Source organism: Melopsittacus undulatus, chromosome 5 (assembly GCF_012275295.1).
Source record: "Melopsittacus undulatus isolate bMelUnd1 chromosome 5, bMelUnd1.mat.Z, whole genome shotgun sequence".
NCBI classification, from domain to species: domain Eukaryota; kingdom Metazoa; phylum Chordata; class Aves; order Psittaciformes; family Psittaculidae; genus Melopsittacus; species Melopsittacus undulatus.
Genome location: NC_047531.1, coordinates 38,036,758 through 38,158,653, shown reverse-complemented (window position 1 = coordinate 38,158,653; position 121,896 = coordinate 38,036,758). Strand labels below are relative to the sequence as shown.

At 39.3% G+C, this 121,896-nt stretch overlaps 3 protein-coding genes across 5 annotated transcripts in view; 1 reads left to right on the top strand and 2 right to left on the bottom strand.

The window, feature by feature from the left end:
- Positions 1-3,862: 3,862 nt before the first annotated feature.
- Positions 3,863-47,980, bottom strand: MYRFL (myelin regulatory factor like). The gene is made up of 25 exons (XM_034063151.1): positions 47,913-47,980; positions 41,013-41,103; positions 36,315-36,382; positions 35,962-36,220; positions 34,424-34,515; positions 32,300-32,447; positions 28,970-29,165; positions 27,761-27,837; positions 26,402-26,512; positions 25,749-25,839; positions 22,805-23,005; positions 22,295-22,403; positions 21,731-21,840; positions 20,027-20,190; positions 19,376-19,439; positions 18,157-18,242; positions 17,301-17,372; positions 17,141-17,187; positions 16,859-17,023; positions 12,282-12,356; positions 9,450-9,537; positions 9,139-9,213; positions 6,242-6,347; positions 4,173-4,247; positions 3,863-4,079 (listed from the first exon to the last, which is right to left on the bottom strand). Exons 1-25 carry the CDS (start codon positions 47,956-47,958, stop codon positions 3,993-3,995), a joined length of 2,703 nt encoding a protein of 900 aa, XP_033919042.1. The 5' UTR covers positions 47,959-47,980; the 3' UTR covers positions 3,863-3,992.
- Positions 47,981-50,948: 2,968 nt separating this feature from the next.
- Positions 50,949-85,285, bottom strand: RAB3IP (RAB3A interacting protein). 2 transcript variants are annotated; one of them, XM_005142574.4, is made up of 11 exons: positions 85,228-85,285; positions 75,821-76,095; positions 75,348-75,609; positions 68,452-68,547; positions 65,841-65,918; positions 65,257-65,460; positions 60,390-60,518; positions 58,027-58,139; positions 54,493-54,592; positions 54,325-54,394; positions 50,949-51,423 (listed from the first exon to the last, which is right to left on the bottom strand). In XM_005142574.4, exons 2-11 carry the CDS (start codon positions 76,069-76,071, stop codon positions 51,341-51,343), a joined length of 1,386 nt encoding a protein of 461 aa, XP_005142631.1. In that variant the 5' UTR covers positions 76,072-76,095; positions 85,228-85,285; the 3' UTR covers positions 50,949-51,340. The 2 variants fall into 2 exon arrangements, with proteins under 2 accessions (XP_005142631.1, XP_030899140.1); XM_031043280.1 differs by lacking the exons at positions 75,348-75,609; positions 85,228-85,285 and having other exon boundaries at positions 51,276-51,423; positions 75,821-75,955.
- Positions 85,286-101,663: 16,378 nt separating this feature from the next.
- The window catches only part of BEST3 (bestrophin 3), a 24,247-nt gene continuing 4,014 nt past the window's right edge, over positions 101,664-121,896 (top strand). Inside the window, exons 1-10 of one of the 2 annotated variants that reach the window (XM_005142576.3) lie at positions 101,664-101,878; positions 105,737-105,906; positions 107,580-107,674; positions 108,234-108,467; positions 113,637-113,791; positions 114,519-114,596; positions 115,009-115,161; positions 118,244-118,324; positions 119,636-119,787; positions 121,626-121,896. The exon at positions 121,626-121,896 is cut by the window's right edge and continues 4,014 nt beyond it. In XM_005142576.3, the coding sequence (XP_005142633.1) occupies positions 105,755-105,906; positions 107,580-107,674; positions 108,234-108,467; positions 113,637-113,791; positions 114,519-114,596; positions 115,009-115,161; positions 118,244-118,324; positions 119,636-119,787; positions 121,626-121,896 (1,371 nt within the window). In that variant the 5' untranslated portion in view covers positions 101,664-101,878; positions 105,737-105,754. Of the gene's footprint in view, positions 101,879-105,736; positions 105,907-107,579; positions 107,675-108,233; positions 108,468-113,636; positions 113,792-114,518; positions 114,597-115,008; positions 115,162-118,243; positions 118,325-119,635; positions 119,788-121,625 lie in introns of those variants that run through there. The other variant, XM_031043274.2, reaches the window with a different exon arrangement.

The window sequence follows — 121,896 nt, the reverse complement described above, 5'->3', positions numbered from 1 at the left end:
GCCTTAACACGTCTTGAACCGCAGTGCTGCTCTGGTTGTGTTCAGTAAGTCTCCACATCCTGAGTCTCTCTGGGGATCACAGGGCCAGGCAGGTATTTGAGTCCAGCCAGGCAGCATCCACAGTCCTGACCATCACTCAGCCCTACCCAAAGCTTAACAGGAGGGGAAGCAAGTCAGGGGACAAATGCATGTAACCAAGGACTGGAACATGCTTATGTCTTGGCCTTTCCTTAGAAAGCACTGGTCTTTCAGCCAAATGATACTGAGAGCACAGGACATAGCCAGCCGCTACCCTTCCAGGTATTAATTAAAATTACTGATTCCATAGTGAGCAAATACATCCATATATTATAAAAAATTGACAAATACTATGCATGCATAAGAGCAAGGGAGAGGTGTGGAAATGTGACAGGGAAAACTGTTTCTTCCAATTGTCCAGGAAAAAAATGTGCTTGCTTTTTCTGGAGGAATGCTTCTATAACCTAATCAGGACTTTGAGTTAACATGCCAAGATCAAAGCATTCAAACTGAAAAGCTGAAGTTAGAGCTATATGCTCCTGATTGGGCCTGACATTTCAAAAGTGCTGAGCATATTGTTTTACTAAAAGAGGTTCTGTTTGATGAGTCCCAAACATACATAATCCTGACACAAGCATCTATGTATTAATACATTTAGCCTTACAACACTGCCCTACCTCCAGTTAGTCTTCCCCTTCAAGAAGGAAAAATACTATAAGCAAAGTTTTATTAGTGAGCAATGAAGGCATGAAGGCTTCATAGTGGCCCCAGGTCTACAGAGGAGTGAGACTGAATCCCAACCTCCTTGTGTCAAAGACATTATACAAAGCTCTGGATCAGCAAACTAAAACTTCCCCCAAAAGCACCATCTTCCCTAAGAAACTTGAGAACCATCACTGAGTATTGTTTTGTCTGGGATTAATTAAATGGTGGCTTTAAAAAGAACATCAGATTTCCAAGCTGATATAATCAACCTCCCTGTTCTGCTTAGTAATAACTTTTAATGTGTTGACCAATTACAATCAATTCAATAGAGGCTTGGCCATGTCTTGTTTCTACAGGATTCAAGAAAATCTGAAGCCAAGAAGAGAAAAAGGCCCGAACTGGTGCCCACACAAAGAAACAGACAGGAACAATTTAGTATTTCCAAAGGCAAGTAGGAATTCTCCGTGTAAGAGAGCAGCCAGCTTTTCCCTCAGCTCAAATCAGAGCCAGTCTTGCCTTATCCAGCAGGAAGGGAATGTAGGAGGAAGCAAATGTCGTGTGGAAGAGCAATCCATGGAAGCCAGCAGAGCAGCTGGGATTTTCACAGTCACAGACTGTCAGCAATACCCAACACAAATCTGCAGGATATTTTTGCTCTGTAGCACAGTTTAGCTGGGACATTAAAGAGAATTATTCCAAGATTATTCTAAGATCATTAAATTATTCCTATCATGAGTTTCCATCAGTTGTGTTCAATGTTTTTAAGTGTACTATAATGTCATGTATAAAAGCCATGTCTTCATAGAAAGCAACATATCACGCAAAAGCCTTAAAGCATTACAACTAGATTATAAATTATGAACAATTTTCTGTGTATCTTGAAACTATTTTCTCTAGCTACAATAAACTGATGTATTTTAAACATACTATAGCACTCAGATCAACAGAAAGAGTAAAATTGATGTAAATCAGGTTTTCATTTTGCAGCTGGCTTGACTCAGGTTCTATGCAATGGATTCAGTGACTCCTGAGTGAGCAACTACTCACACTCTGAGCAGAATTTAACCCACTAACAATTCTTAATGCAAGCATTTTTCTGATTCTAGAAAGCAAGCTGTGATCCATCTGATCCCCACTGAAGATGGTCAGAACACTACTGTTATTATGTCATCCCGTTTTAAAAAGTCTTCTAGCTCACTGTCACTCACAGATTTTCTCAGGAGCCTGAAAACTATTCATCACAGCTTTCCAATGCCAAGTGTTTAATTTCTGCTGGTTCTTTCCCAGCTTTTGCCAAGGTTGATTTTTGTCACCTCGGACATGTTAGAACACAGCTTTTGTACAGCAACTTGGCATCTTAAATCTGAATAAAATCTTCAAGAGTACCTTAATGAAAAATATGAGTACAGAACCAACTGAAAATTCTTGAACAGGCAAAGTAATGTGTCATAAAATCACAACAGGCTTTTTCACAACGAAAATAGTAGTTACAGTGTATCTCACATGCATCTACCCCAGACGGATCACAGAAAGTTTTTTGATAACAGGAGACACTGGGAGCTTATATTCTCCTACTGCAGTGCTCTGTGCCACTGGAAACAGTATTTCAATCCAGAACAGTGTGATGACTATCAGGTGGATCTAAAGATGCGATTTTTGTTTAAAATGTGCATTATTATCCATGACCAGGTGACACTTCTTAGGTATTACCCTTAAGAATAGATCATTAAAAAAACCTAAGGGCACAAATTTCTGATGCTTTTGGATGCAGAGTTCCAGGTCCATTTAGTCCCTGCCATACTACAGAACATGTGGTCTGCACCATAAATACTTCCCAAGGGGTAAAAAAAATAAAAAGGAACAGTACAAACACTTACATGTTTAAGGTCAAAGTAGTGAGTCATTTAAGGCAAAAAAAGACCCAAACCGACAGACATTGCAGTTAATCCCAACTGAAGCACAAACTTCTAAAAAAACCCCAGTGAGGTCAATCCTTAAAGGAAATCCCAAAACAGTGGCAAAAGAAATGTCAAATGAAGGCATAGAAACAAATTAAACTCTCCCATTGCATCAGCAGGCAATAAATACACAATTAAGACAAATCAGTGTTTAAAAAGACCATGGTCAGCTCTTTTTTAGAGATTAATTTTTCTTCCTAATGTTTCTCTTTCACTGCTAAATAAAGAATTTCATTCAGAGTAAGGTTGTTCAAATGTAACTTTTACACTTTAAATCTTTAAAAGCCTACAGCCTCTTCATTACATTTGTTTTCTTTTCTCTACAGAAAATGAATGATTGTTCCAAACATACACCGCAACACTATTTATACTGTTTGGTTATTGCATCTGTTTTCCTTCTGTCTGAGCAAATAATGTGAACTTCCATTCAAATAGCTTTACCTTAAAAAAGCATTTCCTAAATATAAAGAGAGGGATTTCTCCCACACAAGAGTGTATCCATATGGATCTTAGAAAGCTGTGCAGGCGAGACAATCTTCTTCCTAAACATTTCTATTCTTTCATCACACAGCACAAATCACAAACTCCAAGAAAAAATAAACAACCTGCATTTAGGAGTAAATCATTCATTCTTGCTGTAGTGTTGACGAAAACAAAAGAGAGAGCTGAAAGGTATCTCATGCAAACAGCAGCAGCATCCTTAAATCACACAACTGTAACGGTAATGATGATACTGCTTCTGAAATGGATATACACAAACTGTGGAATTGCCCTGTCGTCCGCTAACTTACAGCAATTACTTTAGAGGGTATTTGCACAGTACTATGGTCTGGGAGTTTGTTAGCAGGAAAAAAAAAAAAAAGTAAGTAAATAGATTTATATGTAAATAAAGGGCAGCAGATACTAAAAGAAGGTATAGGCCTGTAGGACAGGAGCAGGTCCTGACTGCAAATAACATTTTATCATCTTACCATCTTCTCAGGATTGGAGTGTATCCCAACTCAGCAGAATTCAAACCCATTTGTTCCTATCTGCTGTAAGTACAGTATCATATAACTTCACTATGATTAATGGAATTATTTTATTTACACATCAGATACTCTGTTGCCTCACATCCTTTTATAACCAGTTCCTGGAAATGCAGAGCTATGGTTGTTGTCAAACACTTTATTTTTCTCCTTTATTGTTTTAAAAGTGGAACAAACAAGAGAATGCCATACAGCTCAGCAAAAGTTTTAGAAAAATATGCAGGTCCATTCACAAGTGTTGTCGTTCCTTGTCTTTTCCTCAAAGAACAGAATGATCAACATTTTAGTTACACTGCCGATAAAAATAGAAGTAGTAATCAGTAAAAAATATTCCAGCAAAATAAGGATCTGTCAAGCAACTTGCAAAACCCTGCAGAAGAAAAATAAAGGAGATTCATATAGGATTTTCTCTCAGTTCAAATGCTATTTGTCTTTTGCTATGTTGCCATTTGCAAAGGCTTACCGGTACAGCTACACGGAAATAGTACGCGCTGTCATAGAATTTAGCTACAGGGAGAGTCCAAATATGCTGACGTCCCTAGATGATAAATGAGAGAGAGAGATTAGATAACCCTATTTCACATTAAATTGGAAAGAAGGATAGGCTCTGGAAACATTTCATTGACAAATGCAGTGCAGAATAATTATGATAACACGACTTGATAGCTATAGTCAGAATATTTGAAGGCAGAAAGTGCTGATTTAAAACCCTGCAAATGTGGGCTTTCTCTGATCAGCTCTGTGCAGGAGCTGACAGACATCTGGCTCCTACTGACATGCAGCTGGCTCTGAATAACTGAGCTCCCTCTCTAGTTATCCAAGCTAATCCCACAACAAATAGGGATTGTTCCTGATGTGGCAGGTAGTCCAAGAGCTTCAAGGTGTAATAGTAGCAAATGGCAATTCTGCTGATTTGGTAGTCCTCAGAAGGCAGTGGAAGTTCCTGTACATTTTCTAAAGATATGGGTAAAATCTTCACGCAGTATTTCAGAAACAGATGAAGGTAAGATTTCATACTGTTTTTAATAGTCATGTATGAATGAAATAATGCATTCTCTGTCTGAAATGTTTATGCTACATTGAATAGAACAAAATTCAATCCTCACCTCTTTTTAACTTAATGATCTGTGGTAACTTTTATTTCATCTTTCACTCCTCTCTTCACTTTCTGACATATTTTCTCTGTTGGAGATGATATGTTCACATGATATAACTTATGTGAGACTGCTGAGCCCACATGATTGCTGCCCTCCCCTTTGGTAGAGAGTAATCCTTCCAGTCCCTAGGAAAATCCTCCTGAAAAAAACTCTTCAACTAGGCAGCATTTCTATTCTGAGACACATCAAATCTGAATGCTCACTACAGCTTCAGTTTTTTGATGTGGATTTCGGATTGATACAGGAAATCTCTTTTACCAGTGTTGGCAGTAAGCTTCAAGAATACTTTTACACTGTGAAATTGTCTGGATCCAACTTTATTTCAATTCTGTTGGAAATACAGCAGACAGGTCAAGCTTTGGACAATTCTGGCTTTCTGATGGCTTTGCAGCAATTGCAGAGAAGCCTGTAACTTCACAAAGACATCTGAAAAGTTGATCAGAAAGTCAGCTTAAGGCTGGGGGTATCCCAACTGCTCTAATTTGACAAAGTACAAAAAAAAATTAAAATCAATGAAGAACATATAATGTGCAGTATCATAGATCAGAAACATAAAAAAGACTGTGAAATTACTTCCAGCTTCAGGAAGGTTTCTCCTACAATGTGTTCAGAAATGCTACTATCCTCGCTTCTGCCTTTCCTACAGCTATAGCCAGAATAAGCATTTCCAAGCAATGTGGACATATCCAGGCCTTGAAAGTCTTACATTTCCAGAGAATTTGAAGGGAATTTAAGGCCTTCATCAAGTCATTGGAAATATTCAGAAGTTTTGCAAGATCCAGTCTCTAAGTAGTGTTTTTACTGGGAAAAGCTAACATCTTTTAAAAGCTTTTATTCCTACTGACGCAATCCAGAGAATGACATGCAAAACAACTCCTGTTTTTACAATGAAGAATATTCTCTAGAGACATTTATTGGTAAACTCCTGTTCACAGAGAAATAAAGGGGAATACTACCATTGTTCCCAGTGAATATAAGTCTTAAAAACTGGAATTCATAAGCCATAAAACAATAATGGAAACAGTAGAGTAGATGAGAGTGTAGAGAACTGTGTCTCATACGGTCCTGGGTGATAAGTACTCCCATTTCTTAAGTATCCCTGCAGATACAATGAGTTATAGTGGTGGGTTAGGCTGAAGTAGATTCAAAACTGTCCTTCCGGAGTGTCACTAGATAGATTTTTATAACATAACAAGAGAATATTGACTCCTACAAAAAGGCTACATCTCATTATGGTCATGTCAAAACCAGCTATGACCGACAGACTCAAAGTACCATTTGGATTTCTACTGCCTTAATCAAGATCAGAATTTGGCAGCCATTCATTTTATAAAAATGATCTCCACAAGTCAGAGTATTGCTGCAAAAATCTTACCTGTGTGGTTTCTAGGAACTTGTTACTGTTTCTGCTTGAAGAATAATGGGAGCAATAATTTCCAATAATGACTTTGCAGAGAAATACAATTAATGGTTCTGTGGTGCTTCAAGAAACAGAGAAAAATAAGGATCCTTCCCATAATTGTTCTCAAATTAGAAGAATCATACATATAAGTACAATATACACATAGGGGAAGAAATCCAAAGAATTAAACTGTAGAGGAACAAAGCAGAGGAGCTTACTTCACCAGTTGATATGAAAGAGATAAACCTACGCCATCAACCTCTAATCATAGAATCATAGAATAGTTAGGGTTGGAAAGGACCTTAAGATCATCTAGTTCCAACCCCCCTGCCATGGCCAGGGATACCTCACACTAAACCATCTCACCCAAGGCTTTGTCCAGCCTGGCCTTGAACATCGCCAGGGATGGAGCAGTCACAGCCTCCCTGGGCAACCCATTCCAGTACCTCACCACCCTAACAGTAAAGAATTTCTTCCTTATATCCAATCTAAACTTCCCCTGTTTCAGTTTTAAACCGTTACCCCTTGTCCTATCACTACAGTCCCTAGTGAAGAGTCCCTCTCCAGCATCCTTATAAGCCCCCTTCAGATACTAGAAGGCTGCTATGAGGTCAACCACACAGCCTTCTCTTCGTCAGGCTGAACAGCCCCAACTTTCTCAGCCTGTCTTCATTTGGGAGGTACTCCAGTCCCCTGATCATCCTCGTGGCCCTCCTCTGGACTTGTTCCAACAGTTCCATGTCCTTTTTATGTTGAGGACACCGGAACTGCACACAATACTCCAAGTGAGGTCTCACAAGAGCAGAGTAGAGGGGCAGGATCACCTCCTTCGACCTGCTGGTCACGTTCCTTTTGATGCAGCACAGGATACGGTTGGCTTTCTGGGCTGCAAGCACACACTGAAGCTGGCTCATGTTCATTTTCTCATCGACCAACACCCCCAAGTCATTCTCCACAGGGCTGCTCTAAATCTCTTCTATAATCTGGTTCCAATTCCTCCCATAAATGGAGGATGTTTTTCATTTGTAAATCTGGGTAATCTTTACAGTTGTTAAGGTAAATCCAGAAATGTACACCAAACTTCTTCAAACCTTAAGCATATCTATACCAGAAGCTATGGTATATGACCTAATGGTATATGTCACTAAATGGACATGGCATGCTCGAGTCACATGGCTTACATCATGCACAGGCATAACATACCTGTGCCAGAAGGTACCTGGGTATCTAAACACAACATCAATTTTATGGACGACAGACCCATAAGGGACCTACATAAATAACTCCTATTTGCCACTGTACTCATGCAAATATGACATTAAAAAGAAGTAAATATATACTAGACTTTGTCTGGAAAAGCAGTGGTAAATGGAATTTCATTCAGAATTCTTCAAAAGCAATGACCTCGTGGTCAGATCTTCTCCAAGCCATCCCTAGAGGGAGTTTCCAGAACTTCCTAGATTAGCAGATGGCTTTTTTGAGAAGAGAACAGACAAATAAAAATGCCTTGGAGATCTAAAGGAACTTGGATATGGCAACATCGAGCAGAAAAAACGAAAGCAAATGATGGGGAAAAGTTGACATTAACATTTACAGTTTATACTTTGGGCAACAATGAATCACCACCCAACAAAGTGGGTTTTCACAACATTAACAAGGTGTTATAAGAAACATCCATTTTAAAACATATTATTCATATGTGGCAGATTCTCTGTCCTAGTGGGCTTGTTAGTCGTGTGTATTGTTTTCATACGATTTTATGCAGGAGGCATAAAGGTTTTTCTGATTTTTAAATTATTTACTTATCTTGCAGTATTTAGACATGCCAGTAACACAAATATGCTTGGTCTTTGTGAAGTGTTTCGGGTTTTTAAATTTTGTGGCTTTGTTTAGTGAAAGCATATAGAAAAGGTATATACTGAAAATCCCCTCCACCCAGCACTACAAACCAATATCCAAAGTAAATTCAGTAACTGCTTCAGTAAACTCCAAGTATGATGTAGTAATCCCTGTATGGGAGGGCTGTATTATTAGATTATAATGGCATACACTTAGAAGACAAATTTTCAGTGGCTATAGAAAACAAGCAGGCACTTCATAGGGTATTTTTATATTTCCTTTTATCTGCAAAAGGCAGATGTTTACAAAGATAACAACAAAAGACTTGACCTAAAGACAATCCATAACTTCACAGGGCCCTTTCTTTGGAGAGACTGAAGTCATGCAGTGTCATCAAGCAGTGTTTGGCAGCTGTTATAATTGCCGCTGGCCTTTCTCAAAGAAGACCCCAAAAGAAAGGACTTGTTACTTCTGGGAGAATACAGGGAAGCTAGCCTTTTATTTGAGAAGAAAATATCTGCTGACAGGATTAATATTGCTGCTTATTCCTGATGTAAGTCACAATTTTATGCCTTACCAGAGGTCCCTGCTCAAGAATCCCCTTTGCAGGGCTTGGAACAACAAGTGAAATAAAAAGGTGTTCTCTGGAGTTATTTATATATGTTTATGTATGTTCCTAGTAATATTTCTCTAGAAAAAAAAAATAAATTCGAAATAAATCAAATCTTTAGGCCAAAGGCCACAATCCTCCTAATGTATGTGTACATGTCCACTCAAATGATCATTAGACTGAACCTTAACACAACCGGATTTTAATATCTGCATGAATGGGGGAAATCGTGATTGGGCTGAGAGCAGTATCAGGCCTATGCTACTGCAAAGGATCTACATTAGGAACTTTGTTGTGCATAGATCTGACCTACTCCTCTTAACACCAGCAAATTCATGTCACAACAGAAGCAAGATGAGAATTACTATCCAAAATATTAATTACTGTCTTATTATGAGGTATTAGCTTTAATTGTACTTACTTTATTTCCAGTGATATTTCTACATCCATGGGCATGTATTTGCTAACAGGAATAACATAACTGTAATTTCCAGACCTGGAAAAGATAGCATTAATGCACATAGGCTTTTGAGATAGATAGTATCTTTGCAAAAATGTGGAAATTGCACTTAAATTTAAAGAGGAAAAAAATGTGAAAAGGTATGCTGGATGCTGGAGGAAACAAGTGTGAGAAGGAGCCAACAACTGTGAGAAAGAGCCAACCAAGCAACCATGTCATATTAATGGTATTTTATTTCACCATAATAAAGCATAATAAAATAATTTACCTACCTGCACTGGAGATTTTTACTACAATAGCTGTGGTCAATGCTTTGCTGAGTTTCCAAAATCTGTATGGAACTGATCGTTGTATCAATCCCTAAAAATATTAAGAATAATATTTTATCTTTTATTATTTCAGAAATATTATTTAAGAACATAATAAAACTGCAGTCAATACAGTGCCATCTACACTCTTGCTTGCCACTACAGGAGTTGCTGTAGGTCTAAATTAGAGCTTGGTAAAAAGCCTCTGGTGGATTATCTTCATTCCACCATCAGAATGATGGCATCTTACCTCGAGGTAAGATCCTTGTTCAGTTTACAAGGATGGATATGCTGGGCACCTAACATTGTAATATTTTCTTTTGGGCAGACATTGACGGCTATTTTGATGTCAGTCCAAGTAGAATACAAATGTGTCAATGTTCATCTTAATGTACTAGAAGCCATGCTCATGCAAGTAACCATTAACTTCAAAAACATTACCCTTCCTCAGAGAAATAATTTGGAATGCAACAGAAGTTGTTCCTAGTCCTATGTGCAGGAGAACTACCTAACTCTTATGAATATTATAATTTCTCCATAAAATGTTGCCTTGAACTTGCAAGAACTTAATTGTTTTGCAGCATCCTACATATGTGATGAAGGGTACAGCCACGATGGTACGGCTCTCCCCTGAGGCAGATTAGCCCTATGGAGAGTTGAGCAGCAAGAACCAGTGTGCTAACACAGCAGCACAGCTTCTGCTTTCACAGCTGGCCTAGGAATCACTGCACTGAACTACATCCTGAAAAGCTTATTTCTTCTGGATACACCTACAGCATCTGATCAGTGCCAGTCCATAGTTAAGACCTGCAGCATCTCAGACCCCTGAAGTTCAGTCTGAAGTGTGGAGAACCCTCAAGTGGATGGAGCTGAACAGGTTTAATCCCCTTTAGTGGACGTAGGCCCATACTGCCAGTGATGGCACTGGGGAAGGCCCAGATGTGGAGGGAGTGTGGGGGGTATCAGCAGAGAGCCAGATTCCAGCTGTTGACTATGGCATCAAGCCGCTGATATTTTAAGTCTTGCAGTTTGGTGCAGAAAGCACAAAGAGGACCTGGTTCCATAGGCCCAAGCCTGCTCTTCACACCACGCTTTGAACACTGCTTTTGTGTTTCTGTTCCTCTGTTCTACAGCAACAGTTCCCTGCTTTGCAGAGAAACTTGATGACTATAAGCTGACCTGTGCTCTGATTATAAAACATCTGTGTGATAGTATATACTTGACTTTCAGCATGCAAATACCCACAGGTATGCTTAATTGACAGAGAGAAATTGAGCATGTTAAGCTCAAAGAACTAGCACAGGAGAACATTTCCCTATGACACAGCATCTCATTACAACACATATCACAGTAAAGCCACAAAGGACCTTTTCTGAGATACGGAGACATATAAAAATATCCAAAGAGGAATTATTTTTCCCATATTACTGCTTTTAATGCATACCAGTGTACAGACTTTTTTACCATCCAAATACTGCCTGATCATTAATCAAATACCCCAAAACCTCAAACCTTAAAACAGAGCATCCACATAAACAGAAAAGGCATACTCCTGCTTATATTGAATAAATGCCAGAGCATGCTGTTCTAACATATGTAATCAGCAGATACTGATCTTCATGGAAATGAATCAATATTTTCAGCCCAGACTGGCTCTGACAGCAGTGCACAGTCACTAAAATGGGAGCCTGAAATCAAGCCAGAAGTCTTGTGCCGAAGAACTTCATACCAGCTCCACTGAGTCAGGAAGTGTCAGGATCCTAAGGTAAGGATGGCCCCTTTCAAGCAGCTGATGCTTTAATCCATGAGCTCAACTGATCCAAACCCCAAACACTTCCTTTACATTGTATCATGTTTTTCCTGCACACAAATACTACACTCATATACTTAAGCATTTTGCTGTATAAGGGTTTGCCGTGGTTTAAAACCCCACATCAGTCTCCCGCAGTACCACACACCCCTTTTTCCCCCCCCACCTCCCCACTCCCGGAGGGATGGGGAGGAGAACCAGAGGAATATAACTCCCACGGATTGAGATAAAAACAATGCAGCAATTAAGGTATAACACAAATCACTACTGCTACCACTAACAAATCAAGGTTAGAGGAAATAAACAAGGAGAGAGAGTATGATACCACCCGCTGAAACGAGCCCAACCCGGAAGAGAGCTAAACCCCCCCCTTCCAGCCAACTTCCAGTTACCTCCCCGAGCATGACATGCTGTGGTATGGAGTACCTCCCCGACTAGTCCAGGCCAAGCGCCCTATCTCTCCCTCCTCCCGGCCTCCCTCCCTCCCTGGCAGAGCATGAGCTTAGAAAAGGCCTTGGACAAAACCAAACATTTAAGCAGTAACTCAAAACGTACGTGCCACCAGCAACCGCTCCCAGCCCAAAAGTCAAAACACAGCACTGCACCAGCTACCGAGAAGGAGAAAAAAAAATGACTGCTACTGCTGAACCCATGACAGGGTTTAAGCACCTTACAAGATTTCAGCCCCTATCAAGCAAAATATCACTTGTCATTTTATTGCATCTGAAGACAAGTCAAGAGTCTCTAGAGAGGGCAGACAGAATGTCTATAAAAATCTAATAAAGATGTAAGAATAAATTGGAATGACAAGAAAATTACAGTGAATCACAGGTTTTCAATAGATTCCTAAGTTCTAATTCTCTATAATGCTCAGTTATAAATGAAACTTCTCTAATTACAGCAGCAGAATTCCAAGCCTAACAGTAGCTCTTCAAAGTTACATAATTATTTATTTCAACAGGTTTTCTGTAAAATGTGGGACTTACAGTCACTTCCAAGGTCAGGTTTTCCAATATATTTTTTGACTGGATCTTGCTCAGGTAACATGTTACTTCTGTTTCCTGTGAAAGGATGTATGTAGAAACATTCCAAGTTAGCCTTGTACAGTTGTAACAGCAAAATATAGATACAACACCAGGAGATGTTTTGTTAGTTATCTCTTAGATAAAGGTATTCATAGCCACAAGAGAGACCTTAAAAATACAAAGCACCTCTATTCAGAAGAAGACACATACAGTCAAAAGAGTTTGTAGATAACAAGAAACAAGTTTTTAAAATGCTACAGGATATATAAAACTTAAAAAAAAAATAGTCTAATGGAATAAATTTCATCTCACACACAGAATATCACCAATTGTTATAACACAGAGACAAAGTGAAAGTCAGCATCCAATCAGGCACTTCAGCACAAATCTGATCACAAAACCACATCCTTCTTAGTGAGAGTAAGAAAACAGCATTATTGAGAATAGGCATCTGACACACAAACATAGGCCAGGGGAATAAATTAGCTTTTTGAGTGCAAGATGTAAGACATCGATGCTGACCCAAGTGAGACTCAGCACTTCAGAAAGAGAAGGATGAATCACCAAATTAAAGGGACTAATACACAGCTCTAACAAACATGATCACCATGTTCAGTGGTGGCACCTCAGTAATTTGTAATATTGAACTAGAGTGGGAAACATAAACTCATGATTTTTATTATTATTATTATTCTATTAATTCTCTCAGCACTTCTGTAGAGAAGTGAACTTTAAAAGCTCTTTTGAATAATCATCACATAGTACAACCTGAGGAAGGCAAAAGGACCTTCAAGCCCATGGGAAATGGCTTAAAGCTATTCCTGTGCTTTTACACTGACAGCCAATAATCTGTCCAGAGACATGTTACCAATAAACTGGCATCAAGAAATGTTGATCTTGCCTAAACTAACATGCTTCATCAAACACCATTTCATCGGGGGGTGGGGAAGGAAGGAATAATGTATTTCTAGAATATCAAAATGCCCAGTTCCCACATTTTCCAAGGGAAACATTCTGATTTCAAAATGACTGTTTAGAACAGAAGTCACCGTTTCATTATATAAAAAATATCTTACAAAAGGAAGAATCAAAATTAATTATTTTGCTGAAACAAGATAGCTGGATAGACCTTACTGTTCTCTTATTCAGTCTAGATTTTAGTTTTCATTTCAGCACTGGGAAAGAAGAAAATCCATATTTCCATGCTATTAGGTGACTGAGAGCACAGAATATTAACAACTGGAATGTGAGAGCCCAGAAGCAACGTTGCACAAGATTATCTTTGGGATTGCTATAATTTTTGTGTTTTGTTATGAATTTGTGATATTGCTGCTAATTATTCCTTGAATTCATTTTCTATTTACCTGCTTATCATACAGTTCTACCAGTTATGCCAACTTTTGCATTTAGTAATTATCTGCTGTACCATTTCTTTGTACTGCTCCATACACCTAGACAAAAGGCTACTGAACATGTGCAACCAGTTATACATGTACAGTAGGTCTTGAGACAGACCAGAAAAGAACCAGTCAGTTCTCTCACTCTTCCTTTTAATTTACAAACTAGTTATCATATCTTCCTTTCATCGCTTTCTTCTGTTTTCTCTTAATAGCCTAGGTGCCTTAGTAATGCATTTTACGTTCCCTGACATTATGCATTTTCATTAACAGAGAACTATTCTGCATGAAAACCTGTGTCCTCTGGTAAAGGTAAAAGATTGCTCACTGAAAGAAAGATGTTCCCCCTGTAGATAAAATACTTCAGCTGCAGGTGCTGGCAGGAATATTTATTAAGTATCCTGAATTACTAAACATTTAACACTGTGATTCTTTCACAGATGATGGAGGTAAATATGAAGTGGAAACAAGAATTTTATATAAAAACCAGGATGAAGACAGATTTACTTCCCTAAGATCTCAACTATTTAAATTAAGTCAGTATAGAAATTTATTTTTACTTTTTTTTCACTCATCATAAAATTACCATGTCATTGTCCTTTAAGCTGATGCAGCCCAAACAAAATGTAGAAACCTGGCCCCTGATGTTATTTTTATTTGGAGCTCAAGTTACCACTTCAGAACACCAGGAACCACCAAAACCCACCGTAGCAGTCTTCAATAAATTGTAAACTCCCACTCTGTTGCATACAGTAACTCTGAGGCCTTTTTCAAGGCCCATGTGGGGTGTGAAGACCCAATTCAATAACAAATATAAAAGTGTTACCACGACCAGAATGTAATGAGGAAAACCATTATCTTCAGATTAGATTCAGATAAACTCATCCAATAAATGTGGTATCTTTTCTTTTTTTTTCTTTTTGCTTCAAGCACTTTCTGGTTTTAATTCAAATGAGTGGTTATATGCTATAAGCATTATGGAAAAAACCTGCTGGTGATTTCTTGCGGTGGCTGTAGCTTGCTATGAACCCATTAACCACCATCTGAAAGCAATAAATGCAAGTGCTTGAAGTTGACCAAATCCCAGCAGGAGCCCTCACCAAGCTTTTATTGTGAGGGGAAAGACACCAGGGAGAAACAACACTCTGGAAGAAAGTAAGGACAGACCCTGGTTACCAGAGACATTTAACATTAAGAGGCAAGCAATAAGCACTAATGGCATGGAAGCAGAGTACAGAAAAGGCCCAGATGCTGAAGGGTATTCACGCTGCTCACCTCCACTGAAATCAATAAGAGTCTGAAAGTCTAAATCCTTTGAGAAACCAGATCTTAATAACAAATAAAGTCTGAGAGAGAAAAGCCACATTAAGCTAGATTACATAAAGATGTGCTGAATTTTTGTTAATAAATTCTGTCTTGCATATGAATGCTTTTGTTTCTACTTGAACACTCCTAATAGCCTTCTACTCAACAAATCTGAGATGCAAGGGATTAGTAGCTACCATGAATGTACTCAGTAATTGCTTACACCCACTGAATTCAGGTATCACATAGTGGAACGTGTCTGTTAAATATGAACTCCTAAATTAGCATTTAGTTCAACTCTTGTTTCAAATAGTTTCGTATTTCCACAAATCAGACTAATTAGCTGATTCTAAAATACCTACTGTTTATCTTGATTATAGCCCATACTTAATTCTTAGCTTTTTGTTCTGAAGAAATTTTCTTTTTCATTTATCTTGGCTACAGCAATATTAAGCAGCTTGTTGGTTTTCCTTCTGTTTGGGTTTCATATTGACATTGTTACCTTCCATCTGGAGATGCATTCAGCTTCATTAACCTTGTGCAGATCTGAAATCTTTCTGTAACTTGTGTACTGTGCTGATTTTTCACTCCTGGATCCATGCTTAATGCTATTTGGAGCATAAGACCTTAAGAAGGTAATGCTCTGTGTTTACTCTTTCCACCTAACATCAAAAGCAGCCAGCTGGGGATAGGCTGCTTTCAAATTTCATTTTCATCTGTCTACAGTTCTCTAATTTGTAAATTAGATTAATATCTTTTTAATTAGTCAACACTCAGACTGTAGAGCAACACAAATCACTTAGGTATAACCTCTCAAAAGCACTGTACTGAGCTATATGTGCCACAGGGTATACTGCAGCAGTAAGAATCATAAGGACATTTGCATGCAGCTTGTCTGCAGACAACACTTTGCTATATAAAGAATGGCCAGTGGGTGAATCGCACTGAAACAGTTTATGTGGTTAAGAGTGTCCGGCAGTCGGCAATGCACACCCTGGCAGACATTCGTACTGCAGAGGCTGAACTGCATTTGCCCCCAGTTTCACCTCAACTTGTTAGCTGTAGTTGGTGCAAGAATTGTTCCCAAGGCCAAGAAAGGAAGAGTATGAATGCTAGGTTTTGTAATATTAACACTTGCTTCCAGATAGACAATGTTCAGGTTTGGGAAAGAGGAATACAGATTCCAACAACTCGTACAACCCTTTATGCATAAACTCTTTCTTATAAATATTATAAAAGTTCTAAATAGTACACCTACTCATATATTACACACATAACATCAGGCAAACTGTATCTGAAAGAGAATTAATTCCAGTAAAAGCAGTTTATTTCATAGAGCTCTGTCTTCAAATAACTTGTCTACTCAAAAATCCTGCCTGAATAAGCAGAGTTTCAATTTTAAGTTTTCTGTTTTCTGCCAGTTGAATTTCTGTTTCTGCCCTCAAAAAAGGATGTATTATCATCCCACTGTGATACCATTAAGTCTTTTGGGGTTTTTGCATCCGTTACCTTCCACCACTTCCAATCAACTCCTGTCCAACAGTAGCCAGAAGTTAATTAAAGGTATTCGTGACTTTCTGGTTCACATGAAATCATTTATGGTGAATGGTCAGGAAGAACAGTGACATCTGACAAAATATCTTAGGACCCAAAATTCTTGATGCTGACCAGGCCAGATTTTTCAAAAACATATTGACTGCAATGATGATTAGTTGTATCAGGATTTTTAAATCATCTGGATTAGGCTCTTTTGTAGGAACCTAACTACCTTCCTCTACACTCTTCATATAGTCTTTACTCACACAGCAAATAACAGAAATTAATGTTTCAGCTTACGTTTTGTCATTGCATTGGTTTCCTCATCAGTTGGAGATCGGACTTTTGGTTGATGAATTGGACAACAGTAAACCTTGTCACAAGGCAAAATGTCACAGAAATTCACATCAGGGATCCTGCTGACAAGTTGAGTGCTCTGAGAAATTGTGCTTTCCCCATGAAATGCTAAAGGAAAAAAGAAAGCCACAATTCTCACTAGTGCTGTGTTGTCTATTGGCATTTTATAGTAGCACAGAAATTGAAAGTCTGTTACGCGCACGTACACCAGCAGAAATACCATACCTGCTGTAGTAGTAGAGCGAGAGAGTAGAACAGAACTTGAGGTACTGCTAATGACAAAAAACAATTCATTACAAAATGGGCATCAGAGCTACGGACCAAAACAGGTTGGTCCACAACCTATTACTAATTCTAATTCACTAACACAAATTTAACTACTTGCCTGTAAACTGGATGGTTTTCAAAATGTCTCCCATGAATGCTAAGTAAATACAGGGTCGAGATTGTCAAAGCACTGTAGAAAGATAATAACTCCGCAGATTTACATCCATCTCTTATGTAACATAATATAAATAATACTTTGACAGCACCTTGTTGAAATGTAGTAATGTATGAGTCAACTATCTGATCGCATCCTCTGCAGTGGGAAAAATTTCAACTGAATTTAATAGAATTTAGATCAGATACTTGTATAAATGTATGCATATACTTGTATTCAACACAAAATATGGTCGGTTTTTTACTGTAAATAGAATTGCAACACCAGTTCAAAGTACTCAGTTCACAGAGAGTGTAAGACCCAGAGTTTTGGACTGGAAACAGAAAATGGCAATCTCAGAAGGCCAGGGCATAATTTCCTTTCCACAAGTCCAATGTCCAAGTTAAGCTTTCATAGTCACAGGACTGCCCACTTGCTGAAACAAGTCCAGCTTCATTTCACACCATAGAATCACTCTGTACATCAGAAATTGTACTTCAGAACAGAATGATTGCATAAAACATGTAAAGTCTCACAAGTTCAGTTTTGCATCATCACATGAACCACTAAGATCCATTCAAGGTGCAAATACATTGTGACATGGACAGAGATTAGGTGTGTGTGCACCACATGAGTATTTCACTTTCCTAAAACAATTTCAACAATACAATATTACCAGGTATAGTCACTGTTAATTTTAATACATTGTGTTATTTGAGTAGGAAGGGTGAGAAGAGCTAAAAAATCACAGTCTTATTTCTAATAAGTAGAAAGGGGAAGGGAGAAGCACCAAGTCAACTTTTTGATAATGAATTGTTACCATAGTGCCATAATAGCAATCAAAGCTATAACAGTCACCCGGAAAACCTTCATGGAGCAAGACCCTTTTGTCTTTGACAAACAAACCTAGAAAAAAAAAAAGATGCTTGGTTAATTTAAGCAACACATGACTAAGCTGGTACTAGTAGATTAGGGAATACTACACTAGTCTGACTTTAGGTTAACCTTGTTTCTTTCAGAGGAACCATACAAGTCATCCTTATACAAGGGCCACATCTAAAGAGAAAAACTTAAGTAATGAAAGGCTCCCTTAAACTGTGAATGCAATGTACATTGTTGATAGTTTGGGGACACAAGCATTACAAAGGAAGAAAGGATGGGTAAAAATAACAGCTCCTTCTCTTTTCTTCCTGCCATTTTTCATACTCTTGGAGTATTTAAAAATTAAATTATGAAATCAGCGGTGGCCAGAACTAAAAGATCAGCAGATCTCAGTGTATGCTCAGACCAAGTTAAACCAGGGCCAGTGTAAATACAGAAGACACTATCCATACAAGTAGGATGATTTAGATTATGAAGCGTTTTATCATCATTATAGAATAAAGAACATTTGACCTGTTATTTTCCTTTGCTCTTTGGCACTGGCAAAATCAAGGTAGACAAAAGAGCACTGATTCATTTAAAAACAAACAGGACTTAGCAACCTAAAGAAGACTGTCTTGGAAAAGGTCAACTCATTCAATCTCTCTGAAAAGTGATCTCCTCTTTATATACCAAGATATGGGCAGTCAGCAATGGCAATGACATCCTATCTAGGTCTTAACCACCTGAAGGACAGCATTGGCCAGTATAAACCAAGAGATACTAACTACAAACCACAGTGAATGGTTTGTCCAAGGAAGAAAGCTGAGGAAGAATTATTTCTGTGCAGACTTCCAAACTGAAACAAGCATTTCTGTGCAAGGCTGCACTACACCATGTGAGCACACCTACAGGCTCAACAGCTCTGTCTTGCTGATCTTCTTCACACCATTACACAGTGTGGATCTAGTCTCACACACACAATGTATAGGCAAGAAACAGAAGTTTCTCATACATATTTTCCACCTCATTACAGTCAGTTTTTAAGTTTCTAGCATGACAGTAATTCTGGGTAATGAATTTTATTCTATATTTAGAAACACAAAAGCTTTCACCAGTATTTCAGCACTTACGAAGCCTCTTTCATAGGCATATTTCATATATTTAATTTTACTCACCTTGCTGGATTTTAGCGGGACTGATTTTTTTGATGGCAAAAGACTAGTACCTCGACTATACCTGCTGTAAGAAACAAGATTTTTTAACATTCAAATGCTTCAGCAACTAATAAATGAAAAAGAGACATTTTCATCAGGGTGTTAGTCACTTGCTTTTGCAATTTCAACATTTAAGAAGAGAAAGGCAAAAGTGTCATCAGATTCATTTTAAAGAACAAAGGCCTCCAGTTAATTCATTCAGGTGAATGTTATTAAATGCTCCATTTGGTTTCAAAGAAAATTTGGGGAAATGATTTAGAAATAGGAAGCACTTGTCACTTCCACTGAAGAACTAATGAGGATTTCTCCTTGCAGAAGCAGCTCTGCAGACTTCTCTTAGCAATTTACACACTCCAGGGCTCTAACTGAACATAATCTACCCTTGCTTCATGCAACTGAAGCAGTTACAAAAACTACTACAATTTAACAGCTATTCCAATTATTAATTTTGTCAGTGCGTTAAGAAATATGAGTAATTGGCATTTTTTGCACTACTTAAATGCTGGAAATGACCTGAGCTCCACTGTTAAGCAGAACTGGTTTTCATTTCCAGCACAGAGAGCACTTTACCAATCTCTGTGACAACCATCAGCAAACATCCCAGAGAGGTACCTGACTTTGCTCTCTTCACTGAAAGTTGACTTTAAACTGTTAATTCGTTTCAGCCTGGCCAGTTTCCTATTCCACTGTTCCAGTTCTTCTATTCTGACTTCAAGATTGTTGGTTAGTTTACAAAGCTGCTTTACAGCACCAACATTCTCCATAAAGATCTGATCCTGAGAAGAAAACAATGACAAAATGAGATACAATATATTCATCAGTCATATATAACAAGGAATAATCACTATAGAATTCACAATGTAAGGATACATTAATTATTTAAAATGCAAACACAAGGCACCTCACTGTAAATGGGACACACTTATGACTATAAAATCTTTTTGCTAGATTTTAAAAATTGTTTATGTTCTCTTCATGGTAAATTGAAAATGAGGACTTGCAGAAGAGCTTGAAAAAGCTTTGTAAACCGAGAATTAGAACTGTATTTTATCTGTATACTGTGTTGAATTTTGAACCTTAACACTGTGACAACAGGCATCTACTATCTGATTTATAGTGCTGCCTTAGTGTCACAATCTAACACCACTGCTCTCCGTGAGCACCTAGAAATCAGCTACAGTTTGGAATCCTGATCAAATACAGTAAATTTTCCAGAAGTCTCCTTTTCAACGGCATCTCTAGAAAGTGCTCTCCTCACAACTTTAATCAAGGTTTCTAATTCATGCTTCCCTTATATGGAATATAGCATAGCAAATTTAACCTATGAATTTAAATTGTTTGTAGCCTGTCAAAAGAAGACAAGTGAAATGCAATATTTTTAATAGATATTTTCTCCAAATTTGGTGATGTAAACATGTGTTTTCTATAGAATAATGAAAGAATACATTATTACAACTAATACAGGATCAAGTTCATGACATCATCCAGACAAGACACAGTTACCAATCTGCAAAACCTCCCCTTTCCTATTATCAGCTGTAAGCAGAAAAAAGCTGGGATGTGGTCCTTCGACCTGCAGTGAACCACACACAACAGAGGGGCTCTCTGAGCAATGATCTGGACAAGCGCTGTCTGCAGTCATATGTAGCTGGACTCTGCAACTGACAGTCCCTTGCAGCCCTATTTCTACAGGAAAAAGAGGGGAAGAGAGCACAGGACAACAGACTAAACCATTGTTTCCAACCTGTGAGCATGGTAATTACTCTGTGTGCCATGAATATTTTTCGGTATAAGATTTTGAAGCTATAGTAAGGATTTCAGACAGCTAAAAAAAAAAAAACACCTTCCCACAGAGCAAACAAAGCTAGCATTTGTATTTGGTATGAAGTGATTACACCAGGGTTAGAGTAAGGAAGTTTTTATTTAACAAATAGAATTCTGTCATTACTTAATTCACTTCTGGAACACTTGATTAATTTTAACACTTAAACACAAAAGAATGTTTTGGAGTCCCATTTGTTGGACCAATGCTAGGAAATCACTGTTGCAAAGATGGTTTTTTCCTTTTCTCTTTCATTGTATGTTTATTTATTATTGTAATGAGATTTTAATATAAATACTTTTTGTGATTTTAAGATTCAGCCATTTACTAACATTTGGTTGTTCAGTTTTTTTCTCAGGGACTTGCCAAACATGATTTTTGTAAATACATGTGGAGGAATACAGCTTTGTATAAAGCATAGAGTGTGTATATACCTCCGTGTACGAAAAGAACAGTCTAAATACATGCCTCCAATTGCTCTCTCAAGACCATACCTTGTCAACCATGAGAAAGTTTTCTATTTTTTCTCCATCATCACAAGCAACATCTCCAACTTCTCTAACAGCCTGAGGTAAAAGCTCCTTCACTTCTTGAGCTATTATTCCTGTTCACAAGATAACATAAAGTCAGGAAACACAGTGGCATACAACTGACCATGGTTGTGTGCTCTGAGTTGACCATCCTGTAAGCTACAGGTAGGGCCAAACATGATCTAGAATTTGTCTATGGTAGGAAAATCCAGGCTATCACTTTTTTTTCCATTCCACAGAAAACAAAAAGAAACCTTTAGAATTCCTGTTTCTCTGCAATAGAAAAACTGTTTGTGATTAAACTTCTGTGAAAATACACTCCTGTCTTTAAAAATTGAAACAGAAGCTGGAAAATTACCAGAAATGCTTAATCTTGGCATTTTTGCATCATTAGAAATACACAGCAAAGTATGCAATTGTAGTATTCTAAGAAATGAGGATGAAATAGAAAGGGTGTTAAAAGATACTGTGACACGATGAAAAACAGTAGAAGTTAATGAAAAAATGGGAACAGAGATGACTGAATACCTGTTTCATGGGTGTTTTTTATTCCCATAACAGATGCAAATTCAGGCTTGTAGTCATACTCCACCAACCTCATTTGTGTTATTCTTCTCAACTGCTCATTTGTGTCAACCTAGTTGGACAAATACCAGGATTCACATGTTGAAACACTAAGAATTTCATGGCATCTAGGACATCACTGAGCTAGAACAAGCTTGACATGGCCACTTGGCCAATCTTCACATCGAAAAATATGGACAATCTTCCCAATCCCCCTTAGCAGAGTGCTATTTGTACTGCCAGTGAGCCCTCAGTCTGACAGCTCCCCCTTACGCAGATATCCCAAGCTTCTGTAGATAGCCTCTTCCAATGTCCATAGGCAATGGCTCTGCAGAGTACAGTGGTACATCTGGTTTCTTTAGGCCAGCATTTTAGCACACCCAGGATAAAGAAGCTGCTTCATGTGTCAGAACAATGATCCACACATGTGCTGTAGTGCAAACATAAATGGCCTAAATACTCCACAGCCCTCACCTCCCGGATATTCTGCTTTGCTCGGCTGTCAGATGGATGCATGACTCTGCCCATAACTTTGGCATTTCCACAGACAACCAGTGCTTCATCTGGTGCATCTGTGTTAATTCCTACTCGACCATGATAGACTATTGTCTCTGGAACATGTCCTCGCTGCCACAGTACATCACTGTCATTCTCAAACTGCCCTGGGTTAGATGCCTGGAAGAAAAAATGATGTTTAAAAATACAGTATAGCATAGATGTACTATTGCTTATTCAATTCAGGGAAAATGAAATGCTAAGTCTTTGATATTTAAATTGTATTCAAGAGCTGTTCTAACACACCAACAGAAAAAACAGTGGAGTTACTTCTAAGTGTCTCTGCTCACACAACATTGGCCTCACTGCTTTTTCCCTTGAATTCTGCTTTATTATCACCTTACACTAATCTGTCAATGTCCAAAGCTTTCCAAATTTTAACGTTGACATTATGCCACATAACGATTCTTTATTTACCAGCAAATTTTAGCTGAGGCTGGAAATCAGAAAAGAGCAAACAAGGAAGAGATTAAGCACATGTGGTTCATCAAATACTCTGTAATGTTTTAAATTAACTCAAATTTCATGTCAAGGAAGCAGAGCTTTTCAAGGACAATAAAACAAAGCAGTGGGTGTAATTAGAAAAAGCATTTGATTTCAATACTTGATTTTGTTATTAAAAACAAGCAAACCTTTGAATACAGGCTTTAAAATTTTACTCTGCAGAAAAATATGCTCATGATAAAAAGTTCACACTCATTTAAAGAAGCCAGGCTTTCACAAGGCTTTGCCATCTAGAAGCTGTGGTGCTGTGCACTTACCACTGTTTGTCACAATTAGAGCATGATCTGATATGCCTGATAACCACTACTCAGCCGGTAGTTTCATTATATTTGAGTGTATAAAGGGCCAGAACATGAGCTGCTTTCTCTCACAGTGCGTTTGCATAGCTTTGCCATTTTAAGTTAGCCAGTGGCTGGCCCACTGTACCCTGCCACTGAAGCCCTGTCAGACAACTGGAAAACTACTTCTGTTTTTCTCCCTTTCCATCTACCCTGTTGATTCTTTCACCACTTCAGATCACACCCTCTTTACCCTTCTGCTTTTCTGCCTTCTTTTTTCTTTGTCTGGAATAGTGGCGAGGTTTGCAAAATCTCATTCCTGGACTCCTAGTAAGAAACAGTCTCACATGGAAGTAGCTCTCTTCATTGACATTTCAGAAGAATCTATCATCAAAAATGGTAGAAAAAACCTTGCATAAAATATATATAAGGTAGCAATAATCCCAAGGATGACTCAAATGTAAAAATTCAACAGTTTTTCCAATTTAGTAGAGTTGATATTTGTAACACTGCTAGACGTAGATGAAAGCAGTATTGTGGAAATTAATGGACAGAAAAAAAAGAAGTAAATATGCAGGAATGATACAAACACAATGTCCAGTATCCTGAAATAAAAGAACCCAGCGCAAGAGCCAGGATGATAAAACTTCTCATCAAGGCAGAAAACTCCTGAGCTCCAAACACTGCTTTCAAAGCCCTTTCACAGCTCCAGCTGGAAAGGAGTTCTCTGCCATACTGCCCTCCAAAACCCAACCCTAACTGCAGGAAGAAGGTTTATGGCATAAAAGAACACAAAGTTATGAGCTAGGCAAAAAAGCAGCCATGAGTGAAACCACCTGGAAGCCCTCACCTCCCATTGGAAACCTCTGTGCAACACCACACATACTGGGGATTTGCAGTTAGCTCTCTCCAAACCTGAATGCTAAACCAGTCTGTAATCACAAGCCTAGGGAGACAAAACGGACCCAAGCAATAGCCTACAGAAGAGATGCTAGGACTGAAAGCTTTTGACAGCCCTCACTTTTCTTTAGGAACCCCTTTCCAGCCCCACTTTTAACACACTAGAGCTCCCAGTCTTGCTTGAATCATGTTTAAAGTCCCTTCCAACCCAAACCATTCTATGACTCTAAACCAAAATGCTAAGCCTGTTCCTCACCATAACACAAGGAATAGAAAGACACTGCAAATAAGAAACAGCTCCTTGACTGGCCACACAAAAAAGTTCACTGGACTACAGTCTTCCAGAGGCCCTCATCCTTCTCAGCCCCACTACATGGCACCTATGGTTTTTCTATCTTTCTAAGCCATAAATAACCATGACCCTATGCTATGCCCAGTTCAAACGTTAACCAGCTATTGGTCACATAAAAAAATGGCCAGTACTGAAAGCTTTTGGCAGCCCCCACCTTCCTCTTGCAACCCCACTCATGTTGGGGCCCTGCCTTTTTATCCTAACCCTCCGTAGCTCCTGTTACAACAGTGCTCTGGGTTATTCTCTCTTCCAAGTCTAACTGTAACTGTAAACTAAAGCCAAGTACTAAAAGGAAAGATTTATTTGAGTCAGGGGAGTGAAAAATAATGGTCATGAGGAAGAGAGACAATGCTTCCTTTTTCTATCCTGAAACTGGTATTACAACCATCAAATTAAGAGCTAGGACACACTGGCTCTGGAACCACACTAGAAAGGGGCTGCTTGACCACCTTTCTTTGCATTTCTTTTTCCTTCTCATCCTCCTTTAAAAATTAATCATCTACCCAATGCAAGCATTTACCAAATTCCTGGCAGGTACAGGAAATTGTTCCATCTTGAAGAAAAAACAATCTGGAAAAATCAATGTATTTTGTATTGGAATTCACAACAGGTTTTCCTTCTAAATTCTCCATTTTAAACTGTTTAAAATCCTGATAATTAAAAGATAACAACACACTCATATAATATGCAGCTGTAATTTTTTTCCTCAATCTTTTTGAGTCAGTGGCAATATTTATGCCCAAGAATCACACACACACCCCCATAGCCTCCTGTGAATATCGAAATAGTAAATACTTTTCACATGAAAGCAATAGAAACTTCTACCTACCCTCACAATGATCTTTTCAGAGACGTTCGCAGACAGAAGATAGAATTGGTCCTGAGAGACAGCATACAGTCCAACTACCAGCATGAAGTATCTATTTTGAAATTGATTTAGTCAAGACAATAATTGAAGTAATGTCTTCTCACAGAAAACAGGAAAATGTTTTAAATGCAACCACTATGACCAATACACAAAAAGATGAAACTTTTTTATAAATGTATTTATGTTCCAATATGAAAGAAAAAGTATTTTCTTTACTCTCAAGTAATACACTCTTTCAATCCCCACTATCACTGCAAATGAACAAAGATTACAATAATTGTGACAAATTTAAGTTTAAAAAGACTCAAAGGCAAAGACACTTCCTTCCTCAGAAGAAAATACTCATTATTTGGTTTGTTGGCTTCTTGATTTCTTCAGCCATCTTTATGGCTATGATTTCCTAAAATGATCTCTAACCATTAGAATGAGGTATTTTCTTCTTTTTTTTCTCATATCAGTCTATGACTCTGAAGACAGGTACCAAGTACCACAGAATTTGAAATAACATCACTGATTCAGCAATGCTGAGATTTTTCATAAGCATTAGCTCCACTCTAAAGCAGACCTTTTTTGTTTCCACTTCACACACACAGGCCACAGCAGTACAGCAATACCTCTGGTCAGGGTTTGGTTTTCCCTTTTTTCTCATGTTATTTGCTGTTGTTTCACTGAAATGCAACCTTCCCAGTGTTACTTTAGTTATCTGGTCCCCTGGTAGATCAACTCTAAAATAGAAAAGGAAACAAGATCAGAAATAAGCATTTGGAGATCTACCTGGCTCAAGGAGATTTCCTCAAACTCCTTAGAACAGTTCAGGGGAAAAATTACAAATGAAAAAGAAAGAAGAACCCCAGTAAAAATGCTGCAACTGTGGTTTATAAAAATGCATTAAAACCGCATAGATTATGTCAAGGAGATAAACAGGATAAAGCGAGAAACTGTTCTTAGTAATAGGAACCTTGCGTTCCTTGGTCTGTTTGTTCACAGCCTTGAACATAATAAAACCATATATGTGTTCCATATGATGGTTATTTATTGCTTGCCAAGGTTAACATTGTTTGTTATTGGATCTGAATTTCCACACTAGAATAAATAAATTTTACTGTTTGTCCTTTTTTTTACCTGCCTCTAATTTGTATGTCTGGAAGTATCACATACACACCTATGTCTCAAATACATAGTGGTACTGTTCCTGGAAGTAATAAATAATATGAATAAAGCGTATGCATAGAGAAAACCATCATCCACTGAAGAGTCACCCATGAAACGGTTTACATGCACTCAGAATCTATTTGTCAGTATGCAAAATGAAGAAAAATACCTTAATAGAGGTAATTTAGTGAACATTGAGCTCTTGTCCTAAACTCAAAGTTATTTTTTGCAGATTATGTACTGCAGCCTTTATCCCCACAATGTCCTGTCAAATTTGACATGGTTTCATCTTTTTCTGGTTCAGGGCTTATTTAATTATAAAGAGGAGAACAGCTCCAACAGAAGACACTTTAATACCAGGAGAACGAGCATTGATTCTGATGGTAACTTAAGAAGCAGAAGAATGGAAGAGCATTCCTAGGAGAAGCTGCATGTATGTTTCTAGCAGAGGCACTCCCTCTTAAAAGCACTGCAACTATGTCTCATGCCCATGTAGAGCTGGAGCATTACTGACATTTGTAAGATGGGAAATGCACCTGCCACACAGCTCTAAACACCATACAACAGTGTTGCTAGCTGAGTATAAATATTTTGGATAGGCACACTTAACACATTTGTAAAGCTGCTGAAAATACCCCTTCACGAAGGGAGACCAAGTACATATTACAGTGATTTTATGTGCACAACCATAATGGAATTTAGATAAAGAACAGAAAACTGGCTAAAAGCTACTATAGGTTTCCAAGAAACAAACAACTATTTCACATGTTGGACCAAGCATGTATTGAAATTAAGTGGAATAATTTTCTCAAAATTCTTACTTAACTGGATGGAAAGTTTTTTTGCTTCGATCTGACTGAGACTGTTCAATAGCAATTGTTTGATTTGGACCTTCCGCCTAGAAAGCAAAAAGAATTTTCAAAAATGACAAGAATATTAAATTTTCAACTATATAAAATTTTAAACAGAAATTCATAGGCAAATTGTGTCTGAAACAGTGTAATCTCGTTTCTCATGGAACTACATAGAAATAACATGGGAACTGATCAACTGACACCCAGCAGCTAGTCTGAAGATCCAAATCTTTCTGTGGATGTAATTTGAAAGAAGACAAAAAAGAGAAAGAAGGGAAAGAAAAAAATGAAAATGTAAAATAGAAAGAAAAGAAAGGGAAGAGGGAAGAGGGAAAAGAGAAAAGGGAAAACTTAAAAGGGAAAAAGGAGATGGAGAGGGTGAGGAAGAAGGGGAGGGAGAAGGAGAAGGAGAAGGAGGAGGTTTCTGGAATGGTACCAAGAATCATTTTGCTTCAGAGGGGAACAGATGCCAGTAACATTCATAAATTTCTCCTGCATTAGGATGCATGAAGCAAAACTGCAGTAACTGCCTTGTAAAACATGGATTTTTTTTAAATCACTGAATTTTGTAGTTTTGAGATCACTAAATTTTCGCTCACTGAAAAGTAAGTGAAAAACCTGATAAAATCTTACAGAAATATTAAAATTTCTGACTACTTCTGCATATGGAAGTTTGTGGACCCATATTGGCTGGAAGAATTTGATTCTTAAAATGAAAATTGAAAGCATGACAAGCAGAAATGGGGAAAATTCATTGGTTTTCTACACATGAACTGTTCAGGAAAAGCAGATTTTATTATTTTTCTTTGCTTTATGAACTGTTGGGCAGCAGTGTAAGACACCTTTTTGAGCAATAGACTTGCCATCTGCACACCAGCTGATGCCCCTGCTGCACTGCCCACTGAGGGAACAGAATTTTAACCAAAGAGAGGGAAGTCAGTGAGACCATGGCAAACATGACAACATTTAATATATATCAGCACAAGCATCCATAAAACCTCACTTTTCTTGCAAAAAAGTCCCACACAGAAGTCATTAGCAACTTGAAAGAGTTGTCTTTTGTCAGTTCTTGGCCAAAAATTACTAAGAAAAGAGTTCATTTTAATTATTGACTTCATCCTATGGATAATCACTAACTTCTTAAATGCAATACTCACGAAGAGGAGAAATACTTGCCTTTATTCCAAAAGCTTTCAAGCAAAACTTTTCTATTGGTTTCACCCCCAGCTGAGTTTTGACATATTTTGGATGTCCAGTGATTCTAACATGGACTGTGATTTGGAAATGATTCTTCTTCTGGCACACAAAGGCATCATCTGTTATTGAAAAATTAAATCCTTTATCTGTGACAATGTGATATCCTACAGCAGGTCTACGAAAACAAGAAGAAAGAAAAGCAACTTGAAGTACAGGCATATTTGAGTGACATCTTGAACATAATATGAAACATAATGTGGTCTGAAAATCCGTCTGATTTTTACTGACAAAATCAGAGCCAAAATACATCTTTGCAATCGCTAGTTCTATCAGTATTATTTTCTTAGCCTTTAGAGATGTAAAAATGAAAACGCATATGAAGTGTTCTCTGATTCTACTCTGACACATGAAATGTTTGGAAACCAGAGGTGGAGAAGCTTACACAAGCCTCATTTACTGATCTGGTATAAAGGAAGTCTGTGCACCTAAAAACATTCATTACAACAGTGCTATAAAGAACAGAGCTGAGCTGAGCTAGTGCTGCAGACAACACCGTGCTAATGAGCCAGAAAGATGCCCTGCTTTTTCATTCTTGAATTCCCCCACCAATGCTTCTACAGAAGCTACTGGAGTTCGAATAAGGCTTTACTCAAGCTGAAAGAAAAGCTATCAACACTGACCCTCTGGCAAAATTACTATAAAATTCTCCTTTATCCATCCAGTTCAAGAAACCCTATTCTATTTATTCTAAGGTCTAATTTGTCACCCAAAAAGAAAGTGTATTCTGTCCTTATGATTCACAGCAAACAAGGGAAGTTATGAAAACGTATCTTTCTAAAAGAGCCAGTGAACTCACCATCCCATCAACATTTTCACTCCTCTAGTTTAAGTGATAGATAATTCTGAAATAATAGGACTACATGGCAAGGTTCTCTTATATGGGCATTGGCTTTTCTTGCTAATGAAAGTGTGATAATGATGATCTCATCTAATGCTACTAAGAACCTCTCATTAATGCAATTACTGAAGATGGTTTTTCAGAACTCATTTGTTTACACATTATTAGTTGGAAAAATCAAAGTGTACAGACTTTACAAGAAATGTACTAACTTTATAATCTTTTTATAAATTATGAACAAAATGCCCCTTTCAAACAACCACTGGTTATTCTGTAACTACTTCAAAACTATGAAGTCATATGTTAATTTATTTTAAATTATAATTGCCTAATAGCTCTTGAAACTACCATTATTAAAGAAGAAAAAACTCTTTGTTTTTTTTTTCTACAGCTGGTAATTATTTTTATTTATGTAGGGAATGTGTGTACTTCATAGCAAGGAAAGGAGTAATTTTTCAGATTTAGGTATGAGCAAGTTCGTTAGCTGATAGCCTTAAAACAATGTCAGAATATTTGCTTCCACACAGGCAAGCAGATTGAGAGGCAACAAGTACAAATTTCCATTGCTCCAAGTTAAATTGTGTGAAACAACAGCTCCCAAAGAGGAATTTCATGTTTATCATTTTCTGATTAGACCATTTAAGAGCAAATACATTTTGATCTGATCGCACAAAGACTGGTCAGTCTTAACAAGGTGTACAGTAAAAAGGAAGACCATTTAGGTGTAAGTGATATCGCTGTCACACAAGTGTCTTTACTAGAAAAAACACGTCAAATTCCTCTTTATATTCAGAATTTGAGTCTTCAGACAAAGAAACAGACTTCAGAGTGTTTCTGAGACAAAGACTTTGGAACAGAGCCTCAGCAGTCACAACAGTAATGGGGCAAGGGGCTAAGAAAGCACCAAACAAACACAGTGCAGGGCACAATTAATGGTAGAGAAACCTATTCTAATGAGTCTACCTCAGCTAACAGCATTTTGTTGGGAAAATTAAATATTCAAAGGGTTAAAATACTGGATGAATAAAATGGAAAATCTAAGAAATGCCTTTAAAGTGCACACAGCAATTTCCAGGTGCAGGAGCAACCCATCTACATTGAGCAGTGGTAAACATGTGACTCTTTTGAGGCTAATAGAGCACGGGATCACTACTCAGAAAATCTGTGCAGTGTACTATAAGTACGGTGCATTTTGGAACAAAGACACTGCTATTGACATAGCTTAAAAGTAACCCTGGCTTCCTCTGCAAATAGTGTCTCAATCCTCTTTCACAGCAATGGCAGCATGTATTTGGATGCTTTAATGCTCAGCATCATATAGTCTTTGTTTACACAAGCCACCAAGATATGTGAGTCTGGAATTTCAATTTTAAGTGTACAGGAGCGAATGTGAGCTCACAGCTCTCATGTAGTTGCTCACTGAAAACATAACAGGAGTTGGAATCCACTTCCATTTAGAGTGACAATTCACATCACAGACACAGCTGAAGGTTTCTTGGCCCTACCAGCTCCCAACAAGTAGAAAGGTGCAGGCACTGAACTGTCCACCCTCTTGTCATGTCAATACCCTAGGAGAAGGGTTGTATGGGACACAGCAAGATGTATGTTGCCCTTATCGTGCTGTTCACAGAGAACATCGGTGTTCAGCAATGACACTGACACACTCCAGACTCTTATGAGAGCCTGTAGCAGTTTGAGCTAGAGGAGCACTAAAATTTACTGTGCTATTTAAGTTCCATGGAGACAGAGATGAACTGTTTGTACCAATCCTGAAGAACAGACCAGACACTGATGAAGGGTTTTTGTTGAAAGGGATCATTCATTAAATACTAGAATGGAGAAAACCAGGGATGTAAAGTGAACCTGGAATGACCCTTTCCCAGATCATGTGGCTAAATTCAATAATTTATAGTTCTGATTTATACAGGAAAGCTCTACATCTTTGACTACATGTCATACATATATGTCTATGTTTGTAGGACTTAGGTTATAAGAGCCTAAAGTAATACAGGTATCTTCGATTTTCATTTTTCTTTAGTATTTTAGGTGAGTAGAAGAAAAGCTGCTATTGCTCAGTAATTACTTGCCCCAATATATATGCTCTGCAAAATAAACAAAAATTAATGGGTATTTAAAGTTAAACTCATTTTCCATTTGCCCCTAAATACCTGAAGGAAAATCAGAAAACCTGGCAGGAATTCCACCCAGTGTTTAAAGTTCTGATTATCTGACATATCCACAAGCTCATATTTCATCATGCCTGTTACTCCTCCTTCTCCAGTCTTATTTGCAGTAAAAACAAGTGATACCAAATGTACATTTCCTTCTTACAAAACTACAGTACCAGAAACCAAAACAAAGCAAAACCACAGAGGAAGCCACTTTCTCCAAGTGCAGACGTCAGTGCTTACAGTTTTTCATAATTAGAGTTAAATAAGGTGTTCCACTCAGATGTTTGATATGGTTGCCATGTTAGAGCTTGACAGCATTTTTCCAGAGCTGCATTTTGTCCATCACTGTCATATTCTTGCACTTCAGCAGCACAGTCCTTAACAGTTGCTGCAGGGAGATAGTGACAATTCAGTTACTACTTCTGTGACTAGCCAAAAATCCTGCATAAACATTTTTACAAATATATTCACATATATATAAAGCACAAATATATTGCATATATGTTTATATCTGATTGCCCTTTGCAGTTATTCCAAAAGATTGTGTCATATTCCCTTGCCCTAGAAAATAAAATTTTCAGCTTTTACTGATTTACAAAATATTACACATGTAACACTTCCTATTTTTATTCTCTCCAAAAGGATGGATAATTTCGTTTAGGAGGGAGGAAAAAAGAAAAAGGAAAGCTAAGCATTTTACTGTAAATCTGCAACACTACAAGAAACAATTAAACAAAACAATTACATATGTTTCCTTTTCTCTCTACTACAGGTTTAAACTGAATATACTCCAACTCACTGCAACAGCTAACTTTGTCCCAGAGCGGGGGCACAGATTTCCAATAGCAAGCACATTCACCACTATGTCTGATTGAGTGGTTAGTGCTTTCCGAGCATTCTGAGATAGACAGGGTCAACCATAACTCTCTGAGATATCATACATTTTATGAAGAGAGAGGAAAATGTAGTAAGAGGGACAAACAAATGGAGTGCAGTAATGACAGGAGAAAATATATCATTGAGCATATAAACTAAGATCTGATCGCAGCCAGTGGCAGCACAGTAAGACAGAGACTAAAGAACCATTTCAGGCCCTAGCTTCATTTGCAATTCCCTGCTTTGGATTTAGAGCAGAGAGAAAATATGTTAAAAGAAAAAGAAAAATCCCAGAGAGTAAATAAATTCACAACCCATTTCTAAATTATCCCCATGCCATTGTTATCAAGGTCTGTGCTCTTTTTACAATAGCACATTTGTCAGTGAGGTTTTATTAATAGTGACTCCCAAGGAAAGCATATTTCAAAGCTGTGTCTATAAGTATTAAAAGCACCAAGAACAATTTTCGACAGAGAAGTATCTCTTTGTCTTCTCTTTCCAGCACGGGCAGATTTAAGAGGACTAGTTACAATCAAGAAACACTGACCAAATAAAAGATACCAAGGAAAAGTAACCTACTAAATCCAGTTGTTACTCATTAAAATTGTTCTAAAAGACTGATCTAATGCTGCAAAATTCTTACTCTGAAGAAATAACAATCAGCTGTCAGATATTCCACTCACAGGCAAGTATGGAATTCCTCAGATGAACTGCTCATTACAAACCGCTCGTTCACAGAGAGCCTCACACTTCACAGAAGCTGATCCATTTCTGTACTTGCCTGATAAGCTTTTTTGTATCAATTGGTATAAGCTTAACATTTTCATCTTGATAAAACAATGAACTGAATTAATTTGGGGAAGGGGAACAGCATGCAGCTTTTACCAAGTTTGTGCATTGATACACCTAGTAGCAAAAAATTGGGGTTGAGGTGACAAAGGGAAACTGCAATCTGTTCACTCATCCACTACATTAATTCCCTGTTAAGCTGACCCAAAATGATTTCTTTGCCCAGTCAATTTAGTGCCAAGTACAGTCAGCAGAGTATGGTATCATCTGCATGTGGTAGGCTCACACATGGAGAAGGGCAGAACATTTTGTCCAGAGTGTCTTCAGGAAACATCAGCCTCTAATGGCTCTCTTTGCCCAATATAGAATCACAGAATAGTTAGGGTTGGAAAGGACCTTAAGATCATCTAGTTCCAACCTCCCTGCCACAGGCAGGGACACCTCACACTAAACCATGCCACCCAAGGCTCTGTACAGCCCAGCCTTGAACACCACCAGCTGTTCAAGTTATATAAATAGGTATATACATAGGTCCTTGTTTCCAAAAACACTAAAAAGGTAGATTCCTCCAAACCTCGCAGGGGAGTACACACTGTTAATGCCGCATTACATTTTCAGAGCTAGCAGGAGCTGTGCTCTAAAAATATTTACTTATATATGACATGAGCCATTACGTTTCATCTTCACACAGTTGCTTACCTTGTCTGGAGTCCTGAGTCTGGACCGGAGAATCAGTGGTGTCTCCCAGTAACTGTGAGAGCTTCCTTTTTCTGCCTGAGGCTGCAGAAATACTTTTTTAAAAGCACACATTGCATTACTCATTTATGAGTTTAAATACAGATATTACAGAATCATAACAGCAGAACACCCAGCTATCTTATTCTAACTGTACTGTCGTCCAAATTCTCTTTGAACACGGGAGGAGGGAGTTGCTGGCTTTTTAAAACTAACTTATGCATTTTTTTTCCTTCCAAAACACAAATTTGGTTTGATTTTTTTTTTCATTTCATATGAATAGAGAAGCTCATTCTTTTTAAAAACTTAGTGCATAAACAGCAGGGGTCTACTGTTTCCTGACATTTGCATTAGAATCACAGCTTCTCTTGAATAATTGTAGTGCACCAAGTATGAACTCACTTTCCTTCTTATACAGAAAACACTTGTAGCAATCAGACTAATGCCTTAATGAAAAGGTCTCGAGGGGCAACTGCTCGGTAGCAGTCCCCCATTTCCCAGAAAGTGGGATTTTAAAAAATGCTCCTTTGTGCAAAGGGGAAAAAAAATATTCCAAAGTTTTAACATCATAACATATAAATTAGAATATCCTGACAGATGGTCACTCCTTCTGGGTGGGGGAATAAAAAGCCAAACTCCAGGTCTTGGTCAGACCCAGTAGGTCAGACCCATTCAGATTCAGGTTTCTCCACAAAGAGAAGAAAAGCCTGCCCACCACGTTAATTTTGATTGGTTTTCTGGGCTTGTTCCAAAGTTCGACATTTGGTCATGAAGTGTTTTGTATCTGATGTTCAAGTAGCAGGATTTTGACTAACTGGCGTCTTCTACAGGAAAACAAAGAACACAAACAGCTCCACTGAGAAACCCAAGCCCAGCTTCTTTCCCCACATCACATGTAACATGTAATTGAGCTCTGCACATGACACAGAGCATCTGCAAGCCCAGGACTAACACTGATGAATTCACATTTCTCCCCACTTAACCAGGGGGAGCCCCCTCTGGCATGCACCAGTTAACTCATTCTTGCAAGGTATCATGGTTGGATGCTTGCACCAGTCAGTGTATTTTAAATAATTAAGCATCCACAACACACTGGTGTGTGAATATGGCAGATGATATTTTAATACCATTTCACTTGCTTACATAGATATGATACCCAGTTTTCTTTATCTCTCAGGTCATTTGTCAAAACACAAGATCCTTAGGGACAAATCCCTACAATATATATTGCAAAATGCCTGAATACTTTAATACTCCACTTATGAAACACCTGTTGATCCCTCCTTAGCCTTCTAATGTTTCAAAAATGGAAATCCATTTCTACTTCCAATCTGAACTTCAAGAAACCCCAACCAAAAGTGTCTCAAACATGCCTAAACACTGCCATCCTGTGGAAAAACGTACACCCACAGGGATTTTTACTAGTCTTAAACCATGTGTTCTATCAGGTCTTTTTTTTCTGTATCTACCTCATCCGTTGCATTAAAAGCTTTATCATTTACCCAGAAATCTGAGATGCATTTGGCTGATGGTATGAATAATTAAAACCCAAACAGCTGGAGGATGTAGCATGATTCCAAGGAGTCGCAGCACTTCCTGTCTTCAGGCAGTAGCCTTGGGGGATGGTGCAAGGATGCCCACTGGCATTGGGGTCAGAGTGAGTCTCCATGAACCTGCAGGGAAGCCTGCTGGGTGTCACAGCAGATGGGCATGGGAATGGAGGCTGCAGCCCACTGGGCCACATACTGTCATACCATGGGGCTGCAAGAAGTAAGCAGACAAGAAAGGAAGGATGACGAACAGAAGCTGCAGACCTTCCTATGAGCTTGGGAGAGGCTGAATTTATGTGACTTACTCTGGAGCTGTGGTGGAGAACATGGTTCTGATCCAGAGTCCGGTGGGGAGTCTGGCAACTGGTTTTGCCTAGGGATAAAAGAGATTTTCATTTCTACTGGCAGAAGACATGGAGGATGACCACAAAGCAGCACTGAAAGCAGCTGGAGGGGAACCACCAGGCTACTGACAGGAGTCTTCAGAAAGCATTGCTCACTGTGGTTGCTGCTCTTTCTCACAGGACCAATGTCACACTTCATCAGACTATCTCCCATGGCCCTCCACCTCTCTCCCAGGTAGGGATGCCCCATTCCTTCCAGCTCCTTCCCAAACCGCCCTCCACAACCCACTGGATTCAATCCTTCTTCCTTCCCATGAGCAGTTTTTCATTTACCTCCAACCACACCGGCAACTGTGAATACACATAGTTCACAAGAGCTTTAAACCCATTCTCTACAGGCTATAGGGTAAGGATCTATAGCATCTTCATCCACTGCTGGGCTTCTTCAGACTTAAGTTTGGCCAAAGCACTCTGTCAGATAGATGGTAGCAGGTCCCATCTTAGAGGTACAGCCTCCATGCAGCGGGAAGCAGGGGCTGCTGCACGACTGAGGAGCGCGTCTGCCTGTCTGGAAGCAAGAGCTCACCAAAACATACCGAAGCCTAGTGATGGGTTTCTACACGTGACAAGCAACCTTCCCCCTGTTCAGTCTCGGGCCGCCGTCCTGCCCCGGGGAGATGCCCCGAGCGGACAGAAGACCGAGAGCAGCCAACCCCGCACCCGAGTAAGGAGCGAGAAGCCGCCGTCATGCAGCGCACTGCCTAACCCGGCGGCAGTGGGAGGGGCCGAGCGTGAGGAGCGGCGGCTGCACGGGGGGAAGGAGCAGTGCTGTGTTGGCAGAGCCTCCAACAGGCCGGGGGAGAAGGGGAGTTTCCGTGACTGTGCTCTCTCTGTATGCGAGTCAGTGATCAGAAGTCTGTGTTAATGGTAACAGCCAAAATGTGACTCTCGGGATCTCTTGCCCACCACAAAGGGTGCTCACGAAGTGCGGATCTCTGCAGCACCCCATGCTGTACTGTCGTCCGACAGCTTCCACGTGTGCTGCCATGAAAACACCTGCCGAGGGACACCGAGTGCTGTGCCGGATTCAGGTAGAACTGGGCTGCTTTCGTCGGCGTACGTAAGGTTACACAACCAAGAGGCTCATCTCCCACTTCACATCCTATGAACTGGAAAGCAGGGCCACCTCCACGGCAGCTCAGGGTTGTTGGCAGTGAGAACTGCACAGAAGGAACGCTCAGCACTCTGTATGAGGCAATTTCCCGTCATGGCACAGCACCTTCGAACCGCCAGTGGGAGCACTACAGGGAGGAGGTGCAGAAGCAAGGGGTGGGAAGGCAGCTATGGTCTGACAGTCATGAAGAGAGCGGGGGACTGGGGCATGACAGAGGAATCTTGGCTGTGAACCAAGAAATTCTACGTGATCCACAGCCACATCCTTGCCAAACCCCATAGACCAAACAGTAGAGATTTACATTTTAACACCTCTGCTTGGAAAGGTCATTGTGGAAGGCCAAACAAGTGTGCTCTGTGGTTTTTAGCACTCACTGTTCTGTTACTCAAACAGGTAGAACTCTGAAAACACACTCTCTCCTGATTCCTTTCTAAAGAACTTCAAGTACACTGCTCTGTACAAGAACAGCCCCCCCCCCCTCCCCCCCGTATTTTACTGTGCAGCTTTCTCCCAATTTTCGGGCAGGAATTGAGTGTTTCCTTGTGCGCAACTGACACCAAGAGCTTTGCTCTCAACTTGTCTCTAACAGATAGTCTCTTCAGATGTATGAGGGTTTGAAAGAAGGTTCTTGATTATTTCATTGGTACATAGCTTGATTATATTGTACCATATCTCCCTGTGATACTCTGGTTTGCTTTCACACTTACAGTCTTTCTCCTATTAGACATTGTGTGAAGGATTACTCTCTTACAGTGAGACCTGGAATTACACCACAGTTTGAACTAGGCCAAGTCCTTCATCAGGCCACTGCAACACACAGATGTTCCCACACCACATAGCAAAACCACTGAATTCCTTCTGCACTGAGAACAGGAACATCCTAAGTCAATACTAGACCAGTACAGAGAGACAATGCTTCTGTCTCCAGTCAGTTGACAGCACAGGTCTCTCACAACTATTTCAAGTTCTCCAGCCCATGATGGTGCTTTCAAAGCATCTTAGGAAGAGAAAATCCTAATCTCTGCCATTTCAAGGAACTATGGAGGATTCCCCTGTTACAGTATGAATAGACGGATGCTCAAAAAATGGACTTTTAACCCTTTTAGGTATCCCTATGAATTGTAGGCTCAAACACTGTTCTGTAGCACTACCTGAAAAGCAAGGGTTTAAGTTTAGCATGTTAGGCTAAAAATGCTAGGGCAGAGAAAGGATGACAGACATGTAGTGGGGCACCCCTCCTTTACTAAGGGCCAGTGTTCCGGCAGAAGCTGAATAAAATAAAACTGCTTATAGGGGCATCCATCATATTCAGAAAGCAGATGAGTTCCCACATACACAGCATCAATGGAAAATGTCTATCACCTGATTTTCATTCTACTGCTTCTACTTCCAGTTTTGTATTGCAGAGTTTGGATGCAATGTGAGAACAGTTTCATTTTTGGTCACAGCCTGTTACTCTTGATACATCTTTGTGTATTTCATAACGGTATCACTACTGGTTTTCTAACAAGTCCCATCCACAGCCCTGCATTTTGGATTAGCTTCAGGTACATGATTACTTCTAAAAATATGTTTTAAAATTCAGTGTTAGAATAATCTTTAATTTCCTTCAAAACAAATTTTATGATGCTTTTAAATGCCTACTGTGTCTACTGCTCTAAACATTGTTTGCAACTTTGAATAAAGTAGAAAGTTAGTAAACATTCTAATTACTTTTTTAAATTTATTTATTAATTTCTTTTCCCTGTAGGATACTTGATCTGTAGCTACTGATTCCAAATGTGCTTTGTAAAATTTAAAAAGATGCATCCATCAAAGTTTAAAACTTCCCTTCTACACATTCAGTTCACGTTCCTGGTTCCAAACACTGCCTTTGGTACTCAATTTCTGCTTCAGGTTAGAGTATTTCAGTAGAATACAGAGACAGGCACTTTCTAGGAGAAAGAAAGCATTCAGAAGTCCAGAGGTAGCAGGGATATGTGTCCAGGTTAGAACTTCACTGAAACTGGTATTGTGCTTTTTGGGGAAAAAATATTCTGCAGTTTAAATGAGTCCACATTACAGACATAGTGTAACAATCAAATACCTTCTTAGAAAAGGCCATGGCCACCCTTTTTCTCCTTTCACCACTCAAAATTAAACTATAGCAGTAGGAACAGATGAGGAAATCTGATGAGAAACAGATGAGGTGCTATATATATATAGAATATGGTGATATATATAGATATATATATATATGGAAGCTTTTAATATTTTTCTCCTTTGACACGTTTTGGTAAGTTCCTTTATGTGATTCTATTCTCTTTAGGCAAAAAGTCTGCAATACAGACAAATACTTCATAATTTTACTTTTATAGATCTAATGACTCAGTAAATGTTCTTCTAAATCCATAATTAATGAAGAGTAACTGTGGCATCAGTTTAAAACCCTGTTGAGCCTCCAAACCCATAGCAGCTGCACAGATCTTCCTGCATGTAAATACTTTATAGCACTGCAACTGTAATAGCAAACATAGTTAAGCTATGTAGTAGCATGTATATAGACCTTTCATATATCTGCTGTTTGGTGTATAAAAGCCAAAGAATAACATTTTAAAGCTGTCATACAGGAATTCAGTAATCTGTTTAACCTGAAATATGTTTAGTCACTAAAAATAAAGGTTATGTATATTTATATACAACAACCTCTTCATTCTTCTTTACTTTTATAGTGTGGGCAAGAGGGAAAATCAACTCATTCATGATTTAGAGCATCTAAAAGCCTACTTAGCCCACCATGAGTAAATACATGTGCTGCTGAGTGTGCCTGGAATCAAAAATTCTGTTTCATTATTTTTAAAACATCACCTCTTGCTCTGCTTCTTGGCAAGTGCAAGTGTCAGCCTGTTAATCATATTTTGCATCAAAAAATAGTCATCTGACAGTCATCTAGGTGAAAGATTTGGGGTTGAAGCCTTTGACAGATCTGTGCTGCATGACTTCCATCCTTGGCCAAAAGACCCTTTACATTATGTATCCTTTGTACCTCTTAAAGACAGCCTCAGAAGAGGTTAATGGATAGTTTCTCTGTTCTAAAGGGAGCATTAGGATGAAAACAGTAACCTGCTTCCCTCAAACTGGGAGGTTTCTGTCATTCTCTCAATTTATTATACATCAGTCTCACATCACTTATTCTGTACATAAACTCTTAAAGGAATGTTAAAATAGCAACTTTGCATTTACTATCATAATTAGTGTAATGGTTGTGAATTATCTCAGACTTCATTATCGTTCATTCTGTTGAACAAGATGACCATATTTCCATCACTGTCTGTAATTCATTTTTCCAAGTCTTCTTACACAGCTTCAAGTGACAATATCAAGAGAGCCACAGCCCACTTGAAACTCAGATTTCAGGTCTGTTGTGTTCATATTTTATCATGGCACCAATGAAAACAGTTTAGGAGATGTCACTAAGGAGAAGTATCTCTTGCTGTAATACTTACAAAGTTCCAAACTCTATGTCACTACTGATGAATTCTTCCAGCATACTTGTATCCACCATGGGATTCTCCAAGGCTCCACGGACATCTTGTCCTAAAATTAAAAGCATCAAAAAGAAATTATGAGAAAGGAACTCAGAGGGATTAAGCTCCCCACTCTTCTATACAAATGAAAACCAAATCCATCCCATCTGGTGTGTGACATGTGGGTTTATTCCTTCTAGGAGAAGGGATATTGGGAAATTAAGAGTAAATGAGGGTGTGCAGGGGAGGGTGAAGATGACAGAACAGCACCAGGCAAACACCCATTCATGCATGGCTTTAAGGCTTTGGGGAATTCCAGCAGCAACAGGATGAAGGGCCCCAGCCTGCCACTGGAAAAGGCAGGTTTGAATCTCACATCATTCCCTGTTACACTGGGATCAGAACAGGTGACTGGGGCAAATCCCAGACATTGTCTCACACTTCCTGCATTAGTACTACGAGTGAATTGCTGAAATAGTTTAAAAATCCACCATCCTGTGCTTGAAGAAAGCACAAACAAAGCCTTAGAAACATTTGATTGGTGGCTTCCTTTTATTCTCCCAGAAAGAACAGCCCACTGATGTGTTAAACGTATTAATGAATAGACAGGTTCTGTACTTTGCCCTTTGTTGCTTGGTAACCTGAGGCTATAACAGATTGATGTTTATAAAGTCTTTGGAATTCATTACAACTTCTGGAGAAAGTCAGCCGGAACTCTGAAACACCAAACCGGACAGAACAGCTTTGCAGGCTCCCACCCCTCCTGCCAGCCTTCCATAAACAGGGGTGTGACCAGCCAGAAACCAAACCAGACAAGGACCAGAAGTTCCTGCTCTCCCTGGAAGGCACCAGCGCTGCAGGCGGCACTGTCCTGCAGCTGCACGAGATGAAATGGACTGGCCTGTGCATTCAGAGTGGCAGGGCTCAGCCCAAAGTGCCTGACAACAACAGAGCAGGGCAGGAGAACACAAAAGGTTAATCACCATCACCCTGCACAGGAGCTGAAACTGCCCTTGGTGATTTTCCTAGCGTCAGACGCGTGCACGCTAGGAAGTCATACAATAAAAGTTGTTCTGTTCTTCTCCTGATGTCTCTACCTGACATGGTTCCTCCTTGATCCGGTGTTTAGACATGACTTAACTGCAGGCAGCGTCTAAAAATCTACTTCCACCGCTTTGCACAGAAATTCCCTTGTGTGTCTGTCAATACATAAATTCATGTTGCTAATAGACATCTCCTGAATTGCTCTGTGATCACAGACTAATCTGAGCATCATTTGCTTATTGCTGCCACAGACTTAGTTTCAGCTGCCTTTCACTGTGAGACAACTCATAGTTGTGTTACTAGATATGCTACTGCACATCCTGGCATCCTAATACATTGGCGCTGTATGCAAACCTCTCCTCTGCATACCAGATTTAATAGGTGCAGTATATTTACTTGCCTCAGCAAAATTGTAACAGGGAAGTCTTGAAGTAGCAGCAAAGCACTTTCAAGATGATTTCACAGAGTACAAAAAAGCCTAGCTTTCCTTAGCAGCCTTCCTGAAACTTGTTGGAATCAAATCTTTTTATTCTTCATGTCTAAATTTAGGATATTCTCCCTTGAACCTCAAACATTTCTCCTTTTGCTAAGGTAGTACACAAGAAAATCGTTCAACACCTTCTTTTACCCACCTGTTCCTCCTGTTCAAAGTGCCCAGTCCTCACACAGGATGATATAATTGTTACTAACATGAAGTCAGAGGTCAGATACAAAGTGGTTTTCCTGTACCACAAACCCAAGAATTCCTTATTTTGACCAAAGTCAGACACAAGCAAATCAAACAAGGACAGGGCCTTTAAATATGGGCATCCCACAGTCCAGCGATTAGTCCACCAACATGTACCATTTCCTCTGAATCTCTGCACTTCACATAAACAGTTAAATGGGTAGGAAAGAATGGGTAATCCTGCACTGGAAGAGGAAGGAAGCATACCAGCAAGAAGATAGGCTACCACTGATGGAAGTTCAGGATACAGAGGCACAAAAGGGCCAGCATATTTGGGTGCCATGTAGAACTTTCTTCTCAAAAATAAAGGTCAGTGGCACCATGTGCTTGCGTTGGCACCTATTTCAGTGGAGGAGGAGCTGTTGAATTACATGCACATTTATTTAAAATGGTACCATCCATTTCACAGGCATTTGAGAACAGTGAGTACTGCATAGATGTGGGTTGTACACAAGCCAGTTGGTCACATGGGCATCAGGTGGCTGCAAGAGCAGAGACCTGTGTGTACAAGCCCTGTTGAGAGGCCCCTGTGACCATGCAGCTTCCTGCTCAGACTGGCTAAGAGCTGCTGGAGCACATGCGGAGTCAGCAGCCTTTGTTATCAGCTTGCACCCAGGGACCTCTACTCCCAGTCCACACTTCACAGCGCGCCCAGACGTCTCTGGAAAGTCTGCACTGGATGGCACAAGCACCTTCAGTGTCACTGAACAGAGGATTGCAGCCACCTGAGAAACTGATGAAGACGAAAGGCCATGACAGTGCTGTGGCTGGCATTACATCCACAGCTGTTTGCAGAATGGAGCCTGTAGTCACAAGGCAGTGTTTAACTGTATTTTTCCCATTTCTTCATAGGTTTGATATTCCATTGTTCAGCTCCTTCAATCTGAAGTCTAACACCTGTCAGTTCTACTACTGGCTTCTCTTTCCTGTCCATTCAATTGCCTGTCCCTATTCCCAGCCCAGGTCCCCAAGGAGTAATGACAACTCCAGGCTCTTCATCTGGCAGCTGCTTGCTTCACGTATCACTCTTTGGCACACATCCCCTCCTTTCCTCTGGCCATGAGGCTCTCATCACTTGGCCCTTGAGCTTCACTCCACAGTCCTAGTCCACAGAATAGCCTGCTTTACATAATTCTCCCAAACACTTCCATGTAGTGCCTTACATATGTCTGCATTTAAATCAGTCACCTCCTTGTCAGTAATATCCTGATATAAAGTGAAGAATGGAGAACAGAGAACCAAAAATTTCTTGCAGTAAGTTTTATATCTTTAATTGAACAGCTATTTCAGAGAAGGTCATTGTGAATTTGGGTTGAACTGCAGCCATTACTCTCCAAGGAGTGGCCAAATAACCAGGCTAAGGGGTGCTCTCTCTGCAAAAGTAAATTCAGTCCACAGCCAATAAACTATTCTGTTAAACTTCTGGTATTGACTAAAACTCAATACTAAGCTGATAATTTCTTGATATTAAAATAGGATGTCAGGTAGTTCCCAGCCTCGCCCAACTATTTGTAGCAAGATCAGTGTCAAACACCATATGGTTACTCTATATGGGGAACAATCCTTGAATACAGCTTGAGGAGTAAGACTGGCACATAGAACACAGTCAGAGCTCAGTAATTCCTATGTGCTGAAATTATAATCTCATGTTTGCTACAAGCACTTGCAACTCAAGGGAAATGTTTCTACTTGAGAATTATTAAAAGATTTTCATCCGAAGATACTTTAACACTAAAATAGGCCTCAGCACTTCAGGAGTTCCACCATATAAACTCAGTGGAAACTCTAGCTGAACTTCATTGACTTACACCAAGGTAAGCATTACTCATGGGGCTTATAGTTACACATCTTCTTTCATACTGAAGAACTCCAGCCACTGGTCACTATTTAAATTGTTGAAGATTGCCCAGTACATTTTGACTGGAGCAGACCTGAGGTCACTGATAAAAGCTGCAAAGCCAGCAGAGCTGCGAACATGTACCTCAGGCACTTGGCAGCCACAAACAGGAAGGGATTAAGGACAGAACAGCTGAGCTGGCAGAGCCACAGCCAGCCAGATGTACCACAGCCTAGGTTACTCAACATCAGGAAGACCTATAACTCACAGTGGTAAGGAGTGAGCTTGCATTTGGCTTTTCCCCAAAGTGAGATTTGCCAGAGAAACAAGTATTGCCATTTATATTTCAAATTTCTCATTTCATCTTTTATGGCTGTTCCAATCTCTACTCTTAAAACGGAATGAGATACCTTTGGATTTTAAGTGTTTTGTGTTTAACAGCACATTTGTTCTTGCTTTATTTACCAAGAGCTCTAAACTATATTCTGTGTTGTCCATGCAGAAGAAGTATAGAGAAAGGTGGTGATTCCAGGCAGAGACTTCTTCAGAACACAGAGAGCACCAAGACCAAACACACACATTCCTCAATGTACCTTCCAACAACAATAGAAAAGAGAAGGCTGAGTTTAACAGCATCACAAAATCAGCCTTCATCCAAGTTTCTCAACCCACTGATAATGTCAGCAAGAATAGATTGCTTTGCTACAGACAGGCACAAGAGCTAACCAGTTCTGACCTTCCCTTGACAAACAGGAAGTTACTGATTCTAAAAGGCAAATGTGTAATTAAAAATACTGATTTCAGTAGAAATCACAGAAAAAAAATTGCAAAGATGAAATCTCTAGTGTGGGACTGAAATGAGACAGAAAAAAAGACAACTTTCTGGAACAGCCACGCAAAAACAGAAAAGCCATTTACTTGAATGACAAAAAGCCAAGGTCAAATCCCAGCCAGACTAATATCTAATCTAAGAGGTCTATTAACTATTAAAAGAAGTGATTGGCAGGAAAACAAACATTATCTTCCTTAAAAAAAATCCTTTTTCAGACTGTCCCCTCTCAATAATGCAAATGTGAGTTTATCTTACTAACGAGTAAGACAAATATGCATTGTAAGGAACTAAACCATTTCAAATAACCTCACAAAACAGATCCATAAATATGTGCAACTGCCAGCTGATGTATTTGGAAGCCAAAATTGAACCCCTGACCAAGCAGAAAGCCTTCCTCAGTGGCAGCATTCTCCACTTGGTATTGCAGGACTCAGCTTTTTTGTAGCCTCGAAACACCACATCCTAATGCTGCAGTGACTAAACTCAGAGGCCACCAAGTCAACACTAGCAGTTTGTTGTTCTTGCCTTATGAGGTGGCCTTATAAATCCAATCCACAAGCCACAGCGCTAAGCTGGAGAGAGGCCATCAGTTAAAGCTGGCCCTACGTTTAGTAAAGTTAACCCCTGCTTGAAGAGTACAAACCCTGCCATAAATCAGCTCTCTCCCTTTTTGTATTTACCTATGGTTTAATAGCAAGAGGAGCCTAGCTAATGCCTGCTGAATGAAAGAATGATTAGCTCTTGTAGTCTTCACACATATCTAATCTGTGAACAGATAATGAAATTCAGCCACCTAACAGCATCCCTGCATGCTGCATGGCATTAGGAACCCTCTGTCATATTCCAGCACTATACAGCAAAACCACACAACATTGCCAATGGAACATAACCTCCCAAGATGCTTCATTTTTTCCTGCAGCTAAATGGAATTGACAGGGCTCTTCCACCTCATGCTGGCCCAGGGAAAAGTTCTACCAAACTACCTTCCAAAAAGAGTTAAATTAATAATTCTAGCATTACAATTTGTAATTCTACTTAAAGAGCTCTCACGGGTGAAATCTGAGATACCTTCTACCATGAAATTATCATTGTTATAAAAGCCAACAGAACCTAATCCATGCTCCATAGAAAGTCCAGTTTTCCAAATCAGTTTTTAAAAAACACTCTGATTCTGAGATACTTTAATTCATGTCAAACACTATTTTGAGTATTTAACAGCTATGCAATGCAGTAATTGAACAAATAGCTTGATAAAATCAAACATTACGTTGTTGAAAGCAAAGCCAAGCAAGTTTGCTAGCTTTTGATCTCCATGACTTAAAAGTGAACTTAAGAAACATGGTACTGATTTCCTAACATCTACAAACACCATATTTGCTGGCTAACAGCCCTAGATTGTGGTGCACTGATTTAAATTTCATGGCCTAAATATCAATGCTGGAGAACCTTTCACTTTCTAGTTTGAGATTACAGCTTCAAAATTGGAGTTGTCACCTCTCACCAACCACAGTGCTGGGGGGAGAAGGGGAGAAGGAACAAGAAGGAAAAAATAACTTATTTAGCACAATCAGTATTAAATGCAGGGAAACAAAACCTGTCCACATTATCCAAAACAGACAAGGCAGTTTTCCAAGTGAATTTGAGATCAGTATCACAGGAACAATTGCAGAGGTAATAGAAAGAAAACAAATATGGAAGAGAAGCTTGGAATAAAAAGGTTTATATTAAAATAAAAAAAAGTGTAAACTGGAAAAAGGAAAAAAAAAGATTTAGCAAACATTAAAAAAAACTGCATGAGCCTTTGAACAGCCACTTTGAATCATGTTACAGCAGGGCCTGAGCAATGCCATTTTATTACGGAATCTATTAGAAAGTAAATTGTGTGGTAAGAGAAAGGTAGGAGACTAATGGGACCTGCTTGAATGTAACATATCTTTAGGAAAAAGGTAGGACAGCTCCCAGCCAAAAGACCAAAAAAAAAATAATCTGAGTTTAACTTCTCAGAAGGATCCAATGACCATTTTACCAATTATGATATTAGGGAGAGAAAACCCTCTATAACCTGACATGATAGAGCAGGGAGGAGTGCTCTAACCTCATGAAATTCACTAAAATTTCAGAAGTGGTAAATTGCAAGCAGACCTCAGCCACTTCCCGGTTTTTCTTCCTGGCGGTTACCACAGTGGTGCTGTGGGCTCTGCTGGGCTCACCTTCCCTTTGGTCTTCTGGCCAAAGTACAAAGAAAAAGGCACTGCAGCACATCAGTACCATTTGCACTGTTTCATTCTGGTACTGCCTTACCTGAGAGCTTTGTGTAAAAGGAGCTTAGGGTTTCAGGGCTCTTTTTCTTCTTTTCTCCTTCAATTAACCCCAAACAAATACTGTATTTTCACTGCCATTGAAAATTGTTACAACTCCCTCTTAAAACTAAACTCTTACCTTCAAAGAACTGCTGCAAGGCCTCATTTTCCCCCACCACATCCATAAAAAGCCAGTAGAAGCGTTTTGCTTTTCTCCTGCTTGAAGAGTTTCACTGAGGAAAATGCACCGTCTCCCTTCCAAGTGACTATGAACAAGCTAAGGAACACATCATGGTTTTGTCTGAGGTTTCAATGACTTTGTCCTAGCAGATTCCACTTCTCAAGCCAGGGCTATACTTAAACTCTCCTCTATGTGAAGGAGAATCTGACAAGTCTCCTGAGGCAAAATGAAGGTGATGTATATTCTTCCGTTCAGTATGTCTAACGTTCTTGTTTTAAGACCTTTGGTCCCAGTACTAACTACAATTACACATGCGCAAAATATACAGCAATAAAAATTACTTATCTTGTCTCTGTACTTTCACATGGGGGATGTAATTCATGTTACTAATGAAAGCAACAGCGATCAAAATTGCGTGAGCAAAGCCAGCACCAGTTTTACCATATATACTATGTCCCATTTAAGCAGGTGAGCATCAAACTATCCAACTGCCCTAAAAAAAATTGTATTTCACAGTAGTTTGATTAGAGGGAAGCAGAACTTCTACATCATTATTATTATTAACAAAACTAAATTACAGATTAACCTGTTTGTCTAAGGTACTACTGAAAAATGTATGGAAAAGCTGAACCTTTAACAAAGTTTTTTTTTGCAGCAAGCAGCAAACCCCATTTCACTTTCGTTGAATTTATCTTTGTACACTGAAAAATGCCTGTTCTGTCACCCCTAAGCAAACAGGAGGAAAATATTCAGACATTTTGAGTGGACATCTTTAAAGAGAAACATTTGACTATGAACAAAACCTTCACTGAAGAAGTCTCAAATCATCATTCTGACCAGCCTGCCACAGGGGGCCTTCCAACAAAGCCATTTCTGAAGCCATTTCTAAAGTAATTTTCTGAAGTAGTTATAGTCCCAGACAAGTAACTGCTGTGCAATTTTTACAAGCCCCAGGCACTCACAGTGACATAGGTTCTCATGATAGGCAGCTTTATATTAAAATATAGAAAGTAATTTTAGGGAAGGGACTTAAGACAGTCATTACCACCGAGATACACTGGGTATCTTTTTGTAGTACAAGAAAATCACCTCAGCATAATAAACTTCAGATACCATTTATGTCTTGACACTATCATGTCTAGAAAGGACCCTTCTCTCTGCTTGAATGAACAATGCCTGTAATGTATTATTAAGAAGAACAATAGCTACCAGCTAGCATTTACCTGCAGTTAAGCTAATCCTGGACACAGTTCAATCTTATTACACAAACGAAGGATTAACAATTATTTAGAAAGCATTTGAGCCTAATGCAAAACATAATACCAACAAATACAGTTTGTTTTTGAAGTCTGCAAAACCAGGCATTACTGAAAGAAGAAACCACACTTTCACAGTTTAAGGTAGATTTCTACAACAGAAGTAGCACCCAGTGATAGGAAATTGATAAAAGTATTTTGTGAGTACTGAAGTAGCCCAGGCTGGACATACTCCTTTATTAGTAAAATACTTCGACTGTTTGCAGTATGGTATTAAATCTCACTGCTCATTCTGTGTACTTTTGTCAAACAGAGAACACAGCAGTGATGAGTAGTATTGGTTTTGTTCAGCATCAAACAAAAAAATCTGCATCGAGGTGCTTCTTGTTAAAGAGCCAACTACATAAACTTGCCTTTACTTCTCCTGTTTGTCAGTTTACCTGCCAATACTTTAATCTTATCTGCAGTTGATAAATGTCATGATCAAGACCTTGTTTTTTGCAAAAGGGCTTTTACTCAGCATAACTAGCCCATGCCCACAACCATCTTTCTTGTAATAGGGTCAACTGTTTGCTTTCAGCTTAGACAATGCCAAGGGGGAAAAGGACCCCTTGAACTTCAGCTGCCAAACTAGCACTTCAACAGAAAAAGCATCTTCCTTAAGAAGCAATGATCACTTTTTTATTCTCTTCATAGCAAAGTGTATGTGTTTGTGAAGAAACTGGTAACATTATATGGAAAAAATCATCAGCATGTTAAAGAAATCATATAATGGATCTTTTCCAGTGTCAAGAACAGCTGTGGGATTTGATGCATAAAACACTGGCAACTGAATACCCAAATAAAGCAGGAGGGAAAAAAAAAAAAAAGGTAATTTAAGGGAATAAAAAAATTCCAATGAAAGAAAATTAGAGGGGAAGAGAGTTTTCAGAAGTCAGACAGGTCAGGACAAGTCAGATTTCTAAGCAAAGAATGAGCAAGGTAATTTTATTGTTTCTTAATGTTTGAAAAGCACACTGCTTCAGAGAGAAGATACCCAGACTTACTGTGCTGAGTCTTCACTATGTCTATTTCTTTTTTATGTTGTTTTAAAATTGAAATTTGAAGGACGTGATCCTGCCTCTCTGCTCTGCTCTCATGAGACCCCACAGAGTCTACAGATCTGGTGCCCTAAGCTTAAGGCCATGGAGCTGTTGGAGCAAGTCCAGAGGAGAGCCAGAGGGATGATAAGGAAGCTCACACACCTCCCATACGAAGACAGAAAATTGGGTCTGTTGAGCCTAGATGGTGACCTCATAGCAGCCTTCCAATATCTGATATCCAATACAAGGATATCAGAGAGAGACTCTTCATCATTGACTGTAGTGATAGGACAAGGGGTAATGGGTTTAAACTTAAACAGGGGAAGTCTAGGTTAGGTTAGAAATAAGTAAAAAGTTCTTTACTGTGAGGGTGGCGAGGCACTGGAACAGGTCACCCAAAGAATTGGTGAATGCTTCATACCTGGCAGTGTTCAAGGCCAGGTTAGACAGAGCCTTGTGTGACATGGTTTAGTGTGAGATGCCCCTGCCCATGGGAGCGGGGTTGAAACTAGATGATCTTAAGGTCCTCTCCATCCCTAACCATTCTATGAAAAATAAGGAAAGCAGCACTTCAAAGAATTCCAACTTCTTCTAATTGTCAGTTAACTGTACTGGCATACAAGCATAGAGAGACATACATTTATTTAAACACTACAGTAAACAAAACATCAGGTATTTATTCCTTCTTCATAAAATCTTCTCAGTTTCACACTGAAGGGAGGTTCCCGTCATTCTGCATCACAAAGAACAGAAGACATACATTGCTTCAGACTAACACTTTAATCAGAAGTTTTGTTTTTAAATGTAAATTACAATAACTAATACACCTGCAAGTGCTTACCACATTTGTTCAACTAAGTATTATATGTATGCATATACAGCATAAGTCAGTTTAAAACAATCAAAGTACTTCTTAGTGCCATCTGCAAGAGGAGAAAGATTTTGGACCCACTTTGTGGAAATAAATATCAAGCGACAAAAAGAAAGATTCAGCAATTTTAGTTATGTATATTCAATGAAGTTCATGCATGCGCAAGAGTAAAAAGACTTAGAGCTCTTCCTTGTAATAGCCAAGTTTTGCTAGTGACATCTCTCTTCTCAGCTGCATAACTTCCCAGAACATCTGATCCACTAAAAAAAGACAGAAATATCATTAAATATACTGAAATCATGTTTCATCTCAACTGACACATATAGGCTGCCTTACTGTACATTAGTTTAGGGTAATTTCAGAAGTAGCAAACATCCCGTAAAAGCAGAATCAATACATGAGGGCTCTTTGTGCTTCACTCTGACAAAAAGTGTTCACTTTAAAAATTCTAAATGATAGTCCTACAAGGAATTCCCCAAAATTTAGATTATTTCTTTTCAAATTGGGGAACAAAAATACACCAGTACTTTTTGTCTTATTTTAATTGCCCTGCCCATAGCTCATTTTCTGCAAAACTAAAAGACTACAGGAAAAAAATAGAACTCCTTGGAGAATAATTGTTTCATCAAAAAATCTGCAATTTTATTATAATCTTTCCATTTGTAATCTTTCTTCCTCCTTTTTTCTACCAGTAGTCTACCAGCAACAACAAACTGGGGAACAAACAGACCTTTCTTTCTGTTTCATCTGTATTTTGCTAAACTTGATGAGCCTGATGCATATCATAAGCTTCTAGGCACCTCAGCAGCACAACTCAATACTGTTGAGTATAGAATTATTCAAGACAAAAATAATTCCACACAGTCAAGACCGTGATGTAGAATGACTAAAGATTATTAACATGAGCAACACGTATACAAGGTCTTTGCTACTGTATTTCAAAATATGGATAGAAATACAAGCAAGGCATTATGCTGACAACTAGCCCAAGTAACTACATTCTTGTAAAGGTATTGCTGGAATACTTACATCAAGCTACAACTGTCAATTCTGTTTTTAATGGTAAAGGTGACAACTGAGCTGAAACGCCAAACTCAAGGTTTTTCCCCGAAGTTTTTATGAAGAATAAATAATTATGATAATGCTGAAAATATTTCATTATTTAATGGAAAAATATTAGTTTTCTTTATCTTAATAGCAAAGTAAATTTTTAGTTGAAACCATAAAGGTCCTTTTGGTGAAAGTAAAAGCCTTTTAACTATAAACTGAATTAAAGCTCAAATAACATTTTCAAGATCTTCTGCAATGCTAGTAATAATGAAAAAGTTACCACCATCTGAAGGTTTTATTAGACATAATTTAGTGTATGAGACAGGTGAATTTCTGGTGAATTCCATGAATATTACTCCCTTTGACAAGGAAAGTTAGCAGCATTATTTTGTTCAAGGCACAGTCTATCTATCATCTCAGGAGTACTTCACATTAGAAATGGAAACAAAAGATCTGGGTGTAGTTAAAACACTGAGCTCTTGAAATCAAGAAACATCAGAAGAGATTACTATAGATGAGGTAAACCAAAGGGGAGCTAATTCTAGCAAAATTCTGGATGAAGCAAATCACCACAGACTCAATGGCTAAAGAAAGAAAAGCACAGACATGCATAATCATTAAAGTGTTGGTTTAGTCTGCTTTCAAAAACACAACTGAACTACAAAAATTAAAAAAATTTTAAAAAATTTAAATGTTAAATCCATTTTTAAGTAACTATTGGCACAGAGTTAATGGCACTTTTCCCCCTATCTGTGTTTAGCAAATGCAGGAGCCTTAAGGGGTATGGTCTGTTTCAAAAAAAAAAACCAAAACAAAACAAAACTGGACTGAAGGCTTCTGGGCAATATTCTTTTACATGGACAGGAAAATAATTACATCAGTTACGTACAGTTTAAACAATGAAATCAACATCATTTTCTTTTACAGGGACAAACAGGTAAAATAGTCTTGTGAATACAGACCAGTAACTACCTAAAGAGACCGACAAGAAATCCAGAGGGACTTTTTACAAAGGTGCATAGTGATAGGACAAGGGGAATAGTTTTAAACTGAAAGTGGGGAGATTTAGATTAGACATTAGGAAGAAACTCTTTACAGCGAGGGTGGTGAGGCACTGGAACACATTGTCACGAGCAGCTGTAGCTGCCCCATCCCTGGCAGTGTTCAAGGCCAGGTTGGATGAGGCTTTAAGCAATCTGGTCTAATGGAAAGTGCCCCTGCCCATGGCAAGGGGCTGGACCTAGCTGATCTTTAAAGGTCCCTTCCAAACCAAACCATTCCATGATTCTATGATATGGACACCTGAAACTGAATAGCACAGCTAAGCAAATTTCTGAATTACTGCACAAGCAGAGTTTAAATAGGCAGTTGCTGGATATGCTACTGACATGAACAAAGCAACCTGGTAACAATGGTGGGGGTAAAAGAAACGCAGCCTGAAGCAATGGCAGTAAAAAAAAAAAAAAAACCCACACATTTCCCTTTTGGGGTGGAGGATAATCAAGCTTTACATTTATAACCAGAGCCCTAATCAAGAGAGTTTGCCATGCCAGAGCAATGACCAAGACCTCATTTCTCAGCTGCACTGAGACAATGGGTACTGTACGGTTTTCTGTTAATTTTTAACAATTTAGCCCAAAATACTGTCATCCTTGCCAGCCCTCCCTGACAGTCTGACAAGAACAGCTGTCCAAATTCTCAATGCACAAAAAAAAGAGGGTGCACCAAAACACCAAGTAGGAAGAAAAAAAAGCACAGACCAAACCAAATTGAAGGGTTTTTTTTTCAATTTAAAATATGTACACATTCTGTGAGAGAACCTTGATTTTTGAATGCTGTGTGGAAAGACTGTAACTGCTCTCATTGAATTTTTGTAGTATTTTCTACTGAATGACTTTAGATGGACTAAAGGTCACTACTTTTGATTTTGTTGTTGTTAAAAAAGTAACTTTATTGGAGTTTATTACCAAATTCTCAAAATTACAGCAGACTACCAACAAATAACTTTCCTGCAATGTCAGGTCACTACTATTGTGCACAGATAGCAAGTTTTAAGCACATGCACTATGTAAATTTCTATTTATATATGCCAAATACAATTTCCTACTCACCATCTTGCTGCTTCAACAGCCCTTGCTGGATGTATCGAATATATGTGAAGAAGTTACACACAGAAGTGATCTGAACCCATATAAAATAATGATGGTTAATATCATTTTCTATAATAGTATGAAAAAAATAACTAAACTGCTACGCGAAATCGCAGTAAATCTACTTACCCTGTAACGACAGAAAGGAGAAATGTAGTAATAACTGCTTGAATCTCCTAATTTGATTCGATGCTTGCATGACTTACTTTGTCCACTGAGAGCACATTTTCTACAAAATACAAAGTTTGCATGATTTAATAAACCAATCTGACATTAATGTCTAAACACCTGCATGTGTTTAAGGAGTTAATGTAATTGTTTCATATTGGAGCAGGTACTCAAGTCTCTGCCTTCATTTTACAAGCTGCAACTATTACATTATATTGTCAATTATTTTAGCTCCACAAGCAGTGATTTTGTTTCGGCAAAGGTGCACCATGATGCATTTCTGATTTTGAGAACTTTCTTCAGCTCTGGTTATATACTTCACTAATTCAGGTTGGCCTGCAATAGTGGGATTTCTTTCATTTACTCTTTATACATGAAACAAACATTGCTTAAATTATCAGTTGATGCCAACATTTACACAGTCTTTTAAAAAATATCTGCTTGGTGTTGCAGTTCATCATAAAATATCATCATAAAATAGCAGCCAATTCCCTGAAGCCTCCAGCCTCTATCAGATGTATTCTAAGACCATCCCTGCTTTTATGCCCAAATTGAACTAATATTTTATATTAAGAATATATATATATAAGAAAACAGGCTGTCTGGCAGTAATTCTTTTCACTGCCATTACAAAAAGTGATGGTAAAATAAACAAATTTACTTCTGCTGGTGTATCGCAAGAATGTCATATTCAGGAACAAGGAAAGGTAAGCCGTCACCATGAATTCTTCTCAAAAAAAATACAGAAAAAATAAAGAAAATTTCCTCTAACATTTTTAGAAGGTTTGAATCTCTTGAAGAAACTGCTAGTAATACAATCTTAATAAATACAAATAAACCAGGAATTTTATTTACTTGGAATATCTATCCTGCAGCATCTCAGATGAACAGGGTTGTCATGGCATCCACTGTTCCATTGATTTTAAAAGCTGCTGGCTCTTCTCCCTTCCATTTCTACCTCATGAAATTAGGGAGCCTAAGAACAAGCAGCCTTTCAAAAGTGAAACAAAAATTACTAAGCTTCTGTGGTTCTAAACAGTGGCTCAGAAACCCTTTTAAATAGCCAGCAGCTGGTCCACAGAACCACGTGAGACAGGAGAAAATTGAAGAGCCTATATGACTTTCCACAGCAATTATGAGGACTGACAGCAGTCCATTGATCCAAGAAATCCTAAAGTAGCAGAAGCAAGCTGATCACAGTTTCAGTCAAGCTTTTGTGAGAAGACAGACAGACTTTCAATGCAAGGAAAATAAAGCCCTTTTTTTCCTTCTGGCTACAGAATTACCTTCTATATGTTATCTTCCATCACACCAGGTTAAATGCTGGCATGACAGTTACTACTAATGACTCTGTTCTGCGCTGTACGGCACACATGCAGCTTAGAGCTTTGTTCCCCATGGGGACAATTATTTGAATCCTGTGGGGAAACCCAGCTGTCTTTTGTTAAAGCAGCACTTACTACACACCATCACAGGCACCATTCAGTAACTTCTGTATATAAAGAACCTTTCTTCATTATTATCACAGCTCTCCATCCTCAGCTATTTTGCTGTTGGGTTATTACCTGCTATTTTATGCATCTGTTCCCCCATCTCCCAGGCTTTATTGTAAAGTAAAATAAATTCCTTTAAAAACATTACTCTAGTTTTTGTTATTATTTGAGGTTTGTCTATATTATGTTACCTATTTCAGTAAGTGTTTTCAAAATAGTGCTTTGCAGTGTATAAAAATAAAGACTGCTAAACTGCCTCACTGATTCAGTGAAAACTGGAATGTCTGTTTTCCATTCAGTGCCAGTGATCATCTATAAGGCAAAGCACATTTGCTGTCCAATTATACTTAAATATTGCATATTCCTTACCTATTACTTATCTACAAGCAACATCACAAGTTTTTGCTGCTACATAACAATGGGAAAAGGCAGAAACGAGTACACCTGTCTTTCTATACACCTAAAGTACCTAAGCTACAATTTGTGTATTGTCATCTCAAAATGTTAATCGATACCTAGCCAACTATTTAAGTATTACATAAGTTCTAATTAAAAATTTATCTTACACTGGAGAAAGCAGATTTAAAATCTCATGAGACTTCTGAATGATGCAACTGAGTCTCCTGGTTTTGAGTAAATATTTCATCATGTCAAGATGTAGGGAAGCTGCTTGAACCACAATGATTTAAAATCAATTTGCCAATTGCTCATTAATGACACATGACTTGTTTCAGTAGCTTCAGGCTGTCCAGATTCTTTACTACATTCATAGAACACAGCTCACAGTGATATATCTTGGACTTGAAATCACCACCCCCTTTGTAGCCCCATTGGTGGTGGGATCTTACGATGAGGAGTTGTTACAGCTCAAAGAGCATGTTTTCGGGTGACAGGAGTAAGCTGAAAATATGAATGCCTGAATTTTGTAGGCTAGAAAGGATCAGATATTAAGTCATAACACACAATTTTGATTTCATACAGATTCATTAATGAAAAAATAAAAAGTTCTGAAACCTGATTAAATGCATTTTATCTTCCACTCAGAACCAGAGGAAAAAGAAAGAAGAACTAAAAGCCAACAGCAATGAGGAAAGAAAAAAAAATATCTCAAGAGACAGATGAAAACATTTTGATGCAAGTTTTCCATCAGAAAACTGAGCTCTGTCAAAACACATATTACAGAAAGAACTGTCAACTCATCCAAAAGATCTCAACCAGAAAAATCAAGGCTTTCTCAGGATTTGGAAGGCTCCAGATTAACACTGACCTTGCTTGCTTAACCTGACACATCCCTTCCTTCTCCTCCACACCCACCAAAGCTCCAGTGCCTTGGGGATGGCCCTTCTACCTCACTCACTTTAATGTCTGTATCAGCACATGACAACAAGTCTTGCTTCACATTCCTCCAAGAACATTCCAAAACTTCTAAAATTACCTTCCTGTCATTCAAGCATACTTCCTGCTTTAAGTTCAAACTCAGGTTCACTCCCACCTTCATTACATTCCTCCTACTCAAATTCAGAGGATTTACTTTCTTTATTGCCCCTCACATCCTACAGCTACCTTTGTCTATGTGCTAAGTAGGTCCTAAATTTCTTATGCCACAAACACTACAGATGTTCAGTATGCAGCCTGTGCTACTTTGATACCTATTTCTTTCATTACTTTTTCCAGGTGACAACCCCTAGTTCAAATACATCTGTTTTAAGTATCAGGTTAGCCTTCTCCAAGAAGGCAAATGTTACTTTTGTGGTCAATGCTTAAAGTTAAGTAAACAGCTCTCCCAAAAAGGGAATTTGTCTTAAAGGTTTGTTCTACATTTGTCTTTTTTAAAGTTTAATGTATTAGTTGCTTACTTTACCCATAGCATTTTATAACAGCAATAATGAAGCCTTAGACATTTAGGAAATAAAGTTTAAGTTACACAAATTGGATTGAGGTGATCAGTAGGTAGCAGCTTTCTCAAATGAGTCAATATTCACGCTCTGTTAGCTTAACATACTTTGGTCCCCCACATTCAACTGCAGAAGCTTTCACAAATCGAACAGGTTGCAAGCCAACAGGTTCAATGCTCAGAGTGTTGTTTTCAACAGCTTCCAGAACAGCTGAAGCCAACTGCAAGAGAAATTTAGAAAGCAGTTAAAAACAGCTCTGTGTTATCCATTGCCTCAAAGCAGTGACATATTTCTTCTTCTGTAAAGTAAGGAACACTGAAAAAACTCAACTCGTCAAACACAAATTCAATTACAAATGAGATTTTGCTTTCATCATAAACAAGAGGTCCCATTTCCAGACCTCTGAAATGCCGCCCTGCAAATAACCCTGCCCTCCCTGAGGGAAGATAACTGCTTTTACATCCAGAAATGTAGTCAAGCATGTTTAAAATGCTAACTCTATTTTCAGTTATTCCTCCTAAGCCCAAATAGCACATACATTTGTACATGTGACATTCTTATCAGGACTGGACATGACATAAACTTTCATTTTAAGAATTGCTCTGATTTTATTGTGTTCTATGGAAACACAAAATGATGCAACATGCTTCCTTATCTTGCAAAAAGACAAGTAAATATGCTTTTCAGCCAGAGATAGCTTTAGAAATATGTTCAAACAAGTAAAACAGACCAATACACAAAAAAGGCAACATCATATATATAAAAGCCAGTTGCAACTTTCAAACACTAGCCTAGCTTAAAAATCATCTTCATCAAAGTACCACTTTATTCAGGCTTTTTATGTTAATTCTTTATAGATACACAATCACAAGACACTAGAAATATACTCATTTTGCTTGTTTGAACTAAACACTTGCCCAGGACTACTGTTGGACAAGTAATAAGTATGGACAAGTAATAGCTATTACCTGATTTAAAAGAAGGTGTAATTTGTGTTATTAGTGAAATAGTTCTGTGCCAAGGTTCCTTCCTACTGAGTAAAGATATTTTTCTATTATACTTGGAATATTTTGAAAACAGAATGTTACATTACAGTAATCTCCCCAAAACAAAACACTACTCACATACACAAGAGTCTACTGAGACTTAATGTTAACACTGCAGCCATTCAGATAACTGCATTTCCAACTATTCAGAAACAATACTTGTGCAGTTTATTGTTTGGTTTAACTACATATTAGTTTATCAATATTCAAACAAAACAAAAGTTGGTTACTATGTGCAATATATAGAAATAATAACTGATTTAACTGACCAAAGTGCTGGAAGCTTCTTTTTTTCCTTGTAAGAAAATACAAATCCACAGTAATTTTATCATCACTGAAGAAGGAAAAAACAAAATGAAGTTGCTGGGAAAGACAACAGGATGGCCTACTTACATATACTGCAGCAGCAATTTTATTCCCATAGTAACCAAGTAAACTTTTTTGTGAGAGTTTCACAAGATTCTGTATACCAACCATAATGAACCGGTCTACAATTAACTAAAAGATCACGAATGCTTACGGCCAGCAAGTAACAGCAGATGAAAAGCATAGGAAAAGAACATAACACCATACGAAAACAACAGATAAGCCTTATGAAGAAAATACAGCTTTTTCCATGTGAGGTGTGGGCTTTAAAACTGGTTCTTATTTTAATAAAGATCTAAGAACATGATCCCTTTGCCTTAGAAACTGATATCACAGCTACAGCTTGTAAATGCTGCTTAAGAACAAAAACTAAGAAAAGAGTTGGAGCTGGAAATGGTTCCAAATTATTACCAGGATGGCTAAAATACCTGTCCTTCCTCTTTATGGGAGACTATATAGGAATAACATGAGCTAAAAACAACCGAACACAAAAAAACAATGCCAAACCTAAACCTCATTTTTTGTTTCCTCTAAAACCACATTCCCAAACTCTCCCCTGTTGAATCATATGTAATTCCAAAGTCTAATTCTTGTAACTCAAACCTCCCTTCAAGACAACAAAGCAAAACCAAGAAAAGACTGTGCTTGCAGCTTGCTCCGAGAGAGAAAACCCAGTCCACAAAATTCAATATATTGGTCTCTACTGCCCCCTATATAAACAAGAAACTGTGACAGGATACTATTTCTATAAAACAGTATCTTTAAATATCAGGGAAAAAAACACTATCCATTTCTACAAACATCTGATTCTGCTGGAGAGGAGTAACATGTGAAAGAGTAGACCTAAAAAGGCGGTATCTGCAATAGCTTCACTGAAGGAAAAAAAAGGATCATTGCAATACTCCAGACTAAACTTCACCACTTTACTGTAAACTGTCACACTATAGTGAAACAAAATGGTTAAACTTCAGATGAAAACATTTTTAATAGTCTATTGGCTTCATGAAGCATATTTAAGGGAAAAGCATCAGTGACCACATTTAGACTGTTTCCATTACCTCACTTTTTGAGAAGGTTAAACATGGAAAAATATCTTCCCGATAAATTTTGTCCAAGAAAGGACATGTTCTGTCCATAGTAGGCTCATCCTTCCAAGATCTGAATTCATTGTACAAAGACAGGTCAGCCTAGAATACACATAAAAATTGACATATGTTAGTACTGCAATTATCACACTACTGCAATATTTGCAAATAGCCACAGGAAAATAATGAGCATTAGAACTAAATGATTTCCATTGCACTATAAAGGAATACTGTCATGCCCTAGCTACAGACACTTTCTTAAATCCACCTTCCTAAGACTGCAAATATAAGCAAATCAAAACATATTTTCAAGACACAGAGGTAATCCATTCACTGCTTACCACTAAAACAGGGACAAGCTCATTACCTCTTCCCTGTTTACTAAGCTTCTGGGGTAGCTTTGAAAAACATAACTGATGGTTTAACAGAAAAAAAAGAAAATTATTCTTGATGCATCTTCACTACAGTATTTTAGTCCCATCTCCATTTTTGTGAGTTACAGAAAAGCAGAGGAATCTTAAGAAAACAACTGCAATCCTAGAAGTTTCATCCGTTCACGCTGCACCTGAATGTAACACACTGCTTATCCGAATGCCTTCAGGAAGTAGATATTTAACAGGCTAAATATACTAACACAGGAAAACAGGAAGTCAATATACAGATTAATTAAAACTATGGTCTTATTCTTAATTTTTCACCTTTATGCCCAAACTCTCTCTCCATGCCTTGCTACAGCAGGACAGCAAGGATATTCAGCGGGCATAATCTGTGAGCCTGCTCCCCCACAGCTCCTCTAGTCAATAGAGAAATACTAAAACCACCCATTAAATCATGCTATAAGCAAGCAAGCATGCTGTGTTCGGAAGAAATGGGTTTATCTGCATTGAAAACACCTTGGGTTTTTATCTCCATGTTGAGACTGATTTAGCAGTGGGAATGCACCTATTAAGTCTGGGGCTCAGGAAAGCAGCAATAGGTCCCTATGGAAATCCACATTTGCATTAATGGAACAGCCTGTCACATGGGCTGGCCACCCACTAACTGCAGCACACTGAGGTACTCCCAGTGTATATCATCTGGTTTAGGGTTACCTGAGAAGGGAGGATTCAGTTCATAGGTACCAACACTGCTCCAAGACATAAGCCAAACAGAGTGGGGATGAGTGCTTACAATGCATACTCCTAATCCAATTAAAAAGACTAATGACAGTCCCCAATGGGATATGCAACATCATCCTCTGATTGGTTTTAACATTCTGCTGACACAGACTTCAGCACCTTTCCCCTCCAACTGGTTGTTAAACACCTTTCTTGTACTATAGCAGACCTATACTCCTAAAACCCAAACCTAAAGCTATGGGGAGCAATGTATGCTGCAGGCCAAAGATAAGTAAGGATCTGATTTTAAAATTTTGTAATATTAAAAACAAATAACATAGGTGAGACAATGAAAGAAGGAAAAACACATAGTAAAAAATAAAATAATTTTTTAACCCTATTTAAAAGATCATTACAGTTCTTTGCACCAAACTCTTTCAGTCTTTTGTTCTTTCCCCATGCATCACCTCTCCTCTGAGCTCCCAGCTCGTTGTTCTTTTACATATACATTTGGGGGAGTTCATTTGCCATTTTTGTGGGGTTTTTCCTTGGAAAAGAACCTATAAAAATTAAGACTGGCAAATCTGCTTTCCATTAGAGCTACTTGCCTTACACTCAGGTACAATCAGAAACAACCATCTTAATTAAGATAGTCCATAAATGCTCTGGTTGCTAAGCCACCAACCTTATTCTACAAATGAAATTCAATAGGTGTAACTTGCTCCCTTAAAGCAACATTTCCCATACCTTAAATCCCTTCTTGGGTCCAGCTTTAAAATGATTACAGTTAAGAGGTATCAGAAGGAAAAATTAGAAGGCATTTTGATTTGTATTATAGTATTCTAAAAATTCATGTGCATTTCTTATTAACTTGGTTATTTTTTCAATTTCACCCAAACCTGCCATTTATGAAGAAGCTGCCTTGCAAAAAAAAAAAAAAATGCTCAGTGGATATAGGCTGATGCTCTTCCTTTCCAAACTACACTGGGTGTCACATGTCTCCTCCCTGCCTTTACTTGCGCTTTCACTAGATCAAAGTTTTGATTACCTGCAACTGAATAGACAGACAATGGAAATAATAATTCTAGTGAAATGTTTAATGCTTTAATTTTACAGTAAAATACAACATCAGAAAAATGCTTCAACTTGAACAACACTGATGCATCTATCAGCATTTACACTGAGTGGATGCTACCTGCCTGCCTAAGATCCAGGCAGCTATTCAGCTTGCCTAAATCCTGATAGTATCTTAATTAATTAGACATGTATGCTTATCCTAGAGGCTACTCGCACTTGTTAGGAAGCATTTCTCTGGGATGCTGGCACGTTTCTGGCTCCCCTGCAGTTTAGGGTAAACTAACAGACAGACAGCCACTGCCTACATTCCACAAAGAAACCTGAGAGCTGACACGTATTTACACACAGCTACATCCAACATGTTGAAATGCAAAGCTCTGAGTGGTAGATTCTCCATAAGCATCCAAAGCTATATTCCCCTTACCACCAGGCCATTACGTACCCCTGAGCAAGGGTACTCTTATTTCCTCTTTTGAAGAAAAGCATGCAAAGGGTAACCTAACTCAGTGGCAAGAACATTTAGCAAGAAGGAAACAGGCAGAACTAGGGTTTCAGACCCAGCTCCCAGAAATGCAAAAACATTTACCTTAGGCCAACAATAAACAAAAGCAGTAAACAAAACCACTGGATAATGGTAGCAGTAGAGAAGGCATATCTTTCTGCTTAGAACAATGTCCTAATCACCATGCAGTCTTGCTTTCTCACCCCATGTTGGACTTTTATCAAATACTGCTCAGAAGAGAGATAGACAGAATCATGCCACAGTGAGTGGAAAATCCATGTGTTTCTTACTGGTTTCCTAGGCTGGAAGAAGGTCACCTGTTTTGAGCATCCTCAATCAGCCTTTAAGTGTCTCCTTATGCAATTAACAAAAAAAGGAGACTGAAGTAAAGAAAAATGTCAGGCAGATTGGACCTTCTGCAGCACAGCCTTCACATTCACCACATTCTCTCCACAAGAAAATGAAGCAAAACAGATTTCCCTCCTCTCTCACTCCTGCCCAGCAATTAAAAATTTCACTGTCACAACCTCAGTGTGATGTTTGCAAAGTAACTGGATTCCATTCCATCTCTCTCCTTTTCTGAAGGGCAACAAGGATTCAATTTTAATAAGGAAAACCTCCTGGATACCACTGAAATTGGGCAGGCAGGATGTAAAGTTTTTTTGTTTGTTTGGTTTTTTTTGGAAGCCCAAGTATGAAACAAACTGGAAAACGCCTTTATCTTCTAGATTTGTAGTGAAAAGATGTATAGCATAAATGATGAGTGACAAAATTAAGTATAAAAATGGCCACTGCAAATCACATTAAAGATCCAGTTACCCTGTTACCCCTCTGACAATGGCCTGCAGTCACAACACTGGCTGCAGAGCAACACAAGACAGTGATGTGTCTTCATTTCACAGCCTCCCAGCTTGTAGCCATCTGTGTTAAAGAAGCTTGCTAAGCCAAATGCCATACCTATCTTCTACATAACAAGTTTTTCTTTTGTCACTTTGCATGGCTGCATTTTGAACACATTTACATTTTTAGTCATGCTACCTAGTGACAATGAGTTGTAAAGTTTTATTCATTATGTACGGACTGAAAATGATTTTCCTTCTAGCTTCCAGAGTTTTCTTATTACAGGAAATTATTCATATTTTTTCACCATTAATCTTCCCTGTGTCACCTGTGATTGCACAGATTTTTCTTCTACCTTAAGCCTCTCTCTACACAGAAGGTTTTACCGTCTATGTCACACTTCCTCATATTTTCATTATGTCTTTTCTGAGATGAAGACATCAAAGCTACTGACATAGACACACACATTTACTATACATTTATACACAAGTATGGTTTTTCTACCTATTCCTTTCCTAACAACTCCTAAAACTCTGTGAGTCTTCAACCATTACAGAGCTTTGGGGTTCAAAGAGTGTCCACAAGGACACTACTTTTAATTCCCACCCCCCCACCCCCCCCGCACAATACAGCTATTTCTAAGTCCACAACTGCTGTATGGAGAGTTGAGGTTTTTTTCCCCAGATGTCTAATTTCGCATTTAGCCTTTGAATTTTGTTTGCTATTCTACTAATCACTCAGTACCATAAGACCCTACTCAACTCTGGTCACTTTTTGCTAATACCATTCCAAGGACTCAAGCATCAACCTGTTACCTCATTATTTCCCCATTTTCAGTTACAGTAGATTAAAAAAAAGTCACAGGCCCCTCTGCAGCTCCAGTGGTAACTCTACTGTTTCATAATAAACCCTTGACTCCCTCTTTTCCCAGGCATCTTTCACCTATTATCGATCTATAAAATTACTCTTCTTTTCTATGGCAGTTTATGAAATGTTTGTGAAAGTTTATGAACTTTCAGTGGTGAGCTTTGTAAAAAGCCCCCAGGACTTATTATTCAGTTATATTGGTGTGTTAGGTTTTCTTAAAAATCCCATCTTTAAATTATCCATTTCAGTATTTCAAACCTTATCCCAGCTTCCCTTAATGATATAAAGCTTGGAAAAATCAACACCTATTGGCATGTAAGAAAAATTTTCTTTCATTAATGAAAGACTTTCTAAAATAGTATTACATGAAGATTTAATACATACTATATTTATGGTGAATAAACAAAACAATAAAGGCAGCTTATCAGCAAAAAGAGAACAATCCTTGTACTGTTACCTCTTTACAGTCTTTTACAATTGGCTGCATCATGGTAAGGTCCTGATGACTGCCACCCATAGCACTGCTTGTACTCTTGTTTCTTGCATGGCCTTTCTTAAAAGGAGTTTTTCCACTAGACTGAAACTCTTTAGTTGGAGATGTTGGTGAAGTAGACAGTACTAGTGTTTTCAGTGCTGCTACTTCGGCCTGGAGGACATCAATCTTGGGTGGGAGATAAAAATGAAATAATTAACAAACAAAAATATTGTAGTAGGCTATGAATATGTGAAATTATTTAACATAATTTCCAGTTATCTTTAGGTCAATTCAAGACTTTTATCTTGCAACAGTACTAAGAGGCAGATGCCTATGCAATTGCCTACAGTAGTAACACTGGCTTGCTATGCACTTTGCTAGCTACCTGATGCTGAAACACCAGTTATGTCCACAGGTTTTAGCTAAGAATATGTCAAGGCAACACAAAACATCATTATGTTTTAATAATGTACATATGTTACGCACTATTTACATCTTAATGATTCACACTTTAGATTTATAACCATATGAAAAGACAAAGCAAGCAAGCTAGAAAAAACACTTACCTTTCCTTGTGCTTCTTTTAACTGTTTTTCTGCTGCAGCTTGTTTGACATTAGCTTCTTTAACCATTCTGTGTGCTTCCTAGAAAAAATATTTAGCTAGTGTAAATGCTTTACACAAATCTACAAGATCCAGTAAAAAAAATAAAAAAACCCACAAAAAAATCCCAACCCCAAAATAAGGACACACACTTTTGCTTCACAGAGGCTACTTGTAAACAGTAAGTTGTGCAACAACCTTGATGATAATTACATACCAAAAAATACCTACAGATACATCATTTTTATCACTTGGATTCATCACTGGCCCACAAAGTTTCTTCTCCTTGATCCAAAGCCCAGATTCAGAAATTCAGCAACTCCACCCATCCCTCCTCCAGTAGGAACAATACCTGTCATGAACACTAGGCTCCATTCATACTTCAGTGGCTGACAAGTCAAGTTCCTTGACCCCCAAGAGAGAGACTCAACCAGTAGCAACAAAAGCAACATGGGCACAGTTGCACATTCAAAAGAACTTCTCCCTTCTTCTATCCAGAATAACCAGTTTTAATCAACTGTGAATTTCTACATTAAGGAACTGGTCAAACAACTATAACATCTGTATTCTTACCATCAATAAAACAGACAAAGCAACAGCTAAAAATAGCTTGTGGGTTAATAAACATTTCTTAAGTAGAAGAGAAAATGCACTAAAGCCCAATCAAAGAAACAAGGCTAAGCCAATCATGAAGCAAGCATAAAAGGACTGGAGATTTTTTAACATCCTTTCACCTCATACCTCTAAAACTTTAGTCTGCATAAAGTATTTATTTAGGCTCTGATCCATCAGTTTGCACCTGTGATCATATTACTCTTTTTACTTAGTACTTAATGAAGGCAACAAAGACTGAAAGATCAGAGCCATCAACTAAATTATTTGGGATAAGATCCTTCTCATATCTGTAAAGCGCCTAGCACGTATCTGGACGCTATATAAATAAAACAAAAAAGTTCATACATCAACATACCAGAAGATTTGGCTCCCACTGGCATACAACACAGCTGTATAATATGCGTTTGTAAAATTCTCTTAAGTAACAACAGACACATGCAGGAATGGGAACATACACATTTATACAATGTGTACAAATACATTTAACATTGAGCATGCAGTTTCTGCGTAGTGATGCACCTTGGAAAGCAAAGCATGTTACAGTGCTATTACAGTGTAATAATGAAATATATACATCCAGCTGTGCAAGACAAGTCTCAGTCCTCCATTGAGATGCATTAATATAAGCTGTAGCATATCCACCTATATGGTCATTGAAACTAGTGGGATTCAGAGCAGAACGTGAATTCAAGAGCTGTAGGTCCCAGTGCAAAAATCAAGAAGCCTTAACACTGTTGTCAATGCCTCTTAGTGAAATCAAACCACAAAAGAAAATTCAAGTGACATGCTCACAACAGTTCTAAATAATTAAAACTCAATATTGTATTTCAAATATAGCTTTCACAAATTGATACATTGTTCTAAGTTATGATGTATCATTAATATAAAACTTCACTGATATTTTTATGCCTCTACAGTTAAACTACCTGCCCAACATCTTCCTCTCCTCCCAACATACACAAGCATTTATGCTAAAAAGTATCTTTTCAGTCTCCCATTTATTTTCTACACACAGGAACTGCTTCATATTTTCAGTAACTCTGCCCTACCAGGATGATGAAACAAAATGCACTGCCAACCCACAGAGCAGTTTGTAATTTGGTTTTTGAGTGTCAGTACTTTCAAGGTTTTAATAGCATTTTTATACCAATACAACATCATAAGTTTAAATACTGCTTCTAAAACATACTTCATGTTTTATCTTTATGCATATGCTGAAAATGGTAAGCTTATAAATCATGTTTGGATTATGAAATTTATTCTGACAGTTATAGGTATCACAATTTAGCCTCTAGGCATTTCTAAATATTCCTGTGACAAAATGAGAACTGATCCTGCTACAAGTGTAGATTTAAGATCGGCTTTTTTGGTGTACTACAAGCTCACAATCTTTGCTGGCATTTCTCAAATGAAAAGGTCCCACTTAAGGTTCAGACTTCTCACTTGGTAACCAGGTTTCACCCCAGTACATTACTCAGTATTAATGTTTCTTATCAACTCTGTGGGAGTAGCATGCTGCCAGACCCAAAATTCAAAAGCTGAGCATGGTTATGTACTTGGTACCTCCATTGATCTGGAACTACGTTATTTTTTTATTTAGTCACCATGGCAACCCCAAATTTAGCTCTTATCTAGATAGCCCTGTTGTCAGACAGAGAAGCTGTCTCAAAATAGTTATGCCAAAAAAACAAGCCTATATAGTTTTAAGCTTTATGATATATTTTTGTTATTTTCTTAATTTTGCATCTAGGCAGATTGACAGGCTCAACAAGGCCCCTTGCATCTAAGTGGAAAGTCTGCTGTTTGCTCTTCAGTCTCTGCTTCAACACACCCAGGTCTTCAGGACACAAATCCTTTTATAAGTTTATTGCAATAAAATTCAGCTTACAATATACTGATTCTATATAAAACAACTGTCTTGGCTTCCTTTAAGTATATCACATGGAAGACTCCAACAAACCTCAAACAGACTAGCTGTAAGTTCTTCCAATTCCTGTCCAAGTTGATCTCGCACTTTAGAAAGCCTTTCACATTCTTCATCTTTTAACTTCAGCTCCTATGGAAAATTGAAAGTTATTTATTCTGACTTAGAGCAATAATTTGGCCTTTTAAAGCTAATACCACAGAGGGAGAAAAAGGAAAAATAAGAAGAACATAAACCTTTGCTAAACAAAGCCTTTCAAAATATTCATCTTAACACTAGAAGCAATTAAATTAATGCTGCACATACATAGCTATTCCTGCTACATGGAAACATACCAGACCGATCTAAAGTATCTCTAAGCTAGACAAAAGCATTTCCAAAATATTCTAAAGTAAAAAAAGCTTTTTTCCTGGAAATACAGAAGACTAAAGTCACTTAAAATATAGAACAAATTAATTACTGGGATAGACAGAATAACAGTTCTGTGTATCCACTCCTTAACAGACACTTAAAGAAAGTAATCCTTTAAAAAGTAAATAAATAAACAAATAAATAAATAAATAAATAGAAAAGCTTTGTCTCAAGGCAATACCCACTTCTAAAAGAATCTTAAAACACATTGTACTATATAGTCTCCTGTGTATCTCCCTGCAACCAATACAATTCCAAAATCATACTGTAATCATATCCTTGCTCTCATTTATGCAGATGTAAAAATCAAAATAACAAAATTAAAAATGTTATTTGTCTACACCACTAAAATTTGACTGAAGAAGGCCTGACCATACCACTTTTAAAGTAAGATTTTAACACAGATTTGGCAGTATAACGGTTACAAAGACCCAATCTCATTTTCCACTGTCCCAAGCCTGAGGGGAAAGTGGGGTAACTTGCTGAGAAATACAAAAGTTCAACAAGAAATTTTAAAGGTTTCCTCTCTCCTCCCCCAGCCATTAAAACCTGGACTATCTTGGAAGAAAGAGAAGGATGAAGAGAAAAAGGGAAAGAAAAGCAGCAGACAGCCAATTCTGACCTTGCAAGCATCTTTTCTTTTTTTTGGCCATAACTCCCCTCCCATCCCTTCTATTTCTTCATTGTCCTCTTTTCCTCCTGCCAAGCTAGCTAGTACACTACCGTTACTCCTGAAACGCAGGACCCAAGCCTGTCACTGACATGTTAAAGACACCAAATACAGTCTAACAATGATTTGGTTTGAAAATCTCCAGAAACAAGTAAAGAAAACAGCTGCCTTCAGAAAACTCTGGGGGGCCAGTCACTACGGTGTCATAAGGAAGCCCACATGGCAGCTTCCCTTGTGTTTCTGTGAGATGGTCAGTATTTCTCCCAGATTCCTTATGCTGAGTAATGTTGTACACAACAATGCAGGAAACAACATCTTGCCTCGCAGCATGCTGGTATTATTGCTCTCAATTTCTGCAGTGAGACTGGCAATAGATTTCCTAACAGATGAAGGGTTCTGTTTGACTTCAACTCCTAAATTTGTGTTTAAAGACTGCTCTAGACTCATTTAGCATTATTTCTCCCTTCTTCTATCTGGTTTTAACTTTGGGCACTTTGACTGATTTTTAGTCTAGTTTGCTTTTTTTTTTTTTCTTTCTTTCCATAGGCAACCTTTTAACTACTTCAAAAGTACCATTTCTTTTTTCCAAAATCACTTTGTTTTTTTTCAAACATGGTACTTCTCAACTCTTACTTATTAGCTACTGTTCTGCACACAGTGACCTAACTTACAGAAGAATTAAAAGGCAGCAAAATAGCAGCAGATGGAGGGGAGAGAAGAAAAAAAGGAATATAAAATGCCAAAGGAAAAAAAAATGGAAAAAAGAAAAGGGAAAAAAATAATAAGGAAACAAAATTTAATTAACCAATATTGTGTTGGTTTAAAGTATTTCCCACATAAAGTATGTGGTTTAACAAGAACATAAAAGATTCTGATGCAAAATGTTTAAAGCTCAAGTTTCATGTGCTCCTATAAATGCAGAGAATACAGCCAATATATTTCCTTTGTTTTCCTTCACTTATTTGTAAGAAAAATGCTACATACACATCAATACATCTTAAAAGGAGATTATACTAGTATTCAGTTCAAGAGTTATCAAATTCACATGACAGAACTACCCCAAGTTCACTTCTGGGCAACTACTATCAATAGAGTATTTTAAGTGAAATTGTTACAGTTTTGCCTGCAACTGGAAAGATTTGGGGAGCTCGGATTAAAATTTAGGCAGACAAGTAAAGCTGCTTAATGAAAACAGAAAAGAGACATCACCAGTTAGTTTGCTACACATAGCTGCTTAGCTAGATTTGTCAAAGCCTGGGCAAGTTTCCATGGCATGATTCAGGAGGAGCACAACATAACATTTCATTTTGCCAAGCAAGTTTAATAGCTTGGGGTTTTTTAAGCAGGGCAGAAATAAAGAGTGCCCAAAGCAAAAAGCTTAGCAGTTATTATTAAAAACATTACTACTGCCTGTGTCTTAAAGGCATTACTGGAAACTACCTACCCATACACAATAGAGAAGCAGAAAAGACAACTGAGTGTGCTAGACTCATCCATACTGCAATCCTTTCCATATTACTGTTCTGGAAAAGTAACTAAATGAAGATGATTGGCACAACACACACAGTTACCAAAACAGGTAATAAAAAAATTAACTTGCATGTAAAAAAAACCTCCTATATCAAAGAGTCATATTATTGCTTATTTCACTTTAATCTTCACAGACTACAAGGTGGGTCTTTAGACAGAACCAGTGAGAGAAGGAATGCAAATTACTGCTTCAAAACCATTTCTATTTTAAATTCTAGTAAGGAAATCAGCCTGAATGAAGTTCAACAAATTAACTAAATCAGACCTAAATGCAGAAGACCATGGAAGGAACAAAGAGTTTCTATAGATATGACCTAAATCAGAATTGTAGGCCACTGCCAAATTCTGAAGCTGCCGACAAAGTTTGTATTTATATTAGAATGCATCTCTATTTAACTGGTCTTCACTTAGCACTCAAGTCAAACAAGATGCGGAAAAACTAGTCCATTGCAACCACATTTACAATGTTATCTGATGTGACAGAAGGTCCAGGATAATGGAATTAAAAAAGAAATATCTACTTCAAATTCTGTATCAACACACGTGATCTGAAGACAAGAGATCAAATAGTATTGCTTTGTTTCTGAGATGAAGAATGCATACAGAAATTGAAACCTTTGAAAAAAAATAACTAGATCTGAGGGGATCAGGTTCTTCAACTACATTGAAATTTACAATACATGAGAATCACTGTATCAGTGTGGAAAAAAACTCTCAATTTCACTCTAGTAGGCAAATACTAGTAATTTAGATTCTACTACAAAAAGTCAAACATAGTTTTCACTTGTTACCAACAAGCCTACAGATTTTACTCTGAAGACTGAGAAGCATAGAATTCATTCTCAAACCAAATACAGTATTTGCAACCAATATCCCTAGGAGACTGGTCTTTCCTCATCAGAGGAGGGGACTAACCATCAGTGACAGCTGATAATCTCAACACTCCAAGAGAAAACACATCAACAGAGAAACCAAAGTTTCTCTCTTAGTCATGGATGGCATCATTACATTGACAGTTTGATCCATGAGGAAATAACTTCAGGGTCACATCACACAAAAATTCAAGGAAAACATGACTATGAATGGCCATAACTCAGAAACTACAAGCAAGCTATCCAAAATATATGCAATGTGTTGGTTATTTAAGATGAAAAGCAAACAAAAGGCATTCCTTCGGGACTTGCACATCAGGAAACACCATGTATCATATTACCACCATTATTCTCTCAGATGTTAGCTACATGTGGTTGATCCACCTTCAGTAACCACAGTGACACAGCTCAATTTAGATATGGCATAAAAACTGAAAATGCAGAGATACCAGGAGCTAAGGCTGCAGGCATAGAATCACCAAGCTTTTTAACACCTTCTCAATTTTCCTGAAACAGGATAGTAGCAAAACAAAGAGAAAGGTTCTAATTATCTAAAGCAAGGGCTATTCAGCTCCACTTCATAGAATATAGCCAGAAATTAAGCCTTCAGTAGGGAGGGAGCAGCCAAAATTTACCTGCATGGTCTCAACAAAGAGTGAAAAACTATCATTTTAATTAAGGAAGCATTTTAAGGCAAAAGTATGTCCAATCTTACATGCTCCATCAGTATAGAATGCTGCCTTGCTGTTACCTCTGACCCAACTTTTCTCCCATTCTTAAGACATGATTTGGAGCTGCAACTGACCTAGACTGAACTAAAAAGTGAACTTCCTGTCATCGGGAAACATACTTTTTTTTTTAAAAAAACAATTTTGCCAACAGTGCTGTTCATGAAGAAGTGAAGTCTGTTCTCTGAAATATAAGGCATACATATAAAGAAGGGGAAAAAAAGAATAAATCTTTAGTCTATTCCTGACTAGTTTCTTCAAGAACCATACTTAACGTATACACACCATACATATATTCTCCAACATAAAAAAACTGAGAGTGTATTAATAAAAAAGTCACATTCCAAGCAGAGACATGGAAAAAAAATTAGACAGTGGATCCCTAAGCTTTAAAACTCCCATTTCCTTTCTACTTCCCTTTCTGATTGCAACAGTGACAAATTCAAATCAATCCTTAATGCATATTACAATAGCATACAGTTTGGGTAAGAAATTTGGAGTAAATGAAAAATGCAAGATAGCAAATTTGTGATTACTTTGGTCGCTCCTGGGAAGTCTAGTCAGTTAGGTTTCCAGGCTCAATGAGCTTACAAAATTCAAGAGCAAACTGTAATTCTCATTTTTCGCATCGTTCCTAACAAGCAGCACAGAGACTTACAGAGAATTTAAAACCAGCATGCAAAAAACAACCAGCTATACAAACAACCTATTAATTATATCTGTACAGATTTTTAAACCACATACTCATCAATAAAAGTGAAAAGACTTGGAAACCATAGAATCTAAGAATGGTTTTGGTTGGAAAGGACCTGAAAAGATCATCTAGTTCTACTTCCCCTGCCATGGGGACACCTTTCACTAGACCAGGTTTCTCAAAGCCTTATCCAACCTGGCCTTGAGCGCTACCAGGGATAGGGCAGCCACAGCTTCTCTGGGCAACCTGTTCTAGTGTCTCACTACCCTCTCAGTAAAGAATTTCTCCCCGATATCTAATCTAAATCTACCCTCTTTTGGTTTAAAACCATTCCCCCCTTGTCCTATCACTAAATGCCCTTGTAAAAAGTTCCAAGTTTAAAGACTGCATGACATACTGAATATCACACAGCAGGCAAAGCCTTATGTGAACAGCCATGACTTTTGGCAGAAAGCAATCAGAGATGAATTAGGGATAGAAAAAATTAGTCCTCATACAGACAGCGGAACAAAGTAGACATTACAGAAGAATAGGGTTTATTGTACAATCTGCAAAGAGTCCTGCTACAATTCCTGTGTTACTCAGCAATTCTGAAACAGTACAAGTTTAGGAAGACAAGCAGACAAAAGCTATCCATCAAGTAACACTGGTATGAATCAACCTGATGGGTTGAGAATTAGCAAGACCTTTGACATCAGCAGTCTCAAGTTAGTGTTGAATTACTTTTGTTACAAAGGTCCAAATGGTTTGAAAACATGTGACATGCAGTTAATATGTCCTAGCAGCCTTAATGGCATTTCCTTAAAAACAACCTCAAATTTCAGTGTGAAATAGGAAACACTGTGATATACACAGTGAGATAGTGATATATACTGGAGTAAGATTTTCAGATAAATCCAAGGTAACAGTAGCAAATCTGAGGTTTTGAGAACATATACTCCAGTACAGTCAGAAGCCAGAAGAGTTTTTCTGAAGTTTAAACTTTAATTTGCTCTTACTTTATAAGGTTCCGAGTTTAACTGCTAGGATTATATATTCACATGCGAGGTCCTAAAACTTAATTCAGGTTAATATTTCCTTTCAGTGGTCAAACACTAAAGCAAACAAACACACTAGCAAAGTAAGCAACTACTCAGCAATAAAACAATCAACAGAATAATTGATGTTAGAATCCATATTTAACACTAACAAGTACAAATGCAACTATGACAGAAATGATGACTACATTCAACAAGATGAGGTAACAAACAGAGGAAAACAAGTTCAAATACAAGATAGGATGAGCTTAAATCTAAACAAGAATGGGATCATTGAGAGGAGAGGAAAGGGCACAGATACAAATAGCACAAAATCTACTCAAACATTAAAGCACAGGGATGTTAAAATTATAAAAAATAGCTTTGCATTTATATAGCACCATCCATCCAAACAAGACAAAGCGCTTTACAAATATTAATGAATTGAGCCACAGTGTCGTCAAAGGTATCCATATTAAATTTGAAGTGTGGTGTAACAGTGATCTAAAGAACACCAGTGACAGCTTTATTGCTTCTTTCCTAGGCAGGCATTTCCCTATGAAATATCACAAGTACCCCTCTTCTAAAGCACTTCTGTATTCCATGAAACATGCTACACTTTTACACTCTGGGAGAAAAACGACTTGAGAGGTATAATCAGCATCTATAAATACTTATACAGTAACAATGGAATGACAGAAAATTATTCCTATTCTCAGCTGGCAGAATGAAGGAATGGTCTACATTTCAAAGAAAAACCACATTTAACCAGATATTGCAGCAAAAGCTTTCCATGGTTAAGTAACAGCAGCACTACAAAAAATACATTATCAAGCAATAATTCTAAAACATTAGCACCGCACATTCAGAAAACTTTACATAAAATAATTAAATCCTAATAATTCTAAGAGAAATTAGTATACTTGACTGCACCTTCTGGCTCATCTAGCATTCTGCAGTATTAAAATCACTGAAGAGAGAAAAAACAGGAGACAAGACAACAAGCCTTACCCTCTGAGCTTTTGCAAGTTCTTCTTTCAATCGTTCATAGCCCTTTTCTCTTACTTCCAGTACAGATGGGCTCCGTAAGTGAGATAAACTGTCTGTACTCAACCCAAAAATATCTTCATTTCCTTCAGCAACATCTGCTACTGTAGCACCCTGCAAAAACTCCCTCTCTACGTTATTGCTCTCCTTTCTGGAATTACTGTGATTGAATGACCCACTCTGGGGTCCAGAGGTAGAACAAAGTACTGTGTCGGTAACATTGATGCTGTAAAGAGAGTGATAATTTTTTTTTATTTATAGAATACATGAAGAAAAAATATTTTAGAAATAGCAGTAGCAGTGTTGAATATACCATTATGGACACAATTTAATATTACAACATTTTAAGTAGAATCACAATTATATCTTTAGTAAAACAAATAGTTTATATACAACAAACATCAGCAATTTAAATAAAAAAAACACACAGAACTTACCTGACACCTGATACTTCCCCACAATTTAGTTGTCTGGGAGATGAATAAACAGGTTGCGTGGGAAGATCAGAAACATTTAATGCATTGGGTTGGATTGGTGTGGAGGACACAACAGAAGGATGTGGTCGATAGATAACACTAGGTGAGGTAGTCTGCTCCTGAGTCCCTGGCTCATTTACTCCAAGAAGATCTGGTGTAGTAGGCGAAGCGAGGTTCACTTCATGAAAGCCTTCCAAGGGATCACTGGCCATAATAAAAGCCTCATCATACGAAACCTTGAAGTAAATAATCATATTATCAGAATGCAAAAAAGAAATACTACATTATATCTGAAAACGATATGAATTAAATTAAAAACCACTTAGACAAATCTGTTTAAAACACTTCTTGATATGATAGAAACTCTGGACTAATCTTGCAAAAGTACAAACTTCAACCACCAAAAATGTTTTTCCACACATTACACTGTTGAGCCCAGATCTAATAGTGGACCCCACATCTAAATGGGATGATGACATCATGAACATGATCTATATCGTAAGACAAAGCCATCTTCCATATAGCCTAAAACTGTTTTGTATCAAAACACAAATATATTACATTAATGAAAGAGAGGTAGACCTGGGAAACAGTAAGATAAAGAAACAAAAATAGTAATCTTAAAACCTAAAGCTTCCGCTTTTAATCTCAACAAAGCAAATAATCTAGAGACAGAAATCAGTGAACCTTCAAGTAAATTGCAGTCCATAGTGATTTCGGTTAAATTATACTTCTAATATGGTAAGAGTTCATAGAAATGACTGAACTAAACAAAATATTTATTGAGTGATCTCATCTATTTCCTGGCTTCAGTGGATACATTCATAACCTTAAGAATTATGTCTCTTTTCAAAAACAACTTGACAATTACTTTACAAGGGGAAGGAGGGAAGACCCTGCACCTTTCAGAAATACATAAATTATTGTGAAATATTAATTTGTTGAAAATCTATTTGTTTATTTTCTAGAATATTAACAAAGCAAGTGTATATTCATATTTAGTCAGCAGTAGCACCTGAAAAATTCTGTTTTGAAGTTCTGTGGTGTAAAAACCTGTTATTCTGTTTGAATAGAAGACTTGATGGGTCTTTCTAATGAAGAAACAGCTAACCTCACTTGGAGTACTGTGTACAGCTCTGGTGCCCTCAACATAAAAAGGACATGGAACCCCTGGTTCAGAAAGTCCAGAGGAGGGCCATGAGGATGATCAAGGGGCTGGAGCACCTCCCGTATGAAGACAGGCTGAGAAAGTTGGGACTGTTCAGCCTGGAGAAGAGAGGGCTGCATGGAGACCTCACAGCAGCCTTTCAGTATCTGAACAGGGTCTTATAAGGATGCTGGGGAGGGACTGTTCATTAGGGACTGTAGTGGTAGGACAAGGAGTAACGGGTTCAGACTTAAACAGGGGAAGTTTAGATTAGATATAGGGAAGAAATTCTTTACTGTAAGGGTGGTGAGGAACTGGAATGGGTTGCCCAAGGAAGTTGAGAATGCTCCATCCGTGATGGTGTTCAAGGCCGGGCTGGACAGAGCCCTGGGTAACATGGTTTAGTGTGAGGTGTCCCTGGCCATGGCAGGTGGGTTGGAACTGGATGATCTTAAGGTCCTTTCCAACCCTAACTATTCTATGATTCTACGAGGATGTGTATTTAATACACCACATGATTAACTGACGATGACAACTGCCATCATAGTATCATACCAAAAATACATTACAGGTAAAAAAAATACTAAGAATTGACAATTTAACTGACAGTATCTCTTATTTTTTTTAAAATTCTGGACGTTCTTATAAGATCAACAGAAAACAACAAATTTGTACAACGCACAAATTTTACAAGCCTCAACAGAACGCTGTTTTACAACCATTTATCAGAGATCACAAAAATCTTTGCATGATTCCAAACTATGAATTGGGAATAGTATGGAGAAATTTGTGAAGGAATTACTTAGCTGTGATTATTCACTGCAAAAAAACAAAACCAAAAACCACACGTTTTCCACGTTATATAAATAAATGAGAAAATTAAGGCTTTACAAAAAAACATACAAAAAAAGAATTGTAGCATCCAACTGAAATAATAAATTGCATTTTACAGAGAAATCTGCTTGGATTTTAAAACTGAAATCACAAGGCAGAGAGAAGACCTAGAAAGATGATGGTCAGAACCATGAAGAGATAATGCCATCAACTTACAAGTACACCCAGTTACCCACTTCATAAAACATAGACAACACCAAGAAAGGAATCCCCAGATTAGCATATGCAATCATGTTTTAGTTACAGCAATACTTTTTGATCATCTTAAACTCAAAGAACACTTCAAAACTGATTTGCAGCTCAAGTATTACGCTGTCTATATACCCATGTTAAACAAGTTGCTTTACCACATTATCAGGTACACATGGAAGACACTCATTTGTTCAGACAGCAAGAATGCCATTAATTTTTCTCTGTCCCTGCTAATTGCTCCCACAAAAAAAAAGAAAAAAAATCACCTTTAAGAAACTGCCCAACTTAAGGGACAAAAAGGACCTCACATTAATAAAAAGGAACAGTTTGGGCCTTGGTTGGTTTTTTTTTTTTTCAGCAGGAAATCATATACAGAAATTTGTTTTATTTTGAGCTACCAACAGCAGTTGTACAAACATAATTTACAGAGAAAAACACTGTTAGTTTTGTGCTTTGAAGCTTTTCTACATAACACAGAAATTAACAGCTCATGTGGTAAGTCCGAAAAACATTACTGTTTTCCCTATACTTCTTAACTATTATAAGCATTATAACTAAAGTTGTATGTAATGATAAAGCCTTATTAATTTGTTGAGTCAACAAATTAAAATGGCAGCACTGCTGGAGCTACAAGACACTTCTTCAAGGTTAAATTTCAATAATGTTTTCAGCCCTACAGTGCAACTATTACATGTGGTTTACATTTAGAAAACTAAAATACATCTTCAAAACACAAAATTGCAGAAACAGTTCTTTGAAGTTCATTAGCCCAGTTGAAAAATACCCACCTTGCTAGTCTCAAAGTAAGGCTCACATCTACACAAATACATTTGCTTTCATTGTTCCCACCACCAAGTAAGCCATACCCAATACTACTCTACTGGCAATACCACCAAGATGTTCCAGCTCTTTGGATTCCAGTCATTACCATTAACAGAAGATGCAGGCTTCTGAATAGGGATGTCGAAAGGCTACCTGGATGCCTTGGCCTTTTCTATGCCTACAGCACCTAGGAAAGTGTACCAAAAACCATCCAACAGAAGCAGAGATTGAGAATACAGCTGAGAGCAAAACATGAACAACTCTTCTGCCACATCTTCCCCTCTGTTGACCAGTTTTCATGTTTTCATGCCAAGTTTGAAACACACATTCCTAGTACCACTGAAAACTCACAATCTGACTTGACATTCAATTATGGTACCTTAGTATTTTGCACCACCAGTATCACTGGTTGTTTTCAGTTGCATACCCCCTTGGGCTGAAATTTTCTAGGAAATCTTTTTTTCCCCCAAATCAATTTTTTTAAAAAACACTATTTAGCAATTTCCAAGAAAAAAAGACTCAGGAAAACTTATTTGTCAATTTTTAATATACCTTACACAACAGCCCTACACAAACCTTAGGGCTGTTTGTAGGAAATGCTTTAAGTACATCAGATAAATTATAAGACCAAGGATCTTATACCATTCTGTATCTTTATGATAATTTACACAAATTCAGTTATGTTATGAAATGCACGAAGTCATGCTGGCTCACACAGAGAAAAATTATTAGAAGCCTGCTTAACTTCCAAATGCTTATACGCATTTCTAGCTCCCCCTCCAGACCACCATATCAATCTGATAAGTGAAGTAGTTATGTCTGTAAAAATAATTAAACAAATCTATCCCATCTACATGCTCCTACTCCTATGAGAAATGTTCCACTTCTTTCCTACAGCTTTCCCACCTAACCTGCAGTGTTTTCAACAGTTAAAAAAAAAAGTCTATGGCATTTTATTTACAAGACCATCACCCTGCTATTACATTAAGCATCAATCTCAGCCTAAAGAAAACTAAGATTTATGAGTAAATGCATAACTTCACGGTTATCAGAAAACAAGCTCTTTCTGCTACACTAAGTAAAAAAGTTATACAAGTTATTCCTGGCAGAGCTGAAAATAAAGTCCCTCAGCTAAACTTTTCCCATAGCCTGTCAAATGGGCACTCATAAGCATACCATCTGTGTAAAACACTTTCCATTCACAACATTTTTCCTTCCTAGCATTACTTCTCACTTCGCAGGGAGCAGGCAGAAGCTGGGTACACCATCCATACAAGACAAAGAAGCCCATATTAAACATCTCAGTTTCAAGACCCACCATCACCATTACCTTGTTATCCAGACATCAGCTGAACACACATTATGCACTAAAGAAACCAAACATTAATGCAAAAAGCTAGGCAGTCCAAAAAATAAAAGTTCTCTTTCGGGAAAGAACTCTTCAAAGTAATGGTAAATAAAAGGAAGGAGGGGAAAGAACATTAAATTTCAGTGTCATTAAAGGTTATGGGCTTTGTTAAGGCTTGGAGTGGGGGTTTCATATTATTGACTAAGGCAGCAGTGAACAGCCTTGCTGTGAAGGAACATGAAGCACATGGTATGCAGAGAGCTTTTACTATGAGCCAAGCTGACAGTGTGTAAAAGAACCACAGTGTTGGCACAGCACTCTACAGTAGTACTTCTGCTACTGTGAACATAAACTGATATTCTGACATTTCAGGGCATCACACTTATTAAACAAAATTGTGAATTTTCTTAATACTTTTTGCACCACATTAATACATGGTGAAAGTTTGGAACAGCATTCGTGCCTGCCAAATACATGATTATGTTTCTCTTAGTTGATAGCATGCAATTTGGATGACGTACAAAATTCAAGTAGTGCAATAAATCAGGATGAACCACCAAAATAATTTCCTTATACTTTCATCTGGAAATAATGCAAATTTGGTGGAAGCTGTCAAAATGTTGCAACATTTTACCTTCCATTGCCCCATTTGCACTGCTGACTACCCACATAACTGCATGAGGAAACTATGCCCAAATTGTTATTTTATCTAAAGAAAAACACACTACAAAGAAAACATTTTAACAACAGACACTTTAACACATTTCTACAGCTTCTAATAGGAATCAAGAACTGCAAATATTTTCAGCAGCAGTCAAATCAAACTGTTTAATGTAATTTTCCTCTACTGTAAGAGGGGTCCAGCTACTTGCCTGAATGAAAGCAGTCAATAGTAAACATTTAAAAGCTCCCTGGAAAGCTGTAACTTGTGTTGGCTTTTGATAAGGAGGGGTGGGGGAAAAAAAAAAAAAAAAAAAGTATTGTTGAAAACTGTCTACTACAAACTCTGGAGTTCATCTTTCACATATTGCTTTTAAGTGCAAAACAGGCTGAAGATGACAAGTTTGAACAATCTCCTGTTATAGCCTGTTTAAAAGCAATGCCAGTGCCAAACATTTCACACATTTAAAAAAAAAAAAAAAACAAAAAAAAACCTCATTTTTAGCTTTAATAGTAAAGAGCACCATCATAACAGAATGGTTACCTGCTCGTGTGTGTGTGTAAATCACATAAGGAAAAACAAGCTACTGTTTCTAAGCATTTTGATGAAAAGTAAATTCTAGTTAGCTTTTACTAAAAAAAGGTGATTCATTGCTATAGTGTTTTAATCTTCACACAGCAGGGCTTTCAAAATGTAATAAAGTCTCAAGGACTTCCTTTATTAGACTCCAATATTTGCTTTACTTAAATTGGGAGGGGGGAGAAAAGTGTATTTTTCTGTAGCAGTTCCTCTAAAGGACTAGCATCAGCCCACCATTGGGCCTGCATTCTCCTCAGTGGGTTAAAAAAAAACAAATATAATTCAAAATATTTGGCATTTTACAGTTGGGATTATAATAAGTTTTAAGCTCTAAAGAACTCCATCAGGAATTAGAGTAGTGGACTAATAAGTGGACTAATAAGACTTTTAAAGAAGCAGTTCAATTAAATACTACTATGCCATACCTATAACTACGAGATGCAAGCAAACAGCCTAAGAAGTAAGTGTTGTAACGCATATATGCACAGTAATTTAAAATTCAAAACCAATTCAGTTACAGCTATCCAGCATGAGATACTCATCAGATGTTGGCACAGGACGAAATTTGGTGGATTTTTCTTTTTTTTTTTTATAAACTGTTTTATATTTAAGCTGGGCCACAGAATCCAAGTTTAAACAGTGATATCAATGCCAGTTCATTGTACAGACACAAGTCAAGATTTGGCATAGGAATTCCCTTAAGGAGAGCAAAAAACAATTCCCACCTTTACAATGATGGAGCCTAAACTCGCAACATTTTTTATTTTTTTTAAACCAGTAAGATGCATGAAAAAAGAAAGCACTGACCTGCTCCAGTCTTTGCATATTCTACTTCTAATTTGCAGGTGACCTTACACTACATTTTACCAACAGATAGTAAATTGGGCAAGATGGTAAACAGGAGGTAAACTGTAAGCTAGGCAAGTCTACAGAATTTAAGAGCTAGTGAAACCACATTTGGTCCAACGGAATATTTTTCTATTGCAATCCCACGAGTGTTGTCATATAATGCTATGATGTGGGTCTTCTTCTGTTCTTTATTCTCACATTAGACATCTAAAACACCATTTCACACCATTTTAAAAGCAGCATGTAGTCTATGTGATAGCAAGACTTTATAGAGGATTTTTTTGTTGTGCTGAACTGATGATTAAAAAGAAAAATCGCTTTAAAACTTTATTACAAGCATATCTTCAATAAGAAAAACTAAAGTGCGGGCAGCAAGTGTCTCATAGAAACAAGCAGCACACAAGATTCTACAACCTATATTTATGAAGTGCTTGTGAAATCTATAAATAAACATGGTTTAGTCTGGCAGATAGTACACCTCTTACTACAGAAAAATCAGTGTTTTGCAAGGTAGGATACTTCAAACTTTTATTGTAAACAAGCATTCAAATAATGCTGTTCAGTTCACAGACTACCTAAATCAAGCTAATTTAACTGCAAATACAATTCTCTTTGCAGATGCTGTTCTTTTTTAAGTTAGAGCATTGTTCTGCCTTATCTTGGAAGCAACTTCAGAATCCCGTCTCAGGTTTAAGCCTGTCCACAGTGACTGTAGCATCATTCTTGCCAAGACTTGAACCTAAAGACCCTCTCATTTTCAATCAGCACCAAACAAAATTAATGAAGTAAAAATGGTCACAATTTTCATAATATGCAAAGCTTTCTAAAGGTATCTCCAAGTGCATTTAAAGAAACGGTTTCTTGATTTCTGAAAAACATGGTTAGCCTATTATCGAAGCGTCTAATGTAAGTTATAGTCAAGCTACAGTAAGACAAGATTTTAAGTGCCATATTAAAAAGGGTCTTAAAAATAAAAATCCAAAGTACACATTTCCTTTTTGGGAAAATCCATAAACATTAAGTGGAACAAACAGTGAGACCAGCTCATCTGGCATTTTACATGAATTTTACATCAAGTCAATAAAAGCTACAAAGATAGCAGCAATCTATAATCAAAAGGCTTATTATGACTGTTTCTCTACAGAAAAGAAAAAAAAATCACCTTTTAAACATAGTGCAACAAGATGGATATTTTAGCCACAGCTGTGAGGTCCACTCCCATTTGTTATTTATTAAAAGCATAATGAGAACAGTAAATTATTTATCCTTCTTTGCTCACTAGGTAACATTAACCAAGCACAGCAGATGAATGACTGCCAAGACACAAATACAGAAGGCCCAACTTTAACCCTTCCCAGAACTCATTAAAAAGATCTGTAACAAAAACAACAATAAAAACATTAAAGCAGCAAGACCTCAGGTTTTGCCCTACATTTTACCGAGGCATACAAATATTTGAACAGATGGTAGGTGTCAATACATGCTTCTAGACTGAATAACCTTACATCTGCTTCAAAAGAGAAGCTGGTAATTTCAAAGTTATGGCAAGTCTGTGGAAAATTAATTATTTTAGCTACCTAGACGATCGGTTTTGATATTTCTAATACTTTTGATATTAAGAACATGCTTACAAATGAACACAGTCGTCAAAACAACCAATGTAAAGCTTGTTACACTATCTGCAAACAGAACAGGCAACACTCTCAAATCCACGATAACACTGTTGCTTTTTGTCAGCAAGACCAGCATCGAGGGGTATCATTGAGGCTTTGGGCATTCGGTGTTCTCCTGCTTCCAGAGCCCTGTGACTCGGGGAACTAGTGGAGCATCAGCACTTAGGCAGCACAAATTTCTGCACCGCTCATCACTTGCAATCAACTCTTAACCAGAATTTCATTTCCGAGCGTCACTCTGACACATTACGAAATTCAGGGCAACTGAAATCCCCGCTGCTTAACTACGATAGCTCACAAAACTACTTATCGGCGACCAGGTATTATCTTCAATATTGCCCTAAGACCTTAATGCGACCAGTAAGGCTACCGGCGAGCACAGCTCCACAGTCCCACGAAGCAAAGCTCCCCTCCGATCCCCAACCCGCTGCGTTCGGCACCCCTCGGAGCCTCCGCTCCGGGCCTAGACGGAGGGGGGCGAAGTTCGCGGAGCCACCGACTGGCCCTGCCGCTCCCCCACGCCTCCCTCCCCACCAGCAGAGAGATCTGTAGCACCGGCTTAGCTTCCTCTCCGTACTTCAGCCACTCCAGCCCCGCCGCCCTTCCCCACGGGCCCTACACCGCCTCCCACCAGCCACCGCCGCGCTGGCAGCTCTGAGGAGAGGACGGCTGCTCCGAGCCACCGGCCCCGGGCGTGCGACTACAGCTCTTTGTCCAGCGCTGCCGGGAGTTCTCCCGCGGCAGGTGCGTCTGACACCTTCCAGGGTGACCCCGAGAACTACTCCTGCCCAGCTCTGCCTTCGACAGCGGCTGGCTCTGGGTCCAAGTGCACCCGCACAACGGGCTGCCCCCGCCGCAGGCACGCAAGCCCCGACGGAGTCGGGGGCGCCAGTGCCAGAGGCTCCCTCCCTCCGGAGACGGCCACAGCGGCACGGCACGGCCCGGGCCGCCCGCTGACCCCGCGCTCTTCCGAGGGGCACCCCCGGCCCCGGCCCCCACAGGAGACGTGCGACGGGGAAGCCCGGCCACCGCACCACGGCAAGAGGCAGCCCTCCCAGGCGTCGCTGGCTCCGCCCGCCCGGGCACAGGCTCCAGGCACGGCGGCGCCAGGCAGGTGCAGCAGCGGTAACGGTGACCCGCAGCCCGGCCAGCCGCCCCCGTCCCGCCAGCTGGGCTTCGCTGCTCAGCCCCTCCGCCACATACCTGCCGAGCCCCGGGAGAGCGGCTGCCGCCGCACCACGTCCCCTCGCACAACCTGGGGGGGGCGGGGCGCCGGGCAACAGACGCGCATGCGCACCGTCCGCAGTGGGGTGCGGGGGACAGGTGTGTGCGACCCCGCAGCCGCCACTGCCCCCTAGCGGGGTGGGGGTAACTGACCCTGGGGTACGTGGTCCTAGCCCTGGAGCCCGGGAGCAAGACTAGTCAGAGCAGCGTCCCTATATGCCCTCCTTCACCCTTGACACAAAACACTGGTGAGGGACATGCTCGGGGAGGCTTTTCCTCCACACTCATCAGAGTCATCAGGCAGTGGAGTTTCAGGAGACAGGAGGTCTGGCCAGAGACTGAGGAAAAGCAAGCATGCTGGACGGCCGGGATAGATCGGGGCAACCTCCATCCCTTCTCTGCCAGTGGTGGCAGAGCAGCCCACAGCAAACACTGTCCACGAAATCCTGTTAGATTAACTAAACTAAACACTGATAACTCAATGCTGTTTCCTTAGGGCCTGGCTGGAAAGGTACCCGAGAGTCACGGGTGACACAGAGGAGGGCACAAGTGCAGTCAGGCACCACGTTTCACAAGAAGGGAAGGAGCAAATGGACAGGCTGCAAACACTTTGTAGCATCAGGAGACATCGGCCAACATTTCTGTGCCTCCCCTGAAAGTGTTAGCTAAAACTGCTTCTGTTCAAGGGCAGGCAAGGACAGGGCTGTTAAAACTGAATGTTTTGTTGCTGTGATAAACACAAGGAAGTTAATAATTCTGTATTTAATGGCACACGTAACAAAGGCACAGGCTTACACAATTAAAAATGAGAAAATGCAATATATGCCAGTTCATTATCCACTGATTTTCATTCACAGGGCACGCACTGCTCCAAATCAGGTTCTAAGCCTGCCTAATGTATGTAATAATTAAAGACTGAACTGTAATTTATATACAGGAAACTTGTGAAATAAGGCCACATAAAGTGCAAAAAAAGATCTCACCTGCTAAAAATATGTGGGTTTACCTGCTAAAAAGATGTGGGTTTCCAGCTCTACTAGTTTGTCTGATAGACATATTACTACTGCCTCTCAACTTGGCTTGCCTATGCCCTTAAGCTGTCATTACTGCCACCCTGACACAAGCAGGGTAGCTGGGGTAATTTTCCTGCCTTTCAGAGGTTAACAACCAGCCTCAATTTTTTTCTTTTAGAAGTCCTGGTCTTTACTGTTCGGTGTTCCCTGTGCCTTTAAAAACAGTAGGCAAAATGTTTGAAAGCTGCTATAAACAGGTCTACATTTTACCTGGCTCTGATTACAGTGCCAAACAATATGCTTCCAATGACAGCAGTATTGGCTGGACAATGTACTTGCCTGGTTAGTTTCAGCTGAAGTGAGCCATGAACTGCATTGGTAAGGAACTTCAGAAAAAACTGATGTAAACAAGATCTCCTACCATTCAACAGTCAAGGAATCTAGGCCACATTCCAGTCAATAATGGAAACATTAATTATCTTGACAGCTCTCCACTGAATGGGAAAGAATCCTGTTTGTCCAGTACTACAGGACATAGCCATAGACAAATAAAGTTCTCTGTGGCATATTCACACAGCATTCACTAAGCAAGAAGTTCACTGGGGTAAAAAATAATATGACAAAGAGATGTCAAAAGGCAAATGTATCAATGCCATTCATCATTAAGTAAGTATATTAAATGTAAGTACTAAGACCTTATAAATTTCTTTTGGGTATGTAAAACTACACTTGGCTACAAGAGGGCTCAGGCAGCAAAAAATGGCTACAGAAAATCATCATCTACAGCTTTTCTGGAAACAGTTTGAAAACCTTTGAAATTATTTACTTTGCTATTACTGACATGCACTAGAACCCAAGCAGTACTCTCAGAATACAGGTTTGCCAAATTGAAAGGTTCATCAGAAAGGTCATTAAGAACATGATTGCAAAAGAGACATGCCAAGTGGAGTCAGAAGTTGAAAACAATGCATTAAGACACTGTAAACTGATAAAAGTCTATTATTAGGATCTGTAATCCTATAGTTCTTAATCCTGTACAGTGACTGTACTTAACATGAGTCTGCTGTCTTAACCAGATTAAACATCTTACATTTCAAGAAATAAAAACTATACAGTTCAAAGACGTTTGATTATGCTAAAATCAATCACCAACAGATTTATTTTGTCAAAGTGCTCCTGCATTTTGTTGTATGTAATACTTTAAAAAGTCAGGCAGTAACAAACCACAGAAAATATAATTTACATGCTTAAAATTAAAAATTAAACCAATCTGGATTAAATCCAGAGACATAAATGAAAAGTAAACTTTTTTTTTTCTTTCATCTATTTTAAAGGAGTACTTTTACCCAGCCTTTGGTTCCCTCCTGAGCTACACATCAAAGCAGGGCTGTTCCTCCAGGCATCATCATCTGGGAGCCAAGGGTAACCCCATCAGTGAGGGCCCAGTCAAGATCAGGGCTAGGGTGGTGATAGCAACAGACTTAGTCATACACCTAGTGACCATCACACAAGGTGACATGTCAAATCAAGTCCAGGATCCATCCAGGAAGTCTTACCAGGAAGAGCAAGAGACAGAACTAGACAGCTATGTGTAGAGCTACACCTATAATGTAGGCTGAATCTCCTCCAAGTAAGGAGCAAACGAGACAGACTTGCCCAAGATAAAGCACAGTCAAATCCTGGTGGCCTGGGCCTGAGCTTAAAGGGAGGCCTGGAATCCCTGCCCATAATGGGAAAATGATGGCTGAGTAAGGGCTTCAGATGAGGCTGATCAGGATGATTATGGGCTTTTAGGTCCCTCAGGTACCTAGCTACCAGGAAAACTGGAAGTCCTTTTAGAAATATAACCATGAATCACTGTTGTTCTAAGTGAGAGGAAACACTGTTGCCCGTGGAAAATGGTATACTATTTGCAGCTTTGGTGGAATAGCATATGCCATGGGTGCTGTCTCTGATTATATAGATGTAATCTGAAAGGAGGATTCAACAAAACAGCACAATGTACAAAATCTGGAGTATGGACTTCTCTGAAACCACATTTTTTCTAATGAACACTAGTATTTGCTGCTCCCATCAAATCTATTCACTCAGTTTGTTCAATCAGTTAATCTATTCCTTTTTAACTCCTTGGTGTGGTTAAATGCCCCACATCAGAAATTCCCATTCTATAGCTAGTTAGAAAGCTGGATGGGTACCTTGGCACAGACTTGGCTCCAGTAATCTGTGTACTAACAACTGGCAGTCTCACTCACATAGCTTCTCTCCAGTCATACTTGTGCAAAATGTGGTAAACATCATTGCGAACAGTTCCTGCACTGCACAGAGTCCCTCTGAACTGCATCTCTCTTGGCCCAGGTCTTCTGTTACATTTGAACCACCAAAGAGAAAGTCTTCTAGTGAGGCTGCTAAGAGTTAAATCCACTGGACCTAGGAATACTGCTTCAGGGAGTATAAAGCACATACAGACAAAGTGTTTTGGAGAAGGTAGTCCCAGACTATTGGTAGGCTTCTCTGTTGAAGGCAAGAATGCCTGCAGGACTTGAAAGAAACTAAGTACATCATTTTTCTTTGATCTGAATTTAACTAAAGTTTCTCATCTATATACAAACAAAAATGTCAACAGCTAATCAAATTTTTCCTCCTACAGGCTGGGAGAAATAAAAGAATGAGATAGTTGTTCTCTTTATAGTAGATGCTAAAACGTGTGGTGGGGGAGGATATCTCAACAATTTAATGTGCAAATAAAGCAGACAAATGATAAATTCTTATTTTCTACTTCCCTATGATACTTCCTACTTATTTCTTTTATTGTTTGTGGGTTGGTTTTTTTCCTTTATAATACCAAATGGGCTGTAATTATTATATTTCCCTTTCAATCAAGATGTTAGAAAACAATAAACTCATGCAAACCACAGGATGAATCTGTTAGTAGAATTCACACATGCATTGCACAGTGAAAAGAAGCAAAGTTACGGACAAAAAAGGTACACACGACTATAAGTCTTACCTGGTTTAGAGCTACTTCCTCTTCCCTTCCCCCCCCCCCCCCCCCAAGCTCAGCTGAAACAATGTTAGCAGTTTTGGGAACCACAAGAATTCCCCAGTCAGGCATACTGCTTCAACAATTAGCTAATCATTTGGAAAGCAAATCTAATTGACACATTGGCATAAATAGGCATCTAGCCTATGGTAGACCTAAAACTACAGGTCTTATCTTTTTGCTGCTCTCCCTGATTAGACTGATAGAACACTAAAACCAGTAAGATCTGTGTTTTTCTTTAAATCTACACACTAAAATAAACACAAAATAATAGCAAATAGGCAAGATTGATGTTAACTGATCTTGAAACTATTTCTCAAAACATCCAGTGATGGAAGACAGCACAGACTCCCTAACCGGTGCATTGCAGTGCCAAACTAACTTTGGAGTCAGAAATACTTGCTAAAGTCTAACCTTATCTCCTTTGCTGCAATGGAGGACAAGAGGTAATGAGCTTGTCTCAGTGGATGCAGGAAGCAACAATCTTCAGGGTGTTTGATGGCATCATCTATGCCCTCAATTTTGCCAAAGAATAAACACAGTTATTTTAATCTTTCCTCACAGGTGTTGGGTTTTAGACCCCCAGTTGTTTTTTGATATTCTCTCTGAGCTTCCTCCTGTGGGTCCTCATCTCCTCACTGTAGGAGAACAATGCTCAAATCCAGGCCTAGCACTCGAGTTACGATCTGAACAACACTGCCTATAACATATCACACACCTGCTTATACATCCCAGCAAAGATCCCTTGCATTTTTTTCTTATGGCAGCAGAATGCTGCTTATCTAGTCTTTCCCCAACTTGTGTACAACTTTACTTGTGAACTTTCTCTTATGTCCATTGATTCTTATTGAATTCTAATCTTACAGAATCATAGAATAGTTAGGGTTGGAAAGGACCTTAATATCATCTAGTTCCAACCCCCCTGCCATGGCCAGGGACACCTCACACTAAACCATATCACCCAAGGCTTTGTCCAACCTGGCCTTGAACATCACCAGGGATGGAGAGTTCACAGCTTCCCTAGGCAACCCATTCCAGTGCCTCACCACCCTAACAGTAAAGAATTTCTTCCTTATATCCAATCTAAACTTCCCCTGTTTCAGTTTTAACCCATTACCCCTTGTCCTACCACTACAGTCCCTAGTGAAGAGTCCCTCTCCAGCATCCTTATAAGCCCCTTTCAGATACTGGAAGGCTGCTATGAGGTCTCCATGCAGCCTTCTCTTCTCCAGGCTGAACAGCCCCAACTTTCTCAGCCTGTCTTCATACGGGAGGTGCTCCAGTCCCCTGATCATCCTCGTGGCCTCCTCTGGACTTGTTCTAACAGTTCCATGACCTTTTTGTGTTGAGGACACCAGGGCTGCACACAGTGCTCCAGGTGAGGTCTCACAAGAGCAGAGTAGAGGGGCAGGATCACCTCCTTCAACCTGCTGCTCACTCTCCTTTTGATGCAGCCCAGGATACAGTTGGCTTTCTGGGCTGCGAGCGCACACTGCAGCCAGCTCATGCTCATTTCTTCATCAACCAACACCCCCAAGTCCTTCTCTGCAGGGCTGCTCTGAATCTCTTCTCTGCCCAACCTGTAGCTGTGCCTGGGATTGCTCCGACCCAGGTGTAGGACCTTGCACTTGGCAAGGTTAAACTTCATGAGGTTGGCATCAGCCCACCTCACAAGTGTGTCAAGGTCCCTCTGAATGGCATTCCTTCCCTCTAGCGTATCAACAGAACCACACAGCTTGGTGTCATCGGCAAACTTGCTGAGGGTGCACTCAATCCCACTGTCCATGTCACCAACAAAGATGTTGAACAAGACAGGTCCCAACACCGATCCCTGAGGGACACCACTCGTTACTGGTTTCCAGCCAGATCTTGAGCCATTGAACACAACTCTTTGCGTGCAGCCATCCAGCCAGTTCTTTATCCACTGAGTGGTCCATCAATCAAACTGATGTCTCTCCAATTTAAAGACAAGGATGTCATGTGGGACAGTGTCGAATGCTTTGCACAAGTCCAGGTAGATGACATCAACTGCTCCACCCCTGTCCATCAGTTCCATAGCCCCATTGTAGAATACTGGTCAGGCAGGATTTCCCCTTAGTGAAGCCATGCTGGCTGTCACCAAGCACCTTGTTGTTTTTCATGTGCCCTAGCATGCCTTCCAGGAGAATCTGCTCCCAGATGTGCTGCCAGGCACAGAGGTGAGACTGACTGGTCTGTAGTTCCCCGGGTCATCCATTTTCCCCTTCTTGAAAATGAGGGTTATATTTCCCTTTTTCCAGTTGTCAGGAACTTCACCTGTCTGCCATGATTTTTCAAATATGATGGCCAGTGGCTTTGTAACTTCATTTACCAGCTATATCTTGCTCTTTAAAAAAAAAAAAAAGGCCATTAATATTTTACAAATTTGATAAGTGCACTGTCTGTTAGATCAGCCAAGTCATTAATAAAAGTATTTCACTTTATGAGAACTAGAATCATAGAATCACAGAATATCAGTTTGCAAGGGACCTTAATGATCATGTTTTCCAACCTGTCTTGGCAAAAGCACAGTCTAGAAAAGATGGCCTAGCACCCTGTCCAGCTGAGAATGGTTGGTTGAGATGAGATGATATACTTTAACAACTATCCATCCAAAACTGTAGTATGAGCCTGGTTTTCATATCAGTCTTATATTGTCTTTGCAGGAGTTTATGCTAGACAGTGTGTCCCTCCTTTTCTATGCGATGTCATAGGAAGATATTTCAGAAGCCTTACCAAACTCTATCTATATCTATCTATATCATATATATTGATTCTTTCACATTTGTCTTGGAATGACTCAGATGATGTCCTTAAATAATCTGTTGCAGCATCAAAACCTCAAACCACTTCCATAGTTCTCTCCTCTGTTAGACTTGTCAACGTACTATATCAGCATCAGAAAAAGAAGCTTAACATGTCTAAAATGTAGATGCTCATGAAAACCCTGTATTCCTTAAGAAGGAGTCAAGGCTTGAATATAAAGTAATTATAAATTTGGGGAATAAATTCCTTTTATACACAGCATATATCATCTATACACAACCTGCAGAATTCATTGATGCAATACAACAAGAATAGCAAATAATTTACTGTGTTAAAAAAAACCCAGCGTTTGTAGGACTACACAGAACACAGACTATCCAGGGACGATCCAAACGAATAAAGACTATTCATTCTCTATTAGCTATTAAATGACAAGGATTTAAAGAAAATTCCCCTTCCAGTATGTTAGTTCACAGTTTTCCAGTTTGGCCGTAAGACTGATTCTACAAATAAGCTGCCCATGTGGGCAGATTCTGCTGTTGCATATGAAATAAATAATGCTTCTAGGCTTTTTGAAGGTGCTTATAAATGTAACTTAATACTAAGCAGAAGAAACAAAAAAAAATGAAACTGCCTTACCAGCTTATGTAAGGACTGACATGTGGTTTCGTTTATCTTTAGAAGCAAGCCAGGGACGGATTCGGAATGTGATAAAAATAGTACAACATGTTCATCTCTAGTTGGAAGACAGCAGCAACACCAAACCTGTACTTAGAAATCAAAAAATAAAAATACAAAATACATTTTCACCCAAAAGTTAACCCCCCAATAGCCAAACAAACTTTGGAGCTCTAAAAAAAACTATAGTTAAAACTCAAGAACCCTTTTACCCGATGAGACTCTGAAAATAGCTCCACCAAATACTCGTAATAATAACAACAGTGAAAAGCATAGGGCGAGGATTCAGGAATCCGATGTTTTATTCACAAATCTGCTTTGGACCTGGCTACCCTTACTGTGCCTTAATTTATTCATCTCTAAACTGAAATTCATGACACTTCTTCCTCCTTCCCCAAAACATCTGTCACATGATAAAGTTTAAATAATGATTTTACAATGGTCTTCATTCTTTCAGACCAAAGTTGCTACAAAATTGAAGATGTGGCTTCAATGGCCTTCAATTTTTTCTTTATTTTTCTCAATGATCCAGGGATTCAACAGCAGACTTCAGCCAAAGCTTCCAGTTATTGCTACGGTCTACTCTGTGAGGTGAGCTGGTCTTATGGGAAAACTTTTGCAGGTACCCATCTGTCCTGGGTTCAGCAGTAGCAGTCATTTTTTTCTCCTTGGTAGCTGGTGCAGTGCTGTGTTTTGACTTTCTGGCTGGGAACGGTGCTGATAGCAAGTATGTTTTGAGTTACTGCTCAAATATTTACTCTGGCCAAAGACTTTCTGAGCCTCATGCTCTGCCAGGGAGGAGGTGAGGCCGGGAGGAAGGAGAGACAGGACACCTGACCCAGGCTAGCCAAAGAGGTATTCCATACCATAGCACGTCATACCCAGGATGTAACTGAGAGTTACCCGGAAGGGCTAGGGCTCTGGGAGTTGGAGGAGGTGTTGGTCAGGGGCTCAGTCATGCAGGGTGGGGTGAGTTATCGATCGGTGGCTGGTGAGGTGTTGTATTCTCTTTACTTGTTATTTCCTTTATCATTATTATTATTATTGGTAGTAGCAGTTGTGATTTGTGTTGTACCTTAGTTATTAAACTGTTCTTATCTCAATTCATGGGAGCTACATTCTTTGGATTCTCCTCCTCAACTCTCCAGGAGTTGGGGGAGAAAGGGGGGGAGTGAGTGAACGAGCTGTGTGGCTTGGTTTAAACCATGACACCATCATTTCCCTGTGTGATAGAAATATTGTTTTATTAATCATTTGTCCACCATGACGCAGTTGGTATGGACATCACTCCAGTGGGCATATTAATACCACCCAGTTCAGAGTGGCCTTTTCTTCTGCTTGTCCCTTTCTGTCTTCTCCATCTCAGCACACTCCTGGTGGCAGTGCTCTGCAAGTTCAATGCAGCAGAGAGGCATTTCTGGAAAATGATTGGAATCCTTTACTCTGTTGAGTAGATGATAAAAAATGATGAAATAGTATTGAAACCAGAGCAGTTCCAGTTCCACAAAAGAGAAGGATTATGCTGTTGCACCTTCCAAAGTGACCTTAAAAGTCAGGTCCCCTGGAAATCTTATCTCCACTAGCATTTATATCTGTGTTATTTGCCTTGATTTGAAATGTGTGTACACTCACCATGACAGGAAAAGTCTTCCGTCACCTCACTAAAACAGTCAAAGCATAGAACTATGCAGAAGAGTCTGAAGACTAAATTCCTTGCATAGGACCATTTCATGCCTGTCTGTGTTCTGGGCCATGTACTGGCTCAGCAGTGACATGATGAGTCTAGACTAGTTTGTTTCATCTGCTCTTGGCTCAGAGACTAAACCTCCTGCCTGAGGGAGCAATGAGACTTTCAATTTTGAACTAAGGTAAACGAACATGGCTTAGTGCATGTTTTGCAAAAGCTACCCAGGCTGCTTAGGTATTTTTTAAGTGAAAAGTTGCATAAAGCAGAGAATGAGAGGGTTTGTGGCAGGTCAGGTAGAAATGATTTGGTTTATTGTCCATAGAAAAAGTAAGGGCTAGTCATTTATTTCTGTTGGTTCACTAAACTGACTGTTCTTTTTCTTGGATGCTACTTTCAATTTTATATTTTTTTTCCCCTTCTTTTTTTCCTTCTTATTCATTATTTGCAAGTGAACAAAGGAAGTTCTGAGGAAAATGTTTAGCACTGACGTATGTAAGGGAGTAAAGCCAAAGCTAGCTTTCATACAGGATTGGCAGGACCACCTGGATCACAGAGAAAAATCCTCAGTTTTATCCTTTTCACGTGTATATCAGGCTCCAGTTTTAGTACCAATAAGTATTATTGTTGTTTTGGTTTGGTTTGGTTTGGGGTTTTTTTTAACTAGAACTAGCTAAATAAGAAAAAGAACTTATGTGAATTGTTCACTTTACAAAAACAAATGGATGGTGGTCAGCAATCCTGATGTAATCTTGTTTTGTGTGCAAATACCAATAATCTTGTTCTCACAAACACAGCAATACTGTTCCAAGTCTTTTCCAGACAATACCTAACTAAAAAGAGCTTGCCTTTTCTAAACCCTTTTCCCTGCAAATGCATTTCTGCCTGTTCTTAGCCTCTATCTCATTCTTTGAATCTCTTCCGTCTCATCTTTCCCTTTCATACAAGTAGATAATTTCACAAATCTCCCTGCCTAAGACACAGCTCATGAAAATCCTCCATCCTTACAGTTCCGGTTGCATTCATGGTTCTACATTTTGGTTTGAAGGTCCCTCTAATTTGAATACAAATAATGAAGGGTATAGTTTCTCCAGTCAGATGCATCATGGTTTAAGTGCATACCTAACAGTGTTGCATATTGTAAATTGCACCACAGTTTGCATCAGTCATTGCTGCACAGTGTTTTTCTCTTAAAGTCATACATTAATCTGGATTGCTATTCTCACAGGTGGTTTTTAATTTACACTAATCAAAACATCTCTGCACAGAGAATTTCTTCAAAGAATAAGCAAAGCTGTCCTCATTAACTATTACATGGGAGAAACAGAATGGTTCAATTGTACTGTTATGTGTATTGTCCATTGTTATGTATATTGTCCATTGTTATGTATTACTGTTGTTGCTGTTGTTATTATTTTCATTATTATTATTATTATTGTTATTATTATTATTATATTTCCGTATAGGTAACAGGAGTTATCATTTGCTACTCTCAGAGATGTAACACTGCTCACTGAAAACCAAGCTCCATAAGCCAAAAAGAACACACACTTACAATGCTTCTAGTGATAACTCAAAAATCTTGACTGAGAGCACAAACACGCCTGTTGCACAAAGATGCATTATTAACTGTAATACAAATAAACACTTTTGGTATTCTTATAAAAGAAACATTGTGATGTGAGATCCTTGTTTCTCAAATCTAACTTTCTAAGAAGTGCAGGGGACACTAATATACTTTATGAAGCACAGACTATTTATCAATCATCAGTACTCTTCCATGTCCACAACAGTACAGAATTCTGTTAACGTAACTTCCTCATTAAAAAGGGAAATTATTACAGTTTTGCAGCAACCTGCATGTACAAAAGGAGGGTAATGCAAATGGTTGTGCAGTCAGTTGCATTTTTAGGCAAACAAGGGAATTATCTACTATTAAATGTTTGACATTGTACAAGTAGTTTTGAAGCCCTGGTCATCTTGTGAAGCAGAATGACATTAACTTCAGAAAAATCAGACCATAGAACAACATCAGGCACCTTTGCTTCTGCAATTGCCCTTTCGGCCATTTAGCTTTCACTTAAGGTGAAGCTATATTAATGTATATTAGTTAACCCACACAACTTGTTTCAGATAGACAAGGTAGGTAGCACTTTAGAGAGGTAGGTCTTAGAAGAAAGCTCCCACAGTCAATCCAGGCACTGACTTTTGAGCCCAGTTCCTGGACACCTTATTCCTGGTTGCTGTGTTGATCCCATCTTCCACCTGACAAGTCCCACACTGTGACATCAGTTTGCTTTTGTGTGTCTGTGCCTTCCAGCAATAAAAGAATAGCTGAGGCTGATAACTGTCACAGTAATAATAATATTTCTAATACCAAACTCAGCACTAACACATAACAAATTACGTTGATTTCATGGCAAGGAAGTTGCAAAACAAAGTGCTTCTGAATGCGGTTTTACATTACTCAGGGAATTAATCTCTTGGGGCAGCAGGCTTTATCCTGCAGATAAATTTGTTTGTAATCCTCTGAGGTATTCTACCATGTGACTTCCAGAGATAAAGGAGCCTCCTTTACAGTATATTTCCACAATCCACACTGAGTGATGCTAAGTACGGCGCTATTTCTACCAGTAGATTAACTTTTAATTATTGCAATTTCTCTCATGAAAGAGACTGCAAGGTATCACACATTCTCTACAGCTCTCTACATGCTCATTCTACAGACAGAGGTCATTTTATGTTAATTTACTGATCTGTTTAAGACAGGAGTTCCAGCAGCAAGTGACAGTAAGTAGAAAAATAAAGCAAAAATCAATATATTATCATCTGAAAAAATCTGACAGCAGCTTCTTTAATACTGCCCTCTTCCCAACACTGTAATTATTCACTTCTTTCAATAGGAAAATTCTTTCATGCTGTTCAGACCCCATTTTAGCCTAGTTATAATGATATTCTTTGGATATTAGCATTAACATTGTTGTTACGCATACTGGACTGTTTGCTTGAAGCATCACTAGCACACAGTATGAATTCCAGAAATCTTCCAGTGTAAATGAGCACAAAAATCAAGAGCAAAGGGGAGCAGGAAGCACAAACACATGAGATAAGATAACTTGTATTTGATGGATTACTACCATCTGCTACACTGCACTATCTTGCTAAACACCCGTGGATGATATAGGCAAAACCTGTCTAGTTACACAGTACTAAAACGTTTTTGTCTCCATGTGATTTGTATGTGTCCAAAGAACATCAAGAGAACATAAATCCAAAATACACCATTAGCAGTGATCATTAGTAGAGCTGCATATACAGGAACTTCTGAAAACTATTTTTGTAGATGAGACCTCTCAAATTCTTGTCTACAATATATGCTTGTAAAACAAAAGAACTTCTTTTGCTGTTTTTCATAATGCAATAATATTTTCTAAGGATGTCCACCAGGAAAGGTCAGAAAAAGGACAAGAAGTGATAAAATTAAACTATCCATTGCAAATGTGAAGTACTATTTTACACACTTTGCAAGCCCATCGTTTTTTTGGTAACCTTTCAGGAACATAGTGGATACGAATATAATTTCTTCATGCTATCTGCAATATGACACCTATTAGAGATAATTGCATGTGACAGCAAAGGTCTGAATGTCTTAACAAAGTATTACTTATCATGGCTTGAAGTTATTTTCATTTGGATTAGAAGTCCCTAATAAGACTTCATATATATTTTAATGGTCTCCAAGACCAGCAAAATCATTTCTTATGAAGGTGAAAAAATTAGTGGTTTATAGTGTAAATTCTAGCAACAGTTTGCACATCTTTGCTCATTACTATCAGATTTTAAGAATTTGCTATAAAACTTAAAGTTCTGCAGGGGACTTGGTTCGGTTTAAAAATCTAGTAAGTGGTTGCAATTATCTATACGTCTTATGGTAGAAACAGTCACATAGCAGAGGGGAGGCAATACAATGCCAAACCCTTAAGGAATTTTGTCTTCTTTATTCCTTCAAAAATATGTATTTATTTATTTTCTCTATTATGTTGCACACATCAGCTGCCCATTAGCCAGTTAATCAGCTGGCACACTTTTTGAATGTGCCTCTTCATTAAGTAGTGTATTAAAGTGTTTCACACTCAGATTGCCCAGGTGACTCTTGGTAGCATAGATTGGCTCATTCAACAAATTCAGCAGAAAGAGGGTTATGAGGAAGTGTGAGAGAGGAGTTCCAGTGCTCAATAGCATGTCACATACTGCAGGTCACTCTGTTCTTCAGTCTTTTGCGAGTTCAGTGTCTAATGGAGAAGTCTTCACTGTGACAGCTTGGAATAAATAATCAGAATAATTTTTAAAAGTTGTTGAATCTCTGGGAACTAGTCCAGGCTTGTTCCTGGATAACTCCAGGCAGATAATGCTCCAGAGAACCCATGTCCCCTTTCCTGTCAAATTGCCTAAGGCTGCCTTGCCCAGCTAATGCCTGCTGTCCCAACACAATCTGTCTATCCCGACCTGTTGAAAGCTCATCAGTGGTGAGCAGCATGTGGCAAGGGGGATTCACTGTCAGGCAATTTGGAGGGAGGCTCCATGAAAGAGCCTGCACAGGGGGGGTAATTTTTGCCATAAGGAAGCAACCCCACCCAAGCTTAACTGCTGCTATCTGGGAGGAGGCCAGGAAATCAACAGTGTCCATGAAACCACTGTATAACAGGTCCATCTTTTCTGCACAAAGCACCCATTGGGCACCCTGCTCCTCCTGCCACTGCTACCATGCTGTCTCTTGACACTAGCATGTAGTGGACAACAATGGCGAGGAGGAAGAAGACATGGGACAGTTGTGCCTGATGTCTCTCCATCCCCACTGCTGTTACACCCCTATGAGACTGCTGCCCAGTGGTAGAGAGGCAGAGGAACAAATGTCACAGGCATCTCTTTGCCCTGATAACTCCATACAGCTCTGCTTAGCTGTGTGCTTGCTGCAGCAATGTTCTGTACATGGCTTCCTTGCCAGCAGCCCTCTTAAAGCTCCAGCAGGCATTTCTTATACAGCAGGACTGTCACAGCCATGTCAACATCAACCAGAAGCAAAGGTGTGTGACTGTCAATAACCAGTATTTTCACAGGCCTTAGCCTTAGCCTACACTTTTGTCAGAGACTGGGAACATCATTTACTGCAATTTCCTCCCTTCCAAGTCCCCATCATTATCCTCTGTCTCTAAAAAAGAAGGAAGCTTCTAATGTCTTGAAAAAAAAGGATTTTTGCAGAGCTCTATTGGTAGTTTTTGCTGAACCTTGAAATTGGTGTGGTGGCTTTCACAGCCCTTCTGTAATAATTAAGCTTTTGAAGCCAATCACCAATGCATTGCTAATGTTGCGGATTCAAAATATCAATATAAAGCTAAACTGAAGAGCTGAATTAAAAGGCAAGACTGCCTTAAAATTTACAATAAAGGTCTCTGCTCACTCATGCTAACACAGATAGAAGCATCAGCTAGAAAACTTAGTAAGTTCATTAACTGGGAACTCCGCAGTAGCAGTTACAAGCTATCACTCCCTCCTCCCTTCCTCCCAAATCCAGGTAGACCCAAGTAACCTATGGGGACTGGACCCTCAAATGTCCCTGAAATGAGAGCACCATTACCTGGGAAAGAATATGCCCAGCCAAGTCAGAGGGTGTTGTAAAACCACACCACAGCCACTGTTAGCAAAGATTCTACATGAATCAAGTATGTTTCTCTTGAGGAGGAACAAAAAGAAGGAGAAATTAAAACATTGCCTGTCTTTGGGTAACATTCAGCAAGGACTTAGGGGCACCTTAGTGATAAAAAGAGGAGTGTTTCCTACAGAACCACTCACAATGGAGCTACACAGCTGGAAACCTGTATTTCTTTCTGCCTCTGAACACACAGGAGCTCTAAATCTCATGTCTTCTGCAAAACAGCTCAGAGCTAGAGGAGCTATCTCAGCTGCTCCAATCTGCAGGAAGAATGAAAAGCTGCCAGGAAAACCACCTGATACCCACTGACACACAGAGGTGCTATTATTTACTGCTCAGTGAGACCAGCAAGCGATTATACTCAGCAAAGAAAAATGTTTTAGGTCTAAGTAATTATTTTACCCATGACCTTAAAATATCCCTGTTGTTAGGAGTTTTCCTTGCAGAGGGCAGTCACTGTAATAGGATCAGGCAGTATGTTTCTTCATGCCAAGTCACTGAATGTTAAAATGATTTGTCATCTTTTGCCGCAGGCCACTGCTTGACACACACATGCCACAGTCTAATGTCTCGCCTGTTTTGACATCAAAGGGTCTTCCTTCTGCCATTACCAACAAGAAGAAAGGCAAATAATGGCAGCAACTTCTTTTCTTTCTGAGGGATTTCTAATTGAATAAGTGGCCACAAATAGCTTTATGGGACTAACATGGGGGTGGGGAAACCTTTCATAATAAAACGTATTAAATTCATAAACCTTGTTTTCTCTCCCCCCCCTTGCAATTTTTTTATTTACTTCACAGTTGCATTATTTTATTCTCTGTAGGAATTTATGGCAACATTATATGACATTTCCTGGTCTTTTACAGTCTACCACCTTTTCCAGCTCCCTCTTAATGCCATGGGTCATAAAAGACAGAGTTCATTTCATTTTACAAAGGGGAAGGGGGAAGATGTTCTGTGCAGACCCATCAGTTGCAGAAAGGCTTTCACATGCTGAAATGTACCACCATTAATAGGTTCATTGAGTCTTTTAGTAGCAACAACTCTGCCTGTTTTGAGGGATGGGTGATGTTTACAGCACACCCCACAGTCCTGATTTCCCAGTTCGAACCAGCAATGCAGTAAAGGTGTGCTCTATGGTGGGATTGAGGTGCAGCTGGAGCACACTCCCAAGTCTGGTGGGGTTGTCTCCGGTTTTCCCGTTTAGATGTAGTCAGTGCTATTCACCCATGCATCCTCACAGGGCAGGCTCAGAGAGATCACGATTTTCAAGAGAAGTCTCAGAGAAAAATGCTCCCTTCTTGTCCATCCCATTTTGGGGATGGGAAATCAGGAGTAGAGAACTGGAGGTGCCAGCCAAACCATCACAAGATTCTTCCTTCAAATGAAAGGGGTCCTTCCTATGGCAAGTAGCGTTATAATTATAGACTAGAAAAGAGCAAGATCAGCAGCTGCTGCTGCTGCTGCTGCTTGTGTTTGTTCCCTCTGTAACTGACAGGACAGAGTACTTGGCAAAAACAGACTTCCAGAAGTGGAAAGACATTTAACCCCTGTTCTTGTCAGTCCATTCCTCCTGGGGCTCGGCAGCAGCAACCCCTTGCTTCAGGTTAAAGGAAGAACAAGGTGACTATTGCAGACCTGAAGGGGACTTTGGGGCACCTGAAGAAGAGGACCGGTCCAGGATTTGCCTTCAGGCTTGGACTCCCAAATCAAAATAGCAGGTTAGTGGGATACAGCATTAGCTTAATATGCTTTTATAGTTGGCTTAACTTGAATATCTCTCACTCACTTTCTCTACTGCCCCATGAACTAAGAAAAAAGGTGACACAATGACAAGGGGTAGTTCTGAGGAGAGCCACTATTCATTTATACATTTTCTAATGTGCCTTTCATGGTCAGCTAGGAGACTGATAGCTGTTATTTTTTGCTGTGGTTTCTCTCTGAATCCTAATGCATCCTGAAATTCTCAGCCAGGCAAAAATCCCATTTAGAGATGGGCTCAATATTAGTAGGGGTGGGGGGAAATGTTTTATTTTTAGGTGTTTATGCCTAAAGGCTTCTGAAGATCTTATCAAAAGTGCTGCAATATGTAACTCACATTTCAGCCTGTGCTTTAGAAAGTTTCAGAGAGGGAACAAATACCAAGCAGAAGGAAAAGCAGCATCATAGATATGAGCCAAAGTCTCTGTAGGCATAAAATGGACATAACTTGTGTTATTCCCTCAACTTGCAAATCCAGTAGAAAGCCTTGCTCTGTACCTGCTAATGAAGTTAAGAGCAACACAATTCATATAAAAACCTTTCATGACACCAGTGCCTGTGGTATCTAATCTAACGCTCTCTGTCCTTCTGTGGCCTGGCCAAAATAGTGCCCAGGCAGGAATGTGCTGGGAGGCATCATCCTGCTTTGCTCTTCCTATCTGTCTCAGTTTTAGCTTTTTAATTTCCTGTGTCCATGACTAATGTTGGAAAGACTCTCAGTCAACATGCTGCCCATGAAGCAAGGTCTTGGGATCACCATGCAAGAAGCAGACTTGGGGCAAGGCTTTATGCCAAAAGTTCCCGGGAAGTGGGTGGGGGGAGCTGCACCCAAGCTGTTCCCAAAGGAAAAAAGCACAAGTGCAGTTTTAAACCTGTTTGCTATGTTGTGAAATCTAGTCAGACAGACACATGGCTGTCTCTCATAGCTTCATATAGTCATATAGTCTAAATCACCTAATCTGACCTAATGTGTATTTTAGGACATTGAATTATACTACCCTGAAGTCCCTATATGAACCCAATCATGTATATTCAATTAAGCATTTGCTTAGCAGGAAGCAAAACCACAGTGCATCACAGGCAAAGCAGGGCAAAGAAACTAAGGTACTGAAGGCTGAAACTGCTGTAGTGGCCCCACTTTTCTTTGCCCCATTTTAGAGGGGGAAATTAAAAGCTGCGGACAACCAGTGCTTCTCAAGCTAATGTAGAGTTTCTATTCAGAGCCAAGAGCATCGAATAAACTGCTAAGAGAGATGGCTGGAATCTGATTAAGTGAAATACAGTTGTTTGAATCAAGCAGGCAAATAGTACTTCATGGAGAAAACTCTCCTTTCCCAGTCTAATGGGAATGGGGAAATATTTTTAATTCAGAATCCTATTGTCATTACAGATCTGCAATTGTGGCCAAAACCCATCCACTAGGCCTTGCAAGACAGGATTTGCTGCAGATCTGTAGAGGAGGTGGACCCATTTTTTTTCAGCTCAGCTCCTGGCCAGTTTCTGGCACCATCCAGTCATGGATGCCTGGGAGGATGACTCCTTTCTGAACCCCATATGCAGAAACTGAGCACCATTACCTGATCTAGTGGGAGGCGCATCTGTCCATGGCAAGGGGTTGGAACTAGCTGATCTTTAAGATCCCTTCAAACCCAAACCGTTCTATGATTCTATGGTTTGGACACCAATCACTGCCTTCCTGCAGAGTTTTAAAGGCTATGAGGGTGTTGCAAAGCAATCTTTCCTTCCATGGCCCACAAAAAAAGGGACTGGACAGAAAGTTTCACAGGTGCCCAGATACCAGGGGAGACCAGCAGAGCAACTCAGCATCAACCTTGTCTGTCCCAGCTATGTGAATTCTTCCTGAAGGTCGTCTTTTGTTCGACTGTCTGCTCTCATCTTAAAGATCCTAAACTACAGCGTGTCTATCCAGTCCCATGTTCCAGTATTTTGTTGCCTGCATGGTTAGCAATTTGTATTTTACTTCAGACTTCATTTGTCTAACTTTATCTTCTAATCATTGCACTGTTACCCTGGGGGTCTGGATTCCTGCCAGGCTATAAGCCCTCGCATTATCAAATATAGTTTTTAGATCTAAGTCCCTACACATGGGCAGTCCCACCAGAGGTTTCCATTACAGATTAAATATTAGTGGAGAGGTAGAGACACATTTCTTGATGTTACAGGCTGAATACATGTACTCCCCAGCATTAATGAGCAAGGACTAAAGCCTCCTATACTTTTAAGAGAAATCAGTGTATTGTTAAGAGTAGTTTTTTTACCCCATTCCTCCACTACATCCCAGTCACAGATTTCTCCCATTGTTTATAAAGCCCCATTTCTGCTGAGAAATTAAAATCTCTGCTTCCATTTTCTTAACTGTTTCATCCTGACCACAGGCTTTTTAGCAGACAGAAATGGTTTCTGCATGCCAGTCAGCCAGTTTGGCTCCTGAATTGAACTTTATGGAGTTCAACAAGAAGAACAAAAAATTTAAAGGCCTGTTCCAAGTCTCAGAAAAAAAGGAAAACTATCATTTGGATGCTAAAGAATAAAACCCATGCATCTTAAAAAAAACCCAATAACACCAAAAAAATCTCCAAGCCCACGCTGGCAAACCTTGATCGGCCATTCTGCAGAGAAGAGACAGTCTGTCAGCAGTAGAAGGCTTATGTGTCTTTTCCCTGCTAATTCCCTTGGTGACTGAAAGAAAAAGTGGCACTTTTACAGCTGAATTTTACTGGCTTACTTCATGCTCTGCATCAGAGACACAGCCATGTTGCATCAAGCCACCTATTAACTAGGGGTTCAGATTATTGTTTCTGAGAATAAAGGACCTACAGTGGCATCAAGAGAATATAGACAAGAATCTTATTTATGATACATGACTTCCTTGAAGCTTCCTTGAAGCTTTGTCTTAGTTACTCACTACCTTGAGGCTTTGTCTTGTCTTAGTTACTCACTTTCTTCCACACTGTACAAAACTGGTTTCATCCACATTTGGACTAATTTGTTGGGGGCTTTTTGTAAGCACATGAAAGTTCCTGTAGCATCTCCCTGCATTGGGTAAATAAGTAACAAACCCAGCATAAAATAATTATCTGTATGCTTTTAGTGCTTTAATTACACTGTGCCACATTCTTCCTACCTGAGGGAACCTATGCCTTTTTTTTTGCGTGGTATTGTGACTATGTGGGTATTGATGAGTATATCTAGCTGCCAAGCTGCGAAATAACAGGGTTCCCCACCTGATCTCAGCTGTTGTCATAACCACTAATGAAAGAGGCAGTCTCCAAATCCCATTTGGTTTTAGATGAGTATAATTACCAAAGCTAGCCAAAAATACTGGCTGGGGAGGAAGGTGTGTCCGTGGAATTCAGATTTACTTCTCTTTTGAGAAGCTAAGAAATTTTGAAAAGAATTTCAAGCAAATTTATTTCCTTTTCTTTCCTCACACCAGAATGGAATAAACAGAGTAAGCAGAGGTTTCAGAGGTGTAATGTGTCACTGCCACTGCTCCCTGGGCAGATGGCCACATTCAGTACTAGCTGTTGCTTTTGACTGGTCTTTGAGGTAAAGCCCAAATCCAGCCTTCCATCAGTCAAACTGCAGGTCTCAAAGGGGCTTGTAACTGCAGAATTATAATTTTTCTCTGTCTTTCTATATATATAAATACATACAGCATGTATTTATGTATACCTATACCATTATATGCATATATGTGTGTATATCTATGTGTCTATCTATACAAGGGTGCATTCAGGTTAGAATATGATGTCTAAAATATTGTTGGTTTCCTGCTTCTCTTCTACTGTTTCTAGGCTCAGCCTGCCAAGACGATGACAGTCACTTATTCCAGCAAAGTAGCAAATGCCACTTTCTTTGGATTTCACAGATTACTCCTAAAGTGGAAAGGCAGCATCTACAAATTGCTGTACAGAGAATTTATTGTTTTTGCTACTCTTTACACAGCGATAAGTGTATTATACAGGTACACTCTTTCCAATTCACATCTCATTAAATGTTTTACTGAAGTTTCATACTTCATAGTGTTAGGCTGATGAATGATGGGGGGAGGTTATAACAGTTATTGTCTTTTCCTTAGATCTTTTTTAGTGTGCTCTCCTTTCCATGTTTACTTTAATGTTCCAGAGAAAGCATGTAGGATATAAATAAAATACTTTCTATCATATTCAGCTGATTCTACTTTCAGCCCACTGTTGAGCAACCATCCTACTGAAGTTAGGCTAAATAAATACCCATGGCTAGCCCATGTTATATAGCTTTTATCATTCTGATGTTGAGTTGGCAGCAGTGAGCATGCCTCTCTGGATGTTAAGTATAGACTTTTCACTCTAATTGCAGAACTGTGTCTTCAGTTGCTCAGTGGTAATTTCTTTAACAACCCTGAAAGGTAGTAATTTGAGAGCCAGGTTATGTAGTCAGGAGAAGAAGTTTTGCTTAACACTAGGGTGACATGCGAACTTTATTTCTAAGCTTGCAGAAAGCCAAGCAAGACTTCATGGAAACCAGACGTGGTTGTTAGCTGTGTGTCACCCAGCACCTGGGAGGGTCACGTTAGGAGAGCTGCTTCCTCCACCAAGGTGTGAATTAAACACCTGTATGACAGATGTATCAATTAGTGAAGTGAAACTTTTAATTGATGAAGTACACCACACAAGTATAAAAATCATGATTCAGCTCTTGCCTTGGTCTCTAATTAGACCTCAGTGTTTGCTCAAGCAAAGTGAAGCAAGGAGAAAATGAGCTTCAGATTGTCTGTGATTAATCACTAATTTCGCAAAATGTTCTATACCCATAAACTCAGCATTAATATGTAAAGAAAAACACAGGAGTCTCAAATGTATTAAAATTCATCTAGTTTTACTTAAAATTGGCAATTAAAGACCATGGTAAATACACCATCAAAAGCTTTCTATATGTGCTCCAGGTTTTATCGCACAACTGTAAGCAAAACCCAACAAATATTTGTCATGTGTTCCTTTTCTATAAAATCAAAGAATAAGTGTAACGCTAATCTACACACATTAAGAAAAATGTTATATTTAGGCTTGTTGTATTTCATTAGATATCCTTTTTCCCATGGGCAGAAGCTGCCATACTCCACTCATTATCTATCATTTGGTGAATATTGTCTTCACTGCAAAATAAATACAGCAGTTGTGTTTTTAATCTTGTGGAAAAGAAATATTTAGCAGGAGTAAGAATAAAAAAACTACTGCAAACCCATAACGTTTCCAAATAAGAGCAGTTGGAGATTGGTAACCTTTTGCAATTCAACCAGTCCTGACCATTTTTAGTAAGTAGCCCCCTGGAAAAGGAGGGTAAGCTCTACTTACAGACTTGCTATCATCATTGGTCCCTATGAGACAACTAATTCTCCAGGTGTAGCGATCCTAATTACTATTGCCAGTCAAATTAGCCATGAGAAAACTGCAAAAAAACAGGGAATAATACTGTTTTCTTCTCAAGCTTCTGTATTACATGCCAAAAGTGTTAAGGACTTTATCTTTAAGCATTCACTTGAAGATGTTAGCCAAGGTTGCTCCCAATTGCACATACCTGATTAGTTACACCTATTTGCACTTTGTAGCTAGTGCCAGAATATTATGAAAGGACAGATACATTTTATTCTTGCTGCAGATTTTTTCTTACAGGTAGCCAAAAACGGTTCTTTGAAAAGTTATCAATTTACTGTGACAAATATGCTGAACAAATCCCAGTAACTTTTGTGCTTGGTAAGTACCGGTTACATGTGAAATCCATTTCCAGCACTATCTCTGTTCAGGCATTTTGTGAATGTCTGTGCATGGACGCATTTCAGAGCTGAGGGGCCTATGGGAGGTTAGAGGTTCACAATGAAATCATCAGCTTCAAGCAGATCTCCTAAAATTCAAATTGCTTTTGTCACATCAACATTTCTACTCATGTTCGAATTATACCAACAAAAGAGTAAAGTTTCCCCATATATATATATATACATCTATATTTAGTGCCCACTAACACTGATACATTGTGCTTGATCTTTCAAAGCACTAAATCCACACAAGGTTTACTACAGAAGAGGAAATTTGGAAGTTAATGGGTATGAGAATCTCAGCTGGAATGGGCCATTAAGTTGCAGTATCTATTAAATAATGAGTGCTGATTGCATCATGGGTTTTGACGTGGTATACTGCATTTATTCTGGAAATGTAGCAGCTTAGTGATATGAATAACACTCTGCAAACCAAATCAAAGTGACCTAAACAGAAACCCTGACAGGCACTGCACTTTCTTTTCCCTTCTAACTCCCAGGTTTCTACGTTACTTTGGTGGTGAATCGCTGGTGGAACCAGTTTGTGAACTTGCCATGGCCAGATCGTCTGATGTTCCTCATCTCTAGCTGTGTCCAGGGCAGAGATGAATATGGGCGCTTGTTAAGGAGGACTCTCATGCGTTATGTGAATTTAACATCTCTGCTCATCTTTCGCTCCGTGAGCACAGCTGTGTACAAAAGGTTCCCCACCGTGGACCACGTGGTTGGAGCAGGTACTGGAGTCCTTCTCCCCTGGATTTCTTTCCTTTACTTCAGAGGTGGGGGCACAAGGAGGGAAGAAGGCAAACTCATTTTTCCTTTCCTCTTTGGCCCCATGTGTGCCTCATCCTAAATCACATATTTATAGCTGGATCCATAGAATCACAGAATGGTTTGGGTTGGAGGGGACCTTAAAGATCATCTTGTTCCATCCCCCTGCCATGGGCACGGACACCTTACACTAGACCAGCTTGCTCAAAGCCTCATCCAACTTTGCCTTGAATACTTCAAGATCTTGAAGGTCTTTAAGATCTAGTGATCTTAAGGTGTTTTCCAACCTATGGTTCTATTGTCAAAGCGACTACATTTTTGTCAGTGGATTAAATGATGTGCCCTTAGGTGTGTGGCTTTAATGCTCTTAAAGTCTTCATCTAGTGACACTATAGAAATCAAATGAGTTGGAGACTTTTGTGTGGATCTGTTTTCTGACATCATGGAGGCAATAGGCCTGCCCCAAACACACAGGTATATGGAGCATGTACAACCTTCTCCAAAACATGAAAAATAATGTAGTTGCAATACATTATGATGCAGTAGGAAAGGTGATTTGACACATGGCATTGCCTCAATGCATAGGATACAACTTGTCTTGTGTATCAGAGACTGATCACTGTAGGCACTTCACAAGTACAGCTTTATCTCAATTTATTTTAAGTAGATAGCACTTTAAGTAGATTTCACATTTTAAGTATTACTTAAAAGAAAAAAAAAACCCAAAACAAAAAATCCAAAATAACCCAAGGGCTTTTTCTTTATGTTTAAAATCTCACATTGAATACAGTTTTTCAGGGATAAATATACTAAGAATTAAGCATGGCTTTATTTTCTATTTGTTTTGATGACATGGTAAATGTGATGCTGAGAAAGAGAGCTCAATCATGTAAGACTGCTTGCCTGTGAAGGTCTGACTGCTGAGTATTTAAAGGCAAGGTGTGATGCCGTGCCTTCTGATTCACGTGGTCAGTGTCAGGGATAGAATACCAGTGCAGAGATATAGGAAAATAGGAAAAGTCATACTTTTTTTACTGAATGTCTTGCATTTCTTACTTAAAATTATTCGTTTGGCAGAGATTAGTAAGCAAAGTTGTAGCAAGTTAAAATATGCAGTGTGTATATACATATCCACATTTGACATATGCGCGAGAAGCTTTGGATATTAACAAAAATCCAGGCAGAATGCGTTGATCTTACTGGGAAAAAAATAAGTCATTTATGTTGGATTCAGTTGGATTTTGAAGTTCTCTTCCTTGTGCTCTTCAACAAAACTGTTTACCTGGGCCTGTGAAAGGTCAGGGAAGCTTCTGTCACTCTCCCCAGCAATCTGCTTCTATTACACACTGGAAAATTACAACATTTCCAGCAGGCTAATCCAGCTCTGCCTCCCTATTGCTAAAGACAATCTGTTCCAAAAGAGACAAAATGTCGCAGTGTTGTACAAGAATTGTACACTGGAAGACAAGTATTCATTGTTGTTTTTTTTTTAACAATGGAAAATATTCTATAAATGGTATAAATAAGTATCGATAGTGTAGTCAGCTCCTTGGATTTCAGTGCTTGTTCTGTAGGTTTTAATACATATTGTGCCACATAATTTTTGTTGATGCAGTAATGAGCACTTAAGGGTATATTTTGCTTCATTAACATACAGTGATTAAGACAGCACTCTGCAATTAACCCCTCCCTAGCTCCCTGTGGCATTACATGTGAGACTGCATGGGAGTGCAACATTTAGTACGAACATGAGCAGCAGAATCTGATACTTGCAGCACAGTCATCATTGCAACAACTTGCGCAGGTTTTGCATTTCTCTATCAAACAGAACTGCCACAGTGTAACTATTGCTACACATTCCTCTCTTCAGTAAGTGAACTGCTTAAATGCATGGATTTTAAATCTGAGAACAGTACCATGATAATGGAGTCTGACTCATCCATAACACAAGGCATAAAAGCTTACTAGCAACATCCTTTGTCATGTTGCAGTTTCTGATTGAGCTGTAATGCCTTCTAGGAATACGACCAGCCCTGATCTAAAATTCAGCTGGGTATATTGGAGACTACACTGCATCCTAGGTGGACTGACATTCACAGTGGTGACCTCCCTGCTGAAAAGTGGGATTTTATTCCAGTTTGAACTTGCACAGGGTCATCTTCTAATCACCAGATTCTGGAATGGGCTTGGGTTGTTATTTTTTTAATTAGGTTAAAACATCATTTTTCTCTCAATCATTACCTTTTAACAGAGTGCATAAAGGACTGATAAACTTAGGAACTTCACCATCTATAGTCTCTCCCTACAAGACACTGTCTTCAGTGTCTTGTAGGGAGAATCTTCTAACTCTTTTCTGAACATTTTTTCATTTGTTACCATTCTTTATGGAGCTGTAGGCAGTAGATGCATGTGGATTCATGACATTATGATGCTGAGTGCTGCAACATGTATGCCATAAGCGTCAAATGCTTAGCAGCAGTTCTAAGCATACCAATACTGTTGGCTGCAAAGTACGAGAGGGAAGTTGGATGCCCAAAACACAAGTCTCAAAAAAACATGAGTAATGAGTCAGCAGATGAGCAGAGCAGCCTAAAACAGCTGCTAGGAAATGCCAAGGAGATACATGAGGTGTGAGCTCAGTGACATGAATACCTACAAAAGGCTGAAGTCTGGAGTTCCAAACCCTCTATTGGAAGGAAGTACCTAAATTAGCTCTTTTTCACATAACACAGAAGTAGGCAGTTAAACTTTTACCTACTTGTTGCAGAGCAGCACATTGTTCTGAACTGCATGTTGTTTGCATTGCCATAATCTACTCTGCTTTCATGAGGCCCTGCTTGGAGTACTGTGAAGTTCTGGTGTCCTCAACATGAGAAGCTGTGAAACAAGTCCAGAGGAGGCTACGAGGATGATCAGGGGACTGGAGCACCTCCCGTATGAAGACAGGCTGAGAAAGTTGGGGCTGTTCAGCCTGGAGATGAGAAGGCTGCGTGGAGACCTCATAGCAGCCTTCCAGTATCTGAAGGGGGCCTATAGGGATGCTGGGGAGGGACTCTTCACTAGGGACTGTAGTGATAGGACAAGGGGTAACGGGTTGAAACTTAAACAGGGGAAGTTTAGATTGGATATAAGGAAGAAATTCTTTACTGTTAGGGTGGTGAGGCACTGGAATGGGTTGCCCAGGGAGGTTGTGACTGCTCCATCCCTGGTGATGTTCAAGGCCAGGTTGGACAAAGCCTTGGGTGATATGGTTTAATGTGAGGTGTCCCTGCCCATGACAGAGGGGTTGGAACTAGATGATCATAAGGTCCCTTACAACCCTAACTATTCTATGATTCTAAGAACAAGTCTTTGTTTAAATTTTCTGGCCAAAAAGATACCCAGTTAACAGTGAAGAGCTGAACTGATCCTTGTACTTTCACTGTCCTTCCAGATGATGACTTCCCAGAGCCTCTGAAGTGACTTGCATCCAGTGTTTACTCCAGACTGTCAATTTTCCAATATCTGTCTGTCTCTTTCAGCCTGATAGAAATATCTTTTCCTGTCCTATAATGAGCAGGCTGTCCTGCCAAAAATCATCAAGGGCAGCCTGAAAAACTGTCTTTTAGGAGTCATGACTAACAGGTCTATTTGTCTGGTTGCCTGATTATTTCTGTGCACTTGATTATGAGATCTGGCTGCAAAATGACCAGGGATCTGTCTCAAATTCCATGATACTGCAGGAGTACTGTGTCTTGTTGCTGAACTTTTATTCTTCCATGGAATTTTCTGTCCTGTCCTTGTGTTCTTTCACAGTAGTTGCAAAACACCTCCTGTGTTGACTTGTTGCAACTGGACAATAGTGGCATTTTTCTCAACAGCACAATATCTGTGAAGGTTGCTGTGTTTCACAAGTCTCCTTTTACCTTATTCACATGTTTATACAAAACACATCTGAGTTTCTGTATTTCTTCTCTGCTTCATGTATCTTTAGCAATGCCAGCATCAATGAGCCAGTTTAGCAATTGTTAGCAACAATTCTTAGTTACTAGTTGGAGACAAAAAGAAATCCTGTCTACTCTCAACTCCCCTATTGAATTTTCAGCACTCAGACTTGTAATTGATTGGCTGAGCCACTTATTTTGAGGCTGCCATGTTACTAATTTTGTCCTGTTTTGGAGCTGATGTCAACAAAACAGAAGAAGCCTTCTACGCACCCAGGGAGGTGACACACACCTGAGCAAAAAACTAAGATTCTCCAAACCCGCAGATTGCTCCAATCACAGAAAATACAGGATTTGGACATAAGAAAATGTGAATTCACCCTGATGAATTTTCTGAGGTTGTTTTTCTCACAGGGTGGCTGGAAGGTGAACAGCAATGCAGAGCTTTCTTACCTAAGAGGGTAGAGGTAGAGCTGCTCCCCTGCCAGTCCCAGGCAGCGACCTGCTCTGATGCAGGTGCCATCCTGCACAGCCCTGGCTCTCCTGCCCTCTGACCTTAGGCTTGCTTGCAGCAAGGGGAAGCAGGGCTTTACAGGGCCAGGGCAACTGTTCAGGAAACATAATACCTTCCCAGCACCCCAGTGAGGCAAACTGCCAGGCAGAGAGCAGCTTCAGCCGGCAGCCTCACAGCATGTCATCTGGCCCGGCATCCCACTAGCAGCAGGATTTCTGTGCATGGCTCCCTTTCCCTCTCTTTGCACGCCTTCATAACCCCAGAGAAAACATGAAACACAATCTGGCAGGGAAGTGTTTTGCTGGCAGAAGACACAGTCTCTGTGGAGCTCTGTTTCATGCATGTATCCTTTGTTGCTTGCTCACTGCTTTGCAGATTTACCCAAAAATCATCAGAATCAGAAGGTCACCTAAGTGCCCTTACAGCATATGTGGAGATGCTGCCTAAAGCCATCATTGAGGAAAAGTAACAGGTAATTATTGCAAAAGAAGTTGTTGCAGGCAAGATCTATCCTAGCAAAAACCTCAAAAAAGGAAAAAAGGAAGAGACCACTTAGTCAGAATTATAAATAGCATTTAGGATAGTTCCATGCAAATATCACATAAACAGACAAACATTAAAAATTTAGACAATTGGTAGCACTGAAAGCATAGAATAAATGAAGTCTTTGGTTTTGTTTTTTGTTGGCTAAACAGGTTTTATGACAAGATATGAAAGAAAAATTTTCGATGACCTGAAGTCTCCCCACCTGAAATACTGGGTTCCATTTGTCTGGTTTGGGAATTTGGCATCAAAGGCACGAAAAGAGGGGAGGATTCGAGACAGTGTAGATCTGCAGACACTGTTGAACGTAAGTAGAAAAAGTAAATCTACAGAAAACTGATCTGAAATGGCTATGAGGTAGCTTTTCACTTCCCTAATTTGATTTACAGTGCACAGCTCTCCAGTGTCTAGGTGATCTTACTGAGGCTTTATACCACTTGTCTCTGTATACCTATGTACTCCCAAGCACACACAGCAGCAGTTTGCTGGGATTGTATTTATATGACTAAGAAAGTATTAACTAAAGCACCAAATTGATGAGTAAAAATTTATTGTAACATCACTGTAAATTCATACTTGTTCCATTGCTGCAGGGTAAAAAAAAAAAAAAAAAGGAAAAAGAGAGTAATGTGACATTTGAAAGATTTTAATATCAATTGCAAGAAGATAATCTCCCTAAATATTTCATTGAGTGGTCAGACATTCTTTTTATCATATAAAGTATTCTCTTTCATGTATCACTTGACTGTAGATAAGATAGAAATGAAAGATAATCTGTGAAGAAATCCGTAATATACTAAGCATTCCAACTTCATAAGCCAAATGAATATTCAAATGTGATCGTGGGGTGCTGGATATAATTATGGTAACAATTTCTATATACTAAACCTTAGTATCTCCTTGTCCTTTCATATGTGCAAAAATGAATGGTAAAAAATATTTATAATTTAGAATTTAACCCCACGCTATTTAAGTTTCTTGGGGAGTACTTTTTCTTTTATTCTTTGTTTCTTTTTTTTTTTTTTTCCTTTTAGGAGATGAATAAGTACCGGTCTTGGTGTAGTCTTTTGTTTGGTTATGACTGGGTTGGAATTCCACTGGTCTATACCCAGGTACTGAGCTCTAACCCTTTACAAAATTCTAAACACTATATCTGCAAAAGGGGAGTTTGGTGAAAAATATCCATAGACTCTACCAGATTCTCTGAGCTGTTGAACACTCGTCTCCCACAGGATCACAAAGGCCTGGCTGACTTTAAAGTCATATTTAACAGTCACATTTAATGCAGGGATGTTTTGAAGACCTTTCATAAGCTGGGAGAGAGGAGGGAAGCACTGAAAGATTTTTATGTATCCTGGGTCTTCTCCCTGGCCATAATTATTTCTGCGACTCCTCTATTCATAATACCTTCCTATAGATTTGTAAATTATATGGCAAAAGGCAGTCAGAAGCCTCTGCATATGTGTTGCTTTATGAATAAGATTGCATCATTACATGATTTCAATGAAGTTTTATTCTTTGCAGGTTGTTACTCTCGCAGTCTATACTTTTTTCTTTGCCTGCCTGATAGGGCGCCAATTTTTGGACACTGACCAAGGGTATCAGGGACATGACTTAGATCTTTACATTCCGATCTTCACGCTGTTACAGTTCTTCTTCTATGCAGGATGGCTCAAGGTAAACTAGCTTTATGGAAAGGTCATGGGCTGAAAGGGACTGAATCATGTTTTCTTTTGCTCAAAGCCAGCCTTTAGTATCTGCTGTTAACTTAATCAGATGCAAGCAATTAAAGGGCTCCAGTTCCAGAGGGCTATCAAACAGTACCAGCCAATATTGGCTACAACCCTACCGCATAAAAATGTTCATTATAAAGAAGAGTTATAGATGGAATTGGATGCTACCCATTGATGTCTGCTCTGTTAACATATCACCATCAATCTCATAGTTGAGTAATTAAGGCATATCTCATGGCAGGTCTTGCTTCTGCCGTGACTATCAAGGTAGACTAGCTGGAGTAAAGTTTCAAATAAAAAGCAAATTGGTACATTAGTGTCTATGTGCATTGAGATTTCCTTTTGGGATTATTAATCACAGCTGGAAACTTAGAGCTAACTTTTCTGTTAGAATATAACTTGGGCAAAAGTGGCCAATTTTATAGCCCCCTTTCCAACTTCAAAAGGCAGAGTAGAGAAAGTAGCACACCAAGCTGTCAATTGCAGGGAAAAGTAAAGTGTCTGCAGGGCAAGCTCCTCTAGTCCTGTCTCCTAGGAGCTCATGGGGAAAGGGGTTTGCCACACAGGGACCAGCCCTGAGGGGAGCATGAGCAAGGAAGGGAGGCTGGTGCAGCGAGGAAAGCACATTGCTCTAGGCAGTGTTGTCCAGGGATTTACTGATTTACTGACTCTTAAGCTGTTCCTCTTGACCATCCTGCTGGTGCTCCTGAAGGATGAATGGTTTCCCCTTCATCAGCACCCAAGGCTGTTAGTAGCACCTCTTTCAGTTCAGCTCATGGCTACCAGCCAAATCCTGACTATAGCAGTTATGAGATGCCATTGTAACTGAAGAATCTTCTGCATAAGGAAATGAAAGGGAGGAGAAGCAGTTTTTAAAAGCAGATTTAATACCATCAGTGCTCCCTTGGACCAGAGGTTTGCTGAAACCTGCAGAGGCCCCGAGTCAGGATATTTCTGTCTTGAAGGTTACAGCCAGTTTCCTGCTGAGTGTGTTGAGCTTTGGCTGCCAGGCTGCAGAGAGAGCCCCAAGCTATTGACTTCCAGTAACTCTGCAATTTCTCAGAAATTATGGCTAAAATGAGCTCTTGCCTTGGCCTCAGGCCTGGTTTGTTATACCTACAGTACAGAGGTAAAGTTTCCCATCATGGGAGACACTCCATTATCATTACAGGTATAGACAGACTGTCCAAATACAGGGCTTAGTTGTCCAGCACTGCACTCCTTTCCAGTGAATAAAGTTGTGTCTCACATGCCAGGACCAGCTCAGCCAAACAAAAGGCCACCAATGTTGTTCCTTCTGTCCCAGCCTTGCTTACTTTTAGCTCGCATGACAGGTTTTGCATTGGATTTTTGCGTGGTAATTCCCTGCAAAAGCAGCATGTGTTCTAGTTCATTGTTATTGCATTACTTCCATAGCTATACCCAAAATTTAATGCCATGGGCCAGGCCAATAGTGTGAACAGAGGTGTCCCCTGTCTTGTTTTCATTCCTCCTGATTTTGGGGTATTTCTGTTGTGTTAGTCTGCTTGGTACTTCATTTGATGTCTTCCACCACTGGCCTGGGAAGTTGTGACCTAGGAGAGTCAGCATGTTCCTACTCACTGGTACAACATAGAAGCACATGGGAATAAATAGCCAGGGAGTGACTCCCTTACTATTATAAGTTATTTAGATCATAGTCATCCATTGTGAGGCTCACGAGCAGGGCTGTTTAATCATACAGTCAATTTACCAGTACCCAAGTTAAACTGAGGACTTGGCCACTGCTCCTGTGCCTGGCCCTGGTGGCCATCAAGAAGGCTTGGGAGGGTCAGCCAGAATGTGATTGGCTTCAAAACTGGGATTTAAAAGCCAAACAGAAGGAAAAGAGCATGAAGGGGAGAGGATATTGCCCAGGGGAGTTGTGGAGTCTCTACATTGGAGATATTCAAGGCCCCCCTGGACAAGTTCCTGTGTGATGTACTCTAGGTTACCCTGCTCTTGCAGGGGGGTTGGACTAGATGATCTTTCAAGGTCCCTTCCAACCCTTGGGATTCTGTGATTCTGTGATATTTAACCTCAGTGTACCAAGGAACTGAGAAATAGAGAAGCAGTCTGAATTTCCTAAATCTTTTTCAGTTTTTCCTACATCATCTTTTTTTTCTCCCCCAGTAGCTATAAGTTTTCTCCCCATAATATACATTGGTGATCATAGAGTGGAGGGCAGTGTCTGTTGGTTTTCCATATATTTAATCCTTGTGAAGTGAGTGGAATGGGACAGGATAAAGCTGTGGGCAGCCAGAGAGGTTTCCTTTCTCATCCTAGTTCCCAGACTAGTGCACCTCACCACAAAGGTGCTGGAGCTCACTGGTAGTGCCTTACACAGGATGGGCTTCTCCCCTGCAGTTTTAATCACTTCAAGTGCAGAAACCAAAACAGCAGGTTGAATCAAAGAACAAGCTCAGATTCTCTCTTGCCTTTAGCTAGCAAGATGCACAACATCCACTTGAGTCGAGTCTTCTGGTAGGCTGCTTTTCCTGGAAAGCTTCAGAGGGATGCCATCAGCATCACCCCTGACAAAGAAGCAGGGGCTAAGGACAAAGCTGGAGAGACAAGCTGTGGTCCTTCCAGCAGACTCCAGCTGCAGGGTTCAGGAATACTGACTGAGTGGGCTGGTGGGGTTTTATATAGCATAATGCAATAACAGAGCCTCTAGCTGCCAAGACATTCATTTAAATCAACCAAAGTCAACAGTAAGGAGAGGTAATGTCTATCTTATGTGACAATTGCATGGCCCAGACATGTCTCAATTCCTAGCAGGACAGCACTGACAGTTATGATTGACAGCACCAATGAGACATAGAGGTATGAATCTATAGGGAAAGCAAGCTGTTCCTTCGCTAGGCTAGCAAAACCATCATATGGGAGCTCAAGATATGATTGGAAGTGACAGGCAGGGAGAGAGAAAAATCCAATCTCATTTTCTCTGTGGCAGCAGTCCTGACATGGCATGCCAACCTCTATTCACTTTCTCATTTTCCTTTCAGGTTGCTGAACAACTTATTAATCCATTTGGAGAAGATGATGATGATTTTGAAACTAACTGGTGCATCGATAGGAATTTACAGGTTGCTGTTGCTATTTCTACTTCCAGCTTTACTATGCTATAGGTTATCATTACATTTAATCCTATTCCTTATACTGAGGCACAAACTAAGGACAACAAGTGTCAGCATAACAAATTCTTTCCCTGAAGGAGTACCTATGGCTGTGATCCACAGATTTCGTTTTGACAAGTTGATGCATCTTGATTTTAGTATTTGGCGTTTATGATGTCTGACTAGAAAAGCAAACAGCTGACCTCAGACTATAAACTCACTTTATGCCTGGAAAAACATGTAATGTAGGTCAATCCTGCAAATCCAAAAAGCCATCTACTCCCACATAGATAAGGACACATTTTGCTAATCTGAATGTCTAGAGATTACAATATTGTGTATGAATCTGCCTTAAAAAAAAAATTGGCAGTGGAGATACCAAAAAGACCAAGCAGGGCCATGAACTAATAAGCAGGGCTCATACCATGATTTATGTTGTGACAGCAGCATCTGTGGTGGGCACAGAAGCCAGCATCTTCAGTGGCAGGAGGTGTGAGATTGCCAGGGTACAGATTTATTGCAGCTACCCCTGATTTCCAGACAGCTCCTGTCGTCAGCCCCTGTATGTCTGAATGAGCCCAAAGACATGAAGAGTGGCACATGCTGCTCCCCTTGCAGGTAGAGTCAAGCACAGGTTTGAGCTGCTGTTGGACCCTACGTCTGCTGGGGACCACTAAGACTGCAGAGCAGAGCCCAGGTGTTAGGGAAAGCAAGGGCAGGGCAACTAAACCAGCACATTAAGCAAAACAAGCAATGCAGGTACAGAGAGGAGTGGGAAAGGCCTTCACTCTGCCAGAGATGCTCTCCAGCTTAACACTGCTTCAGGCTACTTGTGCTATGGTGCCTCAGAGCCCTTTGTATAAAATGTATTGGAATGTCCTAGAACAGGATGGCCACATGATTGGTTCTGAACATCTTAAATGTGGGCAAAGCCTATCAGAAAGCTTCTCTGCTTCTGGGCATTTTAAGGAGAACATATTTCCCATAGCATGTGGAGGATGACATGTCCATTTATCTACATCATGTATGAGGACTTCAATCTGACACAAATATCTTTGCAGCACAGAAGACTCAAGTTACAACAACACTTATGCTTTCATGAGTATAGGAGGATACAGCGGGTATATTTTATACCAAGTCTCTTCTCAGTGTGCAGGCCAGTACACAGAGATTACTTTCAAGTGTTTCTGAAAGAAATATTGACCACAGGAGTACAGAGCAGATTTTGTCTTATACTGTACTGTGCTGAAACTGACATGATTTATACCAAAAAAATCTAAGGTCTCACTTCTGGCAGTGGATGAGATGCACATGAACTTACCAAGGATGGAGAAAGATATTTACTGGAATGACTCCTCTGCCCGGCCACCTTACACAAAAGCAGCTGCTGATTACTGTATTCCTTCCTTTCTTGGATCGACTATTGAAATGGGGTGAGTGGCACTAGGGATTCTTAATGCCATCAGAAATATCACCACCCCTACAGCCTATGTTGATTGATGGACAGCAGGGCTGTGGGCTGTGACAATGCCTTGAGAAGGGAAGGCGGAAATGATGTTAGGAGGGAGTGGACAGGCTGGTGTTGAGGGGGTGATGTCTCCAGTGGTCCATGTGCTCATAGGAAATTGGCACCTGTAGCTTAAATTGTGTAATTACTAAATAGAGCATGTTTGCAGGGAGGGTTTGTTGATAGACCCTGAGCACAGGATGGCACCTGAAGACAGTAACTGACTTTTCTTAATAATTATTTACTACAGCTTCTTAATACATCCCCAAGTTAACAAAATTGATATTCCTGGCTTGTTTAGGTAGCAGATGGTGGCTGAAATAGGTCCAGATTTTTGTGAAGATAAACAAGATATTATCGTAAATGAACGACTTTTTATTGACTAATAATCTAGGCATGGAAGTTGGAACAGCCAGATTTTGCAAAGGGATGAGGAGGAGGAGTTATTTGTAGAGACTGACACAAGAACCATTGTTATAAAGAAACATACAGACAAGAGAGGACTGCCTGGTGCTGTCAGAGTCTATGAGAAATCAGTGATAGGCTAGTTAGCTTAGAAGCTGTTGATTTTAAACATTTGTGACATACTGTAATATAGAACGGGTCAGTAGGTGTAAATACCACCATGCCTCAACAAATACAAGGGCAAGTAGATGTTTTAATCTGAAAACCTTTTAAAAACTTTATAGTAGCCATTTGTTAACTTTAAAACTTATTTCAAGAAGTAAATCAGGTCTAAAGGTTCATCCAAGTTCAAAGGAATAAATAAAACTTGAGCCAAGGTCTAAAGTCTTTTCCAGCCCCCTCAAGCCAACATGCTGGCAGAGGTTGCCCAGAGAAGCTGTGGATGCCCCATCTCTGGCAGTGTTCAAGGCCAGGCTGGACGAGGCTTTGAGCAACCTGCTCTAGTGGAAGGTGTCCCTTCCTGTGGCAGGGGGTTTGGAAGTAGATGACCTTTATAGGTCCCTTCTGACCCAAACACTTCCATGACTCTAAGAGCTTCATAAATGCTGGATGAAGTTCCTCTGTCCCTCTGGGTTGGTGTTGCCTCCCAGTTCTCCTTGCCTCAGGTCTGGCCTGAGCCCCTTTGCCATCTGCACACTTAGAACAGGTAACTGTGACAGTTTGACTTGTCCTCTGGGGCACATTGGGTCAGTAATGTGTACTGAATTGCCTGGCAGATGCAGCAATAGTTGTTCTCAAGAACCACGGAGGCTGGGCAGGAGAAGAGTACCAGGTACAGGTGGGACTTTCAGACACACTGTCATGCCCCAGAAGTAAGTGGGATTTGTCCGTCTGAGTAATTCCAGCATCTTTTGAAACCATCACACTGTTGCTTCCAGGAGCAGCGTTTACACTGTTGTTATTTTTGCCTGAAGGATTCTCCTGAAAATTATCTACCGCACCAAGCAGGGTTTCTTTTTCCCCTCTCCCTCATGTTATTCACAAGCCTAACCATGTAGAGCTGCCACAGAGGGCTGCAGCTCAAATATGAAGTAGTGCCAGATGCCCAGCTGGATGCCCTCCCAGCCTCATCCTCAGGAGAGGAGACACTTGCATGTGGAGAGCTTTCCATGTGATCTGGCTCGTCTAAAGGCAGGGGCACCATTTCCTGGCACCCTCACCCCTTTCATGCCCTTCCTTGGGACACACTAGGGCCTTGGTTCCTACGTCTTCCTGCTGAGACAGAGGGATATATGTGCATTCAGACCACATACACTTTCCATATATAAGCGACTCCTACTAACTGGATTTATTTGGCAGGCTGGCTGACACTGAATTCCTCTATGGAGAAGAATGGCCCTGGGAAGAGGAGAAACACCGAAGGCAACGGTCAGTGCTGAGAAGAGTCAAGAGATTCCTCAGTGTCCATGAGGGCCCTTCACCTCCAGCCCAGCGGCGCTACAGTCGGCAGACAAGTGAGAACTCAGTGTTCTTCCCAGCAGATGAAAAGGGGCACATCAGGCGCCTGCAGGAAATGCACACAAGGGGCAGATACTCCAGCTCGAGCTTCAAGAAGAAACATGAAGGACTT

Excerpts from the sequence above, each read along its gene's own strand:
- MYRFL (XM_034063151.1), bottom strand. The coding sequence starts at position 47,958 with ATGGATGTGGTGGGGGAAAATGAGGCCTTGCAGCAGTTCTTTGAAG. Across the intron at positions 19,440-20,026 it reads AGTGAAGAGAGCAAAGTCAG|CAGGTATAGTCGAGGTACTA; the intron begins GTACCTCTCTGG and ends TGTTTCTTACAG. Across the intron at positions 9,214-9,449 it reads AGTAAAAATCTCCAGTGCAG|GTCTGGAAATTACAGTTATG; the intron begins GTAGGTAAATTA and ends TATCTTTTCCAG.
- RAB3IP (XM_005142574.4), bottom strand. The coding sequence starts at position 76,071 with ATGGCCAGTGATCCCTTGGAAGGCTTTCATGAAGTGAACCTCGCTTCG. Across the intron at positions 65,919-68,451 it reads TTACAGCTAGTCTGTTTGAG|GAAGCACACAGAATGGTTAA; the intron begins GTTTGTTGGAGT and ends TATTTTTTCTAG. Across the intron at positions 60,519-65,256 it reads TTGTAAAAGACTGTAAAGAG|GCTGACCTGTCTTTGTACAA; the intron begins GTAACAGTACAA and ends TGTGTATTCTAG.